Source organism: Strongylocentrotus purpuratus, unplaced genomic scaffold (genome assembly GCF_000002235.5).
Source record: "Strongylocentrotus purpuratus isolate Spur 01 unplaced genomic scaffold, Spur_5.0 spur5_scaffold_9, whole genome shotgun sequence".
In the NCBI taxonomy this organism is placed as follows: Eukaryota; Metazoa; Echinodermata; class Echinoidea; order Camarodonta; family Strongylocentrotidae; genus Strongylocentrotus; species Strongylocentrotus purpuratus.
In genome coordinates, this window is record NW_022145615.1 from 16,344,853 (window position 1) to 16,489,031 (window position 144,179).

Sequence of the window (144,179 nt, forward strand, 5' to 3'; positions counted from 1 at the left end):
TTTTTCTTTCTTCTTCCTCTTTTTTGTTCCCTTTTAGCTCTCCTCTTTTAAGGCAAGGGCCTTTTGTCCCCCCCCCCCTCCGATCCACAATCTGTTGGCAGGAAAATTGCAACTGATATCCCCCTTCTTTTGTTTTCTTCTTCCTCTTTTTTCCTTCCCTTTATCTCCTCTTCTTTTTTAATCTTTCCATTTCCTTCTTTCTATTTTTATTTTTTGATTGGGGGGAGGCAACAGCCTGGGAGGCAAGTCCTTTTGCCCCACCTCCCCGATCTCCTTCATCCCTCTTTTCCTGTCTTCTTCGTCTTCTTTTTTCCCCTTTCTCTCCTCTTTCCCTTTCCCTTCTTTTCCCTCTCTCTGTCTCCTTTTTTTGCGGGGGGGGGGGGGGGGCCAAGGCCCGCTCGGCCCCCCTGGATCCGCGCCTGCATATCTATGCGTATCTTTCTTGCTCTCGCGATGAGACGACTCCACCCAACAACCCCCTCTCTCTCTCTCTTCCTCCCACCTCCTCCTCTCGATCATGCTCTTACCCCTTCTCTCTCTACTCCTCTCTTTACCCCCCCCCCCCGTTTCCTTTGTTTCATTTTCTCCTTTCCCCCTTTTTTCCTTTTCTGACTCCTTTTCTTTCTTTTCTTTCCTTTCTTTCTTTTCTTTTCTTTTCTCTTTTCAGTTCCTTTTTTTCCCTCTCATTTATCTTTTTTCTTCTCTTTCTTTCTTCTCTTCTTTCTCCTTTCTTTTCTCTTTTTTCTTTTCCTTTGTTTTCTTTTCATTTTCAACTACCGCCAATGGACAAATACCCCCTGGAATATTACCCCCCGGAGAATCACCCCCGAGGACAACTACCCCAAGGACAATTACCCCCTAGGACAATTACTCCCCGAAGACAATTACCCCCTAGGACAATTACCCCCCGATGATAATTAACCCTCGAGGACACCTACCCCCGTGGAAAATCAGGATTCAATAGCAAAAGATGATCTGACACATTGAGAGATGGCTACGAGCCCATATTCTTTCAAATACTATAGCACATTGCCTTCCCCATTACAACACATTTCCCTTTTATTATAATTTATGCAACCCCAGTGCGGTTGCTATTTTCCACGAAGGATGTAAGTTTTAGGTAATTGTCCACCGCTTTTCAAAATGCATTTCTCTGGAGCAGCGTTATTTTAACTTTTTGTTAGTCACGGTACCCTCTTAAGAAATGAAAAGTTTCTCCCAAATCCCAAAGTCTTTACAGACTATTAATTTTGCATGACTCTGGCTCTCGTCAAGTGCTATGCACATAAGTATGGGCAGATTTAAGAATAAAAAGGAGAAGACATTTTCAAACTGGTAAAAAATTAGTTTGTAATCCACACACTAGAAACTATTTAAAGTACTGTATGCGGGCACCTTGCCGCCGAATGTACATAAACAAAAAGTGATATAATCGGTCATGACCTTGATACACGAATATGAGGATATTCGGGCCTCTCGTTGCCCTTATTTGCCTTGCTGTCAAAATTTTGTCACCGAGCCAGGAAGGAAGACATTTTAGTATCTTCAATTTTTTTATTTCCTCATGCAATTACATATTTTAACCGTTTCTGGTATTTGATTTTTTTTTTTTTTACAAAATCAACGTTTTCCAATCATTCTCTTGCGGCACCCCGGTTGAAAAACGCTGTACTGGAGTTACAAATTCAAATGAGATGAATAACCAGAGAGCGGATATTTATTTTCTTTTGACATGACACCGTACATATAACTTGAAGGCAATTTCTATTTCAAAATAATTTAACGTACACGAAAACATATTATACTTCAGCATGACAACATAAATTAATAGATAACGTGAAGAAAACCTTAATTATGGATCATGGCATGGATGAGGGCACATTATACATTCAAAGACAAATACACGACCAGCTGATTAAAAAAGTTACAGAGGATGCATAAAGGAAATCTTACATCCTAATTTCTTTGTTGTGCCATTGATGGTGAGAGAGGCTGTAACGCGTACTCATCTGCGCGCAATGTATTGTTCAATTTCTAAGAAATGTAATTTCTGTTCTTTAATCGGTAGCAAAACTACAGGGGAATTGGGCAACCTCCACCCCCATATCAAATTGAATAATTTGAAAAGACTGAAATGAACTTCATAAATAACAAAGAAAATGAAGGTTTATGCAATTTTCTGTAATTAGCAATTTGGAGAGAAGTTTGCGTTATATGTCACAGTGTTATAAATTCCTCGGGGGTGATTGTCATTGGGGTAGTTGTCCTCGGGGGTAATTGTCCTCGGGGGTAGTTGTCCTCGGGGGGTAATTATCCCCGGGGGTAGTTGTACTCAGGGGTAATTCTCCGGGGGGGGGGGGTAATTTTCCGGGGGTAATTGTCCCTGGGGGTAGTTGTCTTCGGGGGGTAATTGTCCCCGGGGGGTAGTTGTCCTTGGGGGTAATTCTCCGGGGTAATTTTCCATATGGAAACGTTGTATCTTCCGCTCAATCAGACTTGCGTGCATAGAACAAATAAGCATTTTTCCATGAAAAAGTGAAGTTTTCTAAAATGTGCGTTTCTTTCCAGCATTGGGGCGCCCGGGAGTCACTCGGGTAACAATTCATAAAGTATAATATAAAACGACCATATGCAAATTTTCTGTACTTTTGTCGGAAAAAATACATTTATCCAGCACAATGTCGTCTCTTTTTGCGTTGGAGAAGAGCAAATAGTGAGTTTCAATCACACTTTGGCCGCTCTCGCAAGCTCTCACTCGTTTCACTGTGGTCAAGCGACTTTGGGGCAAGCGGTTAATGAAAATACTCATCGTTAGCTTTCTTCTGGTATTAAACTTGTTATGATTGATTGTATAATTTTGTCGGAATAAAGGAAACAAAAAGGCTCGACCCATCACTTATCAGTGTCTGAATCGACCTTTGACCTTGAATTCCCTGATGCAAGCGCACTAATGACGTCATCTTCGCTAAATCGGCCTCTTTTACCGTAAAATGCGCCACTTTCACAATGTTTATACATCTTTTTTTAACTGTTAGTAAGATTTAACTTATTTTTTCTGATATCACTGAAGTTTTGGGTGTTATTTAATGAGTAATTTTAAAATAAGAGCCATTTTACTGTTTTAATTTACTGGATCGTACCATTCAAGTCGCAGGGTAGAAAGATGCATTTTCCAACCGCGCCAAATTTGATTTACGTTCCGACATTCTATTAAATGGGTTCGTGTTGTTAACAATCCACTGCTTTCTGCTCCAACAAACGTCCACATGCGGAGTCGTTTATCAACTAAATTATTCAAATTTATGAATGCTTCCTAGCTTCCCAGGTGTTTGTGTTGCTGTTGAAGCATTTCATACACCTCCCAGCATTCTTTGTACTCCAATTGCCAGAACGCAAATTTCATTTTGGTTTAATAGTTTCATCGGAGTCGTTTATCAACTATATGTATTCAAATTTATGAATGCTTCCTCCCCTGGTGTTTGTGGTGTTGATGTATTTCATTCACCTGTTATTATTCTTTGTACTCCAATTGTTAGAATACAACATGCATTTTGGTTTTATAGTTTCATGCAATAAGTAAGTCAATAAAAGAGTATGTTCTGCACAATAAAAACGATGTGTGTCCCTATTGTACAATGTAATGTGTCCCCTCATTTTGTAATAGTTAATTTACCCATTCACATAATGGAACTACCTGCCCGATGAAGCCAGTGGCCTGTGACCCCTGAGCACTCAACACCGTGTGGGAGGCAGTTTGTGATCAAGTTCTTTTATGAGACAAATACAAGCAAACGTTTCCATATGGAGGGGGGGGGGGGGGGGTAATTGTCCTACGGGGGTAGTTTTCAGGGGGGTAATTTTCCGGGGGGTGATTGCCCAGGGAGTAATTGTCCTGATACGGATCCAAAGAAGCCAATGCAGAGTTGATATCAGGAAAATCAATTTAAGTCAAGAATTCTTACTTGCCAGTGTACACATGGTTATCAAACCGTTCCTATATACATTGTCCTCAAGATGTTCAGTCTGATAACTCTTATTTCAGGCAGTAATTTCGGCACACTCCATCAGTTATTTTAGCTTTTGTAACGTCATATAATATTTCAGACAGTCTGATGGATTAAGTGAAGAAGTGAAATTGACATATTTAGTTTCCGATTTTTTTTCTTGTTCGTTAAAACAAAAAGTGGAAAATTTATATTCTTGCAAAAGAATTGGGCCATCTAGTGAATTGTCGGTAACGACTGTGTTCAAATCATATTCTGCGTAGCTTTTGGTTATCAATGATTTTCTCATCGATGTTTAATTAAAAACCCGTAAAATACCAGGTAAATATTAGCGATATGTACCGAAATACTACTAATACTTAGAGCAGTACGTTGTCTCGTTATCCGGTGACCCGGGTTCGAAACCAAGTCGATGCGCTAGTGCCCTTTGGTTAGGCATTAATCCTCATTACCAGGTCCCTCGAAGAGAACCTTAAGCCGTCGGTCTTCTGGTTGCTTACTAACAAGCATTTATTGCTTTCTTAGCTGTCAGGTAAAATAACCACCACTACCACTACACATAGGCGATTTAGAGATATACACGCACCCACACACATACACACAGACTACTCTCCAGATATTTAATTTTGTTTGGGTTGCAAGAAGACGCCATAAAAGCATCAGACTTTAAACTTGATGATCATCACTTTTTTACTCATACGAATAGATATTATGACACAATTTGATGCGTTATATTGCGACCATGTCAGATAATTTGGCAGTAACTTGCTTTTATCAGCAATAAAACATTATAAAGATTTTCATTATTGTTATCAAAGGTATCAAAAAACATTTGAAAAGATCAAGGTCAGACTTTAATTGGCATTATTTAATAGTTCTTAAGCAAAGGAACACATATGACACTATTAAACACTTAAAAGTCCAATTAAATATAAAAACATAAAATGAACAAAAATCAAAGGAATAATTTAACATGCATAGTCGTCAATATTACATATATAATATATTTACGTCTTCCAAGATTTAAGTTTCATTGTCCGGGATTATACAAAAATGTGTTCCCCACCAGTGTTACTTACAATATAACATAGGCATAAACATGATATTGTATGCTGAGAGCTAAGAGAGCTAAGAGCTGAACAAGAATGGATCGACACCCTTCAGCTCTCAGCCGACAGTCCAAAACAAGAATATTATTCAGATTCACATCATTAATGCATTCATACATAAATAGCAAACTGATATGAGTAACAATACTGCAGCTTCCTCCGATAAAAAAAGAGGAAGAGAGAGACAGCTAGTGCGATGCGAGAAAGAAAAGGAAAGAAAAGAGGGACAAAAGGCAAAAAGAAAGAGTGAGAGAGAGCCTGAGAGAAAAAAAAGAGAGGTCAATAGTTATGTCTTGATAATCATGACAATTATATCATAATTATGACGTAGCAATTAACCACTCCTTCCAACCCCACCCCTTCCATGGTGTGTGCGACAAACGGTATCGTTTGTGTATCGGGAAGGTTGACAGAAGTCAGTTTTATTAAATAATGGATATTTCTGTCTTTGCCTGATTCTGCCGCGGTTACCTCTCCCCCGCCCCCTTCACAAATTAACAAGAACAAGCCTGATTAGATATTAACAATGTCAGTGAGTAAATATACTATCAATTAACGTAATATTAGGCTGTACTACATGAAGACAATACTTTTGGAATTTCCAGACAAAGAATTATATAGATAAAACAGATATAAAATAAACTCACGATATATCCCACGTGAAGCTGAAATGTCTACTGCTTCTCGCGCCTTGAGTGGATATGTCCTCACGGTACAGCAGCCGAGCTGGCTTCGCATGCGATTGGTATTATACCTCGTTCCCCCGGAACAAATCGACTGAAATCATCTATCCGCCGATACGTTCCAGCAGGCGCGTACGCAGGATTTTTTCAAGGGGGGGGGGGGGGGGGGGTTTTAACATTTATAAATCGGGCAGAAAATTTCGCCCCGATTTTCGGGGGGGGGGGGGGGGGTAAGAGGACACTTTTTTTTTGGTAACGAAATTTGAAAATTTGACATTTTGCTCCGTTGAGGGGGGGGGGGGTAAGGTCATCTTTTTGAGGTCAGCCATGGGAATTTTTTTTTTTTCAATTAAAAAAAAAAAAAAAAAAAAAAAAAAAAAATCCAAAAGGGGGGGGGGGGGTTTTAGGGAAATTTAGGGGGGTTTACACCAAAAAAAATACCAAAGAGGGGGGTTTAACCCCCCAACCCCCCCCCCCCCCTGTGTACGCGCCTGCGTTCCAGGGTCGCCGATCCTATCCGGATGACTATGTTATTGTTTATTGTAGATTTTAAGGAAAGATGTTAAAAAAATACAATTAGCAATATTTCTTTATTTGTGGCATATGCTGATTGCAAATGCACCACTTCTGACGGCAACAAAAAAGGGAAAGAGAAAAAGAGAAAGTGAGGAGGAGAAAGAGGAAAAGCAAGAAGAGAGGAAGAATTAAAGAGAAAGGGAAAAGAAAAGAAACATAATTATTAAGAGGAAAGAAAAGAATGTAATTAAAAGGAAAGACGCAAACGGGAGAATGTAAAGGAGAGGTGAGAAATAGAGAAAGAGAAAGGGAAAGGAAACTATAAAAAAATTAAAGTATACGGAAGAAAAGCAAAGGATGGTCGTGTAAAGTATCGCATAATTCTGGAGGAGTCGAATAGCTTTTTTTTTTTACGAATAACTTTTTCGTGGCATGCTTACGTATGGAACGCCGAATAGCTTCTTTGTTAAATACATATTTTGGTTGAATACCTTTATTGTCGAATAAAAAGTAAAATAATTCTTTGGAATAATATTTTTTGTAAAACAAAACAATACGTGTCAAATGAAATTTTTGTCAAAAATATTTTGTGACGAATAAAATTCTTGTCAAATGAATATTTTGTCGAATAATTTTGTCAAATAAAATTTTTGTCAAATAAAATGTGTCAAATAAAATTCATGTCGACTTGTCAAATTAAATGTGTCAAATAAAATTTATGTCGAATAACATTTTTGTCAAATAAATGTTTTGGTCGAAAAGACTGTCAAATAAGATATGTCAAATAAATTTGTTGTCAAATAAAACTTGTCAAATAGTTTCTGAAAGTTTCTGAAAGTGTTGAAAATATACATTTGAGTGAAATATATCTTTTAAAAGTGTTGCATATATTTATTTGTTTCCCAAATACGTGCCATACAAAGGTGAGGTACCTTTGACATAGTACATCTTAACAGTGGCGTAATGAGCAAAAACGTTTGGGGGGGCTGACAAAAAAAATCCAAATCACCCCCACTCTAACATGCAGTCCCTGCTGAACGTTTCTCGAAATTGGGTCTAGTGGCAAAGCCCGGCGGGGGTCAAGGGGCAGAGCCCCTAAGCTCAAGGGGTATGGGCATCAGTGGCGGATCCAGGAATTTCTTACGGGGGGGGGGGCACAAAATGGCAAGGGTTAAAATGTAAAACGATGAAGCGACAGAACGAGGCTTTAACGGCGAGGGAGTGGAGTGACCAAGCAGGGGGTGGGTCTGGGAGGGGGTTCTGGCCCCCTCCCAGAGTAAGAAGCGTTTGCAATTTTAAAACCAAATTAGACGTATTTTCAGGCACTTCCTGGCAGGGGCGTCGCTAGACCTTTTTTAGTGGGGGGGGGGGGGGGTGTAGAGGCCACCGATTACCGACAAAACTAGCCACCAATTACCGACAAAATTAAATGTTCAATATCTACAAATAACCCTATAAACCCGGGGCCGAAGCTAAAAAAAATTTCATGTGGACTATCTATAGTACTTGCATATGCGCGAAATGGTCATTTTCCTCGAAGACATAAATATACGTATTATTTCTTCAATTTAGTCAGCATCATAGCTATATATTTTAATGCAGGCGCGGAGCTAGGATCTTATTTTAGGGAGGGGCGGTAGTGAGCAAGAGAATCACTTAAAAGCGCGCTCATTAGGGGGTGTGGGTGATGGGCCTCCTGCGCGAATCGCGGAAGCTTAGACGTTTCCTTTAATTATAAGGAAAAGAAGACGATTAATTGTACCGTTTTCGACTAGTAATCCTTGGCTGAATGAAGTTCCCCCACCCCCCCATCCCCCACCCCCCCCTCTTTCACGTTTCATTAAATTATGAGAAAAAGCAGACGATTCGGTGTACTGTTCTCGACTCTTAATCCTTATCTAAATGAAGCTTCCCCCTCCCGCGCGAAGCGCGGAAGTTTTGACGTTTCATTAAAATTATTAGAGAAAGAAGACGATTCGTCGTACCGTTTTCGACTCTTAATAAGCCCTATTCTTCTGTATTCAGTTTCCCCCCTCTCGCGCAAAGTGCGAAAGCTTTGACGTTTCCTCATATCATTAGAGAAAGAACACGATTCGTTGTACCGTTTTCGACTCTAAATAAGCCCTATTAATTTTGTCTGAACTCAGTTTTCCCTCTCGCGCGAAGCGCGGAAGCTTTGACCTTTCCTTAAATTATTAGAGAAAGAAGACGATTCGTTGTACCGTTCTCGACTCGACTAAATGAAGTTTCCCTTCCGCGCGAAACTTCGAGAAAAAACAAGTATTGTAGTTGTAGTCACTCTCGAAGTCGTCACAGCGGATAAGAAGACACAGTTCGAAGGGAAAAAAACTTGTCGGCCGACCGACAATATACATCTCACCGACTTCAAACTTCTGCATTGATATAGTACACGAGGATCGATCAAGAATACCGACACAGCTGACCCAACACAGCAACATATTTACCCGTTTCTTTCTTGCTCCCTCGACGAGACGACTCCACCCAACAACTCCCTTCTCTCTTTTACTCCCACTCCTCCTCTCTCAGACTCTTACCTCCCTTCTCTCTCCTCTCTTTCATCTCCCGTTTCGTTTGTTTCCCTTTCACTCTTTTTTCTTCTTTTTTCTTTCTTTTCCTTTCTTTCCTCTCCTCCCTCTTTTTCTTTTTTCTCTTTCTTTCTTCTCTTTTCTTTCCTTTCTTTTCCTTTCTTTCTTTTCTTTTCCTTTTTTTTCTTCTTTTCTTTCCCCTTTCCCTCTCTTTTTTCCCTCTCTTTTTTTTCCCTCTCTTTTTTTCCCTCCCCCTTTTCTCTTTTTTCCGACGGCAGCGCAATTTTACCGACAATATCCTGACAGGTGGGGGGGGGGGGGGGTGTCGCACCCCCTCACGCCCCCCCCCCTTGGCGACGCCCCTGCTTCCTGGAGTAATATAATATGACGTAAAATTGCTTTCTCCTACCCCTTCCAAGAGTAGGGATCTTTTGCAATTTGAGAACCACATTTGGCGCATTAATGTCCACCGGCACTTCCTGGAAAAAAAGAGGCCTTCTTGAATTCAGACAAGATTAAGAGTAGAGACCGGTACAACGAATCGTCTTCTTTCTTTAATAATTTAATGAAACGGCAAAGCTTCCGCGCTTTGCGCGGGAGGGGATTCGTTAGAAGTTAGAGAAAAGTGATCTGACACGTCGTGAGACGTTGTATAGATTATGCTTTGATGCCGGTACTTGACTGTAGTACTTGCAAAAATTATCTCGAGTGTATAAACTGTGTCGTTATCGGGGGCGCGGCTAGATCTTTTTCAGTAGGGGAGGGGGAAAGGGTGTAGAGGCCACCGATTACCGACAAAACGAGCCACCAATTACCAACAAATATAAAAATGCCAATGTCCAAATGCCTACAATTTTAACCCCATAAACCCGGGGCCAGGAACTAATTAATTTTTTCAGTTCCCCCCCCCCTCCCGCGCGAAGCGCGTAAGCTTTGACACTTCATTATATTATTAGAGATAGAAGACGATCCGTTGTACCGTTCTTGACTCTTAATTCATGGTTCGCCCCTCCTGCGCAAAGCGTGGAAGCTATGACGTTTCATTTAATAATTAGAGAAAGAAGACGATTCATTGTTCCAACCCCGACTCTTAATCCTTGTCTGAATTCAGTTCCCCCCCCCCCTCCCGCGCGAAGCGCATAAGCTTTGACGTTTCAATAAATTATTACTCTTAATCCTTGTCTGAATTCATTTTCGTCCATCCCGCGCGAAGCGCTGAAGCTTTCACGTTTCATTTAATTATTAGAGCAAGAAGACGATCCGTTGTACCGGTCTCGACTCTTAATCCTTGTCTGAAATCAGTCCCCCTCCCGCGCGAAATGCGGAAACTTTGTCTTTCAATAAATTATTACTCTTAACCCTTGTCTGAATTCATTTTCGCCCATCCTGCGCGAAGCGCGGAAGCTATCACGTTTCATTAAATTTATAGAGAAAGAAGACGATTCATTTTATCGTGTATTTGTCTGAATTCAGTTTTCCCCCTCCCACGCGAAGCGCGGAAGCTTTGTCGTTTTATTTAATTATTACTCTTAATCCTTGTCTGAAATCATTTTCGCGTTTCATCAAAACCGTTCTCGACTCTTAATCCTAGTCTGAATTCAATTCCCCCCCCCCCCCTCCCGTGCAAAGCGCGGAAGACGATTCGTTGTACCGTTAGTACTCTTAATCTTGTCTGAATTCAATTTCCCCCACTATATGTGCAGTGTTACATGATGTAAGTATGGAACGCTCGTTCGCAAATCTGTGCATGCTCAGCCCGAGTGGTAGGTAGCATGTTATCTCCCGGCAGTGCTTTGCACAAAGCTTCTGGAAAGGATTTTTTTACCAGTGTTACTGTTGGTGGCCACTATAAGGCCCTTAGTGACAATAAAAACATAAGCTCTTCCTGGCTTTTTTGGGGAATGGGTCAGTTTGCAAGAATTAATGGAAAAACTAGCATTTTGTCGAAAATCATGTGATATCACGAACATATACATCACTTGTGAAAAAAAGTCGTGGTTCAATTTTATTTGGGGGGGCTGAAGCCCCCCCAAGCACCCCCACCAGTACGCCAGTGCATCTTAACACTTCTTGATGTAAAGTATTACCTCCCCAATCATTCCTGGCCAATAGCATCTGTCACTCAGTTCCTGCACTGTTTTGTCCACTCCTTGGTGCCCCCATCTGACATGAGTAGAATGGTTTCTCTCAACACTTGGGGTACTAACAGATGTCGTACCTTGCCAATAATAACATCTATCTCTCTATACAAGACACCTTGATATAATCGATACCGTGTCAACTTCTAACTTCGCTGAGCTTAAATTTGCCAAAGGGTTGATACCTGTCAACACAGTGCAATGAGCTCCCATGAGATAGGGTGCAAACTTTTCTGTCACAGTCCATTTAAGGGCAAGCAGTTCAAGTTTGAAACTGCTCAAGTCTGTAAAGTTCTTCCCTGCGTATGCAATAGGATGGAGTCGACCATCATCTCCTCTCTGAAGTAAGCATGTCCTTAAGCCTTTCATGGAAGCATCCGTCTCCAAGATGAAGTCCTTGTCAAACTTGGGGTAGGTAAGCACTGGGGCACTAGTAAGTTGCATCTTCTTGTTCTTGTCCTCACTCAAACTCTGTCTTGCTGCTATTTCCTTTCAGGGTAACATTATGCAGAGGACCAGCCATGTAAGAGAATCCTTCCATAAAACGACGATAATAGGATGCTAATCCTAAGAATGAGCTACCTTCCTTGCCATTCTTGGTTCGTGGCCAATCCTGAACTTTATTCACCTTTTTAGGATCTACCCTGACTCCTTCACTTGTTACTAAATGTCCAAGGCACTCACTTGACTTCTTGGCGGAAGAATTCACATTTCTTGCAGTTCACCTTGAGTCCGTTTTATTCTTAAACGATGCCTTAAAGGTATCGTTATATCTAAGATGTACGGCCCTACGTGTTATCAGTGTCTGTGTTATGGTGTAATATTCCTAAAAAATAATCGCTTCAAAATGATCAAGAAGTGCCTCAAAAAAGTAAAAATCTTTGAGTGACCGGTTTACCACACTCGTTTTCCCTAATCAAATGTAGTGTTATGAATACCGTTAGGAAACCGCAAAATTTGGTTTCGATTTCCAATCATAAATATCTTGATAATCAGACAGGCGATCGGCTTGTAAACTCATGGGGTTTCCTGACTGACCTAAAGGTTTATATTTATCATTGCAGCATGAGCTAAATCCAGGCTTTTATTTCAGAATCTGAGACAAAGCTACTGGATCCCTTTAAAGGAAAACAACTTACTTCAATCTTCCAAAGGTAAACTCAGGTGTAAACTGACACTATAGGCGTTCCCAGCTAAATACACAGCCCGTCACACGCACGACATCATCAGCCCATGACAAGATGCAATGTGTGTCTTACGTTCACTGCTATGCCAGGCAGATTTCCGCGCCCACACACCTATCAAAATACTATTAACAAAATATCCTTTCTCTTCTTGCTATTCTTCTACAAGCACCTTCTGAATAAAGTAAAATTTACTTATGACACATTTATGCAATCTTGCAACAATTCTTCCTCAAAATTACAAAACAAACTTTTAAATCTTTCACCGTCATTTTAGCGGCAGTTTTATGCAAATTTTCCAAAGTCATTTGCATAAGAAAAAGATACGTACAAATCCAAATTCCTTCAGTGACATCAACAACCACAAGAAGTGACTGCGTTTCCTGAGCTGGCGCGGCTTTAACTTTGCCCACAGTGTAGGCTTCACTTTAGAATCTTGTTAGATCTAGGCTATAGGCTATAATTATAGTCTACACGTAGATCTAACATCATTTATACCCACATCTTAAGTGAATCATGTACCTTGAATTTGGATATGTACATGTACATTCTAATTTAAAATGACTAAATAAATGCCTGTTTAGGAAGATTAATGTGGAAGTTTACCAATGGCAATGTCGATTTGTAAAGAGTAGGCTGGGGGGGGGGGGGAGGCACAACCCTTTTGTGCCCCTTTTTTTCTTCAGATGTGGCTTTGTCAGTAGCATATACCTAGTCACCTACTTATGGGCAATTATAACTTGTGTTCAATATGCCATGGCAAAGATTACCATAGCCATAGGTCTAGATTCGTTTTTGCTCCACAAGTGGGGCATTTTATAATCCATGTCAAGATTTAGCTTAGTTAGGATATAGGCTAGATCTGCCAACAACAACAAAAACAAAACAAAAAAGGTGTCTCTTCCGACTCCTAGCTTCCTAATCTTACCCCCCCCCCCTTTAAGTCTAAGTTATGACACTTTGGAATATTTAGAAGAAAAAGACATGTTTAGAGAGAAAAAAGGTTTATATTATTTGCGTATTTAATACTAATGTCTTAATGTTTACTTTGTTTAATGTAAATTATCAGGACTATATGCTACCCCTTTTTGTGTTTTGTTGTTGAGAATTCTGAATCCAACCCTACATATCCATGGGTATTTCTAACTCTAAAGGACATGAACAAAATTATAAACTGATAACTGATACATGCATTTGATACTTACTTTAACCTTACTAAGTTTCTATTGTCATTCAATATTTATTGTAGATTCTATGGAACCAAGAAGCAGATAATGACTACAGAAGTGCAACAGAGAGTATCAGGACCCGATCATCATATGTTATGGTGTAGATCTAATCAGGAACACCCAAGTTGAAACTCTGGTAAGGTATATTTGTATGAAGTTTGAAAATAATCAGGCTGTATGGCCCATGAGAACTGCACTCATCATGAACATATTACCAATATTTTGGGGAACTGTTATCTCATGTTGCGTTATATCTTATAATTCTCATTTATTCTCGAGCTTTATTTGGGTGAAAAACTACGGTGTTGCTAAATAAACAATCCAATATATTCACTCAGCATGATATTGAAAGACTTACTAAAAGGCATTATTTTGTGTTCAATATTAAATGATATCTATCAAACTTTTTTTTCACAAAATTTAGGAACAGAACAGTAGATAGACCTATGTTTATAAACAACTTATAATAAATAGACTTCTAACGACACATGTACTGCCTCTTATTGCATGTAGCAAATGTTTAACAATAATAATAAGTTAAGAAAACTAATTTTGACAGTTACTTGTAAAAAAAATTGGAAATAAATATAAACCGTTACTCTACCCTTCAAAAAAGGCCTTATCATATAGACATAGACAAGAATGATGGCATGACCCTCCAGTTGCACCGAGCCAGAAGCGACATAGACAAGGTGGTATTTGCCCAACGCTCTGTCCCAAAGTTAATGGAACTGACTTCCAGCAAATGTAGTGCATGCTGGCAGTCCAGAGAACTGCCAGGGACTACTCCTAAGGCAACTAATGCCCTTATCCCACTAAAATATCATCTTCCTCACACCACTTGTAGTCTTTAGTTCATCCTCGTGATAGGCTACATAGTCCTTTGAAGATTACCAGAAGAAGGAGAAGAAAAGAAGATATATCGGGGATCATGAAAGTATTTATTTGTTCTTTTAAACGCATGTATATGTAACATAGCGTTTTGATATTTAATCTTAAGCCAAGTTCTGACAAATAAATTAGGGATGCTAAAAATGGCTAAATTGAAGGGGGTGGGGATAAAATTATACAGGAGTGGTACAATAGTAGTACTGTAATAGTATTGGGTAATAATGATAATAATAACAATAATAATAGCAGTAAAACTAATGTCAATGATCATTATAATAGCAGTAATAATAATAATAGTAACGATTATAGTAGTGATAACAACATCAATAATGTCCAATATAAAACAAAAACACCCTGCATAACGGCTGAAGAAACTTGAGCGCTCATATCTCTTCAAATACTAGTATTAGAAATTTAGATATCAATCGCAGAAATATCGGTGATCGGTGGAAAAAGTGGATTCCGGAATTTACTATACCACTCCGAATTGTAAATTTTCTCACCCTCTCAAATTTATAGTGAAACTATACCTTTTTCGTGCTCTGTACAATCGCAATGCAAAAAACTATACACGAGGGATATAATTAAAAATATATGGTCCAGAATACTGTACTAATGCTGTGTCATGGTTTTCGATGTCAGAGAATATAATACCAGTGATCTTTCACAAATTTGATGTTAACATCACCTCTGAAGGACGTCCTAAAACTTACTTTAGCATCTGATTCTACAGGAGACATACATATAGCTCCTCCTTCGATGAAGGAGAGTCCGTACTCTTCAGGTTCCTATATATACATCCTGAGAAAGTGGAGGCACCACTAAAGAAGCTATATAATGACCGCAATCCTGATGCTATGGCTCCCCGCCTCGACATACATACTAGTTCCCATAGCTGGTATTATATTGATCAGGCACCACCGAACCGTTTATAGTTGTGGTATTCTCAAACTGTCGCAGAAGCCAGAATAGCCTCAAAATCCCCTCTCAACCCCCATACATATTGTTCTAGTGACTACACTGACCAAAACTAGACACAGGAGCATGGTGCCATGTGATCTGTGGACAAAGTCAAAGCTATGGCAGAAGATAAGCATGGCAACAATGTTACACTGCAAACAAAAATTAGGTGACCTCTATTTCATTTAGCAGGGATAAAATTCACCCATTCGGCAAATGCTCATTGTTATGTGATTTAAATATGAATCCCATAACATTGTACTTCAAATAGTAAAAGGCAATAAATTCGCCGAATTAATAGGCCGATTTACTTGTGAAGCTGTGGGATTAGTATAGTAGTTACAGTGTCTGTCACAGAAGTGGAAAACCTCAAACAGTATACAGGCATGTCTTTGAAGGTGTAGTTGTCTGAGAAGCAAACATTAGGGACCTTTAAGAATAAACCCAAAAGAATGGAAAAGGAAGGAATCATAAAATAATTAACAGACCCAAGTAGAGGATGTGTCAGTTGTATGAGTAGATATTATCAAGTATTTCCTCGGTAGAAAACCAACAAAGTATCTCATCAAGACTAAATTAAGAAATGTGCCATATACTGACAAGGTTGAGTGCAGTCTTAAATTCCAAAGGGGATGGCACTGGATTTCTGAGACGAACAATGGAAACGAGATTCTCTGAACGATCTTGAGTAAGCCTGGCTGCATGGAGAAAAGTGTGCCCAACATTGAGGAGTTCCTCGACTAGGTTAAAAATGAATGTGGTCACACCTTTAGGTCAAGGCTTCCATCCCTTCCCATTCTAAAGAAAGGCAATTCAGTTGATTGACTTTGTCCCAAATGATAATGATAACTACTGTAAACTGTTTAATTGAATTGTTTGTCCTAGGGGATAATTTCCCAAAGGGTTAATAGGGGGTGGTAATTGTCCCACTGGAAATTGCCCAGGGAGAAATTTTCCTGATACGCACAACTACACATACATTTTTCAGCACTAACATAATTCACATCTTCTTGTACTTGTCTCCATCAGTGTTCATGTATACGACAGGAGAAGTCTTATCCACACTGATAGCCTTCAAAGCCATTTTCTCGTCTTTCCGAATAACTTCATCATCTTGTTCAATGTCCACCTCGTCATCATCGTCATCCTCACCATCAATAACGTCGAAATCGTCAATGTGCTTGTTCATGTGCGAGCCGTTCTTCTTCATCAAGTACACGACGATCTTGTAAATGCCGATTACTAGAAACGAATCGATGTAAATGAAACATGCGTACAGGGAGGGGTAGAAGAGCATATCGAAAAATAACGGCGAATTCGCGAAGGTTACCACAGTCAGGGTCATGGCAAGAGAAACGTTCTGCGAACCGGTCTCGAAGGCAATGGTGCGGCACTTCTTGTGGGGCTGACGGAGCAGGAAGGCGATGCCGTATCCTAGAGAGTAACCTAACAATGGTAGAGATGCGGCGCAGAACCATAGTTGCCATACAGCGTTCAAGAACGTAGGATTGAGGATGAAACTCATCACAAAAGCAGCGATGATGCACATGAAAGAGAAGATGATCCCGACCTATACAAATCAGTAAGAAATTAAACACAATGACACCACATGTATAGAATCATCTCAATTCAAATGATGTGTATTAAATATCACACAAGTGTGTTTTGACCGAGGAGTGTATCATTTATATTGATCAGGGGAGGGGTGAAAGGAACACAGTATCACTGAAAAATGAAACACACCCCGAAGAATGTAGAAGTATTCTAATCGTCATGGATTGATTATTAAATTTGATGTTCCGCCATCTCCAGAACAGTTAACATATTTTTTATATGCAGTTTTCAAATATTTCGGCTACCCCAACTACCCCCAATGACAATTCTTGGTCAAAACCTGAGATGCGTACACTTTAACAGTATGTAGATAATTCGATTATATAATATATTATATTGTATTTTATTCTAATTACCACTAAATAACTGACAAAATATGGCGAGTTTCACGCAAGAAATCAAGCATTTTGGGATATTGCTGATAGACATTTCCTCCTTAGTATTTATTGCACGATAAATCAAACGAATAAGTAAATAAGTAAATTGCTGAATACAAGAGGTGGAAACATTACACTGTCCTCATGATCAGTGTTCCCTTATTCAAACGAGTTTTAGCCTGATGACGTAGGGGAAAGCACTTCTTTAGTATAGCGCTCTTTTTTTGCAAAAGACTTCGGAATAGGTTCGGCCATTCTCTACGATCGAGAATGTTAAGTTGAGCGCGGAGGAAAAAGCCAGTGGGGGAAAGTTTGATGATTGTCTGGTCGATCATTTGCCTAGACCCAATGCCACTGCGTTTCCTTGATCTTTCTTTGAGGGTTGGCAATATTAGTTAGTACAGTAATGCGGTCCAAGCACAATACGTGCCGTATTTGGATTCATCCTATCTGATATTTTTGTGTTTGTTTTCAGTTATCCCAGTATTAACGATGCCACTCTGGGGCCTAATATTCCCCGTAGACACATAATAGATCATTCGCTGGAACTTTAAATCCGTTCAAAATTCTGAGCATGTGTGGTATTGTGCCTGCTCACTTGATTATTTCATTAGGGACTTTTAGATTTGCACGTCGACAGCTTTGACTGTAACGTGTGACGTCATTTTAAGGCACTGCGCATGCGTTATGTCGTCTCAGTCGGCGATCCACAATGCGTCAACCTTGATTTTCCTAAATCTAGTACATGCTGAAAGGTACTAGTATGCCGCGTGCGCATAAAATATACAGTTCCTCAGGTAGACAAAGGAACATCCCTTTTCCTGTTATTATGTAAAAATGTGTAGAACAGGTGTCACATGCATATTCACCTGTTCTACACATATTTACATATTAGCAGTGAAGGGATGTTCTTTTGTTGAGGGTAGAATGAGGAACTGTATTTTTTGTCCTCTTTCTTTGTCAGTGATGTTTATTGTGTTACTTCCTGCATGCATATCGTCGAGTGCAATCTAAAAGATTTCTAATTGTAGCCAACATGGGCAGTTAAGTACGTTGACACGCATGATCAGTCGGCGTTCGTCGTGTTCTCGTCCACTCAATCTAAAAGTCCCTATTCACATGCCTTGACCTTTTCAGATTATTTTGAACCAATCCGGAAATCCGGACTGGATAGATATCACGTAGTCCCATATACATTTTTCTGTGTACAGTGATTGTAACTTAACCAAGACTGGGCCAAATTTCTTATCATTTTGATGATTCCAGAACCTTGCTGTATACACTAATATTTGTATGCTAGGTGATCAACCTGTTCTGATCGATCGATTCCACAACGTTTCTTTCACAATGCAATCGCATGACCGGAACTGGTCGATCTATACATTTAACGTCAACTAATAGCGTATACTGCTTTGTTAGACAAGCACATACCAACGAGATTGGAACCAAGTCGGCCAAACTCTGTTTATAGATGATTTGCTCTCCCTGAAATTTACCGCTCCCTTTTTTTCTTTCGGGAAGAGTGATTTTTCGAGAGAATAAATCAGTGGACTTTGCGCCATCTACGTGGGGGTAGATGAACAGCAGTTAAACCAATTTTTGCCATACAAGTAATCTCGACGTCCCACATTGCATTTATCATGTGAAAGATATACCAGAGGCTTCTAGTTTATTTTTTTAAAATTATTTCTAGAGCAAGATTTACCTATACAGGTGTTAAAATGGTTTTCAAGAAGGTAATTAAGACCAGAAATGGTTAATATTGCAAAGCAAACCCATCATTTGATTCCTAATATATGTTTTGAGAGAGAAAAAATGCGCGTGTGAGACACGAGGGACAGTGGAAAGGGGGTGAAACAAGGAATCGAAGTGTTAATAGACAACATTTTTTTTTCTTCAAGAAATAGGCAATAATAAACTTACCCTAGTGATATATTTGGTCCATTCTTTCCTCCACCAGCGGACAAACACCCCGAAAGCGACGGGAATGAGAATGCTAACCAAAGTGGTTACAATGTTGACATAGGGAATGACTGCTTTATCGTCGGTCCATACTCGGGAATAGATGAAGAGATTAAGAGGCATCATACCTATAGCAACCGTCGTGGACACCGCCGTCATACACACACTAAAAATGATAAAATACATGCATTATTCTTCATATCCCCCTATTTTATTGGTAATTTTTTTTTGGCTAGACAGAATGAGTGGTCATATAGGCAGTGATGTAGCGTGACTCCATCCACTGAGGGGGCATTGGAACGATTCTTTTATTTTCACATGGGGGGGGGGGGGGGCACCACCGGTCTTACTAAGAAAATAAAATGCAAATTTAAAAGATGGTCCAGGCGTCACCTTTTTATCATCACTTGAGAGTGAGAGAAAGGGAGAGAGGGGGAGGATAGTGCCCCCGTGTCCCCTTGTGTCCAACTGTATGTAAACAAACAGTACGTATCACAAATTATACAAGTAGAACTTTGATGATTAAAATTTATGATTAGTATATCAATATTTGTCACGATCGTGCGCTATGTTTACACCATTATTCACTTTTGTATTGTTTTCGTTATGGTTATTATTATTATCATTATTATCATCGTTTTTGTTATTATCATTATCTTCGTTGTTGATTGTCATGATTATTATAAATATTTTGTTGATGTTACTATACTACTAGTAGTACTACTATTGACATAATTATTATCATTATCGTCATTATTATCATTAGTTTCGGTATTGTTATCATAATTACTACTACATGTACTATCATCATCATCTTCATAGTTATGATCATCGTTGTCATTTTTAGATTCGATTCTCATTCCCAGCCCTTGATGCCAAATACAAATCTGAGCCTTTAGGAGCACTTATTGTTTAGTTTTGTTTTTACCTGAGGCAGACATCCCCTTTCGTCCAGTAAGTAAAAAGATTCGAGAGGGTGCCCCCGGGACAGCAAGCAAGAATGAGAAGCGATAGTGCCCCCGCGGCCTCCAGTCTAAAAGCAAGCCCGAGACAGAATGCGATGAGGGGCATCAGGACAAACTGACATAGCATCCCAACGAAGAAACCAGCAGGATGACGAAACTGCGATGGATACCGAAAGAAGTCTTCAATTCAATGTGCAATTATCAATAAACATGAATATATCATACCTACTTTTCTTTGAAGTGTCTATTAGCAAACTTTTACATTCACATTGTTTTCAGATTGGTCGTATAAAACTAAAGCTTGTACCAAAATACTTATTTTTGTAGGTGTGTCCTTTATCGATCTACCCCTTTCATATTCAATTTGACACACCTGGTTATATGATTACGGTTTGATATATTTTTATTTTACTAATTTCAGATTAGTAAAAGAATTCATTTGGGATATATTGCTCTTTGCAGGAGTGAGATTCAACAGCAACAGTAACAACAACAAAAAAGCAATTACTCTTTCCTTATGTTTATTCATGAATAATTTACATATATATTTTTTAGGATAGAAATGATGCGAGACAACCTTCGTGTAGAGTTTGTCACAAGGCGAACGGCAGTTATTTTAAACTTTTTGCAATCGGTTGATTTGGGTGTTTGGTAATCTACAGATTAATGAAATGCAGGCATCAAGATAGGAAGTAAAGAAAGACATCTAAGAACTGTATGATGGATTGCGGTGAGATATATTTCTGATTATTACACACAAATTTCTAGCCTGATCTAGAGGAAACAAACAGCGGAGGCAATGCAAACTGGAGGAATGGTATATTTACTAAGCTGGCTACAGTTCCCATGGTGAGGATATTGTGTCTTGTCATCAGTGAGTTTTAAGTAACGCTCACTCATCCCATTTTATAACATCAGGGCCACGTCTTTTAAAAAGTTGATATTAATCGCAGCTATGTACATAAGAGATAGGAGCCTTCTACAGACGTGTATCAATCAGATATTAATATTCACATCTTTATTTACGTCTTTAAGCCTCATACAATCTATCAGGCATATTTCAGATTATGAAAAATATCAGTTGTAGAAGAAATGAAATGTAGCAGATGTTGTTTGTACTAACCGTGCCTTTGAAGTCTTTGAGGTCAATAGTACATCCCATAGAGAGCATGAGAAAGGTCAGGATCAAGATGTTGATCACCTTGGTGGCTAACTTTATGGATGCAATGTTACTCGGTGCAGTGTGATTCCCTGCCACTTCTATCATCGTCGTCATCAGTGTAGTTATGGTCTCTCTTTCCATCTTGAAAGCACTGATGATTTTTTTTTTTCAGGCGAAAGAGCTATACAAGGAATGAGCGGATACAAAAAGAAAATGGTGTATCGATGGAGTTTTAACGTCGCTGTCGATTGTATCTAATGGTGCAGTATATCCAGTAGTTGGAAGGCAACTGAGGTGGGGGGGGGGGGGGGGTCACTGATCTTCATTCCAGTTCATCTAACATGTGATTACTGAGCCGTGACCGACACAAAACGTGGACATAGAAATCAGCACGTAACACTCAATTTACTTACCTGTCGCTGTCATCTATTCCAGGGAAGTAACAACTTCACGAGAAAGAAAAAAACGTTTTTAATAATATAGTTAGGTACATTAACAGGGAAATGGCATTCACATTTATTTCAAATGCTGATTTTTAAGTAAATTTTAATGCTAAACACAGTGCCACCAACTATTGAGAAAGTCGGTGCCAAAATTGCCTAAATTGTTTTGTTTTATGAGCCCACCAGAAACATAGTATTCAGTAGAAATACTCCAAAGTTGCTCCAAAAGGGCCCAAAATACCTGCAACTCTAGACAGTCAAGAGATCTACTTTTAACTATTTTCTGGGGTAATATGATCAATGTAAATATCTCCTTCGGTATCAAAATACAATGATAGATTGTGGGTATAGCGCTTTGATCGCCAACTATGTCTCAGTTAGAAAGAGATCCGACAGGAATCGAAAACGGAAACATAGCTTGACCATGGCCACAATGGAGTTCCCTTGAGCACGTTGAGTGTTGAATATTTCTGCTAGGATGAACAGAACCATTTAATTAGTGGCTCTCAACAGAGAAAACAGCCGTGTACTTTTTGAATAATCATTTGTTCATGTTCATATGTGTGTCCATATGCTTTTAAAACCCAAACCAGATCAGTCCGATCCAATATTATTAGGTGATCGGCTGCAGCGTAGCGTACCAGAGCATCTATTGATTTCGTCAGAATATCTCCTTTTACTAAGACTAGTCCCTCAAATTAGCTAAGTTTTCAAGGTTGCTGGTTCCAAACAATTTTGTGCTAAACAATGGCGTGGTGAACACACCAGCGCCAAACATTTAATTTTCCCTGCTCCAGCCCGTTGCTTGAATGTTGTCGCGGTGAACCTCACATGTAGGCTCTGTTGTTTGGAACCAGGAATGCTAGGTTCTCACTGTCGTGCGATCCGTTGCGAATCCCACGATGGGTCATTCGTAGCTGATCGTGGAACTTATCTGACATGTAATGTTTGGACACGAGGTGATGCGAGTCGATACGTTATGGTATGATTTGGTGCGCTTGGATGCGATAAGGTCACGATTGGTCAATTTAAGGTGACACGATCTGGTCTCCCGTTCACATATGATCATATACGTTCCGATGGGATTGTCCCGATTGAGTCCATGATTGGGTCTCAATGTGACACGTTCATCACGATCGGGTACGTGCAGATACGTTCAGATACCTTCGTTCATCAAGAACCGATGCGCACTTTTGCGGCAAGATACGATTGTGGTCGCGAAGTCTTTCACGATAAGGGTCCAGAGGGATCACAATTTGAGCTACGATTGGACCCGACGGATATATATACAGGCCGACTGACTATGTACTTCATCGTTTCTTGAACTTCTACAGAGTGAACACTACGACCCACAACCATTGATGAGTATGATGACAACGCGGCATTTGCAGTCTTACGGTATGCTTATATTATTACCAGAGAGGAAGAAGACGAGCAACAGCCAGACTAGCTACAACCCCAACCACAAATGGTCAGGAGAGCTGCAGCCAGGCAGTTCTGGGTGCGACCATGGCTCACAGAGGAGAGGACAAACAGTTTGGCCAGTTCTCCACCCTCCTAGACACGTTATTAGGGCTGGAAGATCCACTAGCGTTCCAAAACTACACAAGGTTAACACCAAAGCTCTTCGATGAAGTCTTGCAGAGAGTGGCCCCAGCAATCGAGAGGGAACGCACCAGTTTCAGGCAACGCCTCTCACCTAGCTGGACTGAAACTGGCAGTGACACTGAGGCATCTTGCCACTGGAGACAACTATCGGTCCCTTGCGTATGCCTTCAGGTGTGGAGTGTCCAGTGATGGTTTCAGAAGTGTGCCAGGCAATTGTTCAAGCGTACAAAGATGAGGTGTTTAGCCTACCTGTGACCCCTGAAGCGTGGACAGCCATAGCTAACCAGTTTGAGCACAGATGGAACATCCCCATGCCGTTGGGGGCCCCTGGGTGGCAAACACATTGCTATCAAGAAACCCCGCCACACTGGCGCCCTGTAAAAGGGCTTCTTTTCAATACCACTCCTGGCTCTGTTGGATGCAGATTACAAGTTTTGTGTGGATCGAGCTTGGTGGAAAAGGACACATGTCAGATGCTCAGATATTTGGCGACTCTGAGCTGTTCAACGACCTGGAAGAGGAACCCCCTAGGACCCCCACCCTGCCTTCTGACTGTAAGCCCTGATGACCTCCAAGACATGTCTTCTTCATCCTAGGGGATGACGCCTTCGCACTTCGAACTACCTCCTGAAGCCATACGGCAGAAGAAGGGTGGCCAGGGAGGAGAGTATTCAACTACAGACTATTAAGGGGGAGAAGAGTGGTGGGAAATGCCTTTGGGATCCTGGCCAATAGATTCAGGTGTCTCCTCAGGACTCTAGAGCAGAATCCCAACACTGTGAAGGATATGGTTGAGGCGGCAGTGGTTATGCACAACCTACTGAGGCAGAGGCATCCAGGCATTGCAGCACAAGAGGTGGACCAAGGGGCTGAAAAAATACGATGTTATCCAAGGAGCATGAAGGGACCATATATGGATTGGCTAAATGTGAATCAACCTCCTGCACCTCGCAACTCAGCTATTATATAGTAGATGCAAAGCATCAGAGGGAACTCCTGAAGGCCTTCTTCAACTCACAACAATGTGTGGTCGCATGGCAGGAAAGGATGGCCGGGGTTTTCGGCATTAAATTGCGGTCAAATGAGCATCCATTGGCCCGCCTTAGGGCCCCTTGTAGAGCCAAAGGGGCTACTTTCACAGGAGAGTCGTGAGACAGCTGCAAGATTGTCTCACGAGAATTACATTTTTTCGAGGCTCGCACAACATTGCGAGTCTGTCGTGCGTTAGCCTTGCAACACATTTTCGTTTTTTGAGGGGCATATAGCTCTGGCAACAGTCCACAGGCCTCATTAGGGAGTTTTCGCAAACTCATTGCGGACAGAGAATCTGCGGTTCGTGTGCAAAATCGAGAAGCTACTATAGTAACAGCAGGGTGACCGCTGAGGTACTGAAATCCAGAACGGGTTTTGGCCAAATCTACGGGCGTTCTCAATGACGCCCCAAGTGAATCAAGTGCCTCGATACAGAATCCAATCTGCATACATTAGTTGTTGCCACACTTAATACATGCAGTTTGCATTCTGACTATTACGAATCCTAGACAGGTGAATGAAATAATTTGTATTGAGGAACTTCACAAAGACGTATGTATTAAATTTGATTACATTACGAAAATGGCCTGTTTCCCTTCCACACAATACAGTACAGATGGGACTACACGACTAGCACAACTTGTCTCGACCAAGCCACAAAACGGCTTTTTATCAAATTTCAACAATTTTATCATCAAGTTTTAAAACAATTCATGTTATATCCATATTCATGTTGTTATTGTTTAGAAACAATAATCGGAAGAAAAAAAACTCACCGAAGAGTCATTCGTGTCAGGGGCGGATCAAGGGAGGTTAGGAGGTTTAAACCCCCCCCCCCCCCCTTGGGCTGGCCCAGGTGCTTTCTACCCCCCCCCCCCCGAAATATAGGTTGGCACTTTTTTCAAATTGAAAACAAATGTTAGTGCCCCCTACCCCCCCCCCCCCACTAAGCGAAATATTGGTTGGTGCGATTTTTCAAATGTCAACCCCCCCCCCCCCCACGCCATAGAAGCTAGATCTGCCCGTCGAAATTCGTCATCCTTCTTTATTAGACGACGAAATTCTCATCACCATCTTTGGTACAAGCTCGCTGGTTGGATGTTTATTCACTTGGGGCGTCTTTGAGAACGCCCGTAGATTTGGCCAAAACCCGTTCTGGATTTCAGTACCTTAGCGATCGCCCTGCTGTTACTATAGTAGCTTCTCGATTTTGCACACGAACCGCAGATTCTCTGTCCTCAATGAGCTTGCGAAATACCCCTAATGTTTGTCGAACTGGCAACAACTAATGTATGCAGTTTGGATTCTGTCTATTGAAATACTATTATCCTTATCAGGTGAATGAAATAGTTTGTATCGAGGCACTTCACAAAGACGTATGCATTAAATTTGGTTACATTACGAAAATTGCCTAATGGCAAATCAATACCTCCGTAGAGATACGTACGCATTCACCGAAAAGCGAAACCACGTATTGTATCGAGGGCGGTCTGTGTGCGACGGCCGTAAACCTGAGTGCTCTGCGTCCTAGAAGGTCTGTCCGTTGCTGAGCGAAAACTCGCTATTATATAGTCGGGTGACGGACGCGCGAGCGTCCCTCGTGCATCCCACGAATGAACCACGACCCGATCACGTAAAAAATAGCCCCCCCCGAAAATACCCGACAAATCACGATGGTCCCACGACTGTCGCACGACTGACAAACCCACGACGTGACATTTTTTCTGACGCGCCCCTATCGCCAAAACGTCTTTAGTGTGTCGTTGCTTTTGTCCCCACTCGAAAAAAGATTTTGGGCGTGATGTAAAATCTGGCTTAGACATATGGGTCTATCACGACAACATTTCGTACGATCCGTTGTGACCGAGGCTTATCCTAAACGACGAGCGAATATGACGTTAGCTCTTCGGTACTCTTTTGATTTTGTCATAATCTATTTTTTCTCCCTTTCTTTCTGTAATTTTTTTCCCGCTTTATATCTCATGAATGACATGATTAATGACAATGAATTTGTCATAACATATATATATGGTATATGCATGATTATTGATCCTAATCAGGATCTTCTTTTTTTTAATTACTGATACGTGTTGTTATCTAGGCGTAATTTTGTTAATTTCTATTAATGACTATATTTCCGTCATAATTTATATTGTCATTTCTGAAGGATACTTAATATGCATAAACTAGATGTCACGGGTAAACTTTTGGTTACACTGATGTTCGTGAGCGCGTCATGGAGTTTGTCAAAATGCTTATTCCAAAGTTTTTTTAAACATTTAAACCCTTTGTCTTGTAGTTCATGCAAGATGGCCAGTTAATTTCAAGTCTATTTACATGTCATTAATATTTTACAGATAGCTTATCAGAAATGTTAGATGAGACCATTAGATTTGAAATCATTCGTCAGACAGGTTTTAACAACTGTACTGTCATTAAAGAGTGTATGCCTGGTGTAAATTTTCCCCCATTTCTTATTTTAATTTTATCTGCAGGTAGATCTAGACCATAACTCCCTAACAAGCAGCAGTTGTGCTTTGATGGAATTGACCAAGTGTGTGAACATTAATAAATACACTGAAATGTATTATTTTAAAAACAAACCAGAAACAAATAAACAACAACAAAAACATACGAACAAACAAAAAACCCACGGGCTATAAGTTGTTACTCAGCTAGGGCATAAACGAATTTCGATACATTAATTGAAGTAGCACATGTGTAGGAGCGAGCGGAAGTAGAACAGGAACATCACGGGGCTACATGGTCGAGTTCAAGCCTAGACAACCTTTTTTTTTTTTTATAAATATAAATAATAATTTCCGCAAGAAATGTAATCAGGTAAAACATTTGAAATGCCAGCTTTCACATTTCTATAAACCAAATTAAATCTTTTACTACAATTTCCTTCTAACTGTTCTAAAATAGAGCTTGGTGTTTTTTTGAAACGCAATGCTCACTTTCAGACATTGACATCTTTCCTGCTTCTCCATTCATGGCGCCATCGACAATGTACTATATTTCGTTCAATCATTCCTTGCAATGTGTATGCTGCAATAGATAAGTTACTTGCACGCCTTCTATTCATTGCGCACCGGAGAAACTTTGCCAATGGAAGACGGCCGTTGTGTCGATGAAACCACTTAGCTGAGGAGAGCGGTAACCGGGCAGGTTACGGTACGTCACAAAGTATTCTATAATTCTGAAAAGTACTACATTGACATCAAATATGCATTTTAATTTCATTTTTTAGTCTGAAATAAGCCCTAGTAGTGCCTTTAACTTCATATAATTATATTTAAATCTTAAATGTTGTTTGTGACGTACGGGCAGCGCTCAAAATACACGGGGGCGGTGGGCGATTCGCCCCCGTGAGCTACATAATCGCCCCCGTCAGGTTGCTCACGGGGGCGATTGCAAAATTAAAAATCGCTCCCGTGGAATTATAAAATAAAGATTATCTTTTCTGTTATAACTTTAACACAATATTGAGTTTAAATTTTCAAACCTTAAACCAATGAAAGGGAACTTAGATTAGCGTGCAAGATTTCTCGTTTTATGAGTAGGCCTAGTTATTACCGATTTAGCTCGCAGTGCAGTGCTGCCGTCATCAGTGGTTATAGGCCTACTGCGCCGTTAGTAGCGGTACGTGTGCACGCTGCCGCGCCATGTCTGCTGGAGCTGGAGGCGATCGCGCAAGGGCAGAAACATGGTCATGGAGAAGTTTTTCGTTGTGAAAGCGTTAACCCGCTGAAATCTGGTGATTTCAAATGACCAGCAAATAATGAAACTCGACCAGTAAATCAATATTAGGGACTTTTAGATTTGCACGATGAGAACGTGGACTGCAACGTGTGACCTCCTTTTAAGGCAGTGCCAGTGCTTAAAAGGACGAGACGTGTGGCTGCCAGTGCCTTAAAAGGACGTAACACGTCCACGTCCACGCAAATCTAAAAGTCCGTATTGAAAAGAAGAGGAAGACCAAGATGTCGTGGAATGATATGGTAACATGGGCAGATCTAGGGGGGGGGGGGTTAGGGGGTTTAACCCCCTCCTCCCGGCCCCCTTGGGCTGCCAAGTGAAAATGTGACATTAAAGCGGGGGGGGGGGGGGAGAGATGCTGGAGAGGAGGACTACTAATCTATTTTATTTTTTTCAGGGGGGGGGGAAGTGAAGCGCCGTTTTAGCATGACTTTCTTTTTAACTCTTACTTTCACCTATCTCAGATAACCCTAAGTTTTTGGTTGCTGCTTTGGTTCCATGACACATGCTCCGCCGACATTTACTCCGCAAAACGCGACAATTGCTCCCCGACATTTGCTCCGCGACAGTTGCTCCGCCGACTGTTGCTCCGCCGACATTTGCTCCGCCGACAATTGCTCCGCCGACATTTGCTCCGCCGACAATTGCTCCGCCGACATTTGCTCCGCCGACAATTGCTCCGCCGACAATTGCTCCGCAAAACGCGACAATTGCTCCGGTGACAAATGCTCCTCGAACGACAGTTGCTCCGCCGACAATTGCTCCGCAAAACGCGACAATTGCTCCGCCGACATTTGCTCCGCTAAAAAAGTGCCCCGTAAAATACAAAGGCTACTACGACAATAATTGTTGCTCCTCCCTAAAAGTACCCCGCAAAAGACAATGCTCCACCGACAATTAAATTGCTCTCTGATCCAAAAGTGCGGCCTCGTGGAAGACATGAATGCTCCTCTGGCAATTAGTGCAATAAATGCTCAGCCGTTGTTTGCTATTCCCCATAATGTTTGATTTAAAAAAACATCAAGTTTTAGCTCCTTATGCAAGTTCTCCGGCGAAAGATAATTACTCCGCTCAAAATCTGTTTCATTTATTACTCATTAGCCGATCAAAAGCTCAAGGCTATCTCTCTCTCTCTTTCTTGCTCTTCCTTTTCCTTTTTACACCCTTTTCTTGTCTTCCTTTTAGCTCTTTTCTTTCCTCTCATGCTATTAGTCTTCTTTCATTTTCATCACTTCTTCTTTTCTTCCCCTCTCGAGTTCTATTTCTCTCGTGAAATTGTAACGTAATGTAGTACATGTAGTACATTCTTGTTTAGAATAGTATTTTCATTAAGATCCAGTCCGTTTTCTATAGGTTTCTTTCATTCAGTTAAGTGTATGTAGCTTTACTATATATATATATATATATATATATATATATATATATATATATATATATATATATATATATATATTTGTGAGTAAAATCTTTTGAGCTAGTGCTCTTCGGTGTGGCGTACACATGGTAATCACATGGTAGATAAAATTATGATCATCAGTACTGGGTCAAATATATTAAAGAGAACTGAATTTGAACCCGGGCCATAGGCTACCCCCTCTCGTTCTCTCTCCCTCTCTCTCCCTCTTCGTCGCCTTACTTTTCCCTCTCTTACCTCCCTGTGCATTTGTATGCCTCGATAATACAAAAAATAAACAATAAGATTCTTCCTCTTCCCGTCCTTCTTCCTAGTACATGTAGTAGGAGTAGTACTAGAAGCGGTATCACAATAATAATGACAACAATGATTATTATGGTTGGTGGTGTTACTAATGTTATTTTGTTATTGTGATTATTATCCTTATCATGATTATTATCGTTAAGATAAGTTATTATTGTAATTATTATAATCATTATTATTGTTATCATTTTGATGAATATGAACATGATGATTTTGATGACGATTAGTATAAGTATATAGTATTATTATAATTGTTATCATATCATTATTATCATCTGTATTATCAGCATAATCTACAATGGCAGTAGTGTAGTATAGTACATGTAGAATTAGGCCTTATAGTAGAGGTATCATTCTGATCATTATTATTCTGATTAACTTTTGCAATACGTCTAGACGATAAACTCATGACAATTGACAATTGTCATGAATCATTGTCTTTAAGTTTACCATAAATTCAGGCGCGTAGCCAGGGGGGGGGGCGGTGGGGGCGGTCGCCCCCCCCCCAAAAAAAAAACGCCGGCCAAAAAAAAAAAGAGAGAGAAAGAGAAGAAAAAAGTAAGAGGAAGTAGGAAGAAAAAGGGAAAAGGAGTCGAGAACGGTACAACGAATCGTTTTCTTTCTCTAATAATTTAATGAAACGTGAAAGCTTCCGCGCTTCGCGCGGAAAGGGGAAACTGAGTTCAAATTAAGGATTAGGAGTCGGGAAAGGTACAACGAATCGTCTTCTTTGTCTAATAATACGTCAAAGCTTCCGCGCTTCGCGCAGGAGGAGGGAGGGGGGCTGAATTCAGACAAGGATTGTGAGTCGAGAAAGGTACAACGAATCGTCTTCTTTCAAAGCTTCCGCGCTTCGCGCAGGAGGGGGGAAACTCCCCCCTCCCTGCACTCATCCCCCTAGGGAGCGCGCTGCGCGCGCTCTTTAAGTGATTCGTACGCTTCGCGTGCTCAATACCGCCCCCCCTAAAATAAAATCCTGGCTACGCGCTTGTTACCATTTAATGCATTTGGTTCGAATTTTGCTCAGGTATTTGGTACCGGATGATTTAAATGGTAGAAATTAACTTGTGTCCTATTCATTCTAGTCTTATTCATTTGCATTATGTTTTATTCATTCAAGTTCTAATGTTTCTGACTGTTTTCAAGACAATATCTTATGTGTCGATCATAGTTCTATGTAGCTTGATATCTCACGGTAATTTGGAGAGAAAAGCAATGCAAGCAATGATTTCTGAATTGTAGCGACTATCGCGTTCGCCTTTGCTGTTCTTCAATAATATTTGACAAGCAGTATTAATTAATTTTTCAAGGACTCATGATAAATTCGTTTAACAGTTGATTACCCTCGATTGATTCTTTTGTTCGGATTATTTGGCGGGGAAAATAGAAGTGAATGTACTATTATTCTTATTTGTTCATCGTCTCTACGATGCTCTTTGAATCAAAAACAGCTTTTAGTGTTAGGCTTCCTGAAAGAAATTTCAATTGTTTTTAAGAAATTTTTGGTTGCACTCTGTAGATTATGATGATGTGTTTGATCTTTTTTTCAATACAAGATCAAACACATGATGAAAATCTACTGGCTGGATGCCAATAAGTTCTTGACAACAATAACAAAATGTGAGCTAGTGCTATTCGGTGTGGCGTACACTTGGCAATCACATGGTAGATAAAATTATGATCATCAGTACTGGGTCATTTAAATTAAAGAGAACTGAATTTGAACCCGGGCCATAGGCTATCCCCTCTCGTTCTCTCTCCCTCTCTCTCCCTCTTCGTCGCCTTACTTTTCCCTCTTTTACCTCCCTTTATTATTTATTATTTAATTTGTAAATTTGTAAGAGGGAAAATGCTGATTGAAATAATAATGATGAAATAGCAAATAATTGAGGAGTATCGTAGGTACCAATTCAATGGATATTTGTATAAAAAAGAGCCCCCGTCAGTACTAAAAGAGCCCCCGTGAGAAGGCTCACGGGGGGCTCTTTGGGGGGGGGAAGAGCCCCCGTGGACAAAAAATTAATTTGAGCCCTGCGTACGGGACAATAACTTGGACTTAATAGCCCAACAATACTTATTCAATTTGCACCACATTATGAATATACCTTTAGTCAGAGGTATCATTAGACTGGATAGGTAATAGGATTCCATACCACTGAAAAATCGCATCTTGCTCTCACTCATATTTCATGACAGAAATACCAATGACTAGCCTATATACTGCAAAGAAGATATGTTTTACAGCTCACGGACCCTTCGAGCCGGAAAGGGATGGAATAAAAAAAAAAACAAGGAAACAACGGATGAAAGTCAAGATCAAATAAACGATGCACCTCATTTACAAGTTTTGCTATACGAACCACAATTAATGATACACATACGCCTAGAATAATGATAAATAACTCAACGTAATCATGAAAACAATAGTAATAACTCACCGTGTTGATGAAACGGGTGCCGATTTAGAAACGATTTCTCATCTGATCGGGAGTAAATTGGAATAAGATTACAATAGTAAGTCGTTGACATGTCAGCATAAACTGACCCTTTTGATAGCTGTGGAAAGTGGATGACATGAAATAACAGGTGATCTTTGCATGCGAGCTCCGAGGTCTGATATATATATTCGATTATGAGGTTATGAATCAAAATAGTCTGTGCACGCAGGAAGCTATGAACTTTGATCCCGTTACCTTAACAGTTAAAAGTCACCGTTAATCTGATAGGAGATAAACGAGCGAACTGCAAACACGATATTATGAACAAGGATGTTTACCGTTACTATCCATCAAAATAATTGTTATCTTCGTACTATATAGGTAAATTTTAAATACGTTTGTTTCTGACACCGTAATAGGTTTACAATCCAGAATCTCTTAGATTGGTTATTATTCCTTTTGATTTATTAATAATTATGATCAATATATCATACCAAATCAACCAGTCGCTACTTAATTAACCGAACCATTACATTAACAAGTATAAGAAATTTAACTTAATGTCCTTTAGTTTGAGTGATTGATCGTCAATTTATGAAAGAAATAATGTATCATAATTTAATTGGGGTATCTTTTATATGTATTAATCAATATTGAATAAATCACTTTTTTCTAACCTTTAAAATAAAGATGCAATGTTAATTCTTTTTTATTATTGACATACTGCTATCTCACTTACAATGGATATTTTGCCACATGGCATTGATCCATTGTAAACTAAAGTGGATCCACAACCTGTTAACCCAAGGCCAATATTGTGCAAACTGCAGTAATTCGATTTTAAAATGGTCGGTAATAAAGGTTAGAAAAACTAATACGCATAAACTAGTATAAATAACAGGTACACATAATGATACATAACACATATTGTACTTATCCTGGAAAAACTAAATGTATTTATACTTTTAGGCAATTATCATTTTAAGTGACTTTGTACTAATACTGGGAGCAGGAATGGGAGTGCTGATATCTTACGTGGGAAAAAGTAAGCCTTGCACCATTGAAGACTTATTTGTAGGCCTTTCAGTTCACAGCCCCGTTGTTATATAGGATCTTCATAAAAGGCTAAACATTGATAAATCATAATCCACCCAATGTGCTCGTCATATTCCCATATATTCAATTATGCGAGATGCAGAATAATTCAGATAATAGGTAATAGCCTTTTTTTATATACCTCACTTAAGTAATCCAGCCATCTGATTGGTCGAAATTGCATTCATAAACTTCAACTGTTCCTGTAAAATTCCCGGTAACCATGCTTAAAACATTTAATATTTTTAATAACCATGGTTATTAAAAAAAATAGGTCAGTCTCCATGGTTACCCCATAGGTTTACGTGTTAAAAAATGGTTTGAGCGATGGAGGATACCGTATGTGTGCGAATAATTGGTCGGTAATTTCAATACAATTGAATCTCGATCGATCTTACCGACAATTTTATCTTGCATTGTTGACATGAAGACGAAAATAAACTTCCAAAAACAAAAAAACAACATCTGCCGATAGATCTTGATCTAAGTTCGTGCCAATATGCATTGCAAAAGTAAAAGAAGAGTCCGTATATGGAGCTTTTGCGAAGCATTCATCACACGCGAAGCCGGTTTCAATCCATTTTAATGTATATATCGTACAAAACTGCCTTGCATGTTAATAACGCGCGATGGCCGAGAGGTCTGAGGCGCTGACTTTAGATACATCACCTTTTATACGCAAGAGTTCGAATCTCATCTTCGACCACAAAAAAAGTATTTTTTATTTTTTATTTTTTAGTCTATTTTTTTTCGGCATATAAAAGTATTAATGACTGCTTTAATATTCGAGAAATAGTTGTTTTTATACGCTCTCGGGAAGGTTACAATTGGGCTATTCCCCTCGTCACGCCTCAAAGCAGTCATTAATACTATACTACGATAACATTGAAAAAATTACAATATAATATTCTATATATTAAAGGCGTTGTGTGTTTTATCTCGATCCGCTTAAATCTATAAAATAACAATTGTATTTATGGTGATTTCGATCTAGAATACGAATAGTTGGCTACTAAGTATTAAAATCCATGTTTCAATATTTAACAGCTATTAAAAGTAATACAAAGTGTTGGTATGGGGTCATGAATTTGGTTTAAATGAATATATTGGAAGCAAATTCGATTTTACAATATTCATTGATCGTTGTCGCTGTTGAAATCGAGTCTAAAGTGATGACATTGTAAACAGTAAACTCTTTATGTTGTATAGCGCCCTCTCAAGACTGATATTACTTTCTCTTTACAACGATGTTTCTTGACTGCAATCGACCGATTCGTTATTTCCGTTTAGAAATTATTCATCAGAACTACATATTCTGATATTTTCATGGTCGCAGCTACCATGGAATGGCCTTAGACGCTATTTGAAATATTTGAAATTTACCGGGAGCACCGGTAGATTTTTGTTATTATTCCTTTTCTCTAAAGCAGAAGTGTTTTACGGTTTAAATTTTCTAGTACTTATAATACATCCACAGGGGCATCCAAATATATCAAAATTGAAAAGAATTACTATTCATCCAATTTTTAAATTTCCCAAAACTTGACATTACATGTACCTTTAAACAACCTTTAAACTGAACAATAATCTATTCTTGTAAAAAGGAAAACTTGTCAAAATCAATTGAGTTCATAGCATTACAAAAATATCATATAAGACAGACATAAAACATGTATCATAATACCCATTATTTCCAAATGAGTTCTCTAAAATGTTTACTTTACTTTTAAGGCGTAATAAGAATGCCTATCGCATCGTAAAATAACCTAAATTCATTTCTTCCGTCAATCACAGTGAAAAAGTAATTTTTAATCATCTTAGTCATTATAAAACATCATCATTAACATTACCATCGTCGTCGTTTTTTTTTCCTTCTTTTTCTATCACCATCATCATCACAATCGTCATCACCATAACCTTCATCATCGTTATCTTCATCATCATCATTATAATCATTGCCATCATCAGTTTCATCATTATCGTCATCCTCCTCCTCCTCAACTTCTATCACCATCATCATCACCACTACCACCACCATCATTATCCTCCAAAACAACATCTTCACCACCGTCATGTTATTAGTTCAATCAATTCTCAAAATATGAGTCCCCTACAGAAATGGGAACTTTTGAAAATAGGGATACGTGAATGTACACGAAAATTTTGTTGACATAAAGTTGCAGAGAAAAAAGAAAAAGAAAAGGTTTTTTAGAAATAAAGCTTAATGTGCATACATAGGGTTAATGATAATCAAAGTGGAAATAATGACATTGAAAAAGAATAGAGAGTCATAAAGAGGAGCGGGAAAATATATACAAAATAGAATCTAAACGAGCTGCTATCAGAGCTAAGGCAACTTGGAAGAGGGAAAAAGAAGTACGAAATATTTTCTCAGTTTTGAAAAAAGAAATGCTAGCAGAAAAAACATAAATCAGTTAAAGACAGGAAACGGAAGAAGAATTATTGAAAGTTATTTAAACTCCCTCTGCGCCTCAGAATAGTTTACTAGATCGATGGCGCATACCAAATGATATGTACTACTAATACTATTATGGTGCAGAAGATATTGATGTTTAAACCGCAGAATACTACCTTTCTTCCCAAAATATTTCATCTCTTTCTGACGATGAATAAAATATTTGTGAAGGTTAATTAAACACAAAGAGAATGTACACAAACTGTATTCTCAATGAGGAAAAGCTAAACTCCAGACTCTGATAGAATAACCGCGGAATTTTAAAGGTGTTCTGGAATGAGATCTGTGATATTTTAGTTGATGCTTTCAACGAGTGGTATGCCTCAGTCACATTTGCTGTACGAGTAGGATACGGCTGCCGTAGGCCCCCGAAATCGAGAGATTTATGCGGGCGTTTCATTATCTTTTACAGGCCGTATAAATCGCCGTGGGATAAAAGCGCGGAATTATCACTTTTTTTATTTCTAGGTTCTCCATAGCTATTACACAGGACTTAGCCATGCCGTAGAGCGGTTCGACGTCACCCAAACGTCGTGCGTACAATGGCCTTGCGTTTGCTGTGCGGCTGCCTATAAAAGTTTTTTAAAACTAATTTTGGCGAAAACCAGTGTTCGCCTCTGCGACATTATAAGCGACCTTTAGCGATGTTTAGCGACAATTAACAACATTTGAGTGAATGTTTGCGAACGCGTTTGCGAAAGGTAGTTGGTGACTATAAGCGACTGTAATCAAATGTCAGCTACAGTTTTTGCTAGGATTTGCAACTATTTGGCAACCCTTTGCCACTATTTGTGAATGTTTGGGACCTTTTGCTTACTCCTGATATGACTTGGGACGATTTTATATAGAAACCATATGGTTAAGTGATCGCTAGCATTGGCGAATCATAAAGAACTTCAGCGACACCGTCTTAAAACCGTTTGCAAAGGCTTACGACTGTTTTGCAAACGCTTGCAAACTGTTTGCGAAAAAAATAAATTCGCAAAGAAAATTTGTATATTTTCAAAAATTCTTTGCGACAATGAACACTGTTTGCGAACTTTTAATGATTGTTGATTCAATACCATCTATTAAAAAAAAAATCTTAATAGCTTGATGCTTAATTTTCTTTAGAAAAGTAAAATTGAAAAGGTAAAACGATGTATTGTAACTCAGGATTGTTGTAAGTGAGGAATAAGAATGGTCGATGTTAAAAGGCCAAACGTTCAGTTTTAGGCTTAAATGGCTTGTCATGATTTTAGACAATACAAAATAAATTTGGAAAGATATGAGTCAACATTGTGTTGACTGTTTGGGAGGCCTGCATCTAATTCTGAATTGCAATTATACTGATGATGCATTACACCTCTTAAAACTTTTACATTGAAATATTACTTGCATGGTGCCTCATTAAAAAAAACTACACATCAGTTGAATGTCAACCACAGAAAAGTGTTGACGAAAATATTTTATAGCATAATCAAAACTGTTTTTGAAAATAAAATGTTATTTTATGAAGATTGGTATAAAAGTGGTATTATATATCTAAAGGATATCTTTAAAAATTGTACTTTTGTTTCAGTAAATGAATTATATATCCGTCTTAAAACTAGACGAAGTAAAGAACTTTGAATTTGTGACTATACAAAGCTACACAAAATAAATTCCAAAAAACTGGATAAATGATAAGCATAGAGTAACTTTAGGATTCAAAGATCATAATTCCATTACCCCCCCCCCCCCACATTGTATTTGGGAAAGCAGTTAAGCCTGTAAGCCATTTTAGTGGTATAATATGATGAGGTATAAAGAAATCAAATTAAATAAATGGTTGTATTGGAAAAATGTCTTACAGAAGGACGTTTATTCTTGTCCTAATTTAACATAAATTTGGTTGGAATTAAAGAATTTCGTCTACGTGATTTCAATTTCAATCTTTTATATGATATGCTACCAGTTCAGAAAAATCTGTTCAATTGGGCTCCTCTATACGATGACCTTTGTTTAACTTGCCGAGAAACTGAAGATGTTGTTCATGCCTTTTTTCATGTAAGACAAACAAAACCTTCTTTGAATATGTAAAGGACTTAGTTTTACATGCTTTTAATATTGAAATGAATTCGCAAACCGCAATCGCTTTGTTTATGACGATTACATCTTGGTCTATTTATAAATTGATTAATTGTCGTAATAAGTATGGGTATGATTATAAGGAATCGAATTCGATATATTTATTTAAGAGAGAAATGACTCACAGACTAAAATAAATACACATGCGAAAGTAACAAATATGAAGTCTCCTGCAAATTTAATTGGTTATATCTAAAACAATATTATGTTTATTATCGATGTTCCATTGTTTTGCTGAATTGTTTGAAAAATTGTTTTATTGTTGAATATTGAATAAACACCTCATTAGAGGCAAAGAGAAAAAACCCATAGAAAATCACTTTGTTATGCAACATGAAAAATTGCATGGTAGTAAAGATAAAGATAAAGTAAAGACCCTTCCGAGAATCATGAAATTCTATTGGCAACGTTCCGAATAACAGTCAAATGACCACTGTAACTTCAATTCTTTGAAGCATCGCAATTTAAAACCGTATGCATTTTGCATTTTTTAAACCAACGTCATTTATATTCTGTAAATAGCATTCATTAGTTCTAAATTTCCTTCCTATAATTTTTATCTCCAGACGTGATAATGAAAATTATTTCATGACCTAATTTTGTCCGCTTATTACAAATTTTAGCCCTTCATCATCATCTTAATCTGTTTTCACGTAATTGTCTGCTGCTGTCTGTTTAATTGCAACTGTTTTCACCCCCTCCTCCTGGTCTGTGGCTATGGCTTCGTTATCATATCCAAACTTGTCATTCTCGTCATGTTCTTTATCCGTGGTCGAGCGGTGCTTCTTATGGAGGTACATTCCTACTTTGAGTATTGCGATGACTATGGACGTATCGACGTATAGGAAGACCGCATAGAGAGCTGGGTAGAACAGCATGTCGTAGAAGAGTGGTGAGTTGGCGAAACTCACTACAATCAGTGTCGTGGCTAGAGAAACGTTTTGTGAGCCGGTTTCGAAGGAGATAGCGCGACACTTATTATGGGGTTGACGGAGCAAGACAGCCAAGCCATAGCCTAAACCGTAGCCCAAAAATGGGAGCAACATGGCACACATCCATAATTGCCATCCTGCGTTCAGGAAGCCAGGGTTAAGTTTGAAGAACAGAACCCAGGCAACGATCATAAAGAGGAAAGCGACGCCTACGCCGACCTGAAGATACATTGATAAGAACGGGTAAGAATGAAAAAAAGGTAAAGTATACCTGTTCAGGGCAGTATTTCATCAAGCCTTGTAATTGACCTTAATTTTTTTTATGTTAAAGATCGAAACGAATTTTAATTGATTACCCCCCCCCCCCCCCGATGAGTAGCAAGGCATAAATAAGAATGAGGGCAACACTGAAGGCATGGTGCTATATGTCATAATCAAGTTGTTTGAATTGAGATTTGAAGAGAGATGAGAACTTGCGCCACACTAAGGTCCTAAAGGCTAGACATTATATTACATTTGCCTCTCTATACCTAGGAGGGAAACGGGGACCTACTGGTTTAATAGGCATTGCGGTCATCATAATTGCCATATTACATCGCAGTATTCATCTGTTGGGAATACCTACCACGGAGTGGAGATGAGGCACACAGTCATATGAATCTGATGATCGGATGTACTAAACACTGAAATTAAATATGTGAAATCTGGGTTTCTAGCCCTAGAAAATGAACCATCTTAAATGGAGTTTGAAGTTTAGCGTGGTCCTCACGGAATCTTGAAGGTATGTTCAACCCCGAATTGATATAGAAGATGTATGTTTAAGATTATTATACTAACCCTGGTGATATACTTGGTCCATTCTTTCCTCCACCACCGGACAAACACTCCGAAAGCGACGGGAATGAGAATGCTAACCAAGGTGGTTACAATGTTGACATAGGGAATGACTGCACCGTCGTCGGTCCATACTCGGGAATAGATGAAGAGATTGAGGGGCATCATACCTATAGCAACCGCTGTCGAGACTGTCGTCATGCACACACTGTGTCACGTTAGGCAAAAGAAAAGTGGAAGATGTATTTCGAAATATTGCATGACTTGTAAACATGATTGATAACCGCAGGAAGGAAATTTATTGGCACGCTAAATGGTCTCTGAAAATTATAAGGATGTTTTTCACTAATTCTGTAATAATAATAATATAGATTATATACCTCACTTAAGAAATCCAGCCATCTGATTGGTCGAAATTGCAGTCGTGATTTTAGCCATTCCAGTAAAGAAACGAAAAATGCCCAAACCATTTACTAGTTCAAGAGTAAAATCCCGGCAAAATTTCAGTTACCGGGAAAATAATGAAATCTTGCTGCGATACCCATTGGTTTACGTGTTAAAATGTTCTTTGAGCGAGCGCGGACACCAGTGCTTTTTGTCTGCGATTCCCAACTGATCGAAAATTTCAGTCATTTTCGGGTGGTGATAAACAGACAGTTTATCAGATTTTCCGTGATGTTTTAACCAATCTTCACTCGATAAAAGTATAAGGTAAGAATTCTTGGTAGACTTTTGTTTGAATTCGGCATATAAAAGGGATATCGACTGCTTTAATAATCTAGGACTGGCTGTTTCTACTTGCTTTAAGACCGCGGCGCGCCTCAAACAAACAAACAAATCTACAAAGAATTCTTACCTAATCCTTTTCTTTGAGTAAAGACTGGTTAAAACATCAAATAAAATCTGAGACACTGTTTGTAAATCTAAGTTAGAAAGTTGCCTGAATGTAGCGATCATTCGGGAATCGCAGACAAAATAACACTGTATGTTATCCGCGCTCGCACAAAGAAACCTGTACACGTAAACCGATCTCAGCAAAATGTATTTGTGCAGCCCGTTACCCGGTGCAACCGGCATCTTTAACAAACTATTGACCGGTAGGCGGGCATACACTCTGTACCTGTAGGCGGGCATGGCTAAAATCACGACTCCAATTTCGACCAATCAGATGGCTAGATTTCTAAAGAAAGGTATATAATGATAATGACATACTACTAATAATAATATCACATTGATAAGTTCCTTTTTATTAGAGCAAAGCGCATAAACAAGAACTATTTACGAACAAACAAAGAGAGAAATTTATCATACGAAATTTTACTTTAATTACGATTTATTTGTTCTACTGAGGTAATATGTTAGTGGACATTAATAGATTTTGATACATTTGAAACGTGATCTGACATATTCATATGCTTGTCAAACATGCGAAAAGATGGCAAAGATGAAATAATGGCCATTGCTCCTGTGGCCATCGCTCAACCTCCACCACCTTTTTTCGTAATCACAATTATTTACCTGAGACATACATCACCGTCAGTCCAGTATGTAAATAGATTCGAGAGGGTGCCCCCGGGACAGCAGGCAAGAATGAGAACTGAGAGAGCCCCCGCGGCCTCCAGTCTGAAAGCAAGCCCGAGACAGAATGCGATGAGGGGCATCAGGACAAACTGACATAGCATCCCAACGAAGAAACCAGCCGGATGACGAAACTGTGGTTAAAAAGTTGTAAGCACAATCACAAAGATTTTCGAGAATTAAGCTCAAAGGCATTTAAATACACTGATGTCAATCCCATAAAAAAAAATCCAATTACGTAATACGTCGATATAGCGTAAAATCATTTTAATAGATGATGGACAAGGCTATTACAATTGCCTAAGTCTGATTTGCAGAAAACATATGGAATCATATTTTCATACAAATATTGTTAAATTTTCAATACAAAAGAAAATAGGCCTACATATGGCCTGCATGAACATCACTAACATCAGTAGGATGATGAGTATGATGATCTGCTCTAGACATTATTTCCAAGATAAGGTCCATTACTAATGAGGTTTTAACAGCAATTTGAATATTTCTTACCTTGCAATAATGTTCTTACTTTACTGAACAGTCGGCTATCATGTTTTGTTTTGGTCTTGCAATTGTCGGGTAAGCAAACTGCCCTTTCACCCCCTTCAAGCAAGCTGGTTGCCTAGGCTTTTAGTTTATTTAATGCCAGATACTGACCGTTTGTTTCAAATCCTTGAGATCGATGGTGCAACCCATAGAGATCATCAAAAATACCAGGATTAAGATGTTGACCACCTGGGTGGCCAAAGTGAGCGCTTCAGTGGTGCTATCATTGACAGTGCCATTCCTTGTCGTGTTCATCATGGTCGTCATTTTCATAGTTGACATCTCCATTTCCCTGAGGAAACAATTATTTATTTCATTTCATTTCATTTATTTATTTCGCTCTCTTTTAAAAAACATTAAAAAAAATAAAAGTATTACATGTTCGTTCATTATCAACATAAGATAAAAGGAAGTGGGGAATCATGAAAGCCAAAATTGGCTTGATGAGAATGATTCCCAAATAAATACTAAGCATAAACAAGATGCAAACTTATTTTATATAAAAAACACATACATTTACAACAACAGAGGACAGAGAAAAGATAACGATAACACGGTAAAGATAGTGACAGGGAAGACAAGAAGAGAGAAGTCACAGCTTGAGTGTTACATTTTACATGATAAATTACAATTTCATTTTGTTCCGCTTGAATAAACCTTGTACATGTATTTGAGCGTTTTAAAGTATTGCACTGTTTTAAGACATCTGGCAGACTAAAACATTTATCTTCAATACAAGCATGACAAATGAAGCAGTAAGTAAAACCCCAAATAAAAATCAAGCACCAAAACATTTGTTCTAGGCATTATCATTTACGCAGTGGTTGCGAGAATTTAAAAAAAATTTAGCATGAAGGGAGAATTGTAACTTTTAAATTCTAACTTCTAAGAGGTCTCCATAACTCCAGCATAGGTCGATGTACAGTAGTATTATGCAATCGTCACTCGTTAAAAATATGTTTTCCCCCGTGTTTCTGCATATTTGAGCTTTACATAATGTCAACATTATGTATAACCGGGGAACACTCACTAGATATCATAGGCTAGTGTCATACTATATAAATCATCCGACCAAAGACTGGACTACTAGAGCCGTAGGGGGACAGGGGCGTCGCTAGACTTTTTTTCAGTGGGTGGGGGGGGGGAGTAAAGACCACCGATTACAAACAAAACTAGCCACCAAATACCGACAAATATATTAATGCCATGTCTACAAATTTAACCCTATAAGCCCGGGGACCGCATACAACGATGTGCTCGGTTTACTTTTTCTTCCGCCCCTCCTCTACACCTGTTATCAAAATTCTACCGAGAAAAAAAAAATCCATAATTTCTGGTAGCCATGCTAACCATAATCGGACCACCAAACCATGTCAATCACATTTCGTTTTTCTATTACATGTGCTATTTCAGATAACAATAATTTTTTTTCTCCATTTTTTGAACCCTCCAACAGGCCATTTATTGAAAATCAATCTCAAGATAACATATTTGAACTCATGTTCCAATGAATATCATATAATATTTCATAATAAGATATACATAACGAATATCAACCATATTATAACAATAAATTGTGGGTAATATACGGTGTAAAAAGGGATATAGGTTTTTTAATTGTTCTCAGTATTTGTTTTACCTCTCGTACAGCTCTCATGAGCCAACCAGCCCCCTTTTCCCGGTCGATGCAATATCATGGAACACTGAAAGAAAAAATATTATATATTTACCTGCCAGTAGGGGCGGCAAACCCGGGGAATCTTAAACAAACAAAAGGAGCAATTTTATAATATCTTGATACGCCACTGCTTATACTGTCGTTTTTTTGGTCACATTCATGCAATTTTTTAAATTATGGTTTATGAAATAAAGCTATAATTAAAATCAATACAAATTTAGAGGTGTTGTGATCTAGTGGATAAGCCGTCAGACTGTGGATCACAGGGGTTCGAGTTCCCTCGCGGCACAAATTTCCTTAGGCAATTGCCACTCTACACCCAGGTGTTGAATGGGTACCGGTAGGAAGGAATTCCTTGAACTTGCTGTGAGCGCCAAAATCGGCAGCCTAGCACAGCCGGGTAAAATTCGGAGCGCCTTGAGCACCTCCGGGCGCGGATCCAGGGGGGGGGGGTGCAAGCGGGCCTGGCCCCCCCCCCCCCCCGCAAAAAAAAAAAGGAGAGAGAGAGAAGGAAAGAACGGAAAGGGAAAGAGTTGAGAAAGGGAAAAAAGAAGAGGAAGAAGAAAAGAAAAGAGGGAAGAAGTAGATCGGGGGGGGGGGGGGCAAAAGGACTTTCCTCCCAGGCTGTTGTCCCCCCCCCCCAAATCAAAAAATAAAAGAGAAGGAAGGAAAGGGGAAAAAAAGGAAAAGAGGAGATACAGGGAAGGAAAAAAGAGGAAGAAGAAAAGAAAAAAGGGGATAACGACACAACAAATCGTCTTCTTTCTCTAATGATTTAATGAAACGTAAGCTTCCACTTTCATAGCGCGGGAGGGGGAAAACTCAATTCAGACGAGGATTATTTTTTGGGAACGGTACAACAAATCGTCTTCTTTCTCTAATAATTTATTGAAATGTCAAAGCTTCCGCGTTTCGCGGAGCAGGGAGGGGGAAACTCGCCCCTCCCTGCACCCACCCACCCCCAATTACGTCACTGCTGGTCACCATTACGAACCAATATTTGACTCGCATAATTTCAAATTTTGCCCCCACCCCTAAGAAATCCTGGATCCGCGCCTGATGTATATACAACGGCAACAGTTTCAATATAAAATATAAGTTCTTCTTACTTAAATCATTGGTCTGGAAACAATTATTTGCCCATTGTTGTGTATTGTATTACATTTTCACTGACAATGAATTCACATTGTAATGCAATTTTCAAGTTTCCCAGGCTTATTTAGGAGAACAGAAGATTGATACTGTTTAGTTGTACGATAACATCACTCAGTTTGTTTTGATTTGATTGGAGATATATCTCATTAAAAACAGAGTAAAGGCTATACAGGCCATTAAACTTCAAGCTCACTCACACATGATTTATTGCGACACTTTCAAGGCTACTTATTATTTCAAGTTCATGTATATACAAAGGGCAACTGCTTCAATATCAAACGTAATTAAATCATTGGTCTGGAAAATGTTAATGCCCATTGTTGTATATTATACAACATTTTCCATAACGATGAATATACATTGTATAATGCAAATTTCAGGAAAACCATATTTGTCATTACTGTTATATTTGTTATATGATACTAAAGCAAATCGTTTCGCTTATCGATAAGATAAATCAATGTGAAGTACGTGTCAAATAATGAAATCATTACGTGCTATTTTTAACCGGACTAGACATTTGAAATGTATAAAAAAATGTATACACTATTGACAGCAAGCAAGTTTTTTAAACAAAGAATTCAGAAATTGAACAACATTGCACATTTAGTCTACACGGCATGCTCTACAACCTTAGTTGGACTGTAAACAGTTGTCTTCTTAAGTCTTCCATATAAATATAAATTTAAAGGAGGTCAATAATCATTATGAAAACACCACTTTCGAAAGGTTGACACATCAATATATATTGTGCACACATGTAACAATGTGATAATATTTTTTCTTGGGGGGGGGGGGACGGGGGACGGGAGGAGGGCAAGCCAAAAAGGGACTGATATGTGAACATTTATATTGATAGGTCGCTTCACAAAAGGGGCATATATACATAGTCCTTTTTTGTGGATAGTTTTTGAGCAAAACACAAAATAGGTGGAGCCAACGTCCACACAGGTCACATCGCACCCATGAAGGTTTTGGCCCGAATTTACAAAGGAGGTTTGTCGACAAATCTAGGTTTATGTGCTTCATATGACGCGTTTCGATGCGTTTCAGACCAAGGTTTAGACAAACCTTTGTCTGAAACGCGTCATATAATTATGACGCACATAAACATAGGTTTGTCTACAAACCTCCTTTGTGAATTCGGGCCTTTGTGAATTCGGGCCTTTGTGTCTGTGTCCTTCCCTGGCTTTTCACACTACACTCTTTTGCGAGATGCCCCACTTTCCGAGAATCTATTCTCTTGGACACAGCTAGAGCGTTTCTGTGATTGATTGATTTTTATTTCTCATGCAAAACATAATACAAAAATAATTATATCACAACAAATATGTAATGAAACGATAAATATAGTGGAAATAGCACGAGAAAAGAGGAACTAACTTGAAGAAGAGCTTGTTGAAGTGTTAGTTCCTCAGATGCAAATTTTACAATAAAACATGAACAAAGTATGCTTATAGATCAATAAATAGACAATATGTAGTAAGGAAGAAGAAAAAAAAAAGAAAAAAATGAGGAAGAAAAAGAAAAGAAAAGAAAAAAAATGAATGGAGGAAAATAGTAGAAGACAAAAACAAAAGCTCTAGAAAAGGGAGATTGAGAAAGAGATGCAGTCGAGAGTCAAACAAACCGAGATTCTATCATGTACATCTATATGTGTCTAAAAGTTTAGTCTTTAACCTTTTTTAAAAATGCATAGACTAATACTTTGTTTAAGAGATGGATCTATGTTATTCCAATATACTGGACCGGTGTAAATAATTGTCTTTTGTGCGAAAGCTGTTCTCATTCGAGGAGTGTGGAAGTGGTTCGACTGTCTTGTGGGGTATGAATGTATATCGTTATTTTTTTGGAAAAAGGAGGAAATCGGGAGAGGTAACTCGTTATTAATCAGCTGGAACATAAAGATACCGAGGTACCAAGAATACGAGTCTTTAATTTTAAGAATTGAAATTGCAATTGAAAGCGAAATGTGCGAGTCAGGAGCGGCGATCCCGGGGGAAGGACGGGGTACATGTCTTCCCTCAATTTTCTGAGGGGGATCGTCCCCCATGGATAATTTGAAAAAGTGCACACCAACAAAATGTGTAGAAAATACTGACTAAAGACTGCAACACGCTATAAGGCTCTGGTGGGCCCAAGAGTACAGCGTTTAGACTAATAGAAATGCTAACATCTTCTCGCTCGGTCGCTATAGCTCCTTCGCATAATATCCTAAAAATTTACAAGTAAATATTGTAGAAAATATGTATTCTGTTGGTATCACGTATGTACAGTTTACACTGTATGTTAACAAGATTAAAAGTTATAGAAATAGATCAGTGTTCCAAAAATGAATATTCAGCTTGCTCGTTAAAGAAGTCCCTTCCTGCTCAGTACTTACTAAAATTTACCTAGTAAATATTTACAACCCTTCGGACTGCACACTAGATATCGGCAAAGTAAAAGTGAAGCGTGAAAAAAGTATATTGCTTGTTTTTATGCTGTAGTTTTGCTAAAGAATGTAATTTTGTAACACAACAAAACTTCAAAAACATGTGAGGGGTTTACATATAAGACTTATCATACAGCTTTATGGGGGTAGTCCCTTCCGTCACCTCCGCCTCTTTCACTTGCGTACTGATGGGGGGGGGGAGGGGCAGTAACCCCCCCAATACAATTTAAACATGAGTTATTTTTAATTTGATACCAGTGATTTACAAGTATTGCTAAAATGGCAGTATTTTTCATTGAGCTCCCGGGGGCTCTACCCCCTGGAACCCACCAAGGGCCCTAAGGCGGGCCCCTGTTTGCTCATCTGGCCGTAATTAAATGCCTAAAGTCCTTGAGCTTTCGGGGGCTCTGCCCTCTGGACTCAACCAAGGGGCCTAATGCGGGTCCCTAGATGCGTAATTTGGTGCCTAAAAGCCCTTCCGTTATGTATTTCTTATGTATTTCTTTGTCTTTCTTTCTCCGTATCCTCTGCACTCTCCTTATGTATTTTTTTGTTTTCCCTTTTCTATTCCCTTCCCTTCCCTGGGTATACGTGCTTGCACATGTACTCTATATGGCTAAACAGTTTTGTAAAAAAAAATATGCGCGAACGGTCAAGGAGTAAGAAGAAGGCAAAAAGAGAACAAAGACGGCATCCATGGAAGCCATGTGAGAGTGTCCACTTTTTTCGCTTTTACTTTCACCCTTGCATTCTTTCCTGAATCAGAGTTTTCTCACACCTTGTAGACTCGTGCAGGTTATGATCTTGTGTGTGTGTGTGTGTGTGTGTGTGTGTGTGTGTGTGCGTGTGTGCGTGGGTGTGTGTGTGTGTGTGTGTGCGTCCGCTATAACAAAGAGAGAAATAAGGAAAAGGGAAAGAGGAGAGCTAAAGGGAACAAAAAAGAGGAAGAAGAAAAGAAAAGGGTGAAAAGAACGGGAGATCAGTTCCGGTTAATCCCGCCAACAACGTGTGGATCGGGGTAGGGGCCGAAAGGCCCCCTTGCCCCCCCCCCCCCCCTCGGCAAACCTTAAGGAGGAGAGAAAGGGAAAGAAGAAAAAAGAGAAAGAAGAAAAGGGGAGGCACTGGCGTACTGATAGGGGGGGGGCTTGGGGGAATTCAAATGCAAACGTGGTTTATTTCGAATTTCATAATGGTAGCTTACAAATAATGCTGAATTCTTTCCGAGATTTTTCCTCAGTTTTTAGTAAATTATACTTTTGTATGCGTTTGTTGGAAAATGACAAATTCCTAAATTTACAGCCAGGCAAGAAATATGATTCTTGAGAAAAGTTAGGGCCCGGGATCGACTGGAATCGCAAGCCTCGAGCCCCCATCCCCCACACTTTTTTTGAAAAGGTATAGTAAAGAGAAATAGAAATAAAGAAAGCAAGAAAGAAAGAATAGTTAACTAGCTGCTCATCTGACCGAAATTAAACGTCTAAAAAGCTTCCGGGGTTCCGTCCCTTGCACCCCGCCTAGGGCCCTAGACTCCCCTGGATGCTAATCTGACGGAAATGTAATGCCTAAAACCCCCGTTTTCTGAGGGCTTCGCCCGCTGGACCTCACGCCAATTAGTGTCCTGCCAGTGTCAAAAATAAGGTATAAAAATATGTTCATCTGACCGTAATCAAATGCCTAAAACCCCTGAGCTTCCCGGGTCGGACAAGGTATCAAAATTTGTTTATCTGACCGCAGGCGAGTAGCCAGGGGGGGGGGGGATAGAAAAAAATAGAGAGGAGAGGAAAGGAAGAGGACGTAGGGAGAAAAAGGAGCAGACAAAAAACATCTTTGAAATTCAGACAAGAATTAAGAGTATAGAGAACGGTACAACGAATCGTCTTCTATCTCTAATAATTTAATGAAACGTCAAAGCTTTCGCGCTTCGCGGAGGGGGGGGGGGGACTGAATTAAGACAAGGATTAAGAGTATAGAGAACGGTACAACGAATCGTCTTCTATCTCTAATAATTTAATGAAACGTCAAAGCTTCCGCGCTTCGCGGAGAGGGGGCAGAATTAAGACAAGGATTAAGAGTCGAGAACGATACAACGAATCGTTTTCTTTCTCCAATGATTTAATGAAACGTAAAAGCTTCCTCGCTTCGCGCGAGAGGGGGGAGGGGGGGCTGAATTAAGACAAGGATTAAGAGTCGAGAACGGTACAACGAATCGTTTTCTTTCGTCAATGATTTAATGAAACGTCATATATAGCTTCCGCGCTTTGCAGAGGAGGGAGGGGGAAACTCGCCCTCCCTACATCCCCCTGCATTACGTCACTGCTGGTCACCATTACGTACCAATATTTGGCTCGCATAATTTCAAATTTGGGCCCCCCCTAAGAAATCCTGGATCCGCGCCTGAGCACCTTGCATGGTGAATATGTGCGGTATATAAAATATCCGATGTTATTATTATTATAAGTCAGAGTAAATTTTATCAAATATATGCTCTCAAGTTTTGTACCATCATAGCATTCCTCTTCATCTCTTTAATCCCAACCTTTCATCTCCACATTTTTTTAAAACTCTTACTCCAAGTTCAATTTAAATGCATAGGGTAAATCCAGCATCTGTGTTGGATATGAGTAGCGGATCTGTGGGTATGCCGGTCGGCTTCCGTCGAATTTCATGCATTACCTTTAGAATCAATTTGGACTTCATTATTTTAATTTTGAACAGGATTCGCTATTCGAACTATTGGAGAAGATTAGAGCTTAAAATGATAATAGCCCTATGCGAAAGAAGTACAGTAATGTGTACTCACCGTATTTCACTTGTGCTATAATCTTGATAACAAGGGAATCTCGTCCAAATGCGGCAGCTCAAACGTACGTTTTGCTAAAGACTAAACCTATTTTCAAATGAAAATCGTATATTTAAACATACGCCCATGTATATCTACAGTCAGTGTATGTTCTTTGTAAGACAACGTCATCGGAGTCAATATTGATTTCGCTTTGCAGCCCGAAATATAATTCGTGAATAGAAGAAACACAGTAAATATGGGGGGGGGGGGGTCTTCCAAAACTTTTGTAACGCCTACCTGTATTATTTCCACTGTGATTACACTGGACTTTGACTTTATTATTATTCCTTTCATAACACCTTTCATTGCCAGGAGGCAGGGGGAAACGAGGCCCCCTTTTTGGTAGTAATAAAGTAATAACAAGTTGTGAAAAGTATGATCCGTGTTCAATGTTTACAGTCCATTGGCAAAGTGGTCAAATCAAATTACAGTTATTTTCAAATAAAATAATACGAAGAGCTCTTAATGGAAGCTCTTTCCGTACTGTCTTAACGATATCTTTCTCCAACACTGTCACTAAAATCATCATGTTGCATTACAAAAGTGTTGTAAAATGACGTACGAGATATACGAGCAACATGGGCTGACGTACTAAACTGAATTACGTATACAAACGGTCATTAAGCACATATAATGATGATGATAATAATAATTATAATAATAATAATACAAATAATAATGATAATGGTAATGATAATAATAATATTAATAATAATATCAGTTACCTTTATAACGCACATATTCACCTCGTATTCCGGGGGGAAAATTCAATGAATTATTGATACTTTATTGCATTTTCTTTGTTTTTTATTTTATTTTTGGAATTTGCCCCCTACCCTAGCCCCCACTGCGTACAGTCATGGTTCAGTGGCACAGCAATCGCCTCGTAACTGTGAGGCCCCAGGTTTAAAACCGTGTCGATGTGCTATATTAGTGCCCTTTTGTGGGGCATTAATCCTCATTAGTGTTATTTACGGCTTAAAGGCGTATGTCCCCTAGTTGATATAGAAACATATTAGCATACACATGCTTTGGCAGTCAGGCAAAACAAACACTGGCAATGTATTATTCAATACAATCTGAGAATGTATACTATTATCTAGATCTATTAGGAATAAATCATTGTCAAAATAATTCCATAAATTGGAGTAAAAAAAAATATTCCAACGTTATGAGCGACAGTGTATAATACCAGAAGCTACACGCATACCTGAGTCATTCACAATCTACTATTTCTCCGATTTGATGCGTTAATATATTTGATTTTCAGTTTGTGTTATGATTTACAACGTATAGTTCCATTACTTGTTTCGAAATTCTGCCATTCAGCCAGTTGGCCTTCACATATTTTTCAAAAAAATTATTGCTATCCATAATTACCGAAATAATTATCTGATTACAATTATATACCTCACTTAAGAAATCCAGCCATCTGATTGGTCGAAATTGCAGTTATGGTTTTAGCTATTCCTGTAAAAATTCCCGGTAAAATTCCAGTTACCGGGAAAATAGTTCAGTGTGAACCCATAGGTTCACATGTTAAAAACTGGTTTGAGCGATCGAGGATACCATACGTGTGCGAAGAATAGGGGGGGGGGGGCAAGGGCCTTTCGGCCCCCACCCTGATCCACACGTTGTTGGCGGGATTAACCGGAACTGATCTCCCGTTCTTTTCACCCTTTTCTTTTCTTCTTCCTCTTTTTTTGTTCCCTTTTAGCTCTCCTCTTTCCCTTTTCCTTCTTTCTCTCTTTGTTATAGCGGGGGCGGGGGGAGGTAAGGGCCTTTTGCCCCTCCTCGATTCCACCGGCGGGAAAATTGCAAATGATATCCCCTTTCTTTTCTTTTCTTCTTCCTCTTTTTCCTTTCCTTTATCTCCTCTTACCCTTTCCCTTTCCTTCCTTCTCTCTTATTTTTTTTATTGGAGGGGGGGGGGGGGGTGCAACAGCCTGGGAGGCAAGGCCCTTTCGCCCCCCCGATCTCCTTCTTCACCCTTTCCTTTTCTTCTTCCTCTTCTTTCTTCTGGCGCTACACCTCTTACAAAAACAAAATGCAAAAATATCCAAAAAGAGAGGACTGCAATGGGGAACTTTGATTTAAGCTATACGCGACCATTATTCTCTCATTTCCTTTCACATTGTATCTTATAACCATGTGAATTGCCAAGCTATTGTATTCGTTATTTCGTTACACGCACACACAAACACGCACACGCACACACACACACACACACACACGCACACGCACACACACACACACACACAAAATCATAACCTGCACGAGTCTACAAGGTGTGAGAAAACTCTGATTCAGGAAAAAATGCAAGGGTGAAAGTAAAAGCGAAAAAAGTGGACACTCTCACATGGCTTCCATGGATGCCGTCTTTGTTCTCCTTTTGCCTTCTTCTTACTCCTTGACCGTTCGCGCATATTTTTTTTTACAAAACTGTTTAGCCATATAGAGTACATGTGCAAGCACGTATACCCAGGGAAGGGAAGGTAATAGAAAAGGGAAAACAAAAAAAATACATAAGGAGAGTGCAGATGATATGGAGAAAGAAAGACAAAGAAATACATAAGAAATACATAACGGAAGGGCTTTTAGGCACCAAATTACGCATCTAGGGACCCGCATTAGGCCCCTTGGTTGAGTCCAGAGGGCAGAGCCCCCGAAAGCTCAAGGACTTTAGGCATTTAATTACAGCCAGATGAGCAAACAGGGGCCCGCCTTAGGGCCCTTGGTGGGTTCCAGGGGGTAGAGCCCCCGGGAGCTCATGGAAAAATACTGCTATTTTAGCAATACAGGGACTACCCCCATAAAGCTGTATGATAAGTCTTATATGTAAACCCCTCACAGGTTTTTGAAGTTTTGTTGTGTTACAAAATTACATTCTTTAGCAAAACTACAGCATAAAAACAAGCAATATACTTTTTTCACGCTTCACTTTTACTTTGCCGATATCTAGTGTGCAGTCCGAAGGGTTGTAAATATTTACTAGGTAAATTTTAGTAAGCTGAATATTCATTTTTGGAACACTGATCTATTTCTATAACTTTTAATCTTGTTAACATACAGTGTAAACTGTACATACGTGATACCAACAGAATACATATTTTCTACAATATTTACTTGTATATTTTTAGGATATTATGCGAAGGAGCGTAGCGACCGAGCGAGAAGATTTTAGCATTTCTATTAGTCTAAACGCTGTACTCTTGGGCCCACCAGAGCCTTAAAGCGTGCTGTAGTCTTTAGTCAGTATTTGCTATACATTTTGTCGGTGTACACTTTTTCAAATTATCCATGGGGGACGATCCCCCTCAGAAAATTGAGGGAAGACGTGTACCCCGTCCTTCCCCCGGGATCGCCGCCCCTGACTCGCACATTTCGCTTTCAATTGCAGAACGCTCTAGCTGTGTCCGATAGAATGAATTCTCGGAATGTGGGGCATCTCGCAAAAGACATGGGGAAAAAAATGTGTCGTGTGAAAAGCCAGGGAAGGACACAGACACAAAGGCCCGAATTCACAAAGGCCCGAATTCACAAAGGAGGTTTGTAGACAAACCTATGTTTATGTGCGTCATAATTATATGACGCGTTTCAGACAAAGGTTTGTCTAAACCTTGGTCTGAAACGCATCGAAACACGTCATATGAAGCACATAAACCTAGATTTGTCGACAAACCTCCTTTGTAATTTCGGGCCAAAACCTCCATGGGTGTGATGTGACCTGTGTGGACGTTGGCTCCACCTATTTTGTGTTTTGCTCAAAAAACTATCCAAAAAAAAAGGTCTATGTATGCCCCTTTTGTGAAGCGACCTATCAATATTAATGTTCACATATCAGTCCCTTTTTGGATTGCCCTCCTCCCGTCCCCCCCCCCCCCCCAAAGAAAAAATATTATCACATTGTTACATGTGTGCACAATATATATTGATGTGTCAACCTTACGAAAGTGGTGTTTTCATAATGATTATTGACCTCTTTTAAATTTATATTTATATGGAAGACTTAAGAAGACAACTGTTTACAGTCCAACTAAGGGTGTAGAGCATGCCGTGTAGACTAAAATGTGCAATGTTGTTCAATTTCTGAATTCTTTGTTTAAAAAACTTGCTTGCTGTCAATAGTATTTTTTTTTTTCATACATTTCAAATGTCTAGTCCGGTTAAAAATAGCACGTAATGATTTCATTATTTGACACGTACTTCACAGTGATTTATCTTATCGATAAGCGAAACGATTTGCTTTAGTATCATATAACAAATATAACAGTAATGACAAGTATGGTTTTCCTAAACATACCATTATACAATGTATATTCATCGTTATGGAAAATGTTGTATAATATACAACAATGGGCATTAACATTTTCCAGACCAATGATTTAATTACGTTTAATATTGAAGCTGTTGCCCTTTGTATATACATGAACTTGAAATAATAAGTAGCCTTGGAAGTGTCGCAATAAATCATGTGTGAGTGAGCTTGAAGTTTAATGGTGTAGGTTTGTTTGATACTGTATAGCCTTTACTCCGTTTTTAATGAGATATATCTCCAATCAAATCAAATCAAACTGAGTGATGTTATCGTACAACTAAACAATATCAATCTTCTGTTCTCTTAAATAAGCCTGGGAAACTTGAAAATTGCATTACAATGTGAATTCATTGTCAGTGAAAATGTAATACAATACACAACAATGGGCAAATAATTGCTTCCAGACCAATGATTTAAGTAAGAAGAACTTACATTTTATATTGAAACTGTTGCCGTTGTATATACATCAGGCGTGGATCCAGGATTTCTTAGGGGGGGGGGGGCAAAATTTGAAATTATGCGAGCCAAATATTGGTTCGTAATGGTGACCAGCAGTGACGTAATTGGGGGTGGGTGGGTGCAGGGAGGGGCGACTTTTCCCCTCCCTCCTCCGCGAAACGCGGAAGCTTTGACATTTCAATCAATTATTAGAGAAAGAAGACGATTTGCTGTACCGTTCCCAAAAAATAATCCTCGTCTGAATTTAGTTTCCCCCCTCCCGCGACTTGATTGATTGACAGAGAGACAAAATTATGACTGGCCAATTCACATGAGGCCTGTTTTCACTATCTCGATATTGCCAAATATTATATTATAAGATTGCCAAAGGTTCCGCGCTTCGCGCCGTAGGGGGTAACTGAATTCAGACAAGGATTAAGAGTCGAAAACATAACGAATCGTATTCTTTCTCTAATAATTTAACGAAACGTCAAAGCTTTCTCGCCTCGCGCAGGAGGGGAAAATGAATTCAGAAAAGGATAAAAAGGAATAATTTCTAATGAAACGCCAAAACTACCTTGCTTCGCGCGAGAGGGGGGAAACCAAATTCAGACATGGACACGGTACAACGAATTGCCTTCTCCTCTAATAATTTAAATAAACCTGAAGCTTCTGCGCTTCGCGCGGGATCGGCGAAAAAAATTCAGACAAGGGTTAAGAGTAATAATTAAGGGGAACGTAAAGGCTCCGCGCTTCGCGCGGGAGGGGTGGGGGGATAAACTGAATTCAGACAAGGATTTAGAGTAGAGAACGGTACAACGAATCGTCTTCTTTCTCAGATAATTTAATGAAACAAAGGAAGCTTCCGCGCCTAGCGTGGAAGCGGGGGGAAACGAATTCAGACAAGGATTAAGGGAGGGGGAAACCGAATTCAGACAAGATTAAAAGTCGAAAACAGTGCATCGAATCGTCTTCTTTCTCTAATAATTTAACGCCGAACGTCAAAGCTTCCGCGCTTTGCGTAGATGGGGAAAACTGAATTCAGACAAGGATTAAGAGTTATAATTTAATGAAACGTCAAAGCTTCCGCGCTTTGCGCGAGAGGGGGTTTTGAATTCAGACAAGGACACGGTACAACGAATCGTCTTCGATTCTCTAATAATTTAATGAAACGTGGAAGCTTCCGCCATGTATCAAGGGAGGGGGAAACAAATTCAGTCAAGGATTAAGATCCGAAAACAGTACAATGAATCGTCTTCTTTCTCTAAAAATTTAACGAAACGTCAAAGTTTCCGCGCTTTGCGCGGAAGCGGGAAACTGAATTCAGACAAGGATTAAGAGTAATAATTTAACGAAAAGTCAAAGTTTCCGCGCTTCGCGCTGAAGGGGGATACTGAATTCAGACAAGGATTAAGAGTGATAATTAAATGAAACGTCAAATCTTCCGCGCTTTGCGCGGGAGGGGGAGAATCTGAATCCAGACAAGGACACGGTACAACGAATCGTCTTCTTTCTCTAATAATTCAATGAAACGTGGAAGCTTCAGCGCTTAGCGTGGGAGACGGGGCAAACAAAACCAGACAAGGAATAAGAGTCGAAAACAGTACAACAAATCGTCATCTTTCTCTAATGTAAAGCTATGCAGATTTCATTTCTTCGCCAGCCCCCGCCACCCATCGTTCTTGACATCAACTCTACCACACTGGAAGCTATCTCATCCCTTAAGCTCCTAGGGGTCTTCCTTCAGGATGATCTCAAATGGGATGGGCAGGTCAACCGTTTGATCTCCAACGCTTCCAGAAGACTTTATCTCCTGACTAAAGCTATGGTCACAAATTAGAGCAGCGACCGACCGATCAGTAGCCTGCTCGGTCGCTGCTGGAATTAGGCATCGCCCAGCGATTAGTTCGGTGCCCGGGCGGCGACCGCCCAGGCACCGAGCGTATTTTGGGCGGCGAGTGAAAAGTGGGCAGGCGCCGCCCAAATTTTAACTCCGCGCTAAAACTTCAGCGGCGACCGAGCGATGCCCTAACAACGAGCGGTGACTGGCCGGTCGCCGCTCGGTGGCCGGGCAGCCGCCGGGCAGAATTGGTTGAAAAATCGCCGCTCGGCCGCCGAGCAGGCTACTTTTGGGTAATGTGACCATAGCATAAGCTTCGGAGGAATGGTGTTATCACCAAGGATCTTGCTACTATCTACATGTTGTACATCAGGCCAGTGCTAGAATTTGCAGCACCTGTTTGGACATCAGAGATCACAAACAACCACTCTGTAAGCATCGAGCGAGTTCAAAGGAGAGCTCTCAGGATTATCACCAACCTGACTCTAGAACTTATGATGAACTGCAATCTCATCTTGGTGTCTCCTCTCTTAAAGGGAGACGCACATCCCTTTCTCTAAGATTTGCAGAATCACTTCTCCAATCTAAGGTTCATTGACATCTCCTGCCTGTGAGCAGAGTCAATTACTGTAGCCGCATTCTGCGAAATGCACTTGATTTGTCCTTGCCTAAGATGAGAACTACGAGGTACCGAAATTCCCCCATCCCATCTTTCACTCGATCCTTGAATAGAGGCTTAGGTAATTATCAGTGTGTTGTATGTCATGTAATTCAGCAATAATATAATTATGTGCAATTTTAAACTGTCATGATGATTGGCACAGCAGGTTCTTCCATTCATTCATATTTTGATGTTGCATGTATTTTTATCCTTCCTCTCACTCTTTCATCCCTTTTCTCTATCTGAACTTGCTACTTTTCAAATTTCATTTTCTCTTTTTCAGTTCTGGTCTTTCCTCTCTATTTCTATTTCACTCCCATTCCCTCTCTCGCAGCTCTATGTCTGTCTATCTCTCTCTTCCCCCCTCTCTCTCTCTTTGCTCTCTCTCTCTCTCTCTTTGCTCTCTCTGCCTCTTCCTTTCTTCTTCCGCCTCTCTGTTTCTCTCTCTCTCACTTTCTGTCTCTCCCTCCTCCTCTCCACCTCTTTCTCGTCTGATGATGTTATACAGTACAACATTCTATAGTCATGTTATTCTTACTGTGACCAATAACACCTAAGGAATTCCATTTAATCTTTTAAATAATGATAAATTGAGGCTTTGGTAATTATAATTATCAGTATGTTGTATGTCATGAATTTCAGCAATATAATTATGTGCAATATTAACTGTCATGATGATTGACATAGCGGGTTCTTCCATTCATTCGTATTTTGATATTACATGTACTTTTATCCTTCCTCTCACTCTCTCATCCCTTTTCTCTATTCGAACTTGCTACTTTTCAAATTTCCTTTTCTCTTCTTCAGTTCTGGTCTTTCCCCTCTATTTTTATTTCACTCCCATTCCCTCTCCCTCAGCTCTATGTCTGTCTCTCTCTGTCTCTTTCTCTTTCTCTCTCTTTGCTCTCTCTGCCTCTTCCTCTCTTCTTCCTCTCCACCTCTTTCTCCTCTGATGAGGTTTTACAGTACAACATTCTTTAAAATTATGTTACTTGTCTATCGGGCTCTCCATGGAATCTCGCCACAATACATTAAAGACTCACTACACTCCTACAATCCAACTCGTACCTTAAGATCTGGAAGTGATAATTTGCTGCAAATTCCCCGTACCCGTCATTCATGGGGAGACCATGCTTTTTCACATGCAGCAGCCAAATTACGGAATAAGCTTCCCTCATCACTTCGCTGTATTGCAACATACTCTGCCTTTAAAACTCGTCTTAAGACGAGTTTTAACCCAGTATTTCCTTAAGTTGTATAAGTTTATTTTACTAAATCCATAATTGATATGTTTTTTGTATATACATTTGAAATTAATTAGTTATCACCCTTTAGTCTCATTGGCTGCCTGTGTGGGGCCTGTTGGCCTCAGATGCTAGAGCTTCTGTGAATAATGTGCTGACTGGGCTAGTCCCTTAAATTGTCAGTGAACGGAGCAGCTGGAGGGCACCGGGCCCCACCAGGCAGAGCTGACGATTGAAATGGGTTATAACAAAATATCGCAAAAAATATTGCAAAATTATTTACTTTACTTGTATCAAAGAGAACTGTTGCTGAGCTAGCGCCATGAGCGTCCCTGGACGGTGTGTGCGCTCTATAAGTTTACACTATTATTATTATTATTATTAATTATCTGCTATTCTTACTGTGACCAATAATACCTATGGAATTCCATTGTTTTCATGTGCAATATGTTTATATATTATACTGTACTCATATCACACTTAGCACACTGCCAAGACTCCAATTTTAATACTTTTTAATACTTTTTAATACTCACTATACCTTCTGAATGTAATTTGTATTGCATTTTATCACAATTTTCCAATGTTACAGTAAATTTAATTGAACTCACGTATCTGTATACACTTTATTCATTTTCGTTAGCAATATTTCATATCTTGTATTTTTTTTTAAAATCCTTTTTGTTTGTTACTACTTTAATGTTTTGATTTAAACATTTATTCATTGTTATATATTTGTTCTCATTTGCTATGTTATCTTTATATGTATATGTACACATGTTTTTGAAAGCTTTTTATATTGATGTAAACTTGCATTTTTAGTCCTTGAACTTTTTGACAAGTCATGAATAAAACCTTATTTGAATTTGAATTTGAATAATGATGTAATGAAACGTCAAAACTTCCGCGCTTTGCGCGGGAGGGGCGAAACATGAACTAAAAGTCGGAACGGTACAATGAATTGTCTTCTTTCTCTAATAATTTGATGAAATGTCAAAGGAACGGGAAAAAAGCATAGACTTTAAAAAAAGGCGGATGTTGATATCGGACAAGATACATGACGTGAGCCTGTCCCCTTTCCAAAATTGTGCCCGCTTGTAGGTACCGGTAAGGTGCTATGACCTTGTCAGTATTGGTATGTGAAGTTGAAATATTGGTCTGTGCGGTTTTAAAATTTTCGCCCCCCCCCCCTATTGGAAAATCCTCGATCCGCGCCTGCAATACAGGATTTCCCCTTGAACTCAAAGTGGTTGGAGCCTAATTTTTTCAGCAGCTGTTATGTGGAAAGTCTACAGCCGACGGGCGTATAACGATTCGGCTCTAGAGCAACGAGCTGAAATAGATCTGCATGGGACTATCTGGAGGTCATGATAATTTTATGACACGTTGACTTAAACTAAATACACAAGAGAAAAGGAAAATATACCAAACATGCCAAGTAGGGTCACGGATATTTATGATACCATGATATTGATTGAAATCAATGTGCAAATATAGCCGAATAAAAAATTGATCTTTTGTCAATATATGACACATATATTTTGTAGTCAGCACAAATTATTTTTTTTGCCCTCGAAAATTTGAAAATTACACCCCCCCCCCTTCAGCATCAGGGAAGGGGGCCTGTCTCCAAATAATGGTAAAATTAACGCGTTTTAACCTGTCTTTGTTTTCTCTCCTTCTCTCTCTCTCTCTCTCTCTCCCCTCTCCATCCCATTCCATATGCCTGTCAGTTTATTTGATATACCCCACCTGGATTCGCCACTGCCTTGATATTACTGTTTTGAAGCAATGGGAAAGTTTAAGTATGAAATACAAACTAGACTTCTATGAGTGATAACACTATGCACACAACAAACTCCGTATTCAATTAAACAGAGAGAGAAAGAGAGAGAGAGAGAGAGAGAGAGAGAGAGATAGATAGAGAGGGGGAGAAACACAAACAAGTATTTGATACATGAATACAACAAGGAATCACACCAATATTTGAACCAACTGATTATTTTTTTAAGTAGCTGTACAGTTTACGTATAAAGAGACGTAGAATCAATATGATCATCATGTTTAATCAACCTATAACCTACAACCACCAACACAGGACGAACAGGAACAAGGGCATATCAAATAAACTGACATATGGCATAGGTTATAGGATGGAGAGAGAAAGAGAGAGGGGAGAAGGAGAGAGATAGAGAGAGAGAGAGAGAGAGAGAGAGAGAGACAGGGAGAGACAGAGACAAACAGAGAGAGGTGGGAGAGGAGAAAGAAGACAAATGTGTGAAAGAAAGTGGAAGAATGTCAGATATGATTCCAAGACACTTTATTGATTCCATAATCATTTTAGGAGAGAATGACTGGCATTTTACATGTTCTAAGGGGTGTTTTCTTGCATTGACTAATAAAACTATACTAAAAAAAAGAGGAAGACAAAATAGAGAGAGAGAGAGAGAGAGAGAGAGAGAAAGGGAAGGGTAGGAAAGAAGAGGAGCAACTCACAATAACAATCAGAATTCCGAAATCTCTGTTCACCTTTCGTACAAACATGACAAATGGCAGGAAATAGTTATTGTTTTCTAGCTGAGATTTAGCTCATTTACCATAGCTCCCTGTATATCACCGTGATCTTTAATAAAAACTAACACTTCTACAGGGTTAGAGTTGACTCAACGTATAATAATCAAATATGACTATACCGTGAGCTGAGAGGCTCCGGTTGAAATTTTCTGAGGTGACTGGTATAGCACTATTCTCTGAAGGACACGACCCTGAAGAAAATGGTAACTATGCCGTCACCGAAGAGAATCCATGATTTATATTCTTCATCGAGAATGAATAAATATAAATAATTGTAATAATAACAATAATAACAAGTAATAACTGTGCATTTAGGTGAAAATATCATCATATCACCAATTTTTTTTTATCCGAAGAGGCATAAACGTCTGTAGTCTATTTACAATTTATGTCACATAATCGCAGCAGAGAATTTTTGATTTTGTTCAATAAGATGGAGAGATCAAAAGCTACGCATCTTCTTTCCAAACGCTACGAAGTCAAATTATTCGGTATTTTGGTAAATTCATTCATTTTACCTTGATTTTACTCATTCTGAAGTTGAAATCTTGAATGTGAATCGAGCGACAAATGTCAATAACATATATTTGAAGTCGATACTGATGCCTGTGATAAGTTATGACAGAACTTAAAACGCTTCGGACCTGTAATAAACGAATGCAAATACTGACAGTCAAATTTAAACCAATTCGAATCTAATTATGACAAGAAATATAAAAACATTTCCCAAATTTGGAGACCGAATCTGATCGTCTCATTGCTTAGTCAGTTGTTTATGAATTAGCTCATTGTAGGCCAGTATGCGTCGTAGTACGCACAAGGGCGGCGGAGCCACCCAAAAAATATGGGGGGGGGGGTGGGTTCCAACAAAATTGGGCACTTACTGGAGAAAAAAAGGGCACTACAAAGGGAAATCTCAAAGCGATAATATTCAGTTTTGTAGACATCGGTATATACCCTTTAATATATTGTCATTACATTATTAGGGATGATTTCAATTTTTGTTTTATCTCTATACACCATACAAGATATTGCTTATACTTTGCAGTTGGGTTTGATGGTCTGCCAATTCATTTGTGAACGAACGAAGCGAAGCGATGGAGGAAAATTGGTAAGATCTGTGATTTCGCGGTGCGAAAAATAACATCTTATAAAGAGGAAAAAACTTAATCCTGATGGGGTTTTAAGCACATTTTCAGATAGATGAGTAACATAAATATTTCATTTAGAAATGGGAGCGAGCACAGCGAGCGAGCTTTGGGGGAATTGCTCTTAGTCGCTTGAATATTTGTCATCACATGAGACATCCCAGCCAAGTTCCTGCACATGAATTATTTTATATATTAAAGATTTAATCGAGTCATCTTGAAGGGTTCGAAGGGATAGTTGAGTTTTTGTTTCAGATCGCAAATGTCTTCAAAGTGCATGGTTATTGCACTTATTCTTATTTATGACATTTCTAGTGCCCTTTTAGGACTTAAAATTGCTATATTGCAATATAAGACCCCAACATGTATGAAATTTAGTCAATACGATCATACCAATTCAGCTCTACTTTTACTAAAATACAGTGACCGTTAAATTAATCAATTAATTAACTAATAATAATACATTGGCCGGCTGGTTGTGCGTATTATAACTAACACGGAAAAGCCAACAAAAAGCCAACGTATAAGGCGCTATTTCGTTTTTTTCAAATTGTCTAATACTTGTGGTGGTACTGAAAATATATTAGAAACGGTTATATTTATGGATATTTTAGCCGTCTCTGAACCGATTTTGATCAAACAATGATGAAGAGTCCTTCTGTAGACCCAGAGACTCTTAGAAATTACCGTCCGATTTCGAATTTACCTTTCCCTGGGAAAGTCATAGAACGGATCGTTAGTCAGCAGCTGATGACGTACATGAATTCGAACTCTCAACTACCATCTAGACAATCTGCATATACAGGCATCACCACAGCGTAGAGATTGCTCTTATAAGAGTTCAGAATGACCTCCTGCAGTCATTGGATACCGGGAATGAGGATCATTCCATCCTTCTTACCGGGCTCCGAGACAGATTCGATGTTATCGGGGTGGCATTGGACTGGTTTGCATCCTATCTTTCGAGAAGACAACAGAGTGTTTTAGTCAAGGTTTTGAAGTCTAATCCCAGAACGCTGTTATGGGGCGTCCCACAAGGATCGGTGATCGGTCCGCTCCTGTTTATGTGCTATACCGCTCCTGTAGAAGACATCCTCCTTATTAGCCATGGATTTTCAACAATGATGTACGCGGATGACACACAATTCGTCCTTGTTTTCACGAAGTGACGGTAGTGAGGAAAATCGTAACGCAAAGTGAATGCAATTTTTTTCCACTACCGTCACTTCGTGAAAACAGCGACGAATTATTGTATGTCACAATGAAGCCCCAGGCAAGGGACTAAATGGTCCCAAAATTTGAACTCTGTCTACTTGACATTCGTTGCTGGATGAGTGAACTGGGCGCTATTACATCTGGTGGCAGTCGAGTTGGACCATCCCCATCTCTATGTGATCGTGGTGTAATCCTTGTCTGTCACTTGACTATGCAGCAACATGTCAACAATACTTGCAAGAAAGCATCTTTGGCCCTCGGAAGAATAGGTCCTGTTCATCATTATCTCAATACCAGGGCAACTGAGATATTGGTCCACGCCTTTACGACATCCCTGCTTGACAGCTGCAACTGCCTTCTCCTGGGAGCTCCAGAGAGAGAACAAGGTAAGTTGCAGAGGATTCAGAACTCTGCAGCTCGCTTAGTGTCGAGAGTGAAGAGGTCTCAACACATAACATCTATCTTGAGAGATCTACACTGGTTGCCAGTTCAGTTACGGATCCGCTACAAGGTGATTCTAATCGTTTTCAAAGCTCTCCATGGCATGTGTCCAGAGTACATCTCAGATTTGCTCACACCGTACATCCCACCAAGGCGTTTGCGGTCATCTTCTCAACACCTTCTCACCCTCAATCATGGAGCCACACAATCATATGGTGACAGGTTATTTGCATGTGGTGGACATAAACTTCGGAACGCTCTCCCAGTGTCGCTACGCTCCATGACTGATGTTGACGTTTTTAAGAGAGCGCTGAAAACTCACCTTTTTGATGAATGCTTCGTGTAATTATTATGTAAACGTACATTGTACATTGTAAAGCGCTTTGAGTGGGCCTTCGGTCCTGAAATGCGCTATAAAAGAAGGAACTATTATTATTATTATTTAAATTATATGTTCTTTCAAATTTGACACTCAATTATTCATTATCTTACACAAAATTATTTCGTGTAGCGCCCTCTGCAACAGAACTCAACTATCCCTTTAACTATTAAAGTTAATGAATAGTAACCAACCTATTTAATTAGTGTAACGAAAAGTTATTACCCGTTCTCTACTTGAGTACGTTGCCCATTAGAAAATCTTTTCATGGCGTCAAAGGTAAAACAAATATATTTTTGGTTAGTTGATGAGATCTGCAATCTGATACTGGGCCCTATTTCACCATTTACTATCAATAACAAGATACAGCAGTCGTTACAAGTTCCCGAAATATTCACATTAAATTGGCTAAGAGCAGATTTGTTATAAATCTGTGACAGATGTCATTGAACACAAGTCATTGAACACAAGTTTCCCCCGTTGGTTAACGGGGGATTCATAAGGTATTTGGGAATAGACTTTGGTATTGATTTAGAAAAGCTTCCGGATTTCAACTACGACAGAATATTTGATAAACTAAAAAGGCAAATGATATCTTGGTCGAAACGTAACATTTCTGTTTTTGGTCGCGTGGTCTTGGTGAAATCAATGCAAGTCTCGCAATTTAACCATTTATTTATGTCCATACCTAACCCTTCTGAACATCTTTTAAAAGCAATAAATTTCTCTTTTTTAAAATTCATTTGGAAAGGGAAACCTGATAAGATTAGCAGAAAACAGATGGTTTGTTCTTACGAAAATGGTGGATTGAAAATGGTTGATGTTGTACAATTTTCTAAAGCTTTGAAACTGACCTGGATTAGAAGAATATTGTTGAACTCATGTGAAGACGTTACCCATTTAATGTACGCTTTCTTACGTCCACTATCATCATTGGAATGGGGTAAAGGTGATATATATTTCACTAAATTATCATTTATGCTAAGAAACTGTTTTTGGAAAGAACTTTTCCAAATACTAGCTTATTTTGTCCGCCAGGTTCAATGTACTACTACTCCTTTTTGGAAAGCTATTTCTATTTGGTATAATTCTGAGATTAAAATTGGAGGAAAGGGTATATTTTTAAAAGAATGGTGTGATAAAGGTATTCGATTTTTAAACGATTTATTAGATGATCAAGGACACATCTTAGCAAGAGAAGAGTGTGAAAAAAAGTTTTCAATCAAAATACAGTTTCTTCATTATTATGCACTCTGTCAAATAATTAAATGCAAATACAAGTCCCAATTGGAAAGTTGTAATATGAAGGTAAATGGACCATTGTGCCCTGCATATATTTTATGCTTGTTGAAAGATGAAAAAGGATGTAGACATATTTATCAAATTATGTTAAAAGAAAAGGATGAATATTTGAATAAATTATGTAATAGATGGCATGCAGATGGTGTATTATTTGATGATAAATATATGCAATATTATTTCAGGGTTATGTTTCGCTGTACAACGCATACAACAGTTCGGTACTTTCAGTACAGACTTTTGAATAAGATACTATATATGAATAAAGATCTTGTGAAAATTAATATAATTTTAAATAATAACTGTTCCCTTTGTGGAAGAGAAGAAGAAGATATGGTACACTTTTTTTCACTCCTGTAACGTGACCAAATTGATTTGGAGTTGTTTGACTGATTGGTTAACTATTGTAACACGCTGTAGAATAAAACTGTCCTTAATACATGTTTTGTTAGGTTTCATTGAAAAAAGAAATGATGCTTTAAACTGTATAATAATTTGGACTAAACAACAATTATATTTTTCTCGAATACAAAAGTCTGTACCGTCCTTTCGGACAATAAAACAATATATCAAGAATAGTTACACAAATGAGAGGCAAGTTAGTATATTTGCTAACAAAACTGATAAATTCGATAAAAAATTGATAAATTTTGAGAGGATTTTGATCCTTTAATAGGAGTATATTGAATTTCCCACATCATTTTCAGTCATGATGTTGCATTATTATTTAATTTTTTTTTCCCCTAATCTACTTGTATGTTCTGTATATACAGTATTATGGTTGATATTCGTTATGTATATCTTATTATTAAATATTATATGATATTCATTGGAACATGTGTTCAAATATGTTATCTTGAGATTGATTTTCAATAAATGGCCTGTTGGAGGGTCCAAAATATGGAGAAAAAAAAGTTTCATGAAACTGGGTCAAGCACATCACGCTTGTTAGATTCAGTTTTACAATTTTATAGAAATAATACTTCAGTTTGAAAATGTTAGACTGTAAAACGGGGAGAAAAAGACACCATTATCATTTTCTCACCTGTAGTTGTATAATATGTAACTCAAATTAAAGAATTTATATCAGACATCGTAATACGAGGTGAATAGGAGCAAAGGGGTGAATAAAAGTGTTAAAAAAAACTTTCAGAGTAATCAGCTTGGGTAAATCACTGTACTGAGTGATCGCGCTTCTACATCCCTTTGAGGCATTACGGCACCGTCCGAGGTCCTGCTATGCTCAATACTGTGATTTGATCAAGCTGACAATTATGCAGATGCATTTTACCTTCAGCTCCCAAACCATAGGTAACATGGTAGGACACACACGAATGCAAAATGTTAAAAACCGAAAATGTGGTCACTAGTTTAGACCTGCTGAATGGTTCTATCAGATATTATACATCGAGCCCTCATAAATAATTATGAACTTCCACTTAGTAGCTCTTATTTCTATTTCTGTAAGGGAGATGAATAGAAGGAAAACAAAACCCTATACCATGCAGTGATGAAGTATACTTTCTAGGGCTAAAAACATACCCAAAGCACAAATACCAACCACATACATATCACATATCACAACATTTATCACAGAACAAATGACATGAACATTTTCGTTTCATTCTATAGGCGATAAATCCAAAATCGTATCATTCATAAAGAAAATTAAATCCACTATGTTATGAATAAAAAATCACAAAATATAACATGATCTAAATAGATCGAGAGAAATTAAGTGATTCATATTCAACGTTTTCTTTGTTATTATTTTTAAAGTTTTTCTCGCTCTTTTCCTTTTAATTGATAAAAACTAAACAAAGTGAATATATGAAAGAGCAGTAGAAGCACCAATGGAAATTTAAAAGTTTCTCAAGTGACATTTGTAAGGTTACCAGCATACTGCAAACGTTTGGAGATTAATCAGAAACTCATCGTACATTAATCGTCGGGCAGCTGCAGAGCTGTAACAACCAAATATTTCCTGGAAATAATCCGGACAACCCTAAATGAAAATCCACCCAATCGACAGACCTTAATTCCCTTAGCTGAAACTTAGATAGCATTCTGCCATAACCTTTGAACATGTACACACTCCCAGAACAAGTGTAAATATGTTTCAATCTTTTGGTTGAAAAATGAGCACAAGTTAGTTTCAACAAAGCCGAATCTTAATAAGTGTATTCCAGTATATATTGCTATATGAAGCAGTTTATATTGAATTTCTCTTAGTCTGTGAACAAGAGTAACTTTCCTAGGCCTACTGACTATGTCCCTGTATACCCCATTTAAAAAATCTGAAATCCCCGTCCATCATGAATCTTGAAAACAAATAAATGTTGTAACTTCTCTATAAAAATATTCATAAACCTTCCTCGTTAATAAATATCTGAGGAGCTTCACAGTACCGTTAAACTGCATTATAGTATCATACTCTTTTACATCCACTAAACTCCAGTTATTTTTTTTCTGCTACTCAAAATAGCTTCCCCAATATTCCTTTACATCAACAATTTTGTTTCCTTTAAAATGCACTATGTCCCATTTGAAGCCGACATAAATTCTGTAGAACTTTACATGAATTATGAACATGTAACGTATGTCCTATCTGTGGAACTCAAATAGTCAGATTATGCAAGGAAACTCGTTTACTTTCTAAACTTCAATGTCAGAAACTATTGAGAAACTCCTGTTTTTTCTTTGGTAATAACATACATAAACTGAGCTGTAAAAGATACATGAGCATTTGTCTACATCAATAACCCAATTCTTGATATGGCCAAAATTTAACTGATTGAATCTTTGCGCAGCACAAAACGTACGACCATTCGGTACAAGGGTCTGAAAATCAGACTATTACATTAGAGATTGCAACAACTTTCCCACTTAAAGATACTATGTCCCTTCTGCAGCCAACATCAAATTCTGTAGAACTTTGCAGGGATTATGAATATGTCATGTATGTCTTATCTGTGAAATTTAAACGTGAGCAGTGTCCTAATATTCAAATTATGCAAGGAAACCCGTTTACTCGCTAGACTTCACTGTCAGACACTATTGAGTGACTGACTGGCTTTTTTCTTCTTTAGTTTAACATACACTGTCGCTCATATAGTTTGAATATTTTTGTTTTACCCCAATTTATGGAATTATTTTTAAAATAATTCATTCCTAATAGATCTAGATAATAGTATACATTCTCAGATTGTATTGAATAATAATTTGCCACTTTGTGTTTTGCGTGACCGCTAAAGCATGTGTATGCGTATTAACTAGGGGACCTACGCCCTTAAGTCATAAATGACAGTAATGAGGATTAATGCCCCACAAAAGGGCACTAATAAAGCACATCGACACGGTTTTGATCCAGGGGCCTCACAGTTACGAGGCCATTGCTTTGTCATTAAACCATGACTGTACGTAGCGGGGGCTAGGGTAGGGGGCAGTTCCTACAAATAAAAAAAACAAAGAAAATGCAATAATTTTTTTAATATTTTGTTGAATTTCCCCCGGTCCCCAACATAAAAAAATCCTCTGTACGGCCATGCATTATGACTCAAGGCATGGGCACACAGAGGATTTTTTTATGTTGGGGACCGAGATTATGGATTCTTAAGGGAGAAGTGTCCCCCGGGGGGGGGGGGGCACAGTGCCTTCCCCACTTTTCAGGTACCCACAAAGTGCACCTTTTCAAATAGGACAAGTGCATTTTTTTCTTTGTAAGGATTGCCTCTTCTCTTCTAATAAGTGGCCCCATTCTTTGTGATAAGTGCCCTCCCCAATTTTTCATAAGATCCCCTTCACTTTATCATAAATGTCACTTCTTACCTCTTGCAAATGACGTATTAAAATCGGAAAAGTGCACTTTCCTGCAACAACTGCCCCTTTTCCTTTACAATAAGTGTCCCTTTACCATTCTCATAAGTGCCCTTTTTCATAATAATAATAATAATATTCAGCTTTTATATAGCGCAAATCACAATAAATCTCTAAGCGCTTCCAAACTTGGATATTATTACCCCGGCTTTAGCTGTGCTGCCATTATAGCTCTCTAGCATTTCAAGGAATAAATTCCTACCAGGTACCCATTTACTTCACCTGGGTGGGCTTAAAACTTGTCAGGGTTTGTTGTTTCCTCTTTATAAGATGTAATTTTTCGCACTGTCATCTCACAAATCATAGAATTTTGGCTCGCTCGGCCCGCTCGGTCAAAAATTAATATTCAGACCATCACACCAAACTGCAAAGTATGATTTTTCAGCATTATCTTGTACCACGTAATCACAATCATGACGATGTAGGGGTATATACCAATGTCGAAAAATTGTGTATGTTCATTTTGAGGTTTCCTTTTTTGTTTGTGTTCCCCCCCCCCCAACTTCAAACAAATGAGCGACCCATATTCAATTACTCTTTCAGGCTGGTATGAATTATATGAAGTTTGGGAGGCGTTTTGTCAGATTCGACACCTGGTGTCGAATCTGACAAAACGCCTCCCAAACTTCATTTAACAAAAAAGAAAACAATGGAAAAACTGGAAAAGTCTGGGCGTTTGATTACATTCATTTATTAATCACAGCCTATTTCATGAGTTACCTCTTTATGTGTCACATAATTAATTTCCCTGCACCACGTATCTATTCCATAACCTAATGGCTGCATGTATATTATACAGTTCCAGTGAAACATTTTATTTCATTTTATTTTATTTATTAATTTCCACATTCAAAGATAAAAAACTAGAAAATATAATATAAAAGATGAAAATACATGATATATAAATTACAGAGAAACAAATAATAAATATTTTTAAAAATCCAACAATCAAACACTAAAATAATATACAAAAAGGGGAAGGTAAGAACTACCCGTAAACTACCCGGATCACCAAAATCGAAATAAAGGCTTATCTGGGGTAATCTCCGTGTAAAGTAGTATTAAGAAAATTATGAAGGAGAGCGAGAAAGATACATAACAAAAAATAAAGTTTACATGCATGACCTGCGTTTTAAGTGCTATTGCACAGCAGATGCGATTCATATATCTTTTTGAAATTTAACAGTGTTGGACACAACTTTAAATCAATTGGGACAGTATTCCAGCATTTAGATCCAATAAGTAAATGTAAGAATGCTTCTTTAAAATTATATTTAAACAGTGGCGAGCGTAAATTCCATTGTGTTCCAGTACATGTATTAAACTGATTAAATGTACAATTCAAATTTAAAATATGATTAAAGATAGACGGAAACGGCCTTTAAATATGATTACAAAAATGGAGCGCTAAGGCTACAGGAGGGGCCATTGCAATTAATCTTTACCAGTGTCCAAAGGGTTTTCATTGAGCCAATTGCGACCGGAAGTAGTTAATTTTGCAAGCCATCGGGATGCACAAAGCAATCCCTCCGTCATTCCTTGCCTATAAGGGAGTTTACAGATAGCACATGGTACAAATGACACCAAATATCCACAGGTCTTTTACACATAGAGTATTTCCACTTTGAGCATCTTAGAATAATAACTGCCAAAGTCCTAGATGTGCTTCATGAATACCTTTTGTTTGACCTCTTGAAACGAATACTTCCACCTGCGTATCATAGAATGTACCGTGGGTGCATAAATGAATAATGTTACATAACTTTCATGAGCGCACATCCAGTATTCATCTCTGTGGGTTTTACCAATTTGGTACAAATGGCCTTCATCTGCCCATGCGCAGATTGTATCTGTGAACTGGCTTATTGTTTTGTGCAACATTGCACGTGTGACAAACGAGCGACCGAACATAGAGTTGAAGGGAACGGGCATTATTGTAGAGCGCTTAGAGACTTCTGACAAAGTAAGTGTTAGGCGCTATATAAGCACTGTAATTATTTAAGTGTTAACGGTCTACTGTGCATTTTTGCCGAGGGTGACCGGCGTGTTTGAAAGAAATTATACTGAAGTTGCTTGTGGAAAATAGGCCTTAATTACTGAGTAATATATATATTCTTACATTTGCTTACAACAAACTACTTTTCTTGCTTTTGGCATGCTTTTCTGGTGTTGATAAATCTATATAATCTCCACATTTAAACAATCTCAAAAGAGATCTACAACATTGCAACGCCTCAAGGGAAAACAGACAAAACATTTCCTGTATCAGGCATTAATAATTTAAATAATTTAGACGTGATAACTTCCCTTCCATTCCCTTTATTTGCAAGCTAGAAGTTATTAAAAACATCACGTAACATAATTCCTGTTTCTATAACATTTTAAGAATACCTGTTTAAGTTTCGTTATGTTTCTTGTAAAAAGTGAAATAAAAAGTACGGTAGTATGAGTATGTACATGTATACAAACAAAGTAGTATGAACATCATGACAAATAATGCCAACTCTGTATATCGCAAAACATGTTGATTTATTGTTGATCCAGCATGTATCAATGTTTGCATCATACCCCTCTTCTTCGCTTGAGTTACCTCTATACTTCTTCGTAAGTGTCACCCGGGTCGGATTTTGTGACATCTTGACAGGTAACGTTGATGTTGGGTTTCTTAAGCGCTTGGTAGATATGGGGGTCGGTAAGATTCTGGTATTTTGGTGTTTCTGTATTGAGATCTTGGTAGGCATGGTCGTCGGGATTCAGGTTTTCGTAGTTATGGGGGTCTTGCTTGGTGTCATCAAATACAGGGTTCTCATACTCAACAGAGGGCTCAGGTGCATTGTTTGGGGGCGATGTGATTGGTTCAGCCTTTAAACGTCTTTGTTTGATCCTGGAAGTGAAATTCAATTGAAAGCAACATTTATTTCCCTTTTGTATGTGACATCAATGAGATTAAGCCCCCTCCCCACACACACACACACACACACACACGCACGCACGCACCCACACAGACACACACACACACACACAAAAGAGTTCAGATACAAATGGAGGAGAAATGGTCCCTGATGAGCATAACAACTACATGCGTGTCATTGTGGATGCCACTTATAATACAAAACCTTAAAACACATTATAAACAATTCATTGAATATATATATATATATATATACAATGTATATACATAAATATATGTACACATGTATCAATGGCCTTTAGAATACGGAATATCATGCAATCACATTATCTATTATGATCATTTTGGCTTACTTTAGATGGTCAAGTATTCGACCTTTTATAACGTCTCATTTACAGTAATTTATCATCTTTATTTATGATAACATTATCAGACAGAGGTATACAATTCACTTGAATGTTTCTACTGTTGTTGACTTAACTAACCTTTTATACATCAGCGCAGTAAATATTAGTAATATGATGATAACGAGGGATCCTATCACACCCCCTATCACATGCTCTAGTGGCATCTTGGTATTATTATCCTCACCTTTGGAAAAAAAGAAATACATATACATATAATTATGTTGTTGTGGTTCTAATATGCATTAATATTTGTTAATAGTACGTTTGTTTATTCTACGTAGAATGTGATTTTACATGCATAAATGATAAATTTTCTATTCTTTTAATAAAGTTTCACAAAAAGATGTAACACAGAAATGTTTTAGATTTATGCATCCATTTCTACCTTTTTTGAACTACACATGATTAGTCCTGACCATTCAACTTTTTCCAAATTCATTGGGCAAATCAAACAGAGAATACGGAATAATATTAGTATGAAGATGTAAACAAAACTGACAAGGTACATACTTATGTACAAACTTACATATTTATGAAGGTTATATACGGACTTTAGTTTGACATGTAGCTCTTACTCAATAATAATAATAATACTAATAATTGATTAGATTGGTAAAGAGCGTAATCCACTTGAAGTCAAATGCTCGAAGCACACTTTAGAGAAAAAGGGAAGAAAATCACATGAAAGCATCCATATCATAAACAAAAGAACAGGAGTAATATAGAACATACTATAAGAAAAACAAAGTTAATTGAATGCCGATTGTATTTTACTTCTACCACCTTTCAAAAACGACATTACCTACACAATTTTTTATAGATATGACATTCAGGGTAGAACGAGTTTCATTTAATTTATGCTCTCACCTGCATGCACTGGCTGGGACCAATTACTAGAACCAGCTCCATTAAAAGTTTGGACCTGACAAACATACAAGTAAAAGCAAAAGTTGTTGCCAGAATAATGACACTACAAACGTCATTTACACACGACAGAATTGTATATATTATTTATATCAATTAAATAAAATATATACATAATCATAAGATTACATCCTCGGGAAAAATCCCTGGGCAATCATTACTAGTGTCCTCCTCATCATATCAATACTTTACGCATTCAAATCTGATATGTTTTTAAATCAGTGGTATGAATCTGAAAAAGAATAACTTTGTGATCTAATACTAACATTATTAGATATTTATATGATTATATCCACCATGCACATATCCACCATGCATGGTGATCAAGGCGCTCTACCTATTACCCCGGCTTTGCTAGGCAGCAGACTTCGGTGCTTACAGTATTAATTGAATTGCTTCCTACCGGGACACAATTAACACCTGGGTGGAGAGTGGCAAATGTAGATTAATATTTTGCCAAAGGACATTAGTGCCGTAGCGAGACTCGAACCGCGGACCCTGTGACCCACAGTCCGACGACGGATCTACTACTGTAGATCACAACACCCTTAGACCTTTCATCCAAAAAAGTAGATAATTTTTCCAACAGCGCTTTAATAACAGCTCATTCTTCAATATACTAAAATCTGAAGAGATTGAACATTCCCTTAATCTTTGGGTCTTAAGTGTTGAGGTCTAATAATCTTGCCTGAACAGTATACTTCATTTCACGGGGCAGAACGGCCGTCACAGTATGTTTCCCATCAAATGCACTAGTCCATACTTCCTCCATCCCATAATCGCCATCAACAGCTGAATCAGTTCGCTTGAAGCGGATGATATACTTCTGGATGTTACCATTGATGTTAGATGGTAAAGGGGTAGACCAGGATACAGTGAAGGAGCTTTTAGTAATCTGCGGTATAGTCAAATTTATTGGAGCGGGAGCAACTGCTTGGAGAAAAATTGTTCAAAAGAGATCACACTGAAATATAGTAGATTTAGTTGTTGTAGTTAGTCTAGTCTTAACAGGTTACTACAATACATAATTCCAGAAAACAAATATAACTTACGAGCGCTCTTAAAGCAACTTTTTTTTATTTAAGAAATAAGAGTTGGAATCACAAAGAATAATAAACTATATTAGGAAATAGTACTCTTATGTCTCAAAAAGTCATGTATAGGATTGTTATGATGCAGAAAGAAGTAGTTAATATAAAACACTTCTAAAGATATATTTTGATATCTTATTGCACTTGATCTCCGACAATATTTGACGTGTAAACATATCCGTCCGTACTCCACTAATATTAAACCTGAAGCTGGATTTAGGTATTGTCTGAAGTTGAATTGAATAAAGAAGTTAGACCGAGGTCTAATTCTAACAAACTGTAGTCCTCGAGTTGAGTTTAATGAACTAGCAGTTTACAGACCATACAGTTTGCAGTCTAGCAGGATGAATGATTCCCACTCTATCAAGATCAATCGAATTTGTAGATGAAATTGAAAGTATACTGTGAAATGAAGTAAAATCAACCAAAAATATCACGTTAGACGCAGGTTGTGATAAAATATTATCTACGAGAATATTAATCTAGGCACTGAACACGCAAAGCAACTGCCCCCACCCTATAATAATAATACATCCTAAGATAAACACCAACCCTCTTCAATTGTTTTGCTGGCAGTCTCACTGCTCCTGTCACTCTCCTCGTCTTTATTCGATGCAGTCAGTTGGATGGTATAGTCCAGATAGGTTTCCAACCCTCTTAATGTGTAGGAGCTTGTGTCATTAGGAACCATGAGAGAGTTTAAAGAAGTTGACCCAGTGGAAACGTAGTAGATCATATAATGAGTCACCCCACTCCTGCATTCTGCCGATTCTGTGGGGAGGTGCTGAAACATAAAAAGTGAAAATACATGTTATATGCAACAGAACCACATAAAAGAAGTTATTGCCACACTAATATATAAAACTACAAGATGTTATTTTTCCAACAAAATGTTGCACTAATAAGGATGCTGCAATCATTCTGATGTTGCATTCTGCTGCTCGATTAGCTGTCGATCACAAAACGTATTTATATTTTGTTCCTTCTGTAAACTAAACTAAAACTCCATTTCATAAATACAACAGCTAATACTTTCGAGGAGCAGACAGTAACACTTTGTACGCCTTTGTTTTTGCGCAGGACATATTTCATTTAGTCAAATGATGAGGAACGTAAATAAACACCCAAAATGCCAAAGGCCTAATAGTTAGTGATGTGAAAGAATTCTTATTTGACATATCTCGAGGAAATTGTAGATAAAATCAAGTCTAATCAAGGTTGTACATGTATTTACCAGCTCCATATCCTAACGGTGTGGTTCTACCTCATTGTAACGACCTTTTGACTATTAAAGGCATTGTTTAACAATGTTTTTGGTTAAAATGTATGACACTACGTGTTATCAGTGTCTGTGATATGGTGGAATGTTGAAGCCCTTACAAAATTGCGCTTCAGAATGATCATGAATTGCTTCAAAAAATAAAAATCTTTGAGTGACCAGTAGTGTTATATCATGAACCTAATACGGTTGTTGAAATGTCGAGCTCAAATTATAAATGTCTTGATAATGAGACAGGCGATCGGCTTGTAAAAGTCATGGGATTCTTGACTGACCTAAAGGTTTATGATTATGTTTGAAGCATCAGTTAAATCCAGGATTTTGTTTTGAATCAGAGACAAACAATCACAATCCCTTTAGCAGTTTAATATGCAATTTGTTTTCTCGACAAGTCCTCTCTTCTAACTACATTTCACTAAATGATCAAACACCTATTTTTAAGGAAGTTCATACCTCCCATTTCACCTCTAGCTCTTTAGGGTTGATGGCTGCCACTTGTAGTCCAGTTGGAGAAGCACTGGGTTCTGAAGTTAAAATTATATAGAAGATACTAAATTGCTGGACCCATAGTAGATTGAATCATTACATGTACTTGCACGTCATGGTGAAATCATACATTGCGCTAAATGTAGCTAAATGTACAAATCAAGCTGAAAATTTTTGAACATTTTAATTATACGTTCTGAAATCTTGACAAACCCGTGACAAAAATCAATCGCTTTTCTTCTCAGCATAACTTACTTCCACAGTGAGTCCTTGTGCCGTTGCTAGGACACACATGTCCTGTTCCACCTGTTCCTTCCCTCACTGCTGCTACACAAAATATGTAATCTGTATCAGATGTCAGGTTGATAACGATGGCTGATGTTGTGGGTTGGTCTACGCTCTGAACCGCTACCCATTTACCATCCTTCTGTGCAAAGACATCATATCCTACCAAAGGAGGATCCCCTATGTCAACTCCATCAGACCATGCGTTCCATTGAAGACCAACTGAAGTTGACGTGCTGGTAACCTCCACTTTTGACTCAAGGACTGGCAGAACTGACAACAATTAAAATAGACATAAACAGTTAATACAGTTTATTGAAATAACCGTCAAATTCAATAACACACCTGTAATCGAAGTTCTTTCAACAAGTCAATATGCCATTCAATATAACGAAATACATAATAAAACTAAAAACATAACTGATTCGAGCCTCTGTAACCCTTTATGCAGACATTGTGACTGAAAATTATTCTACATTTAAAGAAAGTGGATTCATGCTTTCTAATAAACAGGTATCTCACAGAACTATATAAGAGTAAAGCGATGCCACTCAGTTTGCTCACCATAGGTTGCGTTGGTAATAAGCTTACTGTAATAGGTGTTATTCTCAAAGTAAAGACGACACTGGTATCCCCCAAAGTCCTGTGGATACACACTATCAACATCAAAGACAACAGCTCGTTCTGACCCTGAGACAGTGCTTGATCTCCTGGTGATTCCTGTCGTGTTATAGTTGCTTCCACTACGTCTATAAAGATGAACCGAGGACGCCTCAGGAACTGGGTTACCCCGAGCATAACATGTGAAGCTAGATGGTTGGTATGGGTTCACTCTCTCTGGAAGCAATATTGATACTCCTGGCAAGACTGTCAAGAACAAAAGAAATATATTAAACATTAAATTATACACGTCAACACATCAACACAAATCAAACACTAATCCAATCATGTTATTCAAAATCTGTTCGCTTCATGTATTCAATCTAAAATACATTTTGCATCAAATCCTGTATACACTGTACAATATAAAAAACATTGAACAATCAAGATATTCAAAAACAGAATAATGGATCCGATTACATTAGAAAGAATTACCAAATACTGATAATCTTGATATTCTTGTCAAAAACCTAACCCCCCCCCAAAAAAAAAACATTAAATACAACTTAACGTTTCAAGAGCAATAGTAAATCGCAACCCAGTCATTTCATAGTATTAGCATTACTATCAATTAAGAACTAAGCAATGACATAAATACAATGTAAAACACTCGTACATGTTTAGATCTTAATTGGATTACTGTGGTCAAAATTTAATTGATTCACATATATCAAGGCAATACTACAGGCAAGAAAACCATCAATGTCTATCCACTTGAGGAAAGTCTTTTGTACTACGAAGATTATCCAATAGCAGATAATCATTTGGAGGTATGTTGTTATTTTGTAATTCTCTATTTACACTTCCACTTACTGCATGTATAGTGTAAGAAAAAAGTAATGAATATATAGGTTGGACTAAATCTTGGCATAAAAAGCAAACAATTACAGAATAGAACACATGTAAATATGTGTACATGTGGCTGCAACAAACGTTAATAGTAATATTTAACTAGACATTGAATTCGTCACGGAGGTGATTCAGGTGATCTGCCGGGACATGGGTATACCCAGAAGGTTGCCCATGACGTCAAGTTAATGAATACCAAATATAACTCATAAATGACTACCCAGTATCCATTAAGGAAATACCACACAAACTCAATGGCAGATTTTTCAGTTCTCACCTTCATCGATCCCGTCTTCTGATCAAAAATTGAATCAGGTTCAGAATAAGGTTTCAGGTATAATATAATACAATTTGGGAAAAATCAGAGTAGGGGTAAAGAGATATATTTATTAAAAAACGGCAAATATTACCTAATCGAATCAAATTCAGTCGTTTTCCCTTAAGTGGCACTATGTTGATGACAAAGCATTAAAACAGCAAACATAATACATGAAATCGACCACTTTTGGCAATTCGTGCATATGCGCGCGTCCGTCGATTTTGAGTTTGAACGAACGTCTATGAGCTAGATTTAGGTCACTAATGGCAAAACTAAACGCAAAAAAGAGGTGACACAACATTTGCTCCTGCGACAATTGCTCCGGGCTTTATTTCGTCTAAGATGTAGGGTTAGGGTTAGGGTTTCAATAGGGTTTTATGTTAGGTTTAGGGTTAGGTTTAGGGTAGGGTATAGTGTTGAATCCAGGGTTGAAGTTAGCCATTCGATTAGTGTATGAAATTTACAGCGGAGCAATTGTCGCCGGAGCAAATGTCATGGAACCAAAAAAGAACGTGAACGCGTTTGCAGTGACGCGCACACGGACATGGGAGTGACCAAAAGTTTACCCATAACATCAAAGTTATGCATATCAAATATCATTCAGACATGACTATACATGACAGAGATATGGTCAATATTTTTAAATAAATTAAAAAAATTGCACCTGAACCAGGTGCGGATCCAGGATTTTCCAATAAGGGGGGGGGGGGGGCGGAAATTTGAAAATTGCGCCGACCGTTTTTCAACTCAACATACCAATCCTGACAAGGTCATATTAGAAGCACCATACCGGTACAACTTTTGACATTTTCATCGGGGGGGGGGGGGGGGCTGAAGCCTCTTGCCCGAAAAGGTAATTTTCTGGTTTCACATTTCGGCTAGTAAGCGAAGCGAGCAAGCAAAAGTTTGAGGATAATATGTATTTTTTGAAAGTGTTATTTATCACCAAAATATACGAGAAAAGATATTAAAAAATATATATTCGGGCAGTCCCCCTCGCTGTCCCCCCCCCCCCCCAGTTACGCAAGAAGCGCAGAAGCTTTGATGTTTCATGAAATTATTAGAGAAAGAAGAGGATTCGTTGTACCATTCTCGACTCCTAATCCTTGTCTGAATTTAGTTTCCCCCCCCCTCCAGCGCAAAGCACGGAAGCTTTGACCTTTCATTAATTATTAGAGAAAGAAGACGATTTGTTGTACCATTTTCGACTCTTAATCCTTGTGTAAATTGAGTTTCCTCCCCCCGCGCGGAAGCTTTGACGTTTCATTAAATTATGAGAGAAATAAGACGATTCGTTGTCACATTCTCGATTCTTGATCCTTGTTTGAATTCATTTTCCCCCTTCCGCGCGAGGCGCGGAAGCTTTGAACTTTCATAGTTTAAAGAAATTATTAGAGAAAGAAGATAATTCGTTGTTCCATTCTCGACTCTTAATCCTTCTCTAAATTCAGTTTCCCCCTCCAGCGCAAAGCGCAGAAGCTTAACGTTTCATTAATTATTAAAGAAAGAAGACGATTCGTTGTACCGTTCTCGACTTGTCAGAATTTTAAAAAAATGTTTCTCTGTCTGCTCCTTTTTCGTCCTGTGTCCTCTTTCTGCCCCTACCGCCCCTAGCTTCGCATGCTTTAAAGGGAAAATGAAACAATCATGATTGTGATAGCACACAATTAGGTCGGTAGAAATGAAAGGGAAAAAAAAAGGATCTATTACACCAACTATGGAATAATCACGACCGGGAGCGTCATATCATAGTTTTGTGTTATCGGACGAGGGCCGGGGCGTAGCGACCAAACGAGATTTTGCAATGTAGAATGCTGAAATTATGCATTCTAGAAAATCCCAATGTACCTTCTTTCCGCTACTTGTATATTTCTTTCTAGCTATATATCTAAATTTCCAGGGGGGACGTGTCCCTCTATCGGGCCGAGGATCGCCGCCCCTGTCCATGATTACTACCAACATGAGTTCAAAATAAGCACAAGCGAGTTGGTATGAGCTGAATCTAAATGAAGGGCAAAATAAGAGTTGTGAAGCAGCCCCTCTACCGTTAATTTAAAAATTTGACTGTTAAGTATATAGCTTCTATTTGAAAGACATCCAAAATAGTGTGCCCTTTTCACTTTTTTTCCAAAAAGCAGGGGCTGTTTTTAACGTTGAACTTTAAATCCGTGGCTCGAGATTTCATGCGGCCGGCCCGGCCCCCTCTATTCAATAACGCTTCCCAAGCCTTCTGGAATGACCCCAAATCTCCCGATTACAGTTTTTTTCTTATTCGTCGTTACTGTCAGTAAGCGCCATTTCCTTGTCTTTCCCCCTTTCTCACCGACTCTTCTCCCCCCCCCCACCCACTCAGTGTTATCTAGGGTACGCGCATGTATGTTCCCTCTATTTGAAAGCTCAGTGCGGGTCGGATTTTTGTGTATTACGAGCCGGACTTTGTTGCGTGAAAAGTAACCCTTTATCAATGAGTGAAACACATGAGGATATTGCAATTTTTGTAGGGGAGTTTTATACATTGAGGTGCATTTTTTTCACCACGCAGAATAGCAGCGCGAGTCAATGGGCGATCAGCGAGCCATGTCACACATGGCTGAAAAGACAATATTCTAATTCAATAATTAAAATATTTCCCACATGCCTATAACAATGAAACTACACAGAATTGTAGTTAAAGGTATGCTTTAAATATATGTGAAATAAAAATTCAAAAATATTGTTGAGTTTTGTTTTAATACATTTACAAAAATTGCTATTTCTACCAACTGACTGCTGTTGTGTGTGTGTGTTCGCGGGGCAGACTGTTTGCACAGGCAGTGTGATTACCCTATTAATAGTTTTTCTCGGCCAATTTCGTCAAAGCAGCGATCAATTTCACCAACGTGCATTCATTTTTGAGCGAATTTTCTCCACTCGTTGTTCCCCTGTTTCATTTTTTTAACTTTTTGCATTCAATTTCGTTTCGAGTCACTGAATTTTCTAAACATGCACATTAAAATTAAAGGTGAAATTCAAAGAAAATCCCAAATATGTCAACTAATGTATGACTAGAAACTGGTAAGCTAACAGATGGCCATCGTACAAGTTATAGGTCAATTACATATCGGGTGATTTATAAAAAAATACAAATACAACCACCTCCATAGCAGCTGGGATATACCAGAGATTCGCCGGAAAAATAACGATGTTTTAAGGACGTCACTATATGGACCAACACTGCCCAAGCAGACGACATCCCATAGAGAATGAATATAATTGCAAAGCTATTATTTGTCAAATTATAATGAGTTTAGTGTATATAAATGTAATAGCATGTCAAACCATTCAAAAGGGGATATGACCCGATTCTGATAACTAAAATCTTTTGCTTGTAAATACACAGGATTGGGGTTAATTAACAATCAAAGAAACCAGACTTTCAAATTGAAAACCCCCTGGAATGATATTAAGGACGGCATTTGTTCCCTCTTGAAACGCCGAACATACCCCGATGTGTGCAGCTGAATATACAATGGCGTCTTATTTTGTTTACAAGCGACAGATTCCTTTATTTTTGTATCGCTGCATTTGTCATCAAAATAAAACCATGCGCGGGGTAAAGGGTGAGGCAATAGATTATACATTTAGCCTGACGGTAGTGAAGTAAGAGAAAGGACTCAAGAAAAGATGAAAACACAGGCACTGAAAATATGTGAGATGTCATGGGGCATCGTCTGCTTGTGCAAGTCATGTCCATACTGTGATCTCACACATCTCAGCAGCGTTCGGAGAGCTCTTCCGGTGCTATGCCGGGGCTGTATTTAAGCGTTTTGTAATTTATAATAATCGTTACTTGAATTGAATTGTGATAACCTTGTCGAATCAAAGTTTCAACTTTCCAATAATGAAAATAAATTTAGTTTTTAAAATCAATGAATATCAACTTTAAAGCTTGGTTCAGTCAATTTGTAAACGCATAAGGCACTGGTTTTTTTAACATATACCAAATGTGTCCACAATAGGGTCTGAAATGAAATCATGTTTACTCACTTCAAACATGTATTTTTAGGATTAGGACTATTCATATTTTTGAGAAATGCAAATTTTGGACCTTAATCTATCTCCTTATTTATTCACCAGATATGAATACTTTGAGTTTTTACAATTTTATTGTGAACTATAGCATATCTAATAACTGTGATATAAAACTCATTTGCTATTAACTTCACAAACAAATATGTTGGTCTTTAAGAATATCTTTCAGAGATTATTCATGCAAATTTTTGAGTTTCTATCTTGAAAAATACAGATTTTGTGTCCCTTGAAAGTGAAAAATAGCTCCAAATTAGGATTTTGACAATAACAAGTTTTTATTTCAATAGGTAAAATGCTTTTTTCTTAGGTCAAACTTATTTTATTATAACAACTGATGATATAAGTTAAATACATCCCAAAAAATTGGGGAACCAGTGCATTGCCTAATAATTTTCATATGTCACACCACTGGTGTTTCGGACGTTACACACTGTTAACATCATAACTTTATTCAAGTTAATTGCTTTTCTTTAGGTATTATTGACCTAAGTAACATTAATTGTTTGCAGAAAAATATTTCTTTAACATTTATTGAAAAACTTGTGCAGTTTTAATTAGTTTTGCACATATACCTAGTTTGTCTTCATCGACTACTCAATTTATGTAAGGTAAACTGTTCATTTCAGGAACGTGTAGTTAAAAATGCTTATGTGTTCTAACAAAGTGAAATATGGAGCTAATAGCAATTGTAGTCATCACAACTCCTAGAAATTTCACTTTATACAAACATACTCTATTTTGCAGGTTATGAACAACAGTGTACAATATATGCTATAGTTTGTTTCGGATGTTACAAGATGTGAACATTTCAATCAGATCATCAATTTCTTCAAACTTTACAACATAGATGTTTAATCGGCTTGCTTTGTACTTTGCCTTAAACTAGATTCATGTAGTGTGTCATTCAATACTATCACTATCACATACATGTACAGTGTGTACAGGGTAAGCAAAACATTACAAAAATACTTTTAACAAATAAAAGTATACAAAAGTATCCCCAGTCATTTACGCAATAAGAAATATGGGAATCCTAATTCATTGTACATCCCGATATTTTTGCATAAATTTGAAGAAGTTACTATATCTTTAGGATCATGAAATGATCATTAACATGCACATTTTGTTATGAGGGTCAAGCATTTGAAAAGTATTTGTACATAAGGCTAGTTCATTTGAGGGTAATTCATCCAATGAAAGGAAAAAATTATGAATTAATTAATTTTGAAGAGGCTACACCTTATTTTCATGTTCATTCTTTAATTACCCCCACAAATTGGTAATCCATTTTCTTGTCATTTGGAAATTTGGCAGATCTACATCTATATGTCAACATTATGTTGTACAAGTTTCTATAATAGGTATCGGATACTGATTACTGATTATTGTTTTATAATGAAAGCCTTTGTGCTCATCAATTGTACATGTATGCAACCAATGAGTGTGTCATGTAGTGTGTAAGCCAATTTCATAAAATTGCTTGATAAATTGTTATCATTATTAAGCGTAAATGCCAATTCCAGTTTTGGATAATGGCAGTAGTAATCCTTTCTACATAGATTAGTTACATGTACTGAGTGCCCTTTTAAAAATGTATTTTCAGATGAAAATACATATTTCTCATAAATTTTTAGAAAAACATTTTAATTTGCTTGATTTTATCAACTTCATATACCTGTATCATATCCATGTCATGACCATGCACACTGGGTATTGCTTAAGTGGGTGATTTTGATTTTTGTAACCTACCAGATAGTGTAAATTGACCATACAATCTTTGGTTATATGACATCATTTTGAACAACCTCTATAAAAATGAAAACCTCATGATTTGCAAACACACACCAATGTAAATAGCAAAAGGAGAAGTTGAACAAATGAAATTTGCTATTCTCACATCTATCATTGCCCCTCATTTGAACTAGTTAAAGTATGAAAATGTCTGTTAACAGTTTAATGTAACGTCCGAAACGTGCTAACAGCATACCAGAAAGTGCTGTTAAAGTGGCTGAATATTTGTTACGAGTCACTTTTGTTGAGATTTTTTCTGATAAATTACAATTAAGGATATACTGAAGCAGCCAGCCATGCTTTGCATCACAAAGTGTGGCTTCAATATTTCATGTTTTATAAGTCAATTTTGGAGGCAAAATTAGATATTTTATGGATTATTTGATTTTTGGCATCATATTTCTACACATTTTTATATTTAAATCTGAATAAAATCATCAAAATAGTGTTTTTAACAGGAGTGTCCATTGTGAAATGGTAACTTGCAGATATGATCGAAAATTAGGTGAAATTTGTCGACTTTGTGTTAACAATATAATTGTGTAACGTCCGAAACACCATTCTTGTGATTACAACAAATAAATGGATTTGAAAGACCTGATTTGTGTTTTGACTTGTGTTAAGACTTATAATAACTTATTTCATAATAATTTATTCACTATAGATACCTTAAAATATGGATTATTATCATTTTATTGGTATTTTTTGTTTCGGACGTTACATTTGTTTCGGACGTTACAACTGTTAACGGAAAATTGGTTTTAACTATAAAATAGTATTGTAGTAATGTATTGCAAATTTCTTTGTTTTGGTGGGTAGCTGCCATGAGATGTTAACAAAATGTTATGATAGATATATCCTGCTGTTCATATATTTTCTGCTACTTCAACTTGAAAATTGTTTCGGACGTTACAAAACTGTTTACGGAAAATGAGACAACTTTTTCAAATTTTGAGTATATTTGTAATATAAGCGCTACTATAATTAAATTATATTTTCTTTTAATATAATCACTTGGAGCAACTAATAAACTCACTCAAACCATATGCAATCTCATTAATTTGTTGTTCTAGTGGGTTAAATAAGGGTCTACATTGTTTACGGAAAATGTAACGTCCGAAACGCCATTTTCAATTGCACTTTTCCATTAAAATAGGGGAGTTGATTCAGATTACTGTTAAGTTTCTTTAAGATCCACTCATGCTCATTAATCATCAATAGAAAAAAAACATATTGTTGTGGCTATATATTTTTTTCAGCTCCGACCAAAATGGCATGTCAATTTTGTTACAAAATTCCGTAAACAATTTGCTGTTCAGGGATATCTCATGCGCATAAAGCAACGATGAAAATTTTTCGTTAAGCTATGGGAGGTTAACCTAGGTCCATGCTACAAGAAAAAGTTGTTACTGATTACTAATTCTTTATCTTTGGAAAGTTTCAGGCTCTCAAAAGGCCATTTAGGTATTTGGTCATAGTTAAAAAAAAAAACCAGTGCCATAAGCGTCGTTCAATGTCGCCAATAGGGACTTTTAGATTGAGTGGACGAGAACACGACGAATGCCGACTGATCATGCGTGTCAACGTACTCAACTGCCCATGTTGACTACAATTAGAAATCTTTTAGATTGCACTCGACAATATACATGCATGCAGGAAGTAACACAATGATTGAACATGACGTACAAAGAAAGAGGACAAAATATACAGTTCCTCATTCTACCCTCAACAATAGGCCATTTTCGTGATGTAACCAAATTTAATGCATAAATTTTTATGAAGTGCCTCAATACAAATTATTTAATTCACCTGATAGGAATAATAGTATTTCAATAGTCAGAATGCAACTGCATATATTAAGTATTGCTAGGTAGGTCAAGCCATAATGTTTTCCAACCTGACAACAACAACTATTATTCTTATCAGGTGAAGGAAATAATTTGTATTGTGACACTTCACAAAGACGTATGCATTAAATTTGGTTACATTACGAAAATGGCCTATTGCTGTGGTAGACGAAAGAACATCCCTTCACTGCTCTTATGTAAAAATGTGTAGAACAGGTGAATATGCATGTGACACCTGTTCTAGCAGTGCCTTAAAATGACGTCACACGTTGCAGTCAAAGCTGTCGACAGGCAAATCTAAAAGTCCCTAATGTTGAGTGGGAGGAGAATTCTTTGGCGAATTGCGGTTTCATTTTCGTCTATGGGCAACCTCTTTCGCAATCGGGTCATTCAAATTAAAACTAGACCTTATAATCATTATTTGAGGCTCGATGTTTATACGAAAAATAACTTTTTTATGTTCATTTTTTTTATCTATAATCTTTTCTGACATAATTTCACATTATATAATCTTCTCATTTGTCTGATAGATTTATATTGCTTTTCTTATTTTGTTTTCTCTTTCGTTCGATCTTTTTTTTTGTTGAAACATTTCTTTATAAATGTCTTCATAATTATTTGTCATTATAAATGAGGTTATTTTTTAAATGGTTTATTTTTAATAATCTTGATCTTTCTTTCTTTTCGTGTTACATCTTTTTCTTTATTCATCATTGTATTTTGTTTCCATCATGTCCATGTTTAAATTCAACAAATTTGAAGTCACAAATTGTGCACCTTCTCTGGGGACAGTAACCCGTGTAATGACAGATATCTTCTAACGAATACGCATGTCATTCCTACAAGTAGACTTAGCATTGAATTATTAAAATGGAAGTGACAAATTAACATCAAATGAAAAGCAATGCACAAATGTCACATAATTATGTATGCCTAATCACGAAATTGAATGCTCGAATACATACCACCGTCTGTCCGGCGCGAATTTGAATGCTCTTTGCACGCTTTTCTAAATTGAATGCTCATTTTGCACGTCTCCGTGACGAGAGTATGAAATCGCATGCTACTAAATCAAATTGAACGACGCAATTAGCTTTTTGAATGTTGATCTACATAGTCATTCAGTTTCGCACGAACTTGGATGAACGTAACGTTAATTCAGATGCTAAGTTTACGAAGTTGGGCGGAAAAAACCTTGTAGTACGTTTACAGTGTCTTACAGTGATGTCTTTCGGCGGTGATATCTAACGGCAATTTAATCCATAGGTAAAGTCTAGCATTTGCGAATGACACTAAGTCTTTAGAAACAGTTAACAAACCATTGATCTTACCGTAACATGTAGGTAGTGTAACAGGAGACAGGACACCATCATTACAGGAGAACTCTGTGGCCCTTGTCGTACCCGTGGAAAAGCCAGAGTCACACGTTACGTTGAAAGTCGTACCATGCGTGACTGAACCCCCCGATGAATAATCTGAATCCGGTACAGCACTCACAACGCAATTTGCTGAAGAAAACAAATATTATATTAAATAATTAATTTAATTATATTAACTGCCAAGTTCAATGTTTAAATCAGGAAAGTATTTCTAAATGTTCTTTGAATGTGATTGTCAGTGTCACATAAATATCTATCACGAAACGTTGTCTTTTAGTTGTTGTTATGGATTGTGAATAATTGGAGTACCTATTAAGTGTTATGTCCTATTAAAAACGTTTTAACTGTATTTTTACAACTAATCCATATGCCGATTATTTTGGAAATTTCAGATGGTAGGTGCTTAAAGTACAGTCATGTACCCTCTGAAGCCCCCCCCCCACCCCACCCAATTAAAACATACCATCCAAGTTATATTTGAAGAGAAGGAATCCCTTCAATGTGCGTGTCAGACGCAAATGTCGTTCCAACATCACTGCCGATAAATTTTCTAAATAATAAAGCACATTTCAAAAGGCTTTCTAAAAAATGACCACTGCAAATATTACAATGAAATTTTGTGACATGTATTGGATATACCATAGGTGAACTGTATTTTTTCTAGGTATTTGTGTTGTATCATATAATATTCCCTCAATTGTTCCTTTGTCATATTTTATCTTCAGATTTCATCTTAACCCTATTTAGCCCGGGGGGGGGCTTGAGAAGCCCCCCCTCGACATTTTTCGCGATAATTTTTTAACGCAAGAAAATCTTGCCCTGAAATTTTGTGACTTTTTTCTTTCGAGTCTTGCGCAACTTTTGAAAGAAATTTTTTGAAAATCGGACCTACCATTACAAAGGCACGTGTCCTTTTGTCTTCGCATGTCAGCCCGAAAATCGCTCATTTTTGTGATTTGTGTACAAAACATATGGAAATCTCATTTTTCAAATAAAGAGGTAAAACATTGGTTATTTGGTCTTGTTTAGATTTTAGGTGTTTATTTTGGGGTCAAAATAGTTGAATTATAGTTGGAAATGAAATAAAACAACAAAAACAATAAAATACATAAGTTAAAAAAACAAAGAAATACAAAAGAAATTATCAAAACAATAGATAACATAAGGAATAACCCTGGTTTTTCAAATTTTTGTGTTGTATTATTATTCCAAATGGTCTAACAAATATATGTAGTGAGAAAGAATGCTTAAATATGAATAATGTCTGATTTATGGGCAAAAATGTGAATTTAATGACCTTATTTGCATAAATTACCATAAATATGCAAATGAGTGAATTTTTCAAAAAAATTGAAATTACCATAGTATTCTATACACTTCACTTGACATGTATGCAAATTTTCGCGGCGATCGGGCGTTTCACGGCCGAGATCATAGGGGGGGGGCCTTAGAAGCCCCCCCCCCCCCCCCCCGGGCTATGCAGTTTCAAAATAGCCCGGGCTAAATAGGGTTAACACCCATTGCATTAGCTTTCTTAAGAACCTACAACTTTGATAATACATTTAAACACACACGTATAGTACCCGGTGTATTGGTTTATTAAGAACCTACCATTTTCATAACACAACTTTAGCACCCAAGTTTAACACCCAGTAAACTTACCTAAGCAGACTGGTTGATCGTCATTCCAAGCTCCGTCATCACACGTGAGGGATGAGGAGCCAACCAACGTGAAACCATTGTTACACGTGTATGACACCTGTTCATTGTGGTAGAAAGGGGGTGAATCTCCAGAGCGGACTCCGTCGTCAAAATCGTCAAGAGGGGGACAGTTCGCTGTCACTATGAATATGACGGACAAAGAAAGCGGACAAATAGACAAAGGAAGATCACTCCACTGCTGTTATGTAAAAAGGTGAATATGCCTGTGACACATGTTCTACATATTTTTACATAGTAGCAGTGGAGGGATGTTCCTTTGTCTACCTGAGGAACTGTATATTTTGTCCGCTTTCTTTGTCAGTCATGTTCATAGTGTGTGTCCATGAGAAATGTTCAATAAAAGAATATTAAGGAGGGCGATAAAATCAAGATAAAGTACAACAATACACAGGCAAATACATCACTAAATATGGAAAGTATTTCATAAATGATCACTGAATAGAAATTTTAAAAAAAGAATACACTGTGTGTGCAGTCCTCATTATTTGATGTATTTATGTGTTTATTATTTGTTCGATGAATATATTCTGAACTAGGATAGTATATAGTCCCGGCCACAATGTGGCAGAAAAAAAAGAGTTAAAAGACAAGTGTTCTATTCTGAAGCTGTGCGTAAAAAAGTAAGTTGTTTATAGATCAACTGATGTAACTTAACGACGTCAAGCATCGGTTATATTACAAATCTCTTAGTTAAGCCACGGTCTCATCAGCCCCACGTAGACGTCCCGTTTTGCCAAGGTTTGCCACGGTTCTAACGGCAGGCCAGGGTGTATGGTAGCCGTTTTGTCGCGTTTAATCACGGCGCATCCCGGCGTCTGACGGTTTACGGGCGCGGCGCGTTGCGTTCTGACACGGCGCACACGGTCGAGAGGTAGTATATAAAAGACGGGCGCGGCAGGAGCTTCATTCGAGTCTGAGCATGCAATCGACGACACATTACTGCATCTACAATACGAAGAAAGAAGGTCAAGCCATCGAAGAAGCAAGACGTTCGAAGGCCCTCCGTCCTGCACCAGCACCACCACCAGTAGTAGAGGAGTAGGAACAGCCTGAAGATCTTCGCCGTTCACCCCGCCTACGTTGTACTTTATTGCTTGGGCGGCATTCTTTTTATTCCGTGGGCACAACCGTGCTCCAAAGCTCCCCGGTGTCCACGTTTCATCCGTAGAAAGCCTTGACAGAACGTGAAAAACGTGTCAGACCTTGATCAGAACGTGAGAAACGTGAGGGACCCCATCAGAACGTGACGGGCCGGGAGGGAATGTACTGGCGTCCTTGGTGGACCCGGGCCGAACCGTAGTGCGCCTTGGACCCTCCGGGACTCAGCAGCCCCTTTCCCCGCACGACCCGTCACGGATATCGTGAGAGACCGTGAGAAAACTTGACAAGACCTAACAAAACTTGAACACAGAGAAAAAATATTGCCAAAATCCAACGGCGCACTACGTTTCGGGCAAGCGGGGATGCCGTGGCCGCCGGGAACATAGTGTAAACGTAGCATAGGTCTGTATAACAAGTAACAACGTATTATGCTTCTGTACGTCGTAGCGTCAACATAGTTGAAACGACCACTTTTTCAGATGGGGGTTCGAGGCATGATCTTCGTAAGGTCGCAGCGATGTGGGACCTGCAGCCGTTTATGAATATTCAAGCATGTTTGGTGCCCATCTAATGCTGGATTGGTGCCATATTGGGTTATTGTTGTATTAGATGTGTTATCCTGTGATATTTTAAATGCTTACATAATTGTGGAGGGCTGAAATTGATGACATGCAGGTTTGGTGCCCATCTAATGCTGGATTGGTGCCATATTGTGTTATTGTTGTAAGATGTGTTATCCTGTGATATTTTAAATGCTTACATAATTGTGAAGGGCTGAAATTCTTTTTCCTCACATGGAAGGCTGTAAACGGATTAGCACCAAATTATTTACGAAACCTTGTTATGCCTTATACACCAGCTCGTAGTCTAAGATCATCACACAAGCATCTTCTTAAGATCCCAAAGACACGAGTAGCCTGTGGTGAACGGGCTTTTTTTTTTTATCTGCAGCACCTTGTCTTTGGAATAATTTACCATTTAATTTGAGATTTATAACTTCCTTAGAGACCTTTAAATCTAAGCTGAAATATTATCTTTCTTAACAATACCTGTACTTGGCACTATGACACTCATCCGAACTTTCTCGTCCAAAATTTCTCATTCTTTCTATTTTTCTTGTGCGCCTCGGAATAGCATTGTCTAGATAGACGGCGCTATACAAATGCCTATTATTGTGTGTTTCTCATGAGCTGCATATATTAGGGGGGGGGGGGGATGGAAATTAAAGAAAAAGAAAATTACAGTCAGGAGGAGAGGTAGGTCATTTTGACAACCTATCCCCCTAAAAAAAAAAAAGCGGTAAGCAAAAAAAAAAAAAAGGGGGGGGGGGCATGAACAAATGAAATGAAATCAATTCAAATTCATATAAAAAGAATCCTGACATGAAAGAATTATCAAAGAAAAAAAAATTAACTGAAGCATGACAAAATTTAACAATGCAGAAATGAAAGAACAAAATAAAGAAGACACGGTTAAGGCATATTTAAATACATAACGAAAAATAATGATGCTTAATACAGATATGAAACGGATTTACTTAAAAGAATACAAATCTACAAAACTTAGAAAAATGTACAGCGAAATATTATGTCAATCACAAACTAACACAGAAAAATGAATCGTAGAGGATTTATTTTTTAAGGAAAACCTTCACAATAATTGAGGCCTAAATGATGGCACCAATTTAGCATTATATGGGCAAAAAATCTGCTGGGGTGGTCTAATTTCCAATAGAATTTATATAGTTTTTACAAACCGCTCAATGTTATCAATATTGCTCCCATCACCCCCCCCCCCCCCAACCCGGCTGGCCCCAGGCATAATCACAAAGACATATCCTGTAAATTAGTAGGGCCTATATATGCCTCCCATTTCCCACCCCTGACCCCTAATTTGCTTTTTTAGAAAACGGAAAAACTGGGACTTTATATTAGGCTAGGCTATACAGCGCTACACCATCATCTTAGTGGCACCTATCTCGCGTGATTTGGGCACCAATCCTTGACGTTTTCAGGATGCTAGCTATAGCAGCGCTAGCGACAAGCGCTGCACGCGCGGCTAATGAATATTCATGAGGTCACGGCTGCAGGATTGGTGCCTAGTTACTAGTTACTAGCCTAATACTAGCCTAATAACTCCATGTGCCTACCGTGTGACCGGGGTTAAGCTACGCGGTAGATCACCTTATGAATGACGTCATATGAAGGGAGCAATAAAGGGGTTTCCCCGTCTACGGACTTTATAGCGGGAGAGCGTTGTCTGGGTTGCAGGTTAATTCAGATAGGAGTAATGATTATGTTTTGTTCTTCTATAGCTCATTTCAGGACCATATACCCTTTATATGCGCTTTACAATTAATAATTTATAATCAATGAAAACACTTATACAAAATTATATGAGATTTTAGCGCTAGATAATTGGTAATGCTTTGATGGATTTAGAAGAACCATAGGGGAAAAAACCGCCACCTGTCCACCTAAAAAAAACATATAAAAAAACGATTGATTTGACAGCCACACAAAGGAGCATAACTTTTAATGATGTAGCTCAGTTGTCTGCGTGGGGACAAAAAACAAACTAAGATATTTTTTTGTTGTGATCACAACATATAACCTACTTTACATCAGATATTCCTGCAACATTCGCTATCTTATTATAAAAAAAATCACAATAATATCAGGATTGTGGCTTCTTGCAATCATTTTCTACATGTTGATATGTCTCGCTAGAATACATTTCATATCTATTCAACAAGGCTGCAATTTGGTGATACGTAGGCTAAACCCTATTCGTTACAATTGAACTTCAGAGCAACTTTTCAGGAGGATGTGTAGTAGACACATTTCAATATGCAGGGGCGGGTCCAGCCGGCGGCAAGGGAGGGGGCCCAAGAGGGGGCTCAATTCGTGATAAAATATTTAGCGGCGACTTAGCCGGCCGGCCGAATAAGCAGGGGGGAGTAGTGAGCACTAACTCCCCACTCCCCCCCCCCCCCTCGTTGAGCCAACAAAAACAAGTTAGTTTTAGTCGGAAGTTGGGCCCGTCTACTTTTTTTTATTTTAAAAGGTAGAATTTACGTTACCATTTTTAAAACCTATTTTGTGTACGTAAGGTGATGACATAAAGTCAATACAAACAACAACGGTCCACTTCTCTTATTTTACTTCTTCTAACTGAAGTGGAGCCTTCCCCTCCAACTCATAGAACATCACCAAAGTTTTGGAATGTATTATACCTGCCTGTCTTACGAAGTTACATTGGTCCCGCAGTTTTTGCTTGAAAAGAGGGCGCTATCGACGTCAAGACGTTTTTTCGCATCCTCTAGCTTAAACGACAAGAAATCTTGAAATATCAACATTAACGTAGACCATCCAATTGAAATCGAACGGTAAGACTGACTTTGAACGATAATTACGCTGTAATATTTCATTTTTTAAGTGATTTCAGTTGAAGAAAGTGAGAAAATATAGGAAAATGTCTAATAGAGAAACCACACCCAACCCAAACAGGCCGCTGTATGTACCTAAGGGACCCAAGCCCGTCTTTCTCAGATCCGAAGACGTCAGGAATGGAGATACTAAACCACTCAATGGTGAGGATGTTGCTTTAGCCAAGATTGTTACGCCAACAAATATCACTGGCATACAACAAATCCGCCACTTGTGGCGGATTTATCTGGAAAAGCAACCTGACCGTGTGAAGTTGATCACAACCGGATTAGAGATCCGAGGAGCCGCCGCCCCTATACACGACATAAACCCATTCACCAAGGCCCGAAAAGAAAATCATGTGTGAGTTTTAATCAAGGATGTGCCACTTTCCGTAAGTGATGAGATCATCAAAAGCGATCTACAGGCACAGAAAGTGAATGTCTAAGGGGAAATTTTCCGGCAAAAATTGAGGGTTAACGGGCAACTTATAAGTTGCCTAAATGGAGATCGTGTTTTATACATCAACCATCCATCACAGCCACTACCAAGGAAATTTCCATTTGGAGACATGGCGAGAGTGTATCACCAAGGGCAACCTGAACAAAGCATCATTGGAGTCGTCACTTGTTCGAAATGCTTAGCGAATGGCCATCATGTGTCGAAGTGCAACAATGTTGTAAAGTGTCGCATATGTATGCAAAGTGGGCATGTGGAAGTTAATTGTCCGAATGCTTCTCATCACCAGGCAACCGATCGAAAGAATCAGTGTTCAGACACCAATAGTCTCACACAGGAATCATATAGCGATAAAGTTCGAAAGCAAACGAATCTAAAAGATTTCCTTCCAGCCACAAAGGCCACTAGCACAACACCATCTTCAAGCAACACATCCAACAAGTCGAAGGGTAGTCACGATCAGTCGACTCGTGTATCCGACGAGAGAAATGTCACTGCCGCTGATGGAGAGTATGACGCCACGACTAGCGCAACGAAAGAAAAGGAAAAGCATAAACCAAAGAACAACAGCAAGTCCTCAAGCGACAGTGCTTTGAACTCCGAGATAAGCGATCGCGATAGCGACGACGAAAGCTCGGAATCCACGCTATCAGCAGAAACGCCACCAAAGGCAGCACGGGAGAAGAGAAAAGCAGCAAAGAGAAAAAGAAAGGAATCGAATTAGAAGAAGTGAGTTGAAACTGAGATATATGAAGAAAATGCTGAGAAGTTCTTGATTAACTATGATCAATTCAAATATACATTTGATATCCCTTAATGTAAGGGGTTTGCGTAATAAATTGAAAAGAGATAAGATATTTCTGTGGTTTAAACATCAAAAGTGTGACATCGCACTTCTACAAGAAACTTTTTTGAAGCGTGACAATGAAAATAGTATAAATCGTGAATGGTCAGGGCATTGTTTTTTCGATCACGGAACCAACCACTCAAAAGGGGTAGCAATTTTAATCCGCAGTGGTCTCCCAATCGATATAATTAATGTTCATTTAAAAGGAGATGGAAGAGCGATAATTGCGGAATTCTCATGTAATTTAAAAACATATTTTTGTGTAAATGTATATTCACCAGCGAAATGTATAGAAAAGGAAACATTCTATAAATCACTTGACCAATGGATAAAACTTCATAGGCCCGATAATAGTATTATGATTGCAGGTGGTGACTGGAGTTGTGTGCAGAACAGAACCCTAGATACTTATGGGATATCTCACGCATATCTACCCAAAAAGTATTTTAAATCGTTCCAAACAAGAAATAAGCTTTTAGATATATGGAGGAATTTTTTTTCCAGACAAGAAACAGTTTACGTGGCGACAGTTGTCATTAAAACTTTACTCTCGTCGTGACTATTGGTTAATAACAAACGATTTTAAATGTTCAGTTTTTTCGACAGATATTCGACCATGTTTAAAATGTGACCAATATGCAATATCTTTGAAAATCAAAATATCCCAAGAAAAAAGGGGAAAAGGTTATTGGAAGTTAAATAATTTGTTGCTGGATGATAATATGTATGTCCAAAATGTTAAAGACTTGATACGGAAGATTAACATTGAAACAAGTACTATGAGTAAACAACTACAGTGGGAAGTTTGTAAGTTTAAATTAAAAGAATATAGTATATGTTACGCAAGATTAAAACAAAGAAAAATGAAACAGTATTATGTGAAAATGAAAAAGGAATTAAGGCAGTTGTGTTCAGTAGAAGATGAACATTTAAATGATACTGATAAAGAAAAACTAGATAACCTAAAACGAGAGCTAGACAAATGGTATACTATGAAATGTAAAGGAGCTTACGTCAGATCAAGAGAAAAATGGCTAGAACAGGGTGAAAATGTACAAAGTATTTTTTACAGCTTGAGAAACAAAGAGGAAAAAAGAAAGAGTTACATTATATAGAGAAAGATGGTAACAGAATTGTGAACAGTGAAGATATTTTAAAAGAGATTCAACAATTTTATAAGATGATGTATAGTAAGACAGAAGAAAGTGGAGCAAATTATGATGAATATTTCAGAAATGTAAACATGAAATGTTTAACAGAAGAGGAAGCCGAGAGCTGTGATGGTCTGTTAAAAAGCTGGAAAGTCTGGAAAGCATTGTCTACTATGAATTTAAATAAGTCACCTGGGAGTGACGGTCTAAGTGTTCAATTCTATAAATGTTTGTGGGAACAGATAAAGGACATGGTGATAAATAGTTTAAATGAAGGGTATGAGAGGCAAGGGCTCTCGTTCACACAAGGTCAATCTATTCTTAATCTTTTGTATAAAAAGGGCAACAAGGGTTCTCTTGATAATTGGCGACCGATTTCTCTCCTTAATATAGACTATAAAATTGCAGCACGTGTTTTGTCAATACGGCTACAACCAAATATGCCAAGTATAAGCCAGTTCACGGTTGCAGTCTGAGCATGAGCAGACAGAGGTCATTGCAGAACAAATTTTTAAATACACGGAGACGAAATACTGGATACGTGCTCATGAAAGTTATGTAATCATTATTCATTTATGCACTCCATGATACACAGGTGGAAGTATTCTTTGAAAAAGGGGAACAAAGGCTATTCATGTAGCACCTCCATCGCTATAGGAGAGATTATTTAAATATGTACAAAGTGGGACCTCTTCATGTTTTAAAGATCTGTGGATATTCGGGGTCATTGCAGTAATGTGCTAACCGTGAACTGGTCTATAATATCAGCCGATCAGAGAGGTTTCGTAAAGGGTAGAATTGCAAGTGAAAACATAAGACTTGTACAAGATGTTATTGATTATTGTAAATTGGCAAATATTGACGGTATCATTTTATTTTTAGATTTCAAAAAGGCGTTTGATAATGTAAATCACTCATTTCTTATTGAGACATTGAAACGTATGAATTTTAACGTTTCCTTTATAAGATGGATAAAAGCTTTATACACAAATGCCCATGGTAGGGTGGCACAGCATGGGTGGTTATCTGAAACTTTTTATATTCAAAAGGGCGTTCGCCAAGGCTGCCCAGTATCAGCTTCATTATTTGTATTAGTGGCAGAAATATTAGCAAATAAAATTCGAGAAAACGATACAATAAGAGGGATAAATATTACAACCAAAGATAAAGAAGTTCAGAGGGTTAGCGAAGTAAAGATAACACAATTCGCAGATGATACCACATTATTTGTTAATTCAATGGAATCAGTAAATAATGTTATGAAAGAGTTAGACGATTTTGAATATTTTGCAGGCCCAAAGATTAATTGGAATAAAACGAAAGTAATGAAAATGAAAGAATTAGATATGACAAAATATGATATTGAATTTACAGAAGAACCAATAAAACATTTAGGTGTTTACGTTGGTAAAAATGATAAATATGTTAGCAGTTTGAATTGGGAGGGAAAAGTTGAAAAAATCAATAATATTCTTAAGACGTGGAAAATGAGACGACTGACCTGTTATGGAAAAATAATAATTATAAAATGTTTGATAATTCCTCAGCTCGTCTATTTAGGCACAGCTGTCTCAATGCCTATCCATATATGCAAGGCTTTACATAGGACTATATATATATTTATATGGAATTCTAAACGTGAAAAAGTAAAACGGAATGTTTGTATCAAGTCAGAAAGAGAAGGGGGCTTGGTATGGTTGATTTGATTTTGAAAGCTAATTCACTTAGATTATCTTGGATATATAAGTTTTTTAATGCAGATGATGCAATGTGGAAGACATTATTTTCATTTTGGACTGAAAGAGTTGGTGGGGTGCCGTTATGTTTACAGTATAATTGTCATATTAAACAAATGAAAATGATATGTAAAAAGAGAAATTTACCAATGTTTTATATGGATTTGCTTTGCACATGGTCAGAAATTCGATATGTAAATAAATTTGAAGTAAAAGATATTCCCAATGAAATACTTTGGAATAATAGTAATATTGTAATTGATAATAACCCTCTGTATTTCCCGTCGTGGATACAAAAGGAATAGAGATAACTCTCTATTCAATAACCATTTTGATGTAAAGAATCTGTTGTTTTTATTTAAAATGTCAAAATTAAAAAAAGCATTCCCAAAATATTGGTCACAAAATTTACGTTTAAACAAAGCTTCAAGTCTTAATGAAACAATGTACATTGAGACAACTTTAGATGTTATAAACGTTGAATTTACTACGGCGAAAAGTTATTATAATTTAATGCTAGAAAAGAAAAAAGAGAAAATTGGTTTCCATTTTTGGCAAAATATTTTAGGCCTACCAGAAACATTTGTTTGGAAAGATGTATTCCAGTTCAAATTTAATAACATAAGAGACAATAAGATCAAACAATATAATTTTAAATTAATTCATAGAATATTGCCATCTAAAGACAATCTCTTTATATGGAAAATCGTACAGTCTAACGAATGTGAAATTTGTCATGAAAAAGAAACTATTGAACATTTTATATTTTGTTGCAAGAAATTAAGAGTTTTCTGGAAAATTATCTCAAGAATTATATATTTCATTTTTAAAATAGAAATTGAAATTGATATGAAAATGTTATTGATTGGATATAAAATAGATAACAGAAAATTTACTTTACTTAATTTTGGATAAATTATGCTCAACTGGTTATATACAAAGACTACGTAAAGCGGAACTTTGGAGAAGTACCAACCAATCCAAAGAGGTTAATAAATAATTTTATTTCATCATTAAAATGTTATTTGAAATACAAAGAAAATATAAAATACTTCGATATTGAGGAAGTTAAGAAAGTATTTTAAATGTTAAAATGATCATTTTAAGATATTATGTTGATCATGTATATAATTCATGTTTCATTTTACTTGTTTTGTAAATAATATATATGTATTTTGAAATGGAACAATTAAGTCCCTCTGAAGAGGTAAAGAGAAAAAAAACATTGGTCCCGCATCAAGTTCAAGATACTGTTATCATGCTTATTAGCTAATGGATGCTTAATGGACTAACTCCTTCTTATTTCAATGAATTTCTGACTGACCAACGAGAGATCTTCATTCATGTTTTTAAAAAAATTGTTTACTGACCTTCCTAGTCTGAACAAAACATATGGTGAAGCTTTTTTTGCCCATGCTGCCCACGTTTTATGGAAAACATCAAGACAATTGACAACTTTAAGTCTGCCCTTAAAGGCCCGGTCACACAGGGAGGACGCATGGGGAACGCACGGCCAGCGCATTGGAAATTTGCAATTTGGGCCAGTGCGTTGTCGTTCGCTAGGAGTGCGTCATCATTCGTTACTCGTTCGTCGAGCGCGCTGGACCAACGCTGGACCAGCGCTATGCATGCGTCGTCATTCGCTGTGTGCGTCGGGATTTTTTGAGCATGCTCAAAAACGTGCGCCGAGCTCGACGCATGAATATACACGCCAAAGGCACGCCAGACATGCGCCGGAGCGCGCTAGACCAGCGCCAGACATGCGTGGAGCGCGCTAGACCAGCGCCAGACAAACGCGGAGCACACGCCCTGTATACGCACAGCGCGCTAGCTACACGCCGTGCATTTTGTGTCAGCTCGCTAGCTTTTCCAAAATTATGACAAAAGTTAGGCACACGTTCTTTTCCGATTTCCAATGCGCTGGCCGTGCGTCGTAGAACGCGGTGCATGCATGGACCATTCGTCCAGCGCGCTAGCAACACGCTGTGCATTCGTGGAAGTTGTTTTCATGTGCGCTCTGTGTGCGCCCTGTGTGCGCCCTGTATATGCCCTGTATGCGTCCAGCGCGCTATGCATTTGGTGTCAGCTAGCTGTATAGCTTCGACAAAAGTTGGGCGCACGACAACGCACTGGCCAAAATTGCAAATTTTCCATGCGCCGGCCGTGCGTCCCCCATGCGTCCCCGTCCCCTCTGTGTGACCGGGCCTTAAAGCACACCTTTTCCAAATGTTAAACAGATAATAGGAACTCGATCAGTAACCTATTTTATCTTTGGTTTGCTTTTCTTTTGCAAGAAAATATGTACGTTCATATTTATGTAGATACGTGTCTTGTACTATTATTATGTTTTATTATCATACCACTAACACCACCATCACAGCAAGAAAACAATAGATGTGTAGTTCAACAGGGCTCAATATTAGAACCGAATGAAAACAAATGGAAAAAATCAATTAATTAAATTGAATGCACGATTTATCCAATTGTTCACCTATAAATGAAAATGCCTGACGGGAACAGCTTATGTAGCGCGTACTTTCAGGAACGACTGGAGTCACCAGATCTATTTACTTCGCTATTAACAAAAAAGTAACTGAATTTTGCACATAAATGCACATTATACAGAAGGTGAGTTTGGTGGCCTGTTATTGTATCTGAATGTTCGGATACTCAATTTGAATTATAGAATGGATCCGAGGCGACATCTTTTTCTCAAATTTTATCAAAGCGTTAAACATAAAGATCATGATTACAAATATATATTATTTTGGACGATATTTAATCAAATTTGCAGTTATCCGTTTCTCGCGTTTTTTAGTTTCAACTTTATGATAACGGTTGAGGTTACCCTCGACTCAAGCAATATGACCAAAGTTTTAGAACGCATGATGAAAGATATACCGTTAGAAACTGCTGGTTATGGAACTTTGAATGACGGAGGTTGCCAATGTGTGGCGTGAGCTTGAAACATAAAGAACATCACTACATATACATATCATTCTTTGTCAGAATTTCATCAAATTTGACGTAATCTCTTTCTCTCTTTTTTTCTTCAAAATTCCAACTTGATAAAACGGTCGAGTTTTCCTTCGACTCGAGGAATTGTACCAAAGTTTTGATGAAAAATATTATATTAACCTACTGTTACAAAATGATGGTAGTGGAACTCCGAACACGGGTGGAGATTGGTTGCATTCGTAATTCCCGTATGAAAGGCAGACATCGATAGCGCCTTCCATCCCGTGGATGAGCACCATCAAGGAGGTTATAAGTATCACTCGGATCATCTGTAGATAAGACAAAAAATAACATTTAAAATCGATAACAAGATGACAATTCCGTAATTTATTAACAGTGTGATTTTCTTTTATATTACGCGTGGAACGGTGGAAGAGAAACAAAAATGTTCATCATCATATATGTAAAACGGTTGGAAAAATAAGTGATGATTTTAAGCTTAATTCCTTACATCAATATAATGGAAGTAAATTGGTGGTGGCCAATTATGCTATTTACAATCCTGCTACTGCTGCTGCTACTTATGGTGATGATGATGTTGACGTGATGATGATCGAATAATATTTTTTGTTGTCATCATTCTTATCATGGCTTTTATGATTATGCTTTATCATCGTATCAATTTCACTACTAATTGTTTTCCTATTAACTTCCTACTATTACAAACAGTTTTATGTTTGTATTTTTATTATGTTGTAAATTCAAGACATATCGGGCCTTTAGATGAGAGCTTGAATTTTACTCAATAAACCCAGTCAATTCATTTTATGTCAAGCAAATGGGTGCACTATCATTTATTGAATATGGCTTTACCATATATACTACTGCAGCAGTATTGTACGGATGTCCTTTTGCAGGACATTAATCTTCCTTTGCCACTGCATGTGTAAAATGGGTACCATTAGGATGGTTGGGTTGGCTTGTATGCGCTTGTCAATACGACGCCTGGCCGGAATACTCTCCACGGAGCGAAGCGTGATCATAATCATGTGCGAATTAGCAATTGAACCCAATGACTTGGTTTTTAATAATTACGATGTAAAGCGCTCAGAAACGGAATAGTAAGCGCTGTACAAACGTGATTATTATTATTATCATTATCATTATCATTGTTATTATCATTACTATTATGATGATGATGATGATGATGATGATGATGATGGTAAAGATGCACAACCTATACATAACTAAATAACTGTCAAGCCTATGCAGAATCAATGAGATTGCATTACGTTATCATCCATCACCACCACCATCACAAGGCGCATATTGCAAACTCGTGTACGTTCGCAGCAAAAACACCATTGACGATAACAGAAATACACATACTAACCTTGTTCACGCGTTAAACATCTAAGGACATACAATGTATTCCCCTCGATTCATGTGAAGGCATTTGAAACAAGTATTTAAACAAGGAAACAAAACTTGCAGCTCTACACAAATGTGCAAGGAACGCTACAATAAATCTTGACACTTCCTTTGTAGAAATCATGCGCAAACATATACATGGAATGCATGAACATCAACAAAAATACTAGACGACATTTGGTAATATACTGCCTATGCAGCATGTCCTAAAAACCTTTACAATAGGGAGTTTTCGATTTGCGTGGACGTGGATGTGTGGCTTCCTTTTAAGGCACTGGCAGTCACTAACAGTTCTCGTCATGCAAATCGAAAAGTCCCAAATCACAACTGCTCTTGGATAAAAGACGCGATCAATTATTGAGAAACCTAGTACCTTGCAGTGTACGTGGAGCACATCAGCAGGTTTTCCCCTTGTATTGTACCAGCCATTTTGAATCTCTTCGTTTGGGATAATAATCAATTGTATATTGCACGTGCCATGAAAATGTCATTGTCATTTATCATGCCATTCATCAGATATGACGCAAACTAAATCCATGCAGAAAGAATAGGTGGAGAAAAAGATAGATTCTGACGAAATGAATAGATGCTCTGCCAGGGGCGGATCCAGCCGGCCCGAATAAGCGGGGAGGGGAGGGGTGTAGTGAGCACTAATTTTTTGTTTTTGTTTTTAAGGGGAATCAAGGGGGGGGGGGTATGGAGCTTTATTTTTTGTTATTACTCAACAACAACCCCCTCCTCCCTTTGAGCAAAAGAAAAACAATTTATTTTTGTTTTTAAGGTAAATTTAAACATTACCATCTTTTTGTTACACCTATTTTGGGGGGCAGGGGAGGGGGCTCAAGTCCCGACCCCCGCCCCTGGATCCGTCCCTGTGCTCTGCTACGCTACGCGACAGAGCACCTAAACAAAGAACGAAAACGAGAAAAAAAGGCGTTCTGCAAAAAATGACGACATAGGCACATAGCCAATACGCGTTATAATTGTGCGGAAACCCCAATAGCTTTGTTTACGGCAGTTTGGGTGTAATGCATGGCATCCATGCTAAAACTTTTGCAAAAATAACCAAGAGATTTAATTTTTTGACCAAATATGTATTATCTGAGAAAGAACTTTCAATTAATAACATGAGTTTGAAGTAGCAAACCTTTTTGATACACATTTGAAAGTTAGATATTACACACAAAATGTATGGCGTGATGAAACATAAAAATGTGATTTACTCAGAACATGGTGTTATTCTACAATTTAAATTATCCATTAAGCTGTCCAATGAAACACGTTTTATAAATTAAACATATAATATATGTTGTCGTGCTACAAACACACAAAAGAAATGATCAGATAATTTTGATGGATAAGTCATTTTATGCTATCCCAAATGAGTTGATGCCCTTTTCAACATGATGCGCATTTTGAGTGGGAAACACTGTGAACATTTACATCTACAGTGCCTGTTTGTGCCTTATAAGGCAATTCTCACAGGTATTAGTGACACAATCTTTAAATGAGTATTTCTGTTAGGACATTTAGCTATTAGAATGTTATTGTCTACACTAAAGTTGGTGGTGGGTGTGGCAACTACACTGGAAAAAAATAATAGTCGAAATAACTCAATAAAATTGAGGAAAATAATTGCCTTATTTTTATTAAGTAAAAATTACATACGGCATCTTAAGTAGAATTTACTTATTTTGCTGAATAAATTTTTACTCAGTTAAATAGAGTTACATTAACGTAAATAATTTAAGTATTGTAATCATTTTAGATAATGAAAAAAAAAGCTATGATAGGATTACATATTGCACGATTTGGTACCCATCTAATCTAACAAGTAACATCCACTAATCATTCACTACTTCTATTTAAGATTAATCACTAATCACTAACACTACTTCTATTTAAGACTTAACCGTATATATGTATCTACCACCATCACAAACTATTACATACGCTTCAATTCGACATATATTGATAGGCTCCAAATTTTATATATACTTGATCGTAGCATCTTAAAAGGAAAATTGGTTGACAATTTCCTGAAATATCAAGTTTTGATTTGTTTTGAACTGGGTAACAATTAAAAATTGTCTTGTCTTTGCTTAGCCATGTTAAATGAATTAGTAAATGTTTTAAAGTCCTTAAAATTTTAAAATACGCTTCAATTCGACACATATTGATAATTGATAATTTTAAAATACGCTTCAATTCGACACATATTGATAGGCTCCAAATTTTATATATACTTGATCGTAGCATCTTAAAGGGAAAATTGGTTGACAATTTCCTGAAATATCAAGTTTTGATTTGTTTTGAACTGGGTAACAATTAAAAATTGTCTTGTCTTTGCTTAGCCATGTTAAATGAATTAGTAAATGTTTTAAAGTCCTTAAATTTTCATTCAACCACAAAAAAGAATTGTTTTATTTAAAAAAGAGTTTAATTTGGTCTTAATGAATATTCATAAATTATGTAAATATTTCTATTACGCACTGCATCGGTCCTTACTTTGGAAAGATAAGAATAATCAACATAAATTGTTTGAGTAATACGTATAATTTCTGATTTTGAGTTAAAATTACTAAATTAATACAAGCTGAAATTACTTAAAGTTCTTATGTATTTGATTTTACTTAAATATTCCACGTATGTTCTACTAAATTGAAAGTTTGAGTTAGCAAGACTTAAATTTAGTGCGTAAGTGGCAAAACTAATGTTTTCAAGTAAATTCTACATGGAAAAAATACGTAAAAATTACCGATGAACAAATTCTTTTTTACAGTGTATGGCTATTACGAATTGTACATTGGTAACGGATTAAGTACATCATAATTTTAGAAAAAGATTTTAAAAAATATTATCATAGAACCAAATATTAAGGAAATGTGCTTTAGATAATATATTACCTTCTCAGTTCTTTTATGTATGTTTTAAGGAATATTGGGTGGTATTTTCGAAAGCGGACTAACTTAAGTCCATGGTTCAATCCATCGACTAAGTATGCAATGCCAAGTGTCTATATGAATATATTTCTGAATAATTTAATATGTCACTAAATTAAAATAAAATGTGATAACATAATTAATAAACAACAATATAACTATGATATCATTATGTTATCGTGGTAATTTAGGGACAGATCAAATTACTCAAAATTATATTCACATGGACACAATCCGCTCTTAAGAACACCACCCAATGTCACATCTATTTATTCATTTTCTCTGTGTTCATCGATCACTCTACAAACTGAACATCAAAAATTATTGATAAGAATTTTCCGTGTTAAAATTAACATGGGAAAATGTTTCAAGATGTGATGTTTCAAGATGGAATCTTTTTTCCTATCTTGAAACATTAGGCTAGCAAAGTTTGGATGCCATTCTTAAACTACCTTAGGCTACCAAAGTTATAAATTATATATGTATATGTATAAACTCAGATTTTAAGAAATGACAACAGACATTATTTGTTATATGATTGGTCACTCTCTTTGTGAATTTTATGGATTATGTTGTCATTTTCGATTTCCACATGTCTTGGTGGCCGTAACCAATTGAAAGTAGGAAAATGAATTATTCTACCCCAAGACTTAGGCATAAGCTCCAAAACACATCGATGAGATTGATAATACATAATATATTGACAATTTAAGGTATTGGTGGCCATATTGGACGCCATTTCGAAAATAACCTTTTTCCGGGGTTCCTAATTTCTTAGATTTTGTAATGTTATTCCACTAATGGAAACCGTTGAAGAACCTTTTTGTTGCAATTGTTTTGGGGTTAGGGTATTTTTACTCGTACTCTAATCCGACTAGTGAGGGGTCATATAGATAAATGTAGACTCAATGCTATTAGTAATAGGCCTATGTGTAAATGTGACGACAGATCTAGGGTCATGATTAATGACATGAGTAAGCATAATCTTCTGGCATCTGTCGTTATTTTCTAGTTGGAAGGAACAACATTGGAAAAAAGCGCAACACCTATATTGAATACTAAAATAATAACATGCATTGATCAAACATGACTTGTGACCCGAATAGGTCCATGGACCTGGTTATGATTACTGTAATAGTACACTGTGCAAATTCGTGTATTGCTAAACCTTCATTTGAAATATAGAAAGTGTTAAATCAACCATTTAGTCTACTTAATATTATATTATAAACTTTATCTTTTATTCTACTTTAATTTGTTTTATCATATATTCTTCAACTTATTCTATTTTTTCTATTTTCTATTTTGCCTTATTCTCTAATTCAGTCTTCTTTGTATTTCAAAACACATATTCCAATGTTCTCTTTTTTCTATTGATAATATTTCAGCAACGAATTGAGAAATTTGGTAGACATGGGTGAAATATAGCAATCCATCCTTGGCAAGACGTAATGCAAAAGATGATTAAGATAATAAGAATAAAATGAATAATAATAACTAAAAGATAAACATCGTTAATCGTGAGAACGTTCACTTCAATGCCCCTCTGCCGAATAGTCTGAACAATAGAATCGAGCAAGTGTAATCAAATGTTAAACGAATTTATCGTACGTCCTGAAATATTAATTTACTACTGCTTGTCATATTAAAATTAAATGGAAGCAATGGCGAACGATTTTCGCTAAAATGCAGCAATCGTCGCTTAGATTTCTTTACTCTAAAAATTACCATGAGACAGAGCAAAATATAAATATGATCGATGAACATGATATTGTCTTGAAAACTGTCAGAAAACATTAGAACTAGAATCAAAACAAGACACAATGTGATTTTGTAAACAAGTACTTTTTTCCATGTTAGCCCTCCAGTACCAAATAACAAAGCAAAACTCGAGCCAGGTGCCAATACGGGTAGACTTAAATGAAATAATTTAAAAGGGGAAGGAGAAGAATCATTTCGGCAAAATTGGTGATTAGATTCTCTATGATCGAGGCATACACATGCACATTACATACTCCGTGGTAAGAAGGAAGTAGGCGAGGAAAACATGAAGGCAAGAAGAGAGAGAGAGAGAGAGAGAGAGAGAGGCTCTGGTTCAAATTCAGTTTTCTTTAAATATAAACCCGGTATTGATGACCATTTATCTGCCATGTGATTGCCAATTGACGCTACATACAAATAGTACCATGGTGTCGTTAATTGTCAACGTATTGTTTAAAAAGCTGTGGACAGACGATGAACAAATAAGAATAATAATACAAGGTCGTTTATCGTGAGAACATTCACGGCTATGCCTCTCCGCCACACAATCCGAACAATAGTATAATCAACCTATATACGCAATCAACTGTTAAACGAATGTATTGTGAGTCATAGTAATATTAAAAGGAAGCAATGGCGAACGGTTGTCGCTTAGAGCAATATATAACTATGATGGATAAACATGATATTGCCTTGAAAACAGTCAGAAAACATTAGAACTAGAATCAAAACAAGACATAATGTGATCATGTAAATAAGTGCATTTTTTGCTATGTTAGGCCTCCAGCACCAAATAACCAAGCAAAACTCGAGCCAGGTGCAAATAAGGTTAACTTAACGACAATAACTTATGACATATTGCCTATTGTCATGACTACATTTTTTACTTATTTCTTCTTTATATTTTAATTTAATTCAAAATAGTTATTCTAGTGATTACTCTTTTCTCTTTATAATTTTTTAGCAACGAACTGAATGTTTTAGTACACATATTTGATGTAGTATAGTAATAAAACATGGGTACATGGCGTACAGCAAAAGATGATAATAATGATAATAAGAAGAATAAATAATAATAATAATAATAAAAACGGTGCTTATAAAGCGCTTACCACCGAAGACTCTAAACGCTATAACAAACAAAATGCATTGATAAACAATTACATATTAAACAAAACAAATAGAAAATGCAAATAGGAAATATTTCATTTCATTTATTTATTTAAACACGGTAACTTTCTAGGCCTAAACGTTTGTTTTTCAGAAAGTCCGTGACTGAATAAATAAAAATGTACAAATTATATCACACAAAAAAAAATCTAGTAGCAAAAGATAACAAAACATAAAAATATGCAAAATAATCGAATCAAATCAAGAACTAAAAATAAACAAAGAAAACATGAATTATTATGATGTACAAAATACAAATTAAATAATTAACATGAAAGTGTATTGTAAATCGAGAGTCTGATTGACTCTCCTCCCACGGGTCAGCCCCCCCCCCCCCCGCTACCTAAGTGGTGACCTGATGTGTTTTCTAAAATTGTGTTCCAGCATTTCGCTCCTCTATAACTTAAACTCCTTATTTTATAATTCGTTTGGTAATTCGAAATTATGAAAAATAATAATACAATATCCACAATAATAATTAAACATTGAATTCGTCCAGGAGACGAATTAGGTGATCTGCCGCTTTGATCGAGACTTTAACTGACCCCTGACTAGGCGTTGTGATGTGCGCCTGTAATTCAGCTAAGGATGGAAGTTGCAAACTGATTCAGCCGAGGACACAGGTTCGAAACTGAGTCACGTCTTTCGGATGGTGACGTTTAAAGGTCGGTCCCCAGACGTAACTAATCAAATCTGATTGATACACGTCTGTAAAAACCCAATACACACACACTCTAACACACACACACACACACACACCCAACGGTGTCGATTTGTATCCGTGGTTGGGGGATGATAGGTCCCAAAATATTTTCGGCAATGGATCAAATCAACGAAGAGGTAGAAACGTTTGGCAGGTTGCACCCCCTCCCTTCCCAGTTATTAACTTTTTAAAGTCACCCTCAATAAAGATAACATTTCAGAGAATATGGGACCCATGTGGGTCCCACATGGGCTTGCTACCTGGGTTATTATCCTATAATAATCCTCTCTTTCTCTCATTATCTCTCTCTCCCACTTTCTACTTCTTTTTTTGCACTTTTGCGCTTCGCGCTTAACATTTAGCTCGTTGCTTTTTAACGCTGCGGCTTTGCATTTGGCGCACTGCATTTCTATGATGCTGTTGATTAAAGAAATTGAATGAATTCATCAATTCCTGATGAAGCCGTATGAGCGAGAATTCAATTTTTTCTCGTCTCATATACGGTTGTCTCATTTACGTATGTATTATGAAAATGAGACAGCAAAATGTGTATATTGATGGTCATCTTGCGAGTAATAACCATTAACTACTCTCATCGGGCTGTCATCATTAATTTTTCTCTTCATTTTTATTTTTGATGGTGAATTATTGGGGAGGGGATGATTGTACAGGCCACCCCCCACCTGAATTTTTTTTTTTTTTTTTTTTTTTTTTTTTGGGGGGGGGGGGGGGTATATTACCCCCATCCCCCCGGGATCGACAACCATGCACACACCCTTCTATAATCGAAGTAGATCACAACCAAAGACGTTTAAATATAATTACTAGACGGAAAGCAGCACTCGCGGAAACCATGCAGACGAATGTGATTAGGCTCCGCCTCTTTTGGATCATTTGAAGACAAAATAAGCACCCGAGGCGGCTTTTTGATTGGATAAGAGCCTCATGAATATGTATTTTATCGATAGTATCGTTTAAGAAACCGGATAATATATTTGACCTCATTGCGTCACTTTAATTATGCAGATTTATGCACGACGCTACTACACTCGCACAAACTGAGAAGAGTTAGTTCATTGAGAATGGGTGAGTAATTGATTGAAATATGAGTAGATTAAGTGAATTTAGTCATCAATTTTGAAAAAGCTGCAATAGTCTTCGTGATCTACGGTAATTTTGTTACATTTTGAGACAGTTCTCAACAGATTTTTTGGGAAAAGACTAGGAAAATATTGCTCTTGAAATTGCACTTTGGTTTTCATCGTCATGAAGTAGTTTGACTGCGGTTTGCCGTCATTTCACCCTATAGTACTCCAGTTAGGGCCCGGGGTTCCGGCAGGCCCACCCCGGGGAATTTCGGTGCTCATCTTCATCAAGATCAAACTTTCTAATCAGGTTTTATTTCAGATTTGATCGTCATCATGAATCTAAATCACCAATCATCACCAATAAATCGTTACACCTTAAAATAATCTATGAAGCATGATTTTTTTGATAATCCAAGTGGATTAATTCTTGTTAAAATCTTTAGTAGATGTTGACTCTGATGGTTTATCAGTGCCATCCGTCATCGGTACGCGGTGCGTGTCAACGTTATTTTGACCAAAATTATCTGTGACCATTGATAATCAAACAACTCCAAATCCTATTTCATTTAGATGTATACCTGGAAGTTATTAATAAAAATATTAAAAAACAACAACACTAGGATTTGTTTATTTAATATTTAGATTTTGTATGGGTCCAGCGTGCTTGTCAAGTTGTCATTATTTCTAGATCTAGACCTCTAGACCCCTAATTACTTTTAATATTATCTAATAGATCTAGGTCTATTAGAGTTTTTTTTTTCTTCTCCTAATTGTGCAGTTCATGTTGATAAATCTATTTTTTGTGTAAGAGAAGACCCCTAGTCCACAGTTATGTTTACTTATGTAGGGTAGTCCACCTCTTCTTCTTGTTTTAATAAACCAATTCTACTTAAGACTACTTTAAAATATTCATGGGCCATACAAAGCACTGTTTGAGGCACAAATTATATCTTCCATTTAGTTTTACTTTGTACTGTGGTTCATTAATTTAAATAGGAATGTTGATTTCCAAACTATATTAAATTTGTGGCCAACCATGACATCGAAACTAGTTTATATGCTAGATCTATTTTATTTTGTTATGGAGAAAGGGACGCCTTGATTGTCATATTGATTTTGTTTTCTTTTTGTTCCAACAGATTGAAACTGATGAAGAGCTGGAAGGAGTTAACTGATGAGTGAACATTATATTTCTTATATTTGCAAGATGAAGCAGAAAGTGCCATACAGGTAACATTTTCAGGATATTTAGCACACAAATATTAAACGAACACCTATTAATTCACTAAAAAGGAAATGGAACTAAGTTTATGTCATGATGTTGCAAGCATACATAGTGGAGGGTATATTTTATTCTAGTTCTGCACTTAGCACACACATAATGATATCTTTCCTTTCTTTGTCTACAAAGGGAATTTGTCTTTATTTGCAGGAAGTCCTGTGTGTAGGAGAACAATGTCTAATGCACATTAAAAGCTCTACATGGTCATACATGTAGGGTATACACAGGACCCCTCATTACTTTTTTTTTGTAAGTGGTCCTTTCACTTCTTGAGCAATGAAGATGAAGAAGAACACAAAATGAGATTAATGGAAGTCTGTTTAAAGGATTATGGTTGATATGTATCTATTATTATCACTTTTTAATTGAAGTACCTACATTGTCTTCTCTTATGTAGGATGATGCTTCTCTACAGTGGATGATGAAGGCATGCTGGTTACAAACCCAGGAGAGGAACAAAAAACCGGATATTGACCGGATCATATCTAGAGATGCGGGCCTACTATACACTTCATACGAGCAAGTGTGCTAATATACAATGTAGGTACCCCCAATAAACTATTGTAGAACACATATCATGCAGAAAGTTATAGATCTGACAAAGATATTTTTCATTGTCCATTACTTGTAAAAGAATAATTGACTGAATATCACAATTGTGATTTACATTTAAAAAAAAATGTTGATATAGATGAAATATAAGTCTACATTACGTATAACATTCTCTGGTCCAAGATGTTGGGTCATTTTGTATCCCATACTTAACCAAGTATTATTCAATTATGAGCAAAAGTTCACAATACAAGTAAATTGTACATGTATTACTTATTTCGTACCTTGTCAGATCCAAGCTCCAGCAGGCCTATCTAAGATGTGGTCAGTAACTAGTCTTGTTGGAAAAAATAGTTTAGGTTTTCCCACTAGAACCCCAAGTGAGTTTCAGTCCTTCGTCATTTTGTCAGAGCAGGTATCAGGGTGTATGTTATTAGTTGTTGTTTATTTTCTTATACACTGTATCTTATTTTCATTTTTCCATTCCACAGATTTGGGTTATCATTACAACCCTTTCTTCTGAAAACTAGGCTACAACTGTATTGATGAATGCAGGAGACATCTACAAGGGACTACGTCTTAAGGATGCCACCCTCATATAATGAAAGAGGACAGTAGAGATGGGTTTAAATTTGAATATTTACATGATATTTATTTATTATTTGTATTATTATGTTTGTACAATACCACATTCAATAAAGCTAATGAATTTATCATCTTGTCAACTTTCAAATAATTAAAAAAAACTAATCATCAATGAATAAACATTTTAACAATGTCAACCATCTTATAGGAGGACTGGGCAGAAATATTTTCCTTGAAATTTGAGTGATAAAGATCTATCAATCTATACCAAAGATTGAATTAATCAATAATATTTTAAATATAATTATACATGCTGAAATTCATTTACCTATATGGACTTCTGTATTTTAGAGGATTTGTAAATTATTACATTACTGCTGTTTCAAGTAGTGTATGTATAAGAAGGTTTGAAAGTCAACCCTCTAAGTGCATTAAATATAGAGAGACATAGACAGACTGCCATTTCATCATTGCCTTTCGTATCCAAACTACTAATTTTAATAGAATCATGTTTTGATACTTCCTAACTTAAGAAAAACAGGTGGGGGGGGGGGGCTTGCTATCCTCTTCCTGGTGCTGTTTCTACATGGACCATGTAACTGGTTTCAAAAGTGTAAACAATATTATATTTATCATATGTTTATATTAGAAGGATTTAGAAAGTGAAAACGTTATGAATTATAGCATTTCTGTTGCTAGAAGTAATAATATAAGTATAATGGCAGTGTTGATTGTTAAGGGAAAGGGATGGTTTTCCCAGTGAAATTAACGTATTAATGTAAAATTAATTTAAAAAAAAGAGAAATTATTCCTTATAATAAAAAATATACAGGACATAGACCTCCTAACAAAAACCCTGGTACCACTTCTGGGTTGTTGTTTTTTCTTTGGGGGGGGGGGGGGGTGGGGGGAGGTGGCAACCCAATTCAAAATTTCCAGTGTTAAATTCAGTTGTCTTAAAAAAAAAAAAATCTTTTATGTCAAGGTGTTGAATTAAACAATGTTTCACTTTCCGTTTTCAAGTTAGAAAATTTGAATAAAATTATTAACATATTTCCCGATCTCTCTGGTCTCTACATTAAACATGTTCAAAGCTCCTGCAAAGGCTGCAAAAGGGAAAAGTGAAGATAATCCAAGTGAAATGTGGACAGTAATAGCCGGAGTGAATATGGAATGGTTGATCGTAGTTGATAACGAGTAAATGTAAATGAGTGGTAAACAACTACGACTGAAAGTGAGACAGAAAGGAACTGCAACAGGTTGTTCAGTCAAGACAACAAACCATTAGTTGCAGAAGACAATTTACGAAAGACAGAGAAAGAGAGAGAAAGGGAATCATTTAGGTACGATGGGAGTGGGTGGAGAAAACCATCAACTTTGCCACACAATTTGTTTGTCTAAAAGAAGGAAACTTTATACATTAGCATATTTAACATGTATAATCATATAGTCAGAGAATGTGTTGTTATATGGCTTATAGCATGTTTGATTTAATCAAACAAAAACAGACCCAGTTATTGATAGACTAAAAAGGGAATAAGATCGAGACAATATCAGTATTTCTTATTCAATGAAGTTGAGGCCACTCCCCCATATTAAAAAACAACAACAACACAACAACGAGTGGGACTTTCAAGGTCCACTTCCCGATGCATCCTGGGTACACCAGCTGTTCTACTGGTGATCGATAATACAAGTTTGAGCGCGTATTTTACCTAACGGTGATCGCATCAGAATAATCCACGCTGATTCGCTGAATCACTTGCGTTGCTAGCGCGCAGCGTGATGAATAAATTACCCATAATTCCGTACAGTAGATTATTTGACCTCTCTAATTACGCTGATACGCGTATTGTCTTTTACCATGTAGTGAACATCATTCCAGTACACGTTTCGTGGGGAGCATCCTTCATAATGCATAATTCATAGGGCTCATGAATTATGCAAGGGGGCTTATTTTGGCTTCTAATGGATCCGGACAAAATGGCGGAGCTTGGGGGGCCTGATCACAACCATGTAGCACGATCGCCGAGGGTAAAGTACGACAAAATTATACATTTAATAATGTAAGTATTTTCATTTCATTTATAGTTCCAAATTCGATTGAAACAACATCAGAGTTATTTTGCATGAACATTCGGCAAATATGATAAACATGTACACTGGGCATCTTGGTAGAACAGCTCAATGTATGCATATCGGCCTAACTAGAAATCGTCATCAAAACAATTTTTCCCAGACTAATATTTAGTATAGTAAACGTGGTATAGTAAATTTTGATTTCTGAACAGAAGGATTTTATCAGCTCATATGTATCTTTAGTAGTTTGAGAATGTGAACGATAGATAATAGTCTCACGCAAATTTGATTGCGATGGTACTGAAATAAAGTTTAGCAGCTATTCATATTTCCTTTCTCGATGGTCCATTTAAGGGCCGTTATAAATATTAGGCAAAATAGAGTGATCCATTTTGAAATTCCAGCAATGATCAGAAGTTTTACCAAAATCCTGATTTAATGGAGCGGTACCTGATATTCTTTATATTGTACAAAATATTCTGCAATCAAAACAAAACCTTTTGTCCGTTATTACATATACATAAGACGCTTTAAATTCTCCTGACATTTCAAGGCCAAAGTTCACAGTTTCAGCCAAATTACCAGAACCAATTTAAGAAGCATTGCAAGATAAACCCTTTTTTCCTCCGATTAGTTTGAAAACTTTGCACATCTCATTGGTTGGTTAAAACGTTTAATCTTATGATAATATTTTTTCTCCTGGATAAGTGATTTCTTATGGCATGTGGTATATTTTTCTGCGAAGTTCTACTAAGTTTATTCAATGTCAATATTTTGGTGACATTTTGCTTATAAAATGCATTTTTGTAATAACAATGGATCAAACTAACAAACATACAAAACAAACTACATAAGGTTTAAAGAGTCAAGACCCAGTTTTTCCAGAATAAGTCGGGTACAATAAAATATACATATACATGTACTGTTCCTATACCCAAATTACATGAATGTTAACGCTAAACATCATAGATTTGTTATCTTTTCTTTTGTTATCTGTACAAAAATTACAAGATGTTGGGCGGAAAATGACTTCGCCGACAATTATCAGGTATACCCCTCCCCCCTCCCTTAAACGAAGGAGCCATTTACACCTTCACATCTGTCGCTATTATGCTCACATGACCATGGCGATATTTTTATAAAATCATTGGTGATCACCACAGTAAATAAGGGTGCAGAATTGCTGCTTTTGTAGCAAATGTCTGCACCTCTAGTCATTTTAGAACTTAAAATAGACAAAACATCAAATAAAATAATGTTTCTCAATATATTCTTATATTTCAATAATACAAGTCAATAATACTTGATAACGCATAGGACATAGTCTTGGACTCATCCGATAACAAACTACAACAAACGATTGGACTGGACATCATGTTCAGAACAAGGTCAAGTACAAGATCCGATTATAGAAGCTGATAAAGAAAAAATAAAAACGTTTTTCAAAAAAGAAAGCCCATATGTCAAGCACAACGTATAGTCCGGCAGCCAAATCCAGATTATTGGCCTAACCTTGTTTTATGGTCTATAGTTTTTTTTTCAATGGATTTTGATTGCTTAGACCTTCTATTTCAAGAATCCGATTGCTGACACTCTGTCAGCCTTGAGCAATTTAAGATATATGACGTCATACAAAATGGCCGCCAAAGTACATGATTTTCCTTTAAAAATGAATAATAAATATATAATAAGGATTTTTTCTTCAATTTTTGGCAGCCAAATGTCTGTATCTCTCTAGGACCATCACTAAAAATATGTTTTGTGGTGTTGCATGGCCAGAGATGACCAGCTTATTTGCATATTTTGAAATAGCGCCCTCTATAAACATATTAATTTGAATAAAATATGTGTGCCAGCCAAATGCCAATTTCTTAAATCTATGTCACGTTGAAATCATATTAAATGCTTTTTTGGGGAAACAATTGCAGTTGTGCTGCATTAATCTTTCATCGTGTTTGGTACAAATTTAGATAGGGTAGGTGTGGGGAATGGAAGACCCTTAAGCACATTTGCATAATTTACATAAACATGAACAATGTTACACATACAGACATTTTTGTATTCTCTTTAGTATTTTTTCTCTTTATTTGGTAACGAAATTGTGGTGATGATGTAACTGATTAATAAGATAACAATGATTAATGACGTCATCACCAAAGGTCTCTCATTACCTACATGTGTAGGTAATAAGGGACAGTTACAAATCAAGACATTTTAAATACAATTTGAATGAAAATGGGATTGTTATAGTTAGTTCAAACACTTTTTGAATGATATACATGCAGCCAATGAACTTACTGTAATTTTGAAACGATTTTAAAACAATGGGGCCCAAAATATTTCTGTAGTTTTTTGTTTACCGTAATAAAGGTGCTCTCAAATATGTTAAAATACTTTCAGAATAATGTTCTGGCAATATGACTTTTACATTTATCAAACTCACAGCATAGAAACAACTTCTTTAAATTAAATGCATTCAAATTAGAATGGTGACACGTACAACCAAATATGTTTCATGATAGTGCCTTTCAACATGAAATGAACAACTGGGGAGAAGTAGGCCCCCATCTTGGACCTGGTGTCCCCCATTACATACACACATTTCTGATCAGACACCATTCATAATGTGAATTGCAACACCCATTCACAACACACAGTGGCCATAAACGTTCTGTGATGGTTGGCACATTTCATAAACTTCCTTTTAAAACTATTTTTTAAGGGCCACCCCTAAATATCTGCATACACCACAACATTCAGTGAAAATTGTGTTTTTATATCAGAGCAAAATTTTACGATCAAAATTGCTTATCTTGGTCAATTTTGCCAATTTTCTCGTAGAGAGAACGCACTGTAGTCTTCGAAATGAATTGGATATATGCAGTAGTGTTGTTGAAGGCCACATATGTCGCTATATCAATATTGGATCCAACACGGACAGACAGTGATGGGTTCAAGCTTGGTGGTCTCCAATTCCCTACACCTACCCTACATATGTCAAGAAAAAAAATGGCTATGAAAGAATTTATTTTTCAACAAATCGGTGAAGAAGAAGTCAATGTTGGGGTACGAAAGTCTATGAAAAGTTGATCTACTTCAGAGTAATAGGACTGCAGACAAGTTCAAGAGAGGTCAATGTCAAGGACATTTTGTCATAAGAGCTTTCACCAGTCCCAACAGCACTTTTTAATGATTCTGGAAACGAGCACTCCCATGTCAAAGACGGACTTATAGAATTTGACAAAGTTGAGATGTCAGCCAGGCATGAGACACTGGAACAACCTTGTACAGTCATTGATGGTTGTGCTCTGCTGTGGATGAAAATCTGATGATGTTTGCTTGGTGTTTGACAGATCCGAGAGTATTTAGGGGTCATAACGGGTCGAGAGTCTTCCAACTGAGTCCCGCGTCACTGCTGCCCTCCAAGAAACTATCTCTTACTGTTCGTCGTCGTCGTCGTTGTCATATAGATCATGGCTCACCCTTGTGACCCGTTTGATGAGACCTTTTGATCGGCATCTGTCTCCTGCAATCCGGTAGAGTGTCTTTAGTATTTAGAGGGTGGCTAGTGATTTCCCTAAGGTCGTCAGTCCATCTGAGCTTGAGTCTTCCTTTGTTACGTGTTTCTTCAAAGGTACCTTGAATGATAATTTGTCAAGGTTGTCTCCTGATCTTCTGCTAACGTGACCAAACTATTGTAGCTTGTACTTGTCAATCCTGGTAGCAAGTGGCGGTTGATCTCCGATGATGGACATTAATTGTGTACATTGGTGTTGTAATCTCTTCATGATATCCCAAGTAGCTTCCTCCAACACCACATTTCAAAGGCAGATTGCCGAGCTTCCACCATCCTTGACAATCATTGACCCAAGAACATTATATAAACTTGTCCACTTGATCAACTTCTTCTCCATCAACCACCATGCTCTGTTGCATGTAGTTAATTTCCACCAATCATGATCTTGGACTTTTTCACATTGAGGTAGGGTCCAAATTATTCACTTGCATCCTTCACTCTTTTTTAAGGAGTTCTAGTAGTTCTTCTGATGTTCTTGTTATAAGTGTTGTCAGTGGCATACTGAGCAAAAACACTTAGAGGGGCAGAAAAACAATCTGCATCACCACCACTCATACATGTTACATGTAGGCCCCGCCCCGCTTTTTTTTTAAAGCGGGGTGGGGGGGGGGTTGAAGTATTTACGATCAGGAAGAGAGGAGCGCAAATTGGCGTGGTGTTCAAGGGGCACAGCCCCCGGAATCTCAAGGGTTTCAGGCATTTATTAACTGTAAGATGAACATATTTTGATACCTCGCTTCACCTCGGGTCACTTTCTTTCTTTCTTTCTAGTTCTCTTTAACATACTTTATACAAAAAGTGAGGGGGGGCTCGAGTCCCCTGAGCCCCGCTGTTCTGCGGACCCTGACATGTAGGCTTTTAAATAAGCATATTTTTTGCTTGACTGTGGATTTACTAAAAAGTGAGAAAAAACCCAGGAAAATCATGTCATTTCAGCAACATTTGTAAATCACTGGTATCGAATATATAAAAAAAAACAGTTTGAATTTTGTTTGGGGGTTCAACTGTCCCCAACCCCCCCCCATACCCTTCCCCATTAATACACCAGAGAGTGTTGTATTGTCGGCGTATCTTAGGTTGGTGATCGTTCGTCCACCAACAGAAATTTGACCATAAAATGCCTTTCTCATGATGAATTCAGCATAGATGTTGAAAATTTATGGTGATAGGTTGCAGCCTTGACGGACAACTTGACCAATAGTGAACCTTTCGGTGTCGCCATTCTCTGCTCTTACTGTTGCTTCTTGGTATTGGTAGAGCGACTGGATGAGTTGAATTATATGTGCTGGAAAGCCCATCTAGCTCATAATCTTCCATAGGCGTTTATGTTGAACGCAGTCAAAAGCTTTGGAAAGATCAATAAAGCTAGGGAGAGAAGTTGTTGAAACGTGTCTCTAGTGTTGCTAACTTCACTATCTTTTCATGACAACAAACTACAGTTGATCGACATCATTTATATGCGCGAGTCTGCAGGATGATTGGGTGCTCAGAAATAGGCAAAAGCACAAGCAGGCCTTTACCGTCAAGATGAGGTTCTTGTTGAAGTGATTCCAGGCAGTGATGTCATGCCAAGGAAAGGTCTGTCCACAACATAGTTATGATGAAGCAGGCAACATCAAAGAACAGCAAGCGATTGGAATTGATGCTAATGAGAAGATGTATGTTAGGGTCCTAGTGGATGACACAGACGTCTACGTACTACTTTTGCATCATTATCTACATGACGGACTTATAAAACGCCAATTACCATGGAGACGCCCCTTCACAAATCAAACTGTTATTGATGTTCCTGCCAATGTAGACAAGTTAGGAGATATCATTCCATCGATGTTGGCAGGACATGCGTTGACGGGATGCGACACTCTTGGGGCATACTTTGGCATTGGATAGGGTACAATGCTGAAAGTGATGAAGCAGAAGATTCGACTCCCTTAGGACTGAGTTGGCAATGTTGATGCAGCATGGTCATATGTCATCACTCAACCTACTCAATGCTTTGCTTCATGTTATGGACAGTCAACAACCAACTAAATGTCAGAGGCTCGTATCAACGTGTGGCTATCAAGGGTCCGAAGACTAGGAGCTCCAAATACCCCCAAACCTTGCCTTACTACCTCAAACTACTGAAGCGTTTGTAGAAAATGTTAAGAGAACTCATTTGCAAACATGCGTGTGGAAGCACGCATTACAGTCACGACCTTACTTTGCAGAATTAAGTGTTAAATGACACCCTCTTCCACATGGAATATTTTAGGGTTCCCAACACTTTAGAGAGCTTTTAAACAAATTTCAAGATTTTGAAGCAAACTTATAAACGGATATAGTCCTGTATCGTAGTGGTAGTTCGTAATTTTTAGGTTAATTTAAAAGAATCTAGTACCTTAGAATACAAATCTAGTTTCTTAACGCTGTCACTGAAAATGGGCATTTATCACCATATGCCACCTCATATCTATGGGACAGAGAGCATAAAATTCAACCGTGTTTTGTTCGAGTATCAAATTACAAAATAAAAATAAATGTGCAGCACAATCTTTACTCACTGTATTCAGTGCATCTGACTCATGACATATGATAATCTCATGTTAGAAATTGGTATTTGGCCATCATTTTGACCTATGCAAGTTAATGTGTCTATAGAGGGCGCCATTCCGAATTATGCAAATTTGCATATCATTTGTGATAATACAGCATTGCAATTTTTATTTAGTGATGATTCTAGAAAAAAATTAAGATGTTTGACTGCCATTTAATGTAGTAAAATGCTGTTAAAACTTTTTATATCATTAATTTTGGTTAAAAAGGGGATTTTGGCGGCCATTTTGTATGACGTCACATATCTCAAATTGCTCAATGCTGACAGAGTGTCAGCAATCGAATTCTTCAAATTGATGGTCTAAGGAACTATAATCCGAAGAAAAAAAAACTATAGACCCTAAAACAAGGTATATCGAGATGGCTGCCGGACTAGTAGGCCTATTACAATGAAAACGGTTGGCCTTATTTTGATTGAGAAAGACTTCTCTCTTCCATAGCAAAACTATTTCCTCCATTTGGTTTATCCATGTCCATGAATAAATCCATCCAATAGAGGGCGTGAACAAAATTTTGAGTTTTGTTGGCATTGTTCTCTGCGAAAAGACATAAACATGTTACATTTTCAAGACGAGTAATGTGATGTGAATGCAGTGTTATTTGTTCTATGTTGCTTTACTGTATAATTTGTGCCAACTAAACCGAAAAAGGCCATGGCGGGGATTACAACATCATCGTATTCATCAATGTGCAATGGAAAATAATTCATGTAAATACATATAAATTCAACCTAAAAACAATCGATGTGACTTGTATATTGTACATTAACCCTAAAACGGGCGGGTTGTTTAATTCTCTTTCAGCCGAAAGGGGTGGAATTTTGGTTATTTAGTAACAAACCATTTTAAAACTGTGCACATGGCATATAGCTTTTTTGATGGTGGCATAAATGTGTAATTCCATTATCGTGTCCTGTGTGTGCTTTGGGGTTTGAAGCCCACCTCATGCCTCCCCCCCCCCAAAAAAAAAAACACAAAACAAAACAAAACAAAAACAACAACAACAACAGCAACAACATACATTATCCATAGAGACCAACGATTTAGGACAAGATCTAGTAGAACATTCTTGATTGTAATTGAAACAGAGCATCCAATATACCGGAGATCAATAGGTACTCTATCAGAATAAATAATAAAATAAAACATTTATTATCTGAATGAACCTCTATGCCTATTAAAGCTCGAGTGTCTTTGTCGACCACTAGTTGATTCCTCTCGGAAATGCAGACCAACTCGGTATAAGTAAGCCCCTTTAAGAATGTGATAAAGAAACCTAAGACAACATCATAAACCACCTCTGTATGTGTTTGAGAGAAATATAACTTCATACATATCAACGTTCACGTATACATACTAATCATTGTCACGCATACACAGATAGAGCAACAAAGACACACCTTTCAAATCAACTAGTCCATCGCTAGCCTTGAGACCGCTCGTGGTTTTTAACTTCGTGTTAACCTAAAGTTTCGTAACCACCACATCCCACCCCCCCCCCCTCCTCCAATCCGTGAACGGAGGGATACCATGCGTGTTCCCAAAATGTCCGGTAAAGGGGTACTTTTCACGCACCAAAGTCCGGCTCGTATTACACAAAGATCCAGCCCGTTTTGACTTTACACACCGGACTTAGGGGGGTGATTTCAAAAGGAAGGAACATGCATATGCGTACCATAAATACCACTGAGTGGGGGGGGGGCGGGCACCACATCCACACGATTCCAAACAACAAGATGATAATTATAATAATTATAATTATAATGGAAATGTTGCTTACCCAGTCAGGCCTCATCAGCATCAGTGCTATTCTTCCTAAGAGCCCTGTAATTCTTATTACCCCAGTAATACCCAGGTACCAATTTACGACTGGGAGGAGAGTGGTAAATGTGGATTAATAGGGACTTTTAGATTTGCACAACGACAACGTGGATTGCTACGATCGACGTCCTTTTAATGCACTGCCTTGAATGGACGTCACACGAATCAGTCCATGCAAATCTAAAAGTCCCTAATGTCTTGCCAAAAGACGTTAGTGCCTGGCTGAGATTCGGACCCCAGACCCTCAGATTGAGAGTCAAGTGAATTTACCACTTTACCACGACACCTCCTACCTTTAAACTACGTTTAAGACCACCAAGCGTATTACCCCAACCTAATCTTAAAGTAGATGAACTTACGTGTGAACCTAGCTAAAGACGACATCGTAGGGTAGCAGAGATATTGAGTCGTGTACAGACGTAGATAATGACATTATGCTCGTTTGGAATATAGAACAAAATACGTATAGACGGCATTATTAGCCTGAATATGAATACAACAGACCTGCAAATAAATACTTACCTTAAAAATAAGGAGAGAAACGTACTAATTTATAAAACAAGACACAATGTTATCCTATGAAACGTTGTGTATAGCTTGTGTAAAGATTATCATTCATATTATATTCACTTGCTTGAATTATGTTTTTCCATTAATATTCAAATTCCCCATGTTCATCCTATCAAAAGAGGTTCACTTCTTCTCTTGAAAAAACCCCAATTAATTTATAAATTAAAACGCTAGCTCCTATAGCAATTAAATCACCAATCATTATCAGAACATAGATATAAATACCGCCCCAACTAAAATAAAATACACTATGCAAAAGATATTGCTTTAAGACTCTGTGAAAATAATGATTTTCATCATGCGAACAAATCCTATCAACTAGACTCTTGTCTTAGTTAAGACGGTTTATATTTCTGTATGTGGCTGACTAGCGGCAGAAAGCTAGTTTTTCCATTTCAAGGCCAGTCATTGTGCGAGATTCTTCGTCTGCTTGATACCCATTCATCGATGTCGAATTGAATGGATATTAAATTGATTAAGCCGATGGGAAAGGATCTTCATACTTCTTTTTAATTGCTCGATCCCATTTTAGTTCACCTTGACTGCTCTTTCTTCCTCCATTTCTTCCATTTCTCCTTTTTTTTTTATTCAATTAAACTGACTGCAGTAATGGCCACTCTGATGGAATCGTGAACAAAACAAAGGAAGGAAATATCAAAATGTAACAGACTTCCTTTTTTCTACTCGAAAAATTAAGTACCAAAGAAATTAAACAGTGGGCTTTTTTTATTCTTTTTAACGATAGCAATATTGTAGACGTTCAAGACTTTTAAGACTGGTAGACTTCAACCAGAACAAAACAACCTTTGCACGTTACGACTTGAGAGGTTTTAAAGGGAAAGTCAACCTTAATATTAAGTTGGGTTTAATAAAAGCAGTAAATGAGAGAAGCCGATCAATGAAAACTTGAATAAAATACGACAAAGTAAGAAAGTTATGAATTGTTGAATTTGCATTGAATCCGACACAAATCCCCCTCAAAATCTGAAACAGGATGTCTGCAACTGTGTAAAATTATCAACAAAAGTCTGGCGCCATGGGCTCCCATCTCAGAAGTAATGCTGGTACTGTGAATTTCGTGCACGCCTCAACCTCACTCAAGCTCTGAGCCTGTAAATGTCTAAACACGACTGATATTGCATTTGAAAACTCGTCATACCTGTACAATATTTGCTGATCATATTCACTGTGCCAAAGAGATCAGCATTTTAAAAAGCAGAATTACTGGTACATTAATTTTGAAAGAGGCCTCTATGCATTTTTCTAAAATAAATAGCCATAATTTATACGATAGATTAAAACATGTTTTTGTTTGAATTTAATAAGTATTCACCCATATTTTCGATTGTAAAGACTTTTAATAAGTCAATTCAAGATAATTTCAAAATCTGGTTCGGGATTATATAAATCATGCTGACCCTTGGGCGGATTATGTAATATATACAATTGTGTGCCACCCCTTTTAAATGGGTGATTCAGAAGGCTACTGGAATTGATTTAAGGTCGATATCTTGAAAGTATTTCACTAGGTTCATCAGAAGTAATCGAAGGTCAGATATTTTGAGAGCTTAACAGATTTAATCAACTTTCTGACGAGTTCTGTAAAGAAGGAAGGCAAAAACAGAAAGAAAAAAAAATTTCACCCAAAAGCCACAATGTTTGGAGTAATCCACTTTATTTAAAAGCATCGGTATGAATTTGAATTTTGATATGCATGAAGATAAGGTAAATCATATTTACCTCATTTTGTTGGTTTAACTGTGTTTATTGATGATTCCATTTCCCGGGTTCATACAATATGCATAGGCCTAAACATGAACTTTTAAATATCGTGCTAGAGTGGTGTTATTCGTTATCAATCATGATGTACGACCATTCCCTTACCATTAATCTGCGAAACTGAATTAAAAGTAAATTTGAGGAACAAAGAAAGGAGTCTGACATAGGCTCTTCAGATATTTTACTTTCAACTGTACAGCGACAGAATGATGAGACTATGCACCGCTGCTCAAAGTGGGAAAAGCCCTCTATTAGCTCTTTTGAACTATAAACAGTAGAATATAGTCTCCTTCTTCAGGTTCGTTTATTATGTAAAGCGTTATTTGACATTTTCATTGCAAAGTGTAGAGAAAAAGCATCGGTAGCAATGCACCATAATCATACTTTGATTACCAAATAATCTTAAATAACAGAATGCGTGTTTGATGTCTTAACTTGATGAAGAAGAAGAAACAGAAGAAGAAGAAGAAGACGAAGACGAAGAAAAAGAAAGAAAGAAGAAGGGGAAAATAGCTGGTTAGCTGCTTTACCCGAAAACAAATTTCCGACAATGACGGATTGAAACTGAATCTGAAGACTTAGGTAACACTAGCCCTAATACATCCCTTACCCTAGGTGTTAGACGTCCATGTATATAAACGCTATATTGATAGGGTTTATGAAGCTTTATGAAGGTTTATGAAGCTTAATATAAAGATTAAACTTTCGTAGATGACACTTATACCCTATAAATATTACCCTAACCATACCCTTGGTGTTGGACATTCATGAATCCTATTGGTGGGATATTCTAAAGTTATGCGGATATTTGATTTGTAAGTGCAACCTTTCATAAAGTCCAGCCTGAATTACCATTATTAGCGTCACGGTTTGACGTCATTTCTATCTCATTCCACCAGGGATAAACCATGGATATGGTCCGTGCTGTCTACCGTCAGGACACCATCCCGGTCTCCCATGGCGAGCATTAATGCTAGGTTTACATTATGTTCCCGGCGGCCAATGCAGCCCCGTTTGCCCGAAACCTAGTATGCCTTGGAATTTTGGCCATTTTTTCTCTGTATTTAAGTTATGTTATGCTACGTTTACACTATGTTCCCGTCGGCCGCGGTCGCCCCGTTTGACCGAAACGTAGTGCGCCATATTTTGTTTTGGCCCTTTTTTTCTTTGTATTCAAGTTTTGTTAGGTCTTGCCAAGTTTTATATTACGTACTGTCACGTTTTGTTGCGTTTACCCCTTTTTAATACGGACCAGGTTTCTCACCCGCACCTTGACTGCCGTTCAGTCAAATATACTGTGCGAGCGACTGTAGACAGAGTCTAACATTACCCTTCGCGGTAAATTTAGATTGCTGGAGTTATACTCGCGAGTGTAGCTAACAGTGGCTACGATTAGCTACGTATAGTCTGGCAAAAGCGTACACGAGATTTAGAAGCAAGCTACACAAAAACAGCGAGCGAGCTAGCTCGGGCGTAACCCCCCCCCCCCCCCCCAACCCCGCGACCAGATCCGAGTTCCCATCAGCTGGCAACAGCCATAGCATACTCAGAGAGATAGTTGTGACACGTATATAGTTTTTAAACTAGTGTTGTTCCAAATAGTTCCCTGCCACGTCTATCTATGAGAGAGGGAACAATGTTGGACCTTTTTGAAATATCTGATCAATCAGAAGCAACTTCCGATGATGTAACTATAATATAGATAGCTATGGACGTGACATGTGAACGGTGAATGGATAAATTATCATGGCGCTAAAACACTCGTTCGTAGACAAAATATCGAAGTGATCCGCTGCCTGGCGTACGAGTCTAACCGCAAAATAACAGTACCATGGACCTTCTACGAACCATGATATAACGCAGCGTCCGATGCTTATCGGTCGTAGTCCTAACACGTCTTGAATGTGTTATAAAAGCGTTAAATGCTTATGTATACAATGTTTTCAAAGTTTGTCAATGAGCATTTCAATCGGGTTACACGTGACAGTTTGTTTATAGTTAAACACCCTATATAATGTTTTGTGATAAGCAATCCAGACTCAACCTAAAAAATCTCTTTCTCAAAAAGTGATTCCGTTTTCAGAAATCACAATATTAACTTCAATCTATTTTTATTATGTGATATATTAGAAAGAAACTTAAATGGGAGGTTTTTCTCGCCCATAAAATTATGTCGACATCAAGTTTAGTTTTTGCATCATTATTCACATTATTCCTGTGCAGGTCTTTAGTAGCGCAAATAGGAACGACACCAGCTTTAGGAGAACGCCAGACGTCTGATCGGCTACTGGTTGTTAATTGCATCTTGCCTTGGGATTCCTCTTTACATTTGGGCAATTTAAGAAAGCGGTTCGACGCCCGCAGGTATCAGCGGCAGACATGCGACAGGTCTGAATGGGCTGTCAGCCTAACGAGTGCCGCGATCAAGGTAGTTGGACAAGGTTGAGCTTACAGCTCACACCATCGTTTCGTCTACTCTTCTCCTCTGAACCTCGTCTAAATCAAAGCAAACCTACACGTACGTTTGCGTATTGTGTCTGCATTTTTTTTAAAGCGACGACATCAATTCCGTTGAGTGCAAGCATTTCTTCGTCACTAGAACACTTTATTTTTTATATTAAACTGTTCGCACACTCGATGCTCATAATCGTATCGGAAGCTTGTATAACAAGTTGCTTCAGGTGTGATATGGCCACCATTCTCCAGGTTTTTAGATCACAGTCCCCGAAGGGACTGAATTTATTTACTAATCATTGAAACTCGGCAACCCAGGGACTTGAAGGTGCTTGATATCTGAATTTTATGCTGAATATGATTTGACATTTTGAAATAAATCCTCAAATGTTCGAGGGCATTCTAGTTTTTATAATTTTCGTCAAGAAGAGCGCCGATATAGTTTGATGCGGCGAAATTAACATAATTGAAACAGGCATAAACGACTTTGAATTAGCTCAATGTCTCCTACTTTCCATGACGAGTTTACCCTTAACGGGGATGTCTTTAAACGTTTTTAAAGCTACAGATATCACAATCGGACCAATTTTAACACATTGTCATCGTTTTTGGACAATTTTATTAACATTGGGGAGATATTGACATTGGGTGAATCTATGCGTTTTGCAAAGTCAAGTCTTCTATGTTGAACGTGTGAACAACAACTTACAAGACACTTTTACAGGGTAAACTTCATAAGCAACTCCGGGCTTTGAACAGAGGGTGTTGTGTTCAAGAAATTCAAAGGTGAGTAACCTTGTATCTGTTCTGTTGCCTTTTTTTGCATTATAATCTTGACAATATACTAGATTACTTAAGAATGTTGATAAGTCTACCCATCATAACTGGTCACTTGATATTGAATTAACAGTTTATGTTCAATATGATTACTTTAGAAATAATCTACTCTGCTTTTAATAAGCTGTTGCTAAAAATGACAGACCTCTGACAAGCTAATTCTACAGGTCACTTAAGGCAAATGTTTTTTTCAAAAAAGATGTGATTAATTTTCAAATTGGTCTTAAAAGCAGTTCACCAAATGGATTTAAACTTTATAATTGTGCATGCATCTACCTGAGTTATTACAAGTAAAAGCCCTAAAGCTTGCCAGAAGTTCGCCTATAATAGCAGCAAAAACTATTTATTCTTGATTTGAAATACGATAACTAGTAATGCGAGATACCCGTAACTCGGTCGTGAATGAAATCAGTCATAATGCAAGACTTCGTCACTAGCTCTTCGGGTAGGAACATCATTTTGATATACAGCAATGAATCTAGTGCAATTAAAGCTGTCTAGTTCCTTGATTTCAAGTGTTCAGAAATGAATCAGGCTCTACTGTCCTCAGACAAGGCATCAATATACGTGTACCACTATCTACCCGGGTGTGGTCAAGGCCAATTGGAACATAGTAGCCTGGTAGGGAGTAATGCCTTCAAGCTTGCAGCGCCTTGCGGCCGCTTGCCAGGGTATTAAAAATAATAGTACTTTTGGGCGCCTTATGCCGAGGTCACATTTGCTCTACGGCTAGGATACGCGGCCGTACGCCCCCAAAATCGAGAGATACTTGTGGCGACCGCAGAGAATCTGCGGTGGCCTCAGGGTCACCCTAGGGCGTATTGCTATCTTAACAGGCCGTACGGGTCGCCGTGGGATTATAACGCGGAGCTATAACCGTTTTCATTTATAGGTTCGCCGTAGCGAATAGACGCACCGCAGCCATGTCGTAGAGCGGTTCTATGGCGACCATACGTCGGGCGTACGGTAGCCTTGCGTTGTATATACTCCAGGGGTGAAGGGGTAGCATTAGCCTGGTCGCACTGTCGCCGTATGGTCCCCCTTCGGCCGCCTTGCCGGCACCGTGCGGCCACCTTGCGTCTGCCTTAGTATTTTCAAAAAACTACGACCGCCGCAAGGCGTCCTTCAAAGGCCGTACGGCAGTCGCAGATTTTCTGTCTCCACAAATTCAAAATACGCCGAAAGGCTACCCTAACATAATGTGACCGCTACCGTATGTGACCGTGGGAATGCTCCAGCGGTCCTATAATTGCTATTGGCCGTAGATATGTTTGACCGCACGGCCGCCGCGGAAAATTTGACCTGGGCATTAAGCATCTCTTGGCATGGATAGTTGCGCAATTTTATACGAATACTGCTCCAGCATTCAATGTAACAAAATAGGCCTATATGAACCGATAAATTTATATTTCCCCGAAGCCACAGGCCGAGGTTGAAATATAATGGCACGAGGGTGATTCTGGTTTGGAGGTAAATATAATATTGAACAACAATGCATGCAATATCATAAAGTTGACGGTATTTGTAATATCATGCCTTGCTCTTTGTAATCAGGTCATCCCCATTATATTTAGGTTATTCGCGTCAAGCAGGGCTCCCACTTAGCCGAGTTGTATTAGCGAATTATGGCGAGGTGTGGTGAGTTGCCTCAAAGAGGCACTCGCAACAACTCGCGAACAATTCGGTATGGCTTAGCGTAACACTTTACAACATTCCACGACTCTCCTCGAAGTCGCGAGCAGTTCCAAAATTTTGATCTTGTTCCAAAAAAAAATCCCCGATTCGTTGTAATTCGAGGTGAACTCGCCTACACTCGTAATATACACGCATTACTTGTAACAAGCTCGCGCTGCACTCTTCACAAGGTGGCGAGTCGCTACGCGTATATTACGAGTGTTAAGCAAGTTCACCTCGAGCTACAACGAAAAAGCGAAAATTTTGGACATGTTCAAAATTCTCACCGATTCGTTGTTACTCGAGGTGAATTCGTTGCTACTCGAGGTGAACTCGCTTACACTCGTAATATACTCACATTACTCCTAACAAGCTGGCGCTGCACTCTTCATAAGGTGGCTAGTTGCTACGAGTTATGAAGAGTGCAGCGCGAGCTTGTAACGAGTAATGCGAGAATATTACGAGTGTAGGGGAGTTCACCTCGAATTACAACGAATCGGGGAATTTTTTGAACATGTTCAAAATTTTGGAACTGCTCGCGACTTCGAGGAGAGTCGTGGAATGTTGTAAGGAGTTGCGCTAAGCCATACCGAATTGTTCGCGAGTTATTGCGAGTGCCTCTTTGAGGCAACTCACCACAACTCGCCATAACTCGCTAATACAACTCGGCTAAGTGGGAGCCCTGCTTTAGATGCGCGCAACTAATCAAATGCAAACAATGGATATGCAAAAAAGGGTTCTTACATTGTTTGCTTGTGCACAATACAACAAAATGTTGCGTGTCACGTGACACCTTTTCAGCCAATATGATATTTGCTAACAAAGACCCTATTCATATACGTAGATATCATTCATAATCTGAAATGTTATATAAACTCACATTGTGACGTTAGATCATCACTGAAATAAAGAGACAAGAGAATACATTTTGTTACCAGACAGATTTTTTTCACCTGAAGGGTCATTGATAATTTTGGCAGGATTATAGCTTAAAGGGGGTGTGGCATGACGAGACGATGTGTCTTTTCCGTGGCCTGACTCGGGGCCAATCGGGTATAAAACGCCAATCGGTCGACGCGAACGCAGTATTGTGCGTGCAACGTACGCGAAACCGAAGCGTGAGGAGAACTTCGGTGTGTTTCGCAATCGCTAGCGCGCTGACCGTTAATCAAGTCCATTCATTTACATAAAGTCGTAGATGGTGGAAACCAGTATTTGCCATGCTACACCCCCTTTAATTAGCACCATTAACGTATAATCAAAGGGAGGGAGTGAGGTTACGTGTGCGTCTGTGCGTACATGTATATGTTTGTGTGGGGTTGGGATTGTATTTCATCGCACAAGAGTCACATATTATTAATATGAGCCTGATTCTTATGTTCTGTTCTTTGCTTTGAATGCCCTTGAACGAAATAAAGCTGGATTCCTAATGATCCAAATCAATCAGACTGGTGGGGATGAAGAATAGTACAGATTTGAAGCAATCTGAGCATGCCTCATAATATTTTAGAACAAATGGTTTTAGCGGGTATACAAGTACGATAAAATATTAGACAAGTTGGTGATAAGTGGTAGGTTACACTTTCACTTTGCTCGTTTTCTACCAACTCCCGTTACTGCCCACTAACTTCCTTGTTATGAGTATGAAATCTACCCTTTCGTCTTTTTTCTTGTGGGGGAGGGGGTAATTCCTTTTGAAAATGCATGCTCCTGAACTTGAAACCTTCGTTCAATCGAGAACTCTATCATTTATTTTTATTTCACTCAATACTTTACAAATCGGAATCGTCGAATTACACAAAAATAATAGGAAAAGTATGGCAAAATAAGGGGACAGGGTGTTCTTGTTTAACCTTTTCTACAATTCTTCAGTGTAATCTATATTTCTTTGAAACGTTGCCGCCCGCTTGTCTGTGTTCCACTAAAAGGGGAAATAGACAATTTTTCACACTTTATTAACTTGGCTTTGTATTTCAAAATGAAGCGAAAATATATACAGCAAATCACATAGGATACATTTGTATTCCGAATGAACAAATAATCAATCTGAATCGACTAAATTGAGTATATGTTCTATCAATAAATACATAGAGAATATAGTCATAATTTGTCTTGAGGCAACATGACCATGATCATGCTGTCATGATCTGAGCCATTAAAAGTAAGAACAGATCATGTTAATAATAATAATAATAATAATAGGCATTTCTATAGCGCCATCTATCTAAATAATTTTATTCCGAGGCACATCTATTATTACCCTGGCTTTAGCCTAGCAGCCGTTTATACAGCGCTCCAGCCTTTCAAGGAATTAGTTCCTGTCAGGTACCCATTTACATCACCTGGGTTGAGTGTGGCAAATGTAGATCAATGTCTTGCCAAAGGACATTAGTGCCGCGGTGGGACTCGAACCGCGGACCTTGCGATCGACATGTCGCCAAGATCTGAGCCATTAGAGGTAAGAAAAGATCATGTTGCCGTTATCTGAGCCATTAAGAGTAAAAATGAGAACAGTAAGGAATCCCAGCGACTTCTTTTCTTTCTATGATATGTTTATTTATGTAGAAGGGGAGGTATGTAAAAAAATATATACTGTTTTATACTGTATTTGACACAGGATTGATGTTAAGTAGTTAGTTACAACATGGTGAAACTTAACCAATCCGATATAAGAGAAGAGAACCGTACATATTATTTAAGCTAGAGAATTTTGTTTCAATGGCCAACTGTGTATCCAAGGCACTCATCTCTCTACAAGATTATCACGATACAGAGTGAGTCTGATTTTGAGATATATGAGGATAGTTGAATATACCCATATCAAATGTCCAAATTATAGCAAAATTAAACGAAAGAGGTCAAAGAAAAAGTGTTAAAACCTTTCGCAGTCATACGACCCGACCGTTAAAGCCATACCAGAGTAAGCAATGTTCAGCCCACTGATTGCTATCAGGAAATTCATCAAACACTGCAGCTGTCTGCCATTTGTATGGTCCTCCTTTCCTTTCATCCCCTATCTCTTTCTCCCCATTCTGACTCTTTTAACTTCCATACAAGCACGCACTATCCATTCCTCTAGCCCAAATGCAGCTTTTAGTCGGCCCTTTGAAACTATGTAGAATTTCGTTTGAAATCTTTGTGCAGAGAGCTATGGGGGGACGTTTTTGGAGTTTAATTTATTTTTTAGCTGGCTCTTGGCTATCTGCGCAAATTACATTGAAGCCAGAAAAAATTGTACCGAGAAAACATCATAATTTCACAACCAAAGGTGTCACGTTAGAATTACGTCGAAAATTGCGATAGTGAGGACATAATTAGTTGCCCGTTGGTCACAAGACGATATTTTGGTTATATTTTTATCTAAGGATAATTAGTGCATGGGTCATTAATCTAACTTAATGATTACACCGTTCATTTTTCTTTTGTTTAGGTACAATATCTCTATCAACTGATGCGCCAAAACTACACAATCGATGTCGACGTCCTGCGTCATTTCGATATTGTTTATTACCAACCGGCGCAATTAACTTCAAAGCAATGCTTTCACAGTTCCTTTGCATTCGCTTTGTTTCCGATGTCACTTTCTAATGCGCTTCAAAGACTGCTCTAGTTACTGACGCAGTCCTCCGTCAGCAAATGACACCTCTTGTTTAAAGGGAAAGATGATTTATATTAATGCTCAGATTGTTATTACTTGACAAAGATCCTAGAAAAGTCATGTTGCATGCATTTCAGAGAATTAAGATTCATGACATATTTTAGATTGATTAATGAGAAGTAATGAATGATAACAACAATTACAATATAGGATACATATCAACACCAAAATAGGATTTGCAAGGATACAAAAAAAGTATAAATATGCAAATTCCATACAAAGCAAGATGTCAAAGACAGACAATAACTTATTTAATAGTTAGATAGAAAAGGAATTTATATATATATATATAAATACAGAGAGAGAGAGAGAGAGAAAGAGAGAGAGGAGGAGAAACAAATAAGGAATGAGTTCGGTAAGGAAAACATGCAAATAGTGTCGGAAGAGCCTCTATTCGTGAAAATATAAACCGAATTTAAACCTGGGTATGATCGTTCTCATTGAACATAAATAATTAAATGTAATATATGATTGCATTGAATAGCGGTAGGCTTGGTTTCTTTGATGAATACAAAGAAGTGACATATATCCAATGCCTTTCAATGTGGTCTTTATAATCAAATGACAATTACACTGCCCCCCCCCCCCTATTTGGCAAAGAAATTGGAGGGTAATTGTTCAGCCATTTAGTGAGTTAATCGAAGAATGAAGTGGTGACGCACTTTAGAGTAATTTGTCTGGTAAAAGAATACATTGATAGTGTTATAGTGTTAGAGAGAGAGCAACACTCGAAAATCAAGGTATTTGATTTTATTGAAATTTCATGTGTCCATTACAACACAGAAATTCAGTAATGTGTACACTTGAAAAGGGTGGCGTCGAGTGGACAGGATTATTCCAATTTAATAATTTATTGTCAGCTTATTTTGCAATTGTTAAAGCATATTTCTCTCACTCTCTCTCTCTCTCTCTCTCTCTCTCTCTCTTTGTTGTCAAGCTTGGATATCTGACTATGAAAAACCAATCATTAATATTTAGACCATGAAGCCTATCTAGCAGTTTCGAAAAAAAATGATTCAATTTACCAAAGAACAATTTGTCGAGCTTTGCTTGGTTTAGATTTTTGACAGATCGGTATTAAAAAAAAAAACCTTCTTTCGTTTCCTTTCTATAATACATGCTATGGATAGAAAGGGTTGAATGATAGTACTCGTTGAAAGAGAGCAAATTGTTTTGGTGTTTCCGTCATACTGTGCCATTATTGCATGCGCTGTACCATGAATTTGAAAGTAGACAGATTTGGAAAACGAAGAATAGAGAGTTGAAGGGAATAATGAGATTTAAAATAAACATTTACAAGAGAAAAGTAAAAGAGAACCAATTATGATAACGGTTACTAAAATGATGATAGACAGAGGGAAGAGGAAAATAAAATATATGGAACAGGAGAGGGATATTGACAGGCAGAAGGAGATATAAAAATAGATATTGATTTTCCAACTTTTCTAGTCAGAGCTGAAGTAGTGATCAAATCAAATTATATTATGTAGCTACATAATAGTGAGGAAAAGAGGCAAAGACCAGAGGTTAAATATGAATGAGTAGATGTAAGTGACGAATAGAGAGAGGTGGAGGGCGAGGTGGAAGAGAGTGTGTGAGAGAGAGAGGGAGGAAGAGAGGGGGAAGAGAGAGAGAGAGAGAGTGGTAGACAGAGAGAGAAAGAGATAGATAGAGAGAGAGAGAGAGATAGCTAAAGAGGAAAGGGTCATATAGACTTGAAGGAACTAGAAAGAAAGAGAGCGGATAGTGTGCCTGTGGAGGCAGTACGTCACACGAGAGTACATTGCTATCTCCGTCTTAGTCATAGGAAAGCGAAGATCTATCTCTTCATCCTAATAGTTTTACCTACCCAGAAGAAATCTGAGAAACTTTTGTTTTGTCCTGCTTTAAGGCCCAAGTGTCGTATTTGCAGGCCATGAGCTATTTTTGTAAGGTTTCTTTGATTTCACATGTTGGAGAGCAGGAAATCCACTATTCATAACAACTGTCAAGCTTGTTTCTTTTAACTTTGATGCAAGTAGCGAGAAACATATTTTGGTTATTGTGCACAGTTTAAACTTGTACAAATTGAAGTGACTTTCAATGTTTTGACTCAGAGTTCCATGACAAGAGCATACTGTCGGAATGAGGACTTACTTCCAATTAATTTCTTGTTTATTATGCTCATTCGGGTATATGTTAACATAATTAAACAAAAATCTTCAATCACAAAGTCTTTATTCATATGTATGGTAGCTTGATGGTGAAAATATCAAACACTATAGCCGGAAATCGATGGCGCATCGTAATATTTCGGCTCATGTTCATTCTCGCGATCTACTCCGATGAGTACTAAACGAAAAGCAACAGAATGTCTGTAATTGTATGCGTAGCGTGTACTGTCGTTTGGCGCGATGACGCCTTTTAAGAACTTGATTTTGAAGCAGATACGCAACCGCATTTGTACTTGCTCTAAAGCTTAAAATCATCGCATTACATAAATGGAACAAATCCTATTATGATTGACCCAAATGCTTTATTTGCACAGACTGCAAGATATAAGTGGTCAGCGGCACCACCTGAGGTATTATAGTACAATATTTCACAAGATTTAGGCTGGAGTTAACTACAATCATTGGCTTCAGGTGATTTGAATCATAAGACTGAAATGTATATAACCACTGGCATTGAGAAATATATTGTCTTATAAAATAAAACTGAAATAAACTGCACCACTGTTACCATTTCGTTTCTATGGTTATCATCAAACTTAAACCTTGTTACCACTTCTCCTCCTAGTAGAACTATTAGTACGACTAACACTTATACTTCTACTATTAGTACTACAACTTCTGCCACCACTTCTTAATAAATAAATGTTCTCAAATTAATCACTTTTCATACTGTTTATACTTAATGTTTTTGTACACATGTATTTAAAATAGGCCTTCAACATATGTTTAATACGCTTAATACGCTTTTAAATGGAATTAATTTAACGTTGATCAAAATGATGACCTTTGAAGAGTAATCATTTTTAATGGTAAAGTTTACAAATCGCTTTTTATCACAAGAAAAGACAAGAAAAAGAAACGGACACCCTTTCCTTGAAATACATTTACATTGTTTTTTTAAAGTAGAATTTAGCGAGAAGTTTTTCTTTCCAGCATGTATATAACCCAATAATAGCGAAATTGAAAGCTTCCGTGCCCCTAGAAGAAAATAAAAAGGGGGAGGGATCATATTCTCAAGCTTCGATAACAATATGACACGAATATGAAAACATTTTACCCGGGCTTTAGATGGGATGGAATCAATGTTCGTTTTCTAGGTCGCAATATAGTAAGGAAGTACAACTTTACCACAAAAAAAAATGTCCTAATCGAAAAACAACACTAGAACTGGTTTTGGTAAAGAGGATTTGGAGAAACAATATATAAAATAAGACGAGCCCCGAAGAGGCGATCTACCACGGCCTTCAATGATCTTCCCAACCTATCTCTAAGAAGAGGGTTTTCATGTACAAAGAGAAAGCATCTTCCTCTTAGTGCAATTGATATCATTTCGTATTTTCCGACTTTACTCCTCAGGTTGACCTTTTTTAAAGCCGACATCGTGTCACCACCCATAAACCATCACTCTTTGGCGCCATTTCGCGCGGTATCTCTCTCTTGTCGGAATATCGCCCGCCGACAGGCCTGCAGATGAACCAGTGCAAATATGAACTTAAAACACACAGAAAATGCATGAACTTCTGATGTGGCAGCAAACTGCCCTATATCGGAAGCATTGCCCTCCATAAATGGAGTTTTACAAGACCAATATCCTAAAGACATTATTAATTTGTCGTCCTCACATCAAGGCGGGAGACTGGTGGGACATTGTGTTAGAATCATGTCAAGTCGAATCCCCTGGGCGAGAGATCCGACATGCTGTTGCCTGTTGACTCCCAAATGGAATGCAGAGGTTTTTGTTATCCACTTCTTTTAAATCTCCTTTTAAAGGTAATGCAAAGTTTGGGGAAATTTTGAAAATTGGATGGATAGTAATTCTTTAAACTTTTGATATATTTGGATGCCCCTGTGGATGTATTATAAGCACTAGAAAATGTTGCCCCTAAAACACTTCTGCTTCCGAGAAATTGAATTTTACAAAAATTAACGGTGCTTCCGTTAAATTACAATTATATAAAATAGCGCCTAAGGCCATTACATGGTAGCTGCGACCATGAAAATTTCAGAATATGCAGTAGTTTTGATATATAACTTCCAAACAGGAATAGCAAATCGGTCGATTGTAGTCGAGAAACATTGTTTTAAAGCTAAAGTAATATCAGCCTTGAGAGGCAACTATACAACGTACATTATATTGAATTACATCACTTTAGACTTGATTTCAACCGCGACAACGATCATTGAATACTGTAAAATCGCATATGCTTCCAATAGTTTCATTTGAATCAAATTTATACCCCAATATCAAAACTTTGTATTACCTTTAGATCGAAGCGTTATAAAATAATTGTTTTCACATCATCTTTTTTTCCTCGCGGTAGCGGTTAAAACAGCACCATTTCTCTCTTTTTTCGGTTAAGAATGACGTATTTAAACATTGTCGTAGTCGCAGTATTCCTCGAATCAACACGATCTCCATGATGTACAAGGAAAGATCTTTATATAACAAAAATCAAAACGGATAAGAACGCCCAAAGGAAGTTTTGGCGAATTCCATATCTTAATCATTCTAGGTGATAATTTGCAGCGAGGATATAAAGCTATTAAAATAAAGAAAGAAAACAGAAACAGAAATTAAGTCACTGAATAAGTAAATAAGAAGAGTGGGAATAAATGAGTAAGAAGTAAGTAACTAAGTTACTACTTAATTAAGTAAGTAAGTAAGAAAGTAAGCCAGAAATGCACCTTTTCGATCGGGTTCATCCAGGACAAATCAGCATGGTGTGACCGAGGTTACACATAAGGGTGTGACCGAGGTTACACATAAGCTGAACTTGATTCAGAGCTGTCTTAGGATGAAATGTGATGCTTGGATATTATCAGCGTCACAAAAAGACAAGATCCTTTACTCGGATTGCTTTAATACATGCAGCAAAGTGAAGACAGCACTTATGCAGTTTAGCTCCTAAGGAAGGCATGTATGTCTGTCACCATTCACACCTGTTGTTTGGAGAGGAGTGTCACGTGACTTGTCAGGTGGATAATGCCACTTCCAAATGACACAGTAGGGACTTTTAGATTTGCACAACTGAGGACGTGGACTGCCCTTTTAAGGAAATGTGACGTCCTTTTAAAGGCACTGGCAGTGACGTCACATTGCCTTAAAAGGGCAGTTCACGTTCTCCGTCGTGCAAATCTAAAAGTCCCTATTAACTTCGCTCACTCAACCTACGACAACGGAAAATAGCGTCGGCTTTAAACACAAACGTTATCAGGATCTTTTTTCTCAAGTGTTTTACTATATGTTATATGATAATGAAAACATTCTATGAAAACAGAAGGCCATGGTTGTGTTTTGACAGTAGCTACGGCATAGCTCTAAGAAATACTCTTATCGGGAAAAGATCCCTAAAAACAGATTTGCTAAAATCCGAAACCCCATTTAGGTTAAACGTCATAACTGAAATTTGGTTGGATACAATTCATTTAAGGTACTAAATGGAAAACTAATATCTTATCCGATTGCCTTTTAAAAAAACAATGGCGATATGTTTCATTGTACTTGGAAATTAAAGTCAACTTATTAATTCAACTAGCTACAAGTTTTCCAAATATTTCATAACAGTAAATATCAGAGAATTGATTATAATGCATGTATAATGCATGTACACTTGCTATCTGATAGAAGCCCAATATTTTGCATAGGTAGGAGATTGCGGTTAACCGACTCGCTATATCCATTGTGAAATGTGAACTGAATGTCCTTGGAAAAGTGGATGGAAATAGATCATGACCCATCTTTATTCGTGACGTTATTACCGCCATTAGACACGTATTAATCGAGTTGGCCCAGATACAAATACATTGAAGGATATAGATTCATTTATATCATTTAACCCTTTGCTTACGTGAACCTGGTGGTCCCTGTGTTAAGCCTACGCGACCTATACAGTTCAGTAGTTAACGGGTTAAGTATCAACAAAGCTTTAAATACGGTGGAGTTTTGTACTTCCATTTTTCATCTTCTCATTTATGGTGCATTTTTAACAAGATTCACTGGATAAAAAGATAATAATATTTGGCCAGTTCAAAGTATTTAGTTATTTGGCGTATTGTGGAGTTCTGCATTTAAATTGACGTCAAACATGTCCTTTCATTTCCCATCTGGTCCGATCAAAGCTCTGATCAAAGAAAAACAATAGTCAAATATACTGGAATCTGAAATGTTGCAGGTAACGCAAGAAACAAAGTCGTTTTGCTTTCCCTATTAATTTCTTTTAAAGCTTTATACACCAACCAAATGTTCATAATCTTTCTTAAAACTTTAATTCTCTCCCTTCAGAATAGAGACAGGAGGGATTTCAAGCAACGGGATGATTTTTTTTTGTTTGTTTCTGGAAGCAATGTTTATCAGGTACGTTAGTGGAAATAAGCTCGCTCACCTACCCTAAGTTTAATTTCATTCTAACCATTAAGGGGACATACTTTTTACGTAAAACGCTCTTCGCATGTTTTGTGAAATGAAGCGCTTGACCCAATCAACATGATCAATATGAAGAGAAACATCGCACGAGGTGGTATAACTGTAACAATGTCATACGCTTGACCGAAACAGACAGACAAGATTGATAACATGATCAGACGCAAAAGTAAATGTCCCCGCTTGCAAGATAATAGTAGTAAGTGATTTTTTTTTAAGAAGGGGGGGGGGGGGCTCTGTGGTCCTAATTGAATAGTGGCTTTATATACACAAACGACACAACATTTTCCAATCACTATCGTGTTTCGTTACGTGATTTCTGATCACTATTGCATTTGCAATCGGAGCAACTAACTATTATAATAATACGTACAATCTGGAAGTTTAGGAAGTCATGAGTATATTGTAACAGTGAAAAAATATATATTGGGGATACTATAATAAACTAATTGCACATTTCTTGTTTAGGTCATTATAATGCAACGAAAGATGAATGCTTTATAACATTGTAATTGTGTCGTTCCGCACTTCAACATTTCTTATACATTTTGATAAATTAGAGTGTATAGTACTTCTGCCTACCTTGAGTCGGTACATTTTAGAACGGCAATGTTGAAAAACGAGGACTTTAAAGAAAGTGGCAAATTGAGCTAAAGAACCATGTTAGGATTTTTGAAATGCCCGATTCTCGTGAGGGATAAGCCAACAAAAACAAGCTAAAATTAGAAAGCAATATATTAGAGCTCAGAGTCAGGGTTGTAACGAGATGAAAACACATTCTCGCGTCGTTTTATGTCTTTTCCTATTGTAGACTTTCTGTGGTATATCAGACTGTCATAGTAAGGGGCAGTTTTTTAATTGGTTTTTGTTCGTATATGAAGAAACCAATCGGCCAATAGTCCACAGGGGTTGCAATTTTGTTATTTCTTTGCAGTTTACGAATAAACTTTACGTTTTTGTGTATTGTCTTCTTCTTTAATATCAACTTCTTATCAACTTTCTCTGAGCCCTCCCATTCTCTCTGTCTTTATTATTCTGCCTCCGTGCTACCATTGCCAGGGTAAAGCTGCTTTGTCTTTATTGATCATTAAAATATATGATTTATGGAGTAATTATCGAAAACATAACTCAAGGTCAACTTCAAAACCCTAATTGTATGTGTCATCATGTTCGCATTACGTAGAACGTCATTATCATGTCATCACATAGGTAATGCATAGGGCTATTGAAATTGCGTTAAGTTGATTATTCGAACCAGGGACGTGATAGAGAAGGACTGGAATCAAGCCGCTCTCCTTTGACCCCATGCTCCAAGCCGCCGAAAAGTTATGCGCTAATCTGCAACTGTTGACCAGGTGGTGAGATAAAAGAGCGCATGAAATTTCAGGAGTTAGAATTCCTACATCAGAAAATGGTATCACTGCGCACTGTTCGCTGTCCCTTCCAATGATTTCTCATCCATTGTTGAATGTGTAAAGAGTAGAACAAGCGAACACAAACTTGTGTACTTTCATCCTTTTTTAAACTTGAAAAATACAAAAAACACGCGAAAACACGCATTAGCAAACTTAATGTTATTGAAGATTGTAAATCATGGATCAAATAACGGGACGTTAAAGCATGCACAAATTAGCGCATCATCCTAAAATATTGAGTTTTTGACAGGATGTAATTTTTCTTTTACCAACTCTGGCACACAAATTAAAGGAAGGACGGAGTTCTAAATTTGAAAATTTGTTTGATGCACTATTCCCAATAAAATCCCCATATAAAGTTTTTGATTTACACTGAAATTTTGCCGGTAATTTAATATTTTGTAATAAATGTAAAACTGGTGCCTGGCTTCCGAAAGTCCCCGCAGTGCCGCAGTGGAAGCGCGGTTCGGAGCATGGAACTTCAAAGCCAAGTGGAATGTTAAACATCCCATTGTTACGCTTTAGAACTCAAGAATGCGTTTGAATAAATTACAAGAGTTTCGCCTCCTTTTCTTTCACCTCCCTGTTCGAACATAGTCGCTATCATACTAAATGTTTCTGCTACATTTTATAATCTGTCGCTGGAAGATACCGCATGTTTTTATTCTTTACCTTGACTTTTGCTACATTACATTTTTATTATTTCTCTGAAAATTTTATCTACTATATTTTGGGTGATATAGCCCCTAGCCTAAATCCCAAAAATCAATCGTGAAAATAACCGCTGATTAGATTCGACTCTTTCCCGCCAATATTTACACGGACGATATTTCGATCGATTTAACTTCGAGTGGGCAATCGTCTGTTGCAAGGATAAGTTTTTTTTAAACTGCGCTATCGCAAAGATGATGATACACAGCTTCAATATCACATATCTACAGACGGTAGAAATATTTGCGACGTTAAAACAACATGATATATTATATCTGGTATGTTTTATTACATTTTATCCATTTTTTTTCTAAAATTGTTGAAATGTGCGATGGACTGATAACAAAAATATATAGCCAGCTTGATCTGTTAGGAGTAGGTCCGTTTAAAGGGATTGGGTATTTTGCCTCAGATTCTAAACGAAATCCTGGATTTAGCTCATGCTGCAATCAGATTTATAAACGTTTAGGTCAGTGAGGAATCCGATGACTTTTACAGGCTGATCGCCTGTCTGATTAACAAGATATTTATGGTTGGAAATTGCAGTTTCAAAAGCCGTTTTCCTAACGGTTTTTAAACACTACATTCTATTGGGGAAAGTGCGTATGGTAAAACCGGTCACTCAAAGATTTTTACTTTTTTGAGGCACTTCATGATCATTTTAAAGCGCAATTAAGGGCTTCAATATTTATCACAGACACTGATAGCATGCAGGGCCATGCATCTCAGATTTAACATTGTTAAACGATGCCTTTAAAATCTAGGGGCTGTATTTCCGAGATAAACACAGTGAGATAAAATACCCTTAGAATTGTTTGAAGTCGGTATTTTAAGAATAATTTAATCTCGATTTTATTTTGCCTAGGCACGCCCATTTGTGATGCGAAAACCAATAAGAAATGCTATTATATTTCACTCTTTTCATTGTCAGCCAATGTAATCAAGTTCTGCCATTTCCCTTGGGCAAAGAGAGCGCGATTTTAAAATATTTTTAAAAACGATTTAGTACGCATGCCTCGAAGCGCAAATGCGCTGTTGCTAGGATTTCCTTGAACATGACTGAGGTTCATTTTAAGTATGATATTAGTTGGCAAAGTATTGAAATACAACTTGATAACCCTACGAGAATATTTTTTGAGAATAACCCTACGAGAATATTTTTTGAGAAATATAGTAACATTTTGTTTATTTTTATCACACGGAACTTGTCCAAAAATGTCACACTTACCGTGCGTCCGAGAAATACTCCTCTACCCAAATTTAGTTTTATTTTAACATGGCGTTTAAGTTTCGTGCATATTGCCTATAACGACTGAGGTACTATGCCTCAGTCACACCTTCGCGTATTTGGATTGCGTATTGCTGCATATTCATGGCAAGCTATTTTAACATTTATTCCTATTTTTAAAACAAGAATTGAATTCTTGATATCACGAAATCGAATTCTTGATATCAAGAAGTTTTATTGCTTTACAACAGAAAATCATTTCTTGATAATTATCAAGAAATAAGAATAAATGTTAAAACGGCTTGCCATAAATACGCAAGCCAAATACGCAAAGGTGTGACTGAGGCATAAAGCTGCGATCCCTTCACGATTTACTTTGCGGATAGCTCGTTGTCATTCGCATGATTGCGCGTCTTGATGCGCTGTTGCTCACCTACCACTCACAGCAGCAAAAACCGTGGCCATTGCCGCTATAGCTTGTA

At 37.7% G+C, this 144,179-nt stretch overlaps 4 protein-coding genes and 2 long non-coding RNA genes across 6 annotated transcripts; 1 reads left to right on the forward strand and 5 right to left on the reverse strand.

The window, feature by feature from the left end:
- Positions 1 to 14,646: 14,646 nt before the first annotated feature.
- Positions 14,647 to 21,515, reverse strand: LOC589816 (ileal sodium/bile acid cotransporter). The gene is made up of 4 exons (XM_789449.5): positions 21,302 to 21,515; positions 20,142 to 20,335; positions 19,175 to 19,379; positions 14,647 to 16,830 (listed from the first exon to the last, which is right to left on the reverse strand). Exons 1-4 carry the CDS (start codon positions 21,479 to 21,481, stop codon positions 16,261 to 16,263), a joined length of 1,149 nt encoding a protein of 382 aa, XP_794542.2. The 5' UTR covers positions 21,482 to 21,515; the 3' UTR covers positions 14,647 to 16,260.
- Positions 21,516 to 38,199: 16,684 nt separating this feature from the next.
- LOC588208 (ileal sodium/bile acid cotransporter-like) lies at positions 38,200 to 41,402 on the reverse strand (the record flags this gene model as incomplete). Its single annotated transcript, XM_030976351.1, has 3 exons — positions 38,200 to 39,171; positions 39,790 to 39,994; positions 41,305 to 41,402. Coding segments are annotated over 3 exons (816 nt in total), but the record flags the coding sequence as incomplete, so codon positions are not given.
- Position 41,403: 1 nt separating this feature from the next.
- On the reverse strand, positions 41,404 to 50,074 carry LOC115920689. Its single transcript, XR_004062463.1, has 3 exons — positions 49,978 to 50,074; positions 42,022 to 42,202; positions 41,404 to 41,498 (listed from the first exon to the last, which is right to left on the reverse strand). It is a non-coding gene; the product is annotated as an uncharacterized LOC115920689 (long non-coding RNA).
- Positions 50,075 to 71,458: 21,384 nt separating this feature from the next.
- LOC115920705 lies at positions 71,459 to 73,744 on the reverse strand. The gene is made up of 3 exons (XM_030977177.1): positions 73,638 to 73,744; positions 72,849 to 72,954; positions 71,459 to 72,336 (listed from the first exon to the last, which is right to left on the reverse strand). The coding sequence occupies exons 2-3, from the start codon at positions 72,932 to 72,934 to the stop codon at positions 72,045 to 72,047; spliced, it is 378 nt and encodes a 125-aa protein (XP_030833037.1). The 5' UTR covers positions 72,935 to 72,954; positions 73,638 to 73,744; the 3' UTR covers positions 71,459 to 72,044.
- A 121-nt stretch (positions 73,745 to 73,865) lies between these two features.
- On the reverse strand, positions 73,866 to 101,478 carry LOC100889998 (receptor-type tyrosine-protein phosphatase U). Its single transcript, XM_030977178.1, has 8 exons — positions 101,338 to 101,478; positions 89,414 to 89,593; positions 87,704 to 87,880; positions 77,400 to 77,702; positions 76,806 to 77,108; positions 76,518 to 76,588; positions 75,338 to 75,569; positions 73,866 to 74,624 (listed from the first exon to the last, which is right to left on the reverse strand). Exons 1-8 carry the CDS (start codon positions 101,450 to 101,452, stop codon positions 74,356 to 74,358), a joined length of 1,650 nt encoding a protein of 549 aa, XP_030833038.1. The 5' UTR covers positions 101,453 to 101,478; the 3' UTR covers positions 73,866 to 74,355.
- A 10,439-nt stretch (positions 101,479 to 111,917) lies between these two features.
- LOC115920485 lies at positions 111,918 to 112,795 on the forward strand. Its single transcript, XR_004062372.1, has 2 exons — positions 111,918 to 112,070; positions 112,574 to 112,795. It is a non-coding gene; the product is annotated as an uncharacterized LOC115920485 (long non-coding RNA).
- Positions 112,796 to 144,179: the final 31,384 nt, after the last annotated feature.

Bases quoted from the DNA above. Each gene is read 5' to 3' on its own strand.
- LOC115920705 (XM_030977177.1), bottom strand. From the start codon at position 72,934: ATGCCACTAGAGCATGTGATAGGGGGTGTGATAGGATCCCTCGTTATC. The intron at 72,337-72,848 runs GTTAGTTAAGTC...TTTCACTTCCAG, and splicing joins ACTGCGCTGATGTATAAAAG to GATCAAACAAAGACGTTTAA.
- LOC589816 (XM_789449.5), bottom strand. From the start codon at position 21,481: ATGGAAAGAGAGACCATAACTACACTGATGACGACGATGATAGAAGTG. The intron at 20,336-21,301 runs GTTAGTACAAAC...TATCCATCGCAG, and splicing joins TCAAAGACTTCAAAGGCACG to TTTCGTCATCCTGCTGGTTT. The intron at 19,380-20,141 runs GTAAAAACAAAA...TATCATTTTTAG, and splicing joins AAAGGGGATGTCTGCCTCAG to TGTGTGTATGACGGCGGTGT.
- LOC100889998 (XM_030977178.1), bottom strand. From the start codon at position 101,452: ATGGTGCTCATCCACGGGATGGAAGGCGCTATCGATGTCTGCCTTTCA. The intron at 87,881-89,413 runs GTAAGTTTACTG...TGTTTTCTTCAG, and splicing joins CGATCAACCAGTCTGCTTAG to CAAATTGCGTTGTGAGTGCT. The intron at 77,703-87,703 runs GTAAGATCAATG...TGTTCTTGACAG, and splicing joins TACACTACCTACATGTTACG to TCTTGCCAGGAGTATCAATA.